We start from the raw sequence: 143,676 nt of genomic DNA, 5'->3' as shown, positions 1-143,676 counted from the left end.
GGAAATCACCTTGATTCGATAGATCCGGATTCGACTGTATGACATTCAGCGCCTTTATATAGTTTCGTCTGTTCACAGATCCGCTCGTTCTTTGCTGTATGCTAATCTATTTAGCTTAGATTACAGAGTGACCACATCGTAAAATCCCCGGTCGCAGGTTTGGCCTTAAAATGGGCATCAAAGAGGCTCATGACAACACAATCATGCCTTCGAATTACTGGCATACCCAACGGAGAGTATGGGGCAGCGGCGTAGCCAGGGGGTGGCATATAGAGCCCGGGTTCTTCCCCGCCCCCTCAAATTTTTTTGTCATGGTATACAGAGCGCAAAATGACCATTTGCTTGCCCTGACCCCACTTCAGATAAAAAATCCCCCCCCTTCATACGACACACACACACACACACACAAAAAAAAAACGTCTGCCTACACATCTGGTTTGGAAATTCAACACCTCTCCGGCCGAAATTTTTGCAATTTGGATACTGAAACCATCAAAACTAAACACTAATGTGAGCAGCGCTGATAACCACCTATGATGTCTCCTGTAATACTTGTATGACACAGAGAAACTAGCATAAATTACCATCTGAAAGCGATGGTCCAGAAGCATCCCCACATATGCTCCAGAAAGTTTCGCATGAATCCTATCACGTGACAGGAGTGGGCCCTAAACAAACATTTGCCTAATTCTAATGATGATAATAGTTATTGAGCCAAGTTTGCCAGTTAAATATTCGTACAAAATAAAAGTATAAAGAAAAACCTGACAGAGTTTGTAGTTTGTGTGTTCACGTGATAGGGAGACAGAGGTATTGATTTGATTGATATGTGGGGTTTAACGTCTCAAAACCAGCTTATGATTATGAGAGACGCCGTAGTGGAGAGCTCCGAAAATTTCGACTTCCTGGGGAACATGCACACTAATCTCAGCACATGGGCCTACAGCATTTGCGCCTCCTTCATAAATGCAGCCGCCGCAGCCGGGATTCGACCCCGCGACCTGCGGGTCTGCAGCAGAGTACCTTAGCCACTAGACCACCGCGGCGGGGCGGGAGAGGGCTATTGAGAGAAGGAAAAAAAATGGGAAAACAAACCTGCTTCTCGACATTCGATTGTGACTGCTAGACTAACATATTTATCAAGAAGTCTTGCATTACTCAAAAGCTAAATGTTGCGTCTTAGTCCTTGGTTAAAAAAAAAGAAACGAAGCCCAGAAAGGCGAACTGCTTTGTTTATCATAACAGTACTGATTGTTGGTCTAGTTGGTACTTCCTTAATGACATGCTTGGAGTGGGAAGAGCCGCTTGTGCTTGTCGTTGAGTGTCCCTTTACTTTGTGTGTGCGTTATTTACGGCCAAATCATGCTTTCTTTATCGTAGGTTTATAAAGCTTACAACATATCATCACTTTTTCGGCTTTCAATAAATTAGATTACATTTCATTGTTTCCCATATACCCTACTTGGGATTCTTATTATTAGGTTGTTGTAACCGAGATATTAATTGTTTTGATCGAAAATCTCTAAATTGGTATATTTAATTTCTGGTAATCATTTTATAGTGCATTATATACAATTATATGCTGCCCCTTTTGATTATTTGTTTCCTGGCCAATCCCCCAGAGTGGGTGTGAGCCATACATATATGCCAACATCATCATCATCGCCAAGTCTTACCAGTACTACTGTTTATCGAAGATTAATTTAATACCGTCAACCATGGCACTTGAAAGACGAACGTTTCACATTCTTTTCCCGCGGTGTCCTGCTGTGCATGAGTGGCAATAACGGCGTCTTGTTCTTGTTCACCTTCTTTCGTGGCTCATACCCACTGTGGAAATTGGCCATGAACTGTGCGGTCTTACAAAATCTCAGAATTTAAGAGTAATGGAGGTTATAGAATAGAAACATTAAAAATTTTAGGACGAAATCTTGACGCTCGTTTTTTTATTATGCTTTTTATATGCTTTTTTAGAAAATATGCTTTTTTATTAGTGAAGGATAACTTAGATCACCGCCGTCTCCCCGCTGGTGGGAATAGTTAGCCTTCCTTTCTCTTCAAAGCACGCGGCAAAATCTGACCTTCGTTTCAGCGCCAGTTCTCATGTGTGTCATCGAGCATCGTCGCTCACTGATATACAAGCGAGTGGAGACAGGCCATTGCGTTAACCGAAACTCGCAATTCAGTGGCACGCGAGTGTTGAAAAAAAAAAAAAAACGCTGGAAATACAGTGAGAATTACGCACTATATTGAATAAGTGGGGCGGTGAATAAGCCGTAAAAAAAGAGATACACAGCCTGCTCCTCCCGTTTTTTTAATCCCCGGCGATCCTTTTGAAAAACAATCCGTGTCCTCGCCTACTCGGATAGGGATAATGTGGGACGCGCGGCGATGGTCATTTTTTTGTGCCTCGGCAGCACTAAATCGCGCTCTCCCTATCACCAGCGCCATCTTCTTTTTTTTCTACACGCGTGGCGCTCCGTAGAATCGGGGGATTGCGCGACGTGGCTGTGACGATTGGCTTTGAATTATTGTGTTGACAGAGGGAACGAAGGTCAGGCCGGTGGCTAATGGCCGCGAAATTGGAAGGGAGCGAGCCACCGGTCTCGACGCTACCCGTACAGAGCGCGCCGAAAGGAATAGGCGACAACCAGTCTGAGCGCTTCGAGCTCCCATTTCCGCCTGTGCGGGTGCGCGCGTGCGGCGAGAGGGGGCGCGCCGGGCGTTTTCCCACGCCGACTCCTACAAGAGAGGCAGCGCCGCCACCATTTCAATGTGTACGCGGCTCCCTTGCGGATTAGTTCAGCTCCTTCGCGCCCGACAGCGAAGCTACCACCTACCGAGCGACCGTCGCCGAATGAATTTGTTTCTTTCTTGTTCTAGGCACGGGCGCTGGTCGTATATTCGCATCAAGGCACTCTCAGGCTCTCTTTTTCCGCTCCGCAGCCCAGATATGCGCACGCACGCGACGGACGCACGCGGCGACGACGGCGTACGCTGATAGGTGACGCGCGCGTCGCTTGCACCTGCGACAGTGGTACGTTAAAAGAAACGAGACGCGCGCAAGCGCGGAGTTCCGATAACGCATAGAGGTTATTTTATGACGCGTGATCGGCGGAGACAAGAAAAAAATTGTCACGACAGATCTGACGCAGCTATGAAGCATCGCAACGCGCGGAGGCGTGCGTAGCCCGTGATTGGATCTCTGGCTTCTATCCCGCGCCGTGAGTATATGCCGCGTAGGATATTCGTTACAACTTCGGGTCCTCGGTTCGGCAACAACTTTCATTGTAGAATGTAAACCATGTGCGTAGTTACATCACACTAGTCCGTGGAGCTATTGAAGACGGCAAACGGTACACCGCCGCTGCAGAGAACGTAAGAGTTCGAATCCATGCTAACGAATGATCAAGGTGCATATCTATATGCGTCCAGATTTATTTGTTTTTCATACTGTGGAACATACGGTGTACCATGTGGTGCCCAGAGGAAGGGACCGCCTATGCATTAACGCTAGCCTACAAACATCAGGTTTCGCTAGCGCGGTAGACATGTACAGAACTCTGTGCCAAGTACAACGGCTAGCTGGCCATGCGGGCAACATCCTATTGGCCATAAGCTGAAGTGACGTAATGCATTAACATGGGGTTAATACAAGCATAGACACTTAAAATATTAAATAATTTTAGCCAAGAAGTGAAGTACAGGTCCCTTCGTTCAAACGAGGGCTCAGATTGTGTGCCAAGACTGGAAAGTCGACTTATATGCGAAAGGTTTCCAAGTTCGGCCCAATTATCGAGTGTAAGACAGCTTAACTACAGCCTGCACTTGTTGAGCAAGTGTGCACAGTACATTTGATGCATACACCGGACACATCGCTGTGATGATCGACACTGATATTCGGAGGCAGCTCAACGCATTCATTACAGGGAACTGTCATACACAAATGTTAATCGTGTACTGCGTAAAGAGCTAAACGTAGGGAGATAGCTAGGCAATTATCGTGTGGTTTTCTGGCTAGGACTAGTGTCACATAACCACCATCTGATTGCGAGTCTATGAATTGCAGACATGAATGGATGGATTAACTTTATTTGTAGTCCTAAGAAACGTGACTAGGGGGCAGTGGGCTCCTACCACGTTGGGACGGGCAGGCTAAACCCGACCACCACATCGTGCATGCTCTCTGGACGGCCCAAAGCTCTGATCTCCCTTGTTGGGGCTTCCGATGGCTGAGCACTACTTGTCCGGGTTGGCTTGATTGCTGCCCAGTAACTAGGGACATCGCCAGGGCATATTCTCCAAGTTAGCTACTTCCCCACAACGGGAGAACGAGCTGGTATAGTGTAAGTATCGGGGTAAGGACGTGACGGTTTCAAATAAGAACATGTCCATTATTGGGGGCTCCTGGAGTACAGTAAAATAAAAGACTGGATCCAAGTTGGTTATGAGTCTATAAACAATTCGCAATTCCACGTACTCCGGGTGAATTCGGGTATTCGCCGGGATGCCACACCGCCGCGAAGGGGCAATGGTTCTCCCCTGTGGCCTCTTATCAGCCGCTGCCAGGCGCGCCGGCGAGTATCGATCGATGCGCGCCGTAACAGCTTAAAAGCGCTATTGGTGAAGGAACGAAAACGGGACGACAGCAAATCAGTGGAGAGAGGCTGTCTTGTCCCCTTCGCAACTTTGAGAGAGAGAGAGAGCTAACAACGAGCTTGTGCCGCATGTTAGGCAGCCTTAGCAAAGAAGTGAACTTTGCTAAGAGCAAATACCGAGCCGCTGTCTTTGTGTGCGATCCACCGACAAGGCGGCCGCCGCATTAGTACGAAGACGCAATGCAAAACCACCCATTCGCTTACATTTAAACGCACATTGAATAACACCATATGGTCGAAGTCTCCGTCACGTCGGTGTGGTTTTAATATCACCGCCATGCCGTATATGTGAAGTATAGTGCACTTTGACGAGGGCAAGAGAGACACGACACTAGAGTGTATACTTACAACATCCGGCTTGAACCCAGCTGCTCCCCTCAGTTATGACGGTGTGCGTTTACAGCACAAGGGTGCCGTCTCAGCATGTAATTTTACAGCGTGTGCTCCAAGTGAATAGGAGGAATAAGTGCCTTTCTTCAACGATCTTCCTGAACTTCACATCATGGTTTCGGCACGTAAGAGCCCATAATTTACTTCGCTAGCTACAGGAGATGATAGCTTTTATAAAGTATATCAGCAAAGGACATCAGCCGTCACGCTACTAATCAAAGGTCCATCATTACTATAGCATACCTGTTCATCAGCTCTCGCGAATTCTATAATTTATAGCAGATTTATGCCGCGGTGTCACACAGGCACATTCGATTGCGGTCAGCGCCGATCCGGATCGAAATTCTCGGTCGTAACAACAAGTTAGTCGCTGCATAACAGATCAAGTTTGGCGAAGACATAAAGCGAATCGTGATCGCGGCACCAAATCTAGATGAGTAGTGCAATCGCCTCGATTCCGATCGGGTCTGAATGCGATTAAATGTGACCGTGTAGCAGCACCCGATTCGGATGAAGCCTGATCCGGTTCAGCCCTGATCGCGATCAAAAAACGCTCGCCTAGCACCGTTATTATATGGTGCTTTACGTGGCAAACCTTAAAGGGGCACTGTAAAGCGAAAAAAAAAGTAATTGGTTTAGATTATTGAAAAATCGTATTCCGATAACTGTAATGGTGTTAATGTTACGATAACATGTCACGTTTACTAATGACAGCTAAAACAAAGGTCAAAGTTCTTGTTAGACCTCGCGATTCTCGATGGCATGACATCCCGGATTTCAAAGCGTTATTTTTCTTATTTTGGCGACCTTGGCGCTGCAATACTTGCAGACTACGAAATTTCCTGAAACTTGGTATGTTAAGTCAGTAGCCCAATCAGAGGGAAATATACTTCGTACTTACCGATCAAGAACTACGCAGGACCTAGCAGATGCCGTTAAAACCCGTGACGTCACGACTTTGGTGCGGGCATTTCAAGGTGGCGTCTCCACCCGAATTTTCTTTTCGTGTGTTTTCACTTACGAAGCGTATCCTCGCGGTAAAAAGTGGCGTTTTTTTTCCCTCGAAATCGTGAAGGAGTAAATTACCGATTCGAAATAAATTCGTTAGTTAAAGCAACACCTTTTTCAATGTTCCTTTCACAGTAGTATAGCTATTTTAGAAGTATGCTTTCAGTGCTTGCTATTCCTGTCACAACTGTTCCATTTATGTTTTCCCTCACGATATCAATGCTAAAATAAGTTCCTTTCTTCAATCGTGTATTTTATTTCTATCACCTTTCGGCATGGTTCCAGCTCTGTATAATGGCTATAGCTGGCTTTGTATCTTGTAATTATTGCATAAATTGTGTATTAATAACATAATTAACGTTTAACTTCTGTACTGCTCAATGATTATATGATCCTCATGTCCTGTTATTATGCTTGCATGTTTTTACGTCTACACCCTTTTTTTGTGTGTGTGTGAAAAATTACTGTATTGCCCAACTGCCACGCTCTCGAAGGAGAGTAGCAGTATTGTAAATAAATAAATAAAAATAAATAAATAAAAATCATTTTTCACTTCAGTTCAATTTAAAACGAAGAACACGCCGTCTCATACGCATTCTGTCGCACGTTTCGAGTGCGACGCGGAGGTAGACGGACCCATCACGACCCAGCTGCGGGCGCCGACGCCGCAGGGTGGCGCTGCTGTCCCGGATGAGACACGACGGCGGCCACCAGGGGCGCGGCGGTTGGTAGTGCGCGTGTGGCCGCCTGTGCCTGAGCAGCCCGCACCGGAGTAGGTACCGCCAGGGCGCCCCCGATCTTTCGCAAGGGTTCGGCGACTGCCACCGGTGCGGCTGCAGAAACCGGTGTCTCGGCTGCTCCGGTACCACCGCCGCCATCGTCCGCGCCTTGCTCGCCGGCCGGAGCCGGAACACTGCCGCTAGTTGAGCTGCTCGATTCCGGCGTTGGGTCGAGAAACCTTCGGAGAGAGGACGTACTGGTGGTGCGACTCGGCGTCATAACTTACCGGCTAAAGTTCATGATTTCTTAGTTCACTTCGTTCTTTTACGAAGTGAACTAACACCGAATAATTCACCGCGATCGTAGATTTTTTTTATCAATTGTATTGATTTTTTTTTCTTGCATTTTTATAGGTTGTTCACTGTGTACTTATCTGTATTCAAATGATTTGTTGCCTATTCTTTTCTCTATTTTTGCTGTCTTTACCAATTACTTGTTATAACATATATCTCAACCTTAGTCTGTATTTAATTTTAATTTTTTTACCTTTTTTTCGTTTTTGACGTTTATTGTTTGCAATTTTGCTCATGCAACCCCCCCTATGTAATACCCTCTCACGAGGGCCTTTATGGTTATTATGAATAAATAAATAAATAAATAAATTACTGGGCACTTGATAATGAAATTGAAAAGTAACGTTTTAGCCGCGTAATAAATGATTGACTACGTGTTCTGGCTAGCGAACCCGAGACTGTATACGCCCATCTCTATACGTCCTGCAAAGGGTGCTTTTCTGTTAGACGCGAATGCTCTTGAAGAAGCCACCTCAACCAACCAGGTGGAACTAATAAACACGTGCCCGACTTCTTTCGCTTTAAGAATTTCCGTAGGCCCCCTTTCGGGCTAATGGCCTTCTACTATTCAGCATTGTTGAGTCTAATAAGACGACGCATTACAGAGGGAGTGTGCCTCGTCCCGCAGATTCACGCCGTTTAACGTGGGGCTCGTATAAATGCAGTCGGGGTCACTTAGAAGTTCGTTTGGACTCGCTCGGGTTAGAAGTTTTTCAAGCAGTCCCAGAAAAGCCCGCAGACGCGCGGAGCCCTATGGGAAAAGTGTGCAAGTCGAGGGATCCGGTTGTTCGGTAGCCCAGTGCTCGTTGACGCAGTGGCAGCGCGAAACGAAACTATAACTCCTAAACACTGCATATGCTAGCCGTAAACTCGTCTTTTTCGTAGGTTTAATAACACCGATTTTCGAATACACAAATGTCATTTGAGAACCGTTCACACGGATTAATGCAGATAAGCTGGAAGAACTTCTAAGAACGGCTGTATGATTTGTCTTTGGTTGTTTCAGTGCCTCATCTATCACTCGGTTACTCAGCCAAGCAGACTTGAAACGTATACAATAGCGAAAAATAAAATCACTCCCCTTGCGTTCATGTTTACTATTTCTGTATTCCGGCTCATACTCCTCACGACTATACATAACCACGGTCACCTGCAAGCCAACACGAGAAAATGCAACAAGCTTTTTGTAAAATGCGACAACTAGCTGTTAGAATCGACGAAGACTGGCAGACGTTCATCACTTGCTACCCATGATGCTAGCGACGCGCGCGCTGTCTAGTGTAGTGGATGCATCTTATTTTAATAAATACCTACTGTAAACTATCACGTAGTTCTTAAACAACCTAGGCCTACCTGGGGCTGCGCTTTGCATACCGTGTTCACTGTGCTCATCACAGTGAACCCACCACGTTGGACCCGTTTCATGCTGTGCTTAGCACACAGTACTCACCCCGACAATGAGATGACTGGCACGGCGAGCACAGCGCAGACGATAAAGGGCAGGCCCAGAAACACGGCCGAGGTGACGTCGAAGGTGAACGACAGCGCCACTCTGCTGAGCACGGTGAAAACTGACTCGCAGGCGGTCACCAGCGCCATGAACTTGCCTGCGGAGAACGCCAGTATACCTCAGGACTAAGAATTAAACCAAGTGACTGATCAACCCGACACGACCTGATCCAACCCGACCCGACCGACCTTCTTAGATCATATCATAATAGTTTAATAGAAAAAAACTATATTTGAGGGGCATTTCCCCAAGCGAGCTATCTTACTGTACCATAGTGTCCAACGCATGCAGCGGAGTTAGGCAAAGGTGTGGAACAAATTACTTAAGGCGAGAAATTTAGATGCCGCATAAAACGCGTGAACACAACAGGTGACATCTTACCACTTTCGTCAGCCGGAACTAGCTTGGAGAAATACGACTTGAGGCCCACCGGTGCTAACCGTTGTGGCACGGCCAATATGTAGCCTGCGACCAAGACAAGCCATTGATAGGTCTTGCAACGACAATAACAGACAAATAGTCTGATAAAAAGCTTACAAATAACCGATAAAATTTCTAAAGGTTGTGTACACCAGATGCTCCACACTTTCCTTCTTCTTCTTCGGCACGATCATGTTATCCGTCAAAACATTGTTTTCTGTGCACTACGCAAACTACAATATACAAAGGTACAACGTATGTGCACTATAAGAACCAATCATTTGTTTTTTTTTTTGTCTCCATGTATTTTAGTTTACGCCAACAAACAATGTTGAACTGCCACAAATACACGTACTGCGCGGATAAAGGCTTCTCGCAGAGATCTCGAAATATACCCGTGCATTGAGTCACCCGACAGCCATTTATACATGAATGCAAATTTGCTTATCTTATCAAGCCACGTAGTCATAGGGTGTCACAGGTTGTTAGTTCTAACAAACCATTCCTTATCTATACCCTACTACACAAGGAGTTGTTTTTCTAATCTGAACTATCAAGAGAATCAGCTACGCACGTTCGTTTTGAAACGTACTACCAATACTATCGTTCTTTTAGCGAGGAAAACCAGACTGCTACCGCTTTAGCAAGACTGAAATAAAAGACGTTCACTGAAGTAAAAAAAAAAACAACAAAAGGGATAGGACCATGATTACACCGTGACCACGATCTAGGCCGTCATCTGGGCAGCGAACTACGAGTTCACCTCATGAGGTGAACTCGTAGTTCCTCCTACGTGTTCACAGTTATAACTGCGAACACGTGGGCGGAACGGTAAAGAGTAACTGTTGCTCTTAGAAGAGCAACTGGTGGGAGTAATGGTTGGTCCGCAGGGAGCAACTGGTGGGAGTAACTGTTGGTCCTGCAGGGAGGAACTGGAGGGAGTAACTGTTCATCCCCCGAAGGAGGAACTGGAAGGAGAGCAACGGTTCATCCCTCTGCAGTTACTCCTTTTAGGGGAGTAATGGGAGTGGCAATGCAATTGCTCCCTGAAAGGAGCGACCCCTATACCCCTGTTGCTCCCTTTTGGCTTAGTGTGCAGAGTTCGACGGCCGCGTGGTCCTGTAGAGGAACGTTATGTGTGTACGCCTGTATCGGTTGTACCACTCCACCTGAAACAGCGAAGCCGTTTCGAGGACCACCCTGTCGTCTTCTCACGTATTGCGCTGGCGTGACGCACGCCTCACCTTTCATACACGCAAGCCGAGCAAATCTGCACGTTTGAAACACCTGCACGCACTCGCCCACGAACGCCAGCGTATAGTGTAAGGGTTAATACCCCTGTCACACGTGGCAACTTAAGTGCACTTCGAGAGAGTACACTTAGTTGCGAGTATCATTTGCGCGCTGTCACCGGAGCAAGTTTAGTGTCACTCGCTGCAAAAGTACACTTGCCGGCAAGTTCATTCCCCAACCTCACTTCGCTGCGACCAAGTGTGCAGCCTCGGTACCAGTGGCTCGCACAGAAATACGCTGTTGCCTAAAGTGGTGCTCATGTTATTTTTAAACTATTGTTTAGTTATAAGGAATTTTGCTTTATACTGAAACAAGCCATAAATCAACAAAAATTCTCGCTACTCTCACTCTCGGGCAGTTCGCGGCCACGTCTGCTACGGGGATGCGGCGCACGTGCTGTGCAATGGCCGCGTCCGTCGCGTTATTTACTTCCAGGCACAATTGCACATGTGTGGGCGAGTTGTCTCTAGTCGTTAACGATGGCGTGTGCCATCGGTGCTACTTCCACGAAGACAACGTGGTCCGGCGATGAGACACGGGCGCAAAAGTAACACATATATATTGCCACCCACACGTAGTGGGTCAACTGCAAGAGCGGCTCTACAATCTGGAGGAAAGAAAGAAGATTTGCGTGTCTCTTCTCGGCTCGAGAGCCAACCACGACTGACGCATCGTCCTAGAGCTTGCTACCCGGTTGTTCAATATATCTCCCAGTACTTGTGACTCATCGTGACAAACTGGTGGAAGGTGCTGGGTAGTCTCACGGATGCTGCAGACCCCCCCCAGGAAGCCGTAATACGAGCCCAGTGCCAGTCAATACTCCCGTGCATCGGACGAGCCGCAGAATCAGGGGATTGCCTCCGGAAGTCAACGATACTGCTACCACCACGTCAACAAACATGACCAGCACTTCGGTACAAACCTTGCCAACCGGCACGGGAAGCATGTCGTCGAACCGATATACGTTGGAAAGCCCACGGGCACCGACGACGTTCCATGGTACGGAGAGCGAAGACGTTGAGGACTGGTTGGCGGACTTCGAGCGCGTAGCCAACTTGAATCAGTGGGACAACGCGGCGAAACTGGGTCGTGTCTACTTCTATCTCGAAGACGGGGCTCGCACGTGGTATCAAAATCGAGAGGAGCAGCTGACGACGTGGCCAGAATTCTCTCGTAGACTTCTGCAGACATATGCCAGCGCTGACCGCCAAGAAAGAGCTGAACGAGCTATTCTTGCCCGCGTCCAGTCGCCAAACGAAACTGTGACCGCGTACGTCGAAGACATGACGCGTCTCTTCCGACGGGCAGATTCAAGAATGACGGAGGACAAGAAGTTGCGTCACTTGATGCGTGGTGTTAAGGACCAGCTTTTCGCCGGCCTCGTGCGAAGCCCTCCGAAGACGGTCGCGGAGTTCTTGTCTGAAGCCGTGACAATGGAAAAAATGCTACAGCAGCGATCAAATCAATACGACAGGCAAGTCAGTGGCATGTCCACTGCTGACATTTTCGCCGCCGCTGGGACCAGCAATGACTCCTTACGTGAACTCATCCGTAATATCGTACGTGAGGAGTTGCAAAAGGCTGGTGTAACACCTCATCCTACGGTTAGCTCTATTGCGACCGTCATCAAAGATGAGCTGCACCAGGCCCTCCGGGACACCTTGCCTCCTGACACAGCTGCGCCAGCTCCTGCTGAATACCACCGTAAGACAACCTACGCGGAAGCCTTGAAACGCCCTGCTGCATCGCCGCCCTTGTTCGTTCATCCTGTCCCTGCAGTTTCACTCGAGTCAGCGCAGCACATGCCATACTACGAAGGCACGTACACGCCACCGCCCCTGCCCTTTGGCCGTGGTGCTTCTGTTGCCCATCGTTCGGTACAACCGGTCCAGTACATCGACGATCGGCACTCGTATCCTCGGAAGTCTGATGTCTGGCGCACACCCGATCACCGGCCTCTATGCTTTCATTGCGGAGAAGCTGATCACTTGTACCGCCAGTGTCCTTATCACCGTCTTGGGCTTCGCGGCTTCTCTGCGTACTCGCCGCCCCCCCCCCCCGTTACGGTCAGAGACCACGCGACATCCAAAACTACCTCTCCCAGCAGCATGAACCACCGTCTGCCGGGCGCCAGTCGCGCTCGCCATCACCGAGGCGATTTTTATCAATGCCCCAGCGGTATTCTACCGCACGATCTCCCAGCCCCCGCCGGGAAAACTAGCCGAAGCGACCTCTGGGGGCGGGGTCGCTGAACGTCGAAGCGCTGAAGACCTCCTATTGACGCATAACCGTACAGAAACTGGTCCTACATCACCTGCTGCTGCAAAGGATAGCCGGCTTTCACTCGACATAGCAGTAACAATTGATGGTTGTGTAGTTAATGCGTTAGTGGACACCGGCGCAGACTATTCCATACTGAGCGGGAAACTGACAACGCAGCTGAAGAAAGTAATCACGCCGTGGCATAACTCGCAGATTCAGACAGCTGGTGGCCATGTCGTAACTCCACTGGGTGCCTGCACAATTAGAGTACAGATTCAAGGGTACACATTCGTAGCAAGCTGCCTTGTTCTACGTGAATGCTCCCGTGACGTCATTCTGGGAGTTGATTTTCTACAGGAAAATGGAGCTATCATTGATCTGCAAGAGCGCCGCGTCACGTTCTCAGCCCAGCGAGCAATCAACGTGCAGGATGACGGAATGCGTGTCGACGTACTCCGTATTTCTGAACAGAGCGTGACGCTTCCTCCCCGAGCCAGTGTTCTAGTCGACGTAACATGCTGTGGTTTGAGCGATGGCGATGTGGTGGCCGAGACAAATTTAGAACACCTCCTGCAGCAAGGCATATGTGTAGCGAGAAGTGTAATTCACGTTCGCGACGGCCGATCTGAATTGCCCGTTACCAACTTTAGCAACGAGCATCGACACCTTTTCCGTGGCACTTCGATAGCGTTTGCCCACGAAGTAGCAAACGTAACCAACTGTCCCACGTCAGAAATAGTGGATAACGCAGACACATCAATGAGCAACATTGACATCAATCCTGATCTGTCCACCGATAACCAGACTGCGCTGCGAGCGCTCTTGTTCGAGTACAGGTCTTGCTTCGCAAGTTGCTCAAAGATCCGCCAGACGTCCATCACTCAGCACAGGATCATCACGTACGAGGACGCACGCCCAATACACCAGCACCCCTAACGCGTGTCGGCTAAAGAACGTGAAGCGATACGTACGCAAGTTCGCGAGATGCTTGACGATGGCGTTATCGAACCATCCAACAGCCCGTGGTCATCTCCAGTCGTGCTTGTTAAAAAGAAGGACGGATCGCTACGCTTCTGCGTCGATTACCGAAAGCTTAACAACGTGACCAAAAAGGATGTGTACCCGCTACCGCGTATCGACGATTCGCTGGATTCGTCGTGCCCATTATTTCACTTCTCTCGACCTCAAAAGCGGGTACTGGCAAATCGAGGTAGATCAGCGAGACCGCGAAAAGACGGCCTTCGTGACTCCAGACGGCCTATACCAATTTCGAGTACTCCCTTTCGGCTTGTGTTCAGCGCCGGCAACTTTCCAGCGAATGATGGACACTGTCCTCACAGGGCTCAAGTGGCAGACTTGTCTTGTCTACCTTGATGATGTGGTGGTCTTCTCTGCCACGTTCGAGCAGCACCTACAGCGCCTGCGCAGCGTGCTGGAGGCTATCCGATCGGCGGACCTCACTCTAAAGCCACAGAAGTGCCACTTCGGCTATGAAGAACTGAAATTTCTTGGACATGTAGTTAGCGCTGAAGGAGTCCGGCCCGATCCAGACAAGCTTGCCGCTGTTGCCGAATTACCAGCTCCTGTTGATAAGAAAGCCGTCCAGCGCTTCCTTGGTTTGTGCGCCTACTATCGCTGGTTCATTCATGGCTTTTCACAGATAGCAGAACCTCTGACTCGTCTCACAAGGGACGACACGCCGTTTGTCTGGGAAAACGAGCAACAAGCAGCTTTTGATGAACTGCGACAGCGCATGCAATCAGCACCCGTTCTCGCTCATTTCGACGATGATGCTGACACGGAGGTCCATACTGGCGCTAGTAACGTTGGGCTTGGTGCAGTGCTCGTTCAGCGTTAAGACGACATCGAAAGGGTGATAGCCTACGCCAGCCGCTCTCTATCCCGTGCCGAGGCGAATTATTCCACTACGGAGAAAGAGTGCCTCGCAGTCGTGTGGGCAATCACCAAGTTTCGCCCGTACCTTTATGGTCGTCCCTTCAAGGTAGTGACGGACCACCATGCCCTCTGCTGGTTGGCAAGCCTGCGCGACCCTTCAGGACGGCTAGCACGGTGGAGCTTGCGGCTGCAGGAATTCGACGTCACCATCGTCCATAAGTCCGGCCGTAAGCATGAAGACGCTGACACACTGTCACGCGCACCCCTTCATGTCGTCAGTCAGGAAGCAGAGGAAGACGAAGGCTTCCTGGGCGCCATTAGCTCATCAGACTTGAGTAAACTGCAGCGGGATGACGCAGAGATTCGTCCGATCATCGATCATTTAGAGGGCCAGGGCACAATAATACCACGTCATTTATCCCGCTCGTTGCCGTCGTTCTGCCTTCGAGAGGGTGTGCTGTACAAGAAGAACGCTCGTTCGAACAACCGTACCTACCTCCTGGTGGTTCCTCGAGACATGCGAGACGACGTCCTTTTCGCTTGCCATGACGAACCCACATCCGGTCATCTGGGCTACTCACGGACACTTGCCAGAGTGAGCGAGAGGTACTATTGGCCAGGACTTTCGGCAAGCGTCAAGAAGTACGTCAAGAGCTGTCGGGAATGTCAGCGTCGAAAGCAACCATCTGTTAAGCCAGCTGGTTTGCTTAAGCCCATTGAAGCACCCTGCACGCCGTTCGACCAAGTCGGCATGGACATTCTCGGGCCATTCCCCCTATCTGCGGACAGCAACAAATGGGTGATCGTCGCGACCGACTATCTGACACGCTACGCTGAGACGCAGGCGATCCCACGAGCCACGGCTTCTGAGGTAGCACAATTTTTCATGCGCCACATCGTGTTACGACACGGTGCTCCTTCCAGTATAATAACGGACAGAGGGACGGCATTCACGGCGCAGCTTATGGACGAGGTTTTGAAACTGAGCAACACCAGACACCGAAAGACAACTGCGTACCACCCGCAAACCAACGGACTTACTGAGCGACTGAATAAGACCATCGAAGACATGATCTCAATGTACATCGACGTACAGCACAAAACATGGGACCGGATCTTACCTTACGTGACCTTCGCGTATAATACCGCCGTGCAAGAGACCACGCTATTCACGCCATTTCGGCTTCTCTACGGCCGCGAAGTGCAGACCATGCTGGACTCTATGCTACCGTGTCAAGACGAAGACGAGTTGACAACTGACGCCGATGAATTCGCAGAGCGTGCTGAGGAAGCCCGGCAGCTCGCGCGACTACACATCGGCCAGCAACAGCAGGCAGACGCACGGCGCTATAACATCCGCCACAGTGAAGTATTTTACAACCCCGGAGACCAAGTTTGGGTGTGGACGCCCGTCCGCCGCCGTGGCCTTAGTGAAAAGTTACTGAGCCGGTACTTTGGCCCTTATAAAGTGTTACGTCGCGTCAGTGACGTGAACTACGAAGTGGTTCCGGACTCAATATCGCAGACATGGAGTAGGACACGACCGAGGTCGGATGTCGTTCATGTGTTGCGCATGAAACCATTTATTGCGCGTTGTTCATAACTTTTTTCTTGCCGTACAGCGTTCTTTGTGTTATTTATTTATTTTTGTGAACTTGCTTCTTCGTTCACTGATTTTTCCTATATTGGCATGCTCGTTCATTTCTATTTTTACTTTTTCTGAATTTCCAATTTCTTTTTTTCCACGTGCCTATGGCGTAACATCGTGGTGGTGCTATGTACTTTTCTTTTCCCCTTTTGGGACTTTTTTTTTCTTTTCGAAAGGGGGGATAATGCCACCCACACGTAGTGGGTCAACTGCAAGAGCGGCTCTACCATCTGGAGGAAAGAAAGAAGATTTGCGTGTCTCTTCTCGGCTCGAGAGCCAGCCACGACTGACGCATCGTCCTAGAGCTAGCTACCTGGTTGTTCAATATATCTCCCAGTACTTGTGACACATCGTGACAATATTGCGCTACAAACTTAACAACTGCCACTGTCATCGCTCCCAAAGTACACTTCGCTTTCTCGTGTAGCAGCGAACCGCCAAAACAATACATTGTGAGCATAAGTACACTCGCTCAACGTGCACTTAAGCTGCCACGTGTGACAGGGGTATAATTCGTCGGTCCGAGCCACGAAGCGACAGCGAAACGCCAGCGTTGGGTGTCAAGGCCTGACCACACATACACGTCTAAGCGCGTCAGCGCGCGGTGTGTAGAAGACTACGGGCCACCCTGTGAGTGGAGAAAGCAAGCGGTTACACGAACCTGCGCACCCTCTCTCTCCACAGGAAATGAGTGCGGGGTTGAGTGGGCAAGTCGCGCGCGTACGCCCAGCAGCGCTCACGTGTTGTCAGGCTTTCAGACACAGATCTACTATATGGAAGCGGAGGCAAAATGCCAGCGCCTGTAGTTAAACGCACCACGTTCGGAGTAGCAAGCAGTGGGGAAAACAATAGAAAAGAGGCCATAGAACCGTAAATAATCACAAGACAAACAAAATGATAACAAAAAATAAAAAGGAACTTTTTAAAAGCACCCTATCACATTGAAACAGCGGAACAGTGCAGAAAAGAGCAGATGAACACAAGATGAACACGAGTGAAACCCATGCTAATCAATGCTGCGCACTTCGTGCAGCTTTCACTTGGGGCGAAACTAGCTTTGATTTTCCTCTCCTCTCACTCTCCACTACCGGTGTAGGGTAGCAAACCAGGTGCAGCCTGGTTAACGTACCTGTCATTTCTTTGTATTTGACTCTCTCACTCTCTGCAATCTCAGCGTTACGAATGAATGAATGAATGAATGAATGAACGAATGAATGAATGAATGAATGAATGAATGAATGAATGAATGAATGAATGAATGAATGAATGAATGGAAAGGCTCACTGAAGTAGAACGCGGTGGACATCTGCGTCAGGCCGATGATCAAGTCGCGGACACCCCCAAAGGTGGCACCGATGTTCATGAAGGTGACGTCATTGACGCCGACGACGCGCATGCAGCCAATGGCGAACACTCCCACCACGCCGACCAGCAGGCCGCCCACAGCCGAGACGATGGCGAAGTACGAATACGTCCATTTGTACGCCAGCCGGGCATAAGGGTACAGGATCTCATCGGGCCCTGCGTCGAACGCAATTGCTTTCGATTGTAGAGAATATTACTAAAAGCAAATGTTCACACTAAGCTGGAGGTTCAAAGTACATTCATGAAATACTGCTGCTCCTGCAACAATAACAACAACAATAACAACAACAACAACTACTACTACTACTACTACTACTACTTCTACTACTACTGCTGCTGCTGCTATTATTATTATTATTATTATTATTATTATTATTATTATTATTATTATTATTATTATTATTATTATTATTATTATTATTATTATTATTATTATTATTATTATTATTATTATTATTATTATTATTACTGTACTACTAATTCTCCTCCTCCTTTTCCTCCCCCTCTTACTACTACTTCTCCTCCTTCTCCTCCTCCTCCTCCTACTACTACACCCTATTTACTACTTCTACGTGTAATTCATTCTGGTGTACGTTTATTCATCGTCTACATTAGCTCACATGTTCTTCACCTCAATTTGATCTACATCTTGCTCTCATTAATTCAACAATATTCAAATTCAATACACTGTTCTATCACGCTTTATTGACATGAACTCACCTTAGTTCACGTCTCGTTTTCGTTAATTCACCTTGATTTCACATCCACGTTTAATTTTAAATAATTCTCACCTTAGGTGCGTGGGTACGCGCCACATGACGTTCGTGCTCACGCTGCAGGACGCCCAATTTTTCGCTCACGAGCCACGCAAGGCTTGACTTCAATAATCGTTAATGCAATACACTATTGACTTATACCACTGACCGTAATTGATGGCCGCAATGAGCGCCTGCAGCGCGAAGAGCAGCCTGAGCGTGCCCTGTATCCTGCGGTGGCCTCCAAGCATCCTGGCCGCCTCTCGGGCGTTCTCCTTGCTCACAAGGAGCCTCAGCTGGTTCGGCTTGCCCGTCGAGCTCGTCGAAGAGTCCCTGCCAAGGAGGCGACCATTATACGTCGGACAGAAGCGCAGCTGCGCTTTTCGTTTATTTATCTTGTTGCAGCGCAACCGGATCCGGCACTGAAATTCACTTTCTGAAGTCACAACGCCACATCGGTCTTACCAGAGCGCACTCGGATACAGCCGGATGACGATGTCAGTTCATGTCGGTGAGTTAGTCAATTGGTTAAATAGATAAAGTTGAATTCGTTCAAAAATAATAGCGATTTCTTGTGCCTCCCTGCTTGCATAAAATCGGTTTTTGGAAGCTGCATATCTTTTTCCGTGCCGAATTTTCATGGGGTTGAACAAAAATTTTTCATGTTCATTTCTAGCTAAGAAGCTTTTGAAAAACACGCAAAATCACAAGAATCTACGCTTGTTGTATCATTTTCCTGGTAGTATGCCTCGAAGTTATGTTGTGCACGTTCAAAGTACAATTACAGACAGTGCTTCGTAATTTGCGCCTGAAAGGGTTAGATGTGTAGGGCATACCTGACGTGTGGGCTCGCCCACAGCGTCGCCAGCAGGAAGCACTGCGCCGCCAGCGCCGACCACAGCGACACGTGGTGATCGAGGACCGAATGCAGGAGCCAGCCCATCAGCCAGCCCACTGCGCGACCCAGGAGCGCCGCCACTTCGAGCAGGTAAAACCTGTGGGACACGGAATGCACCCGCAGTCGACGTATCAGCTTCAGTTTCAATCCACTGACCGTGCTTACATAGACGTGTGCAGAGCTCGCCTTTAAGGGAGAACAAAGACTCACCGCACCTCTCTCCACCTTGCTTATTAGTTGGAGGCGTCCAAAACAAAACAAGAACCGCAATGGCTGCAAATTAGTATATATTTTACAACATCATATCCGTGACGGAAATGCATCAGTGGAGCCGTGCTGGACACGGAATAAAACACTTCCGTGTTAAAATTAGAACGAAGCAATGACGTGCTGCTGCTCACAATGGCCTGCCATTTGTTCAGATGTAAACACTCTACGTACACATTTCCTTGAATACAAGATCAAGTTAAGTTTCCTTGGTTGTCATTGTCGTTAAAAAACTTTCATAGCTATAATCATGTGCGTTAAAAAAACGACGTTATAGTTTCGACTGAGTAAAAGTGTGGCCCAGAATCGACGCCTCCATTTAGATTAATTCGGGGGGGGGGGGAGGTCACACTTTTGCCCTCTCCTCCCGTGCGCTCGCCTTTGCGCACTTATGTGGGGGCACTGGCATATGAGTAAAGTTACGTGTAAAGCGGTCTCTTGGCATGACTGCAATGAGTACTCACGTTATAATACACATAAAAATAAAATAGCAAGAACAAACAGAATTACGAAATACCTGCACACAATGCATACGCAACACCGGAGTGGCAAGATGGGAAATAATTACAGTGAAGCTATATTCGTAAATGAAGCACGCATACAAAATAATTAAGTAAGCAAAGGCTAACGAAGTGTCCATCTTGAATATTTTATTACTTGTAATTAATTTACATGGCATAAAATAACTAAATGAACGCGAATCAGGGATACATTATATGCACTGCGTCGTCGAGCTGGCGGCGATACCATCGCGAGACCACGGATTTCTCGCGATGGCACAGGTGAAATCCGTTGACGTCAGCACATCGATTCTTAGGCTCTGCTTGCCAACGTTTTGATGCGAGAATAACATTAGGATAATGCCGCTTCCCATGGTTTTATTTGACGAGGTCCCCTTCTGTAGTAACCACACAAAAATTGGCTATATTTTAACTCAAAAATAGTGTTCTCTTATTTAGATTTGTATAAGTGTAGGTTGCGCAGGAATTATTTAAGGTACAGCCCACGGACTATCTTCAGAATAGACTATTGCAATCGAAAGAAAAAAAAAGGGGGGGGGGGGTAACTGAACGAGCAGCCTAAGACACGTACTATAGCCTTCGTATAAAAAAAAACAAAAAACTTAGGAGCCTAGATTTACTACGTTTGTTAACAATGCTGATTACGACACGCCTTCTCGGCCTCCTGTTGCGTTTGCACGGCTCGTTTGCTTGAATAGTTACGGAAACAGATCGTGTAACTCGTTTTTTCAAAAGCATTCCTTGATCCACGTGTACCTGTAATGTACAACACGAGGCACATGCTTGACAAGTGCATTGCTCCAAGCACCAGCCGTGACAGTGATTTCCTGTGACGATGCTTGCCTACTTTTATACGCTTTTGTCATGTTCCTCCTCAGCTGACTAAGAGACTGACCTCAGAGAGAGTCATAATAGTGCACTAGAGGGGAATCTGGTGTTGTAGTGTTTACAGGCACTGCAACGCATGTTGCTTCAGTCAGCATGGGATAGATGGGCAGTATACGGATTTGTCAAACCTTCGTTGCGTCGGCTTCATTGGGCTCCGTGTCACCTGAATCCACTTTGTCGCAAGACAAAGTTTAGCAAACGATCAACAGCTCCACTTCACTAACCTGACCTCTTGAGTTTCACTAACGTAAATCGGGTCACGAAGTTCACAATGATGCGTTCTTTCAATTCTAAACAAACGGGAAAAACACAACAATAAACAAAGCCACCAGAGCATTTGAAGTCTCAAACACGAACATTAGGCAAGTCAGTGTACTGCCCATTATTCATTATCTTGGTGGCTAAACGACTGCAGCGTTCTAGCATACTCTATAGCAGCGGCAGAGTTCGCTCTCGTAAATATTGTAGGGAACTCAACGACTGACCTGATGGTTCGAAAGAGCCTAGCTTGCGTGCGTTTCGTCACCACGTAGTAGCAGCAGGCCAGCATGAGCACAGGCCCTCCCGTCAGGCCCTGCGCAGATTGTTAAGACAAGATGGCGCCATGATCTCTGTATGAAACACAAAAAAAAAGAAAATTGTAAAAAATTCAAAAGGTTAGGGGACCCTAAAGCTTCGCCTTTAGGAGTTGAGCGCGACAGCGATATCCTGTTCCTAGTGCGTACTTCAAACACTTAGTGAATGAAACCTTTTCGAACTTGCTATGCACCACTACGTGGCCTTTTAGGTAATAGTTGCAGTAGCGTGTGTGCCTTTGGTAGCGGGTGACCGGCTTTAAACCACGAAGCCCTTATGATAATCGCATGTCCTAACGCCCGCTGACAATTGGCGCTTGTATTACCATTACAACTGCAATACGTCATGTTGCAGTGTGAATCACGTATACAGGACGTGGGTGTTTGTGGAGCACGAAAGCTACTTTCACTGCCTTTCCAAGCAGATGAAGTGCTTTTCGCCGTCTTCACTAGCAGACGCGTGGCCGTGCGGTAAAACATCTACTTCCGCGCAAACGACACGGGTTCGATCGCCATTCAGACCCAAACCACCCGTTTTCGGTCCCCACTCTTACCCACAATCTTTTTATCATTTATTTTATTTGCATCGTTCTCGATTTTTCGGTCACGCATCAGATGATTTTTCGCTCACAACCAACGACGCCCACACCGGAATTTCCGCGAAACAAACTGTTTAACGCTACCGCGTTAACACAATATATCCGGAGTTCTTTGTCTGGGCAGGTTGGTGCGACATTTGCGAAATGAACCAGTACGATAGACGAGATGATAGACACATGCACAAATATATATCTCTGTGCGTTCGTCGATTTGTCTATTCATACGTCCGTGCGTCCGTCCTTTATACTAGTCGGCAACATCAACGTAGACATTATGGACCTCAGGACGCAACTTCACCTAAATTTAATCGCCATCACCCCCTTCGTGAAGATCAATGGGTTGTTTTAAACTCCTATGACTTGTCCATTCACCAAGCCGGACGAATACGACGGAAACCATTTCTTATATTATGCACTCCATCCCACAGCCGCGGGTTCGTATCCCGGCTGCGGCGGCTGAATTTCCGATGGAAGCGGAAATGTTGTAGGCCCGTGTGCTCAGATTTGGTGCACGTTAAAGAACCCCAGGTGGTCTAAATTCCCGGAGCCCTCCACTACGGCGTCTCTCATAATCATATGGTGGTTTTGGGACGTTAAAACTCCACATATCATCATCATCCATCCCACAGTATAACGTGCACTTCATTTCGACAAAACTGGCATATTTGCACTAACCTGAGTACCGACGTCAGGTCGTACCATCAAATACCTACGGGCGTCACGGAAGTCAACGTGACTGCAAGCCCACGATTGATCCCGCAGCCAGGGCGTCAGAGAGGGGAAATTTCCTGTGAGCCTCTTCCACCTCCAAATTGTTGCTTCCTAAAATGCGCGCACTTTTCAAATGCTTAAGGCCTCCAGTGCGTGGTTCCTGTCGGTAAGGCACACGAACACAGGCACGGACACTAGGAGAAGGAAATCACTTAGAAAGTGACCCCTTCCCCCCTCTGCGAAAAAATTCCCCGCTACCAGCCGCTGTACGACATACGCATAACTATACTCAAAATTTATTTATTTATTTATTTATTTGCTCGATGGAGTCGCTCCTACTCGCAGAGCTTGATTCAAAGCAGTAAGAAATATACTATATAGGCCACTACCTAATTACTACTTCGCATGACATCAACCCCCAGAATGAGTGGGATCTACTTAGTAAATAGTGCCCCCCATCTCCCCCCCCCCCTCTTTTCTCCAGGAAGTGTTCTGCCCCCAACGTGGTCAACGTTCAACGTGGTCAACGTTCCACGTGGTTTCCCGCTTCTCCCATGATCGTAGGCATTGGAAGCTTCGTGGAACTCGTGTGGTTTTTCAGTGCCACTGGAATCAGTTCACTTTTGATCAGGCGATGACGTCATGTGATAACGCCATTGTGGGGCATCAAGTTACGCAACGTCACGGTGAAGTCACGGAAATTATGGTAATAGACGTCACGATGACGTCATATGACGATGTCATCACATGTCTCCCTCATGTTGATGACTGATGGTCGATTTCGGTGCTTGATAAGGCTTCTATAGGGCTTTCGCCTTGATAAAGGGTGCTCACCATGGGCAGAACCGAGAACACGTGCGCCAGCATGTGGCCGCCGCCCAGTGCGAGAAACACGCGCACGAGCGAGGTGGTCGCGGCACCCGCGATGGCGAAGCCCACGAGCGTCCGGTGTCCGTACTTGTCGCACACGGGCCCAGCGAGGATGGCGACCACAGCGGAGGTGAGCGTGAGCAGGCCTTCCGACAGGAGTAGGTAGCGGTTTGACAGCACGTACACCTTGTACCTGCGATTACGCCCGTCTGTCTATCTATCTATCTATCTATCTATCTATCTATCTATCTATCTATCTATCTATCTATCTATCTATCTATCTATCTATCTATCTATCTATCTATCTATCTATCTATCTATCTGTCTGTCTGTCTGTCTGTCTGTCTGTCTGTCTGTCTGTCTGTCTGTCTGTCTGTCTGTCTGTCTGTCTGTCTGTCTGTCTGTCTGTCTGTCTGTTCATGTCTTCCTCTCTTAAGTCGAATCCTTGTTGTCAAGTTCCGTCATTGATCAACTCTTCGATCCAGAGGGCAGCTACGGGCTCTCTGATCGGCCGAAAATGCTACCATAACAAAATTTGACAGTTTTCTAACTAGTCGCCCCCCCCCCCTTTTTTCTTCTCGCCACGAGTCAACAAACGTGCGAGCAGTCGCTCACCGCTCGTCTTCGTGCTTGGCGAGGTTGTCGCAGACGTGCCTGGCGTACGACAGGCTTTGGCAAGACTGCTGCTCGAAGATGTCCGCTATGGCCGCGGCCGGTATGGTGGCGGCCGCCGTGTAGACGAAGAGCAGGGCCTCCATCTTGCGGCCCCTGAGCCAGGCGACGAGCAGGGTCCAGAAGGAAGGGTCGTTCGTGGGCTGCTCGTCGTTCTCGGAAGAACCGGCGGCCAGTTGCCGCAGCAGCCAGCGGAGAGGTTGGGAGGCGGTCGCGAGGGCCAGTCGCAGGACGCGCCAGAGATTCGACATGCCACGGGAATGGACGAGGTGAGACCAGATCTCGGCATCCGAACGACGCCTTCTCGATGTCCGTCGATTCAGAGCTTGACTTCCCGATGCTAAGCGAACGTGACCTCGCCTGTGTAAGCGTATCTCCTTCGTGAGCTCGTTCTTGTTGCCCGTCACGTGAGCTTCTCCTCGCGTGCCAGTGCGAGCGCGTGGATGTCAGTGATTGTTTGCCTGCTTGTTTCTTGATTTATGGCTCCTACCTAACACGGGAGATCGGCCATGAAACCGGCGGTTAATATATATATTTTTTAATTTTGGGAAGGAATGAGGAGGAAATTGATTGCCACAGAAATAAACAATATTTTATGAATGACCAAAATATAATAATATGTAGCGCAGGCAAAGGACCTGGACAAGAGAAGGCTCATCCAGGACAATACAGCGCTTCAATGTGCCTTCTCTTGTCCATGTCTCTTGTCAGCGCAACAATATATTATCAGGCTGCCATACCAACAAGCCCAAATCGCCTCCTCATTGACGAGGCTATAGAGGGTAGTACAATTCCATGGGGCTTGCCCACTACGAAGGCCTGCTTGCTTGCTTGCGTGCTTGCTTGCTTGCCTATTTTTTTAAAAGAAGATAGTCTTTCTTGGAGACCTTCGACAAAAAAAATTTGGTCTGTCTGTCTGTACATTTGTCTGTTTGTCTGTCCTAACGATACCTGAAATGGCACCAAACGGCCAACCCCATCCGCAGCGCCCACCAATATTGCTCAAGGTTTAGCGTTCATAGTTGTGCAATTATCAATTAAAAAAAGCAAATATTGCGCATATCTGAAGCGCCATAACAACACGTCTATGTTTTGTATGTCTGTCTTTATACTAAAAGAAGCACACACAAGTAACTTTAAGGACTGAAGTGTTTATCGTGCTGCGCTGGCAGTGCAACGCGATGCTGAAGGAGGTGTTTCCAACGCTTCGCTACGACGACACGGTGGGGGCACCTTCCCATCGCTTTGCATTCTACACCTCATCACCTGCGAGACTGGCGCACATCTTTCTCCACGGTCACGCGCGCCTTCGTTTTCGAAGATAACTACCAGATGGCGCTTGTGTCTAACGTGCCTTAGAGTCACTGGAACTCTAACGTGCCTAGAGGCGCTTGTTCGCCTCCGCTACACGCTCGAGGTACTCTAACGCAGCGCCTTCAGAATACCATTCACCGATTTTTTTGCGCAGAACATCAAATAAACGTATTGTTCACTCTCTCCAAACGCAAGACTATAGTCTTTCGACGACATTTACAGTGTAACATGTAGATTTGGGCCAATTTTTTTGGCACCTACCAACTACGGTTGATTGGCCATGATACCGGCAGTTAATTGAAGGGGAGAGCTTTTTGAATTGAGACGAAGTAGGAGTGAATAAATTAACAAGCAATTATTGTGTTACTGAAAAAGAAATCGCATATGGCTAAGCATATAGACGTTTCTGTTGCTGTCAGACAGAGTAGAAGCCCGAAGTGAAACAACATTTAGAGAATTCAGATAAATGCTTAAGTTTCTGAGTAAAATTTTAAAATGCGTTTTTTATGTATCGTCAGGAGGCGGCAAGTATGTAAAAAAATTATCAGTGTTTTCAGGCTTTTGACAGGAAATGCAGACAAGAGATAGCACCACAGCAGACCTGTGCAAAAATTATAGCTTCATTAGTGTGTTGAACAACGTGGCTTTCATGGCTGAGTCATTTCGCACGGCTCGTTGGGCACGCGAGGGACCGTTGGTTCGATCCCTGGGATGGAACTTTTTCTTCTAGTTTTTTATCTATTAGTCTAAAATTTTTTACAAGTTCATACCCGTGACAAAAATACGTCAGGGAGGTCTTTGTGAACACGGATATCAAACACTTATGCGTTGTGAACACCAGCAGAAAACACTTTCGACTTGTAGGCATTTTGGTGCGTAACAAAATACAATATAAAGCCTCTACTTTCCATCATTCTCATGGTGGTTGAACGATCGTAGTGCCACATTCTTCTCTTGTGTTCTATGGTTGAATACGAACTATACCACCAATGACCCAATTTGATGTTATCCTATCCTTTTACTGTATACTCGCCTGGTTCTTTCGTGTTCTCAAACATGGTGATTCCATTTGCTGACAGAGATTGGAGTGTTATACGCAGGTGGCAATTACAGACCACCGGAAGTCACTATCCACGGCTGAAAAAGTGACAAAAAAAACTGAAATCCTGCTTTATAAACTTCACAATCAGTCAATAAGAATCCGAGTACTTTCAATGCGGAGGGCCCACACTTTTTGGATTCAGACAATTGTCAGTGCATGCTGTGATGGCAAGTGTGTAGACGAAAAATAAGCATGAGCAAGAGGTCACGTTAAATTATATTCAAGTGAAATGTTATAATGTCTGATCTGAATTGGTGAAGTTATCAAAATTCATTATTTAAAAAATCACACCATATTCACGGAATGATGATGAATGGGGCGAAGCTTCGGAGGGTTTTATTGGTAAACCAGGAATGGTCCGTCCGTCCGTCCGTCCGTCCGTCCGTCCATCTGTCTGTCTGTCTGTCGGTCTGTCTGTCTGTCTGTCCGTCTGTCTGTCTGTCTGTCTGTCTGTCTGTCTGTCTGTCTGTCTGTCTGTCTGTCTGTCCGTCCGTCAATCTGTCCATCCGCACCTGCTGAGTGAGTCGTCGAACTAGGCAGTCACGTACCACGAGCTAGGATGGACAGGCAGATGACTTTAGGAGCATCGCCCCCCAAAAATCACAGCGTATCCACGGAGTGAATGATGATGAGTGGGCGAAGCTCCGGTGGTACTTCAGTAAACCGTGAATCGCACCCACAGCCGTTCTAGAGTTTCCAGGATCCTGTTCCAGTGTACTGCCGCGGCAGAAAGCGCGAAGAACGCGTGCGGTTTGCCCAGCTGGCGAATCACGGAAAAGAGTTCCTCGCGGCGTTCTTGCCAGTATTGCACCGTGTTAGGTACGCCCCGCATGAAGGTCAGGTCTCGGTGGAGCACTACGTCCATGAACTCGCGCTTGCGCCGCTTCCGAGTTGCTGCAGCGTGAACGAGCTGGTGATGGGAGCGAGCACCGCAGCATCATCTAGTGAGCACTTCGAGCACTAGAGGTCACTACGACGAACGACGGCAGACAAGTCCGCACCCTAAGGAGCTTCGCCCTTAAAGGTCCAACAAATTCATATAATCAACTCTTGGCCCATCCCCCTAAGTTGACTGATGATCATGATATGCATGATTTAACGTCCCAAAACCACTATATTATTATGACAGACGCCATAGTGGAGGGTTCCGGAAATTTCGACCACGTGGGGCTCCTTAACGTGCACCCAAATCTGAGCAAACAGGTCTACGGCAAATGCAGCCCGGCCGCCGCAGCCGGGATTAAATCCCCTGACGTGTGGGTCGCCAGCCACCAGCCGAGTACCTTAGCCACCAGACCACCACGGCGGGGCGCCCCCTGAGTTGATATGAGCCATGTTAGAGGCATCATAATCATCATTATCACGCATCCGCAGCGGCTCGTGGTGCGACGCAGAAGAGGCAGAAGAAGCGGACGAGTGGGCCTAGCGCGCTCGTTTCCCGGCACGGCTCTAGAGCTCCCGATCCAGGACAGCAATGTGAGTCTCTCGGCACAACCGGAAAGTTTTTTTGAACCTTCTTATATCTTAACCTCCCTCCGCCCGCTACTTAACAAAGGCAACTCCTTTATGCTTAGTATACCAGGCAAAGCACGAAAGGACGCTCTTCCTAATCACCTAAAAGGGGTCGACAAGACTGATGTCTACTCAGTCAGGCCTATATTCTTTCATTGTTCATGTGTAGGGATTGGGTCATGCAGGGTTTTTTGACGATAATGGCGGACAGGACGTTCCATTTTGAATAGCGCTCTGCTTCCTGCATTTAGCCCCGTAAGGGCCGTTCTACGCGCTACCCCCACAGCCGCAACGCACGTGCCGGGACCCCTGCCGCACGCAAACGGAGGGACAAATAAGCCAAATGGCGACGCTCTTCCACCCTCCGAAGCGTCGCAAATAGGCTTATTTGTCCCCCGCTTGCGTGCAGTAGGGGTCCCGGCACGTGCGTTGCGGCTGTGCGGGAAGCGCGTGGAAGTCTACGGCCGTTCTACGCGCTACCCGCACAGCCGCAACGCACGTGCCGGGACCCCTGCCGCACGCAAGCGGAAGACAAATAAGCCGATTGGCGAGGTTCTTTCGCCCTCCGCAGCGTCGCCCATTGGCTGTGCGGGTTGCCGTGGAACGGCCACGCGCTTTCTGCACTGCCGCAACGCACGTGCTGGAACCCCTGCCGCACGCAAGCGCGGGACAAATAAGCCGATTGGCGACGCTCTTTCACTCTTCGCTTGGGTTCGCCAGGTGTGCCGGCACGTGCAATGTGGCTGTGCGGGTAGCGCATGTACAGGCCCTATAACGGACAACCCTGGCGCACGCCTGTGGTGCACGCGTCGCAAATGTTCCAGCAGTCGAGTCGCGATTGGAGGCTGGTGGTTGGTCTTGATCAAGAAGCGACTAAGCCGAAACGGCTTTTAAACCGAAACTGACAAATGCGCGAATATTTGAAATATGTCACGTCCGACATTTGGTGTGCCAGAATGACCACTTTGTTCGCGTTTTTCCTCTTAAAACCTACCAGGCGCATCAGTTTAATGCTGACCTTGATTTATTTCGTCTGCGTGTAGCTCGCGACCGAGTCGCAAATGAAAAAAAAAAACAAAATGAATTCCCGACGTGCTTCTTCTTTAGTGTGTTCTTTTTTTGTGTGCGGTTTAACGTCCCAAAACCACCATATGATTATGAGAGACGCCGTAGTGGAGGGCTCCGGAAATTTTGACCACCTGGGGTTCTTTAACGTGCACCCAAATCTGAGCACACGGGCCTACGACATTTCCGCCTCCATCGGAAATGCAGCCGCCGCAGCGGGGATTTGAACCCGCGACCTGCGGGTCAGCAGCCGAGTACCTTAGCCACTAGACCACCGCGGCGGGGTGTGTTCTTGATTCTCTTCCAAGCATTTCCTGTTTCCAGATTGTTAACTAGAAGCTAAAGTTGGGCTAGCTGGTGGTTCATGCTTGAAATGTAAAAACAGCGCGAAACAAAGACGAGCTGAAGAAGTGACGACAAGACGCTGAACTCGCAACAAAAAAAATGTATCCTGTTTGCTTTGTTGCGCAGACGCCTCGGTGTTCCACGAGACTAGGTCATCTGCTTGAAATATGTGCGTGTTCTTTCCAGTAAATTTATTTGTGAGTTCAGCGCCTCGTCTCTTCTTCAGTTCTTGTCTAGAGTTTTGAGCTGCTGTCACATACCAAACCCGAATATTAAGAAAAAAATTTCAAACAAAAAAAAGCGATCAGTGGTCCTGGTTCAAGTTCAGTTATATTGGATATATATGATGATATCGGAGCCTCCTTTCACTTAAGTGCTAGGCGCATGGCGAGCCCTTTGTGCCTTTGGGCCAGTCACTCTTGTTCAGTCACGGAATGGATCTCGTTTTACCATACTGGGCGAGGCTATTTTGAGCCACGAGTACTGACACGAATTTTTTCAGTTGTCGTTTTGTTTGTTTTTTGCTTTTTTCGCACGTAAATTGAAAAGACAAGCCCTCAAGGATCTAGAAAATGTTCTGCTACCGTGAATGCACGCTTAAACCAAAGTAATCGCAGTATGTTTTTGGAAGGCTGTTTCAGTTCCTACAGTAGCCTGACGTCACAACGCGGTATGAATTTCTCTTCACGCTCTCGGGCAGGATATTGACGTTTCCGCGGCCGCACCCCACCAAGCTGGCGACGCACAATTGGCAATTTTGGAGGTTTTAGTGACGCACAATTGGCCATTTTGGAGGTTTTAGTGACGCACAATTGGCCATTTTGGAAGTTTTAGTGACGCACATTTGGCCATTTTGGAAGTTTTAGTGTCGCACAATTGGCCATTTTAGAAGTTTTAGTGACGCACAATTGGCCATTTTGGAAGTTTTAGTGACGCACAAGTGGCCATTTTGGATGTCTTGGTAACGCACAAGCGGCCATTTTGAATGTTTTGGTGTCTGACGTCATCGCAAGTAGGCAGACGGCTGCCTGAACTCACCAGAATACGTACCGTACACTGACGTAACTGTCCCCGACGTATATGCTGCACGAAAGTGGTCCTGGAGAAATTTCGGGTGCTTTACACACCTTGGTATCTATCGAAAACAAAACAAAACACGACTTTAAGTACGGTGTACTCTACGAGGGAAATAGAAGAGCGTAAAGCTGTCCTTATTAGCGCAAATATCTTAGAAAAATGTATTATATAAAACTCCGAGGAAGCTTGATTTTTACTTCGAGGGTAGAACAAGATAGTGCAATCGGACGCTTTTCGCATCGCCTTATCAATCGCGATCTTTAACTATTGTTCAGTTTTATTTTCGCTGTTGTTTTGTTTTATTATATCGCTTGCCGAGCAACTGATCATTCAGGGGTCCGGGCCCTGGTCCGGCGCATGCTCGCGCCTTTAGCCCTGACTCCGTTGGTTTTTCTGTAAGAACGCTATCAATTGTGTGAATAAAAACACAACTAGGGATTGAGAAGCGATGTGGTTTCCGAGGAAAAGCTATAGGACCTCAACCATGCTATATGGAAAGGGACGCCTGTGCGCCTGGAAATCTCTGCTTTCAAACTATCCTAATCTGCCTTCTAAAAGCACTTTTGCCAAATGCCCACTACGGCATAACTATTCCCTCTGTTAACTAGCAACGTACCAACTACGAGTCCCTATAAGGTAACACGCTTACCTGCAAATCTGCGCACGTTGATGTTAATAATTATAATTAACTAATAATTCTGTCACGCAATATTATATGTTATAATGAAACTCTTCGCACTGCATTAGGTTCGTATAGTGTTTTTAAAAGCAATTTAGAGTACGGGTGTGGCTCTTCAGTAGGACGACAGAATTCCCTGCAGAAGTTCTAGTTCCCATTCACAATAGAAGCGCCGAGGACAAAGTAACATATTTCTGGTAACGGTAGGTAGGTGGCAGTTATCAAATAATCAGTCTCTGTGTTGTGGCAGCGCAATGGCGGATCTAGAGGGAAGGGGGGGGGGGGGTCCCATATTCTAAAGCCTGTGTCAGCACCTCCCGCTCGCTGCTTGTAACAAATCCACGTCATATCACCTATCCACGTATATCAATTAGGACAAATCAGTGAAACCACTGTGAGCCCATATTAACAATATTTATGCTACGAAGGTTTTTTTTTTTTTTTGCAAAAAAAATGGGCAGATCCCACGTACAGTGGGAATCGATCTTATGCGAAGCACGAATGAGAAATGTTGAAATGCCACTTTAAAACCCGCACAACGTTACGAGGTAGAGGTAAATGATGCCGTACATCACTTCCGTGTCATGATTTTTCTGTTTGGGTGTGTCGTTAGCCTTCGCCACCCCTCACGTTACGTGATACCAAATTTAGTATATGTGGAGCTAGCGGAGCGGCTGCGAGACGCTATGAGCGTGGTGTGTTGTCATGTTCTTACATGACACGCGTGTCAGGATTATCATGTTTGCACCAGTCATATACTTCGCCATCCATTGACGTCACGTGACACCAAATCTGGTATATGTGGAGCTAGCAAAACGACCTCGAGTGCATCATGAAGGGCCCAATATACTCCAATGTAGCGTTTACGCGCGCGCACGCTGGGCACAGCGACACTACGTTAGCAAAGCTCGAGCACTCTATATATTCTGACGCCAGGCGCGATCCGACAGCAACCAGCGCGAAATGCTGCATTTCGCGCGAATGCTTTACCCAGAAAACACTGCGTCTACCTCGTTTCGTGACGGAAGGACGCTGGACGCGCTGAAACGCGCATGCATCAAAGCAACGCAGCGTGTCGCGCACCTGCGAGTATATGGCAGGACTGGCGCTGACGAAATGAACGCCGGCGGGCACGTGCACCACGTCACGTCGAAATGTATTGGCGCCTTGACTGTGGCATGTACAGTCATGTTCTCACATGAAACGCATCTGATGATTATCATGTTTGCACCAGTCACATACCTTCGCCATCCGTTGCGTCACGTAATACCAAATTTGGCATATGTGAAGCTAGCGAAACGGCCGCGAGCGCATCATCAGTGTGGCATGTAGTCATGTTGTTACATGACACGCATATCGTGATTATCATGTTTGGATGTCACATTTACCTATATTGTCCGTTCGCGTCACGTAATACTGAGTTTGGTACATGTGAAGGTAGCGAAACGGCCGCGAGCGCATCATGAGCGTAGCATGTAGTCATGTTGTTACATGACACGCATCTCATGTTTATCATGTTTGCACCAGTATCATACCTTAGTCATCCATTCACGTTCCGTAATACCGAGTTTGGTACATGTGAAGCTAGCGAAATGGACGCGAGCGCATCATGAGCGTGGCATGTAGTCATGTTGTTACATGACACGCATCTCATGATTATCATGTTTGCACCAGTCACATACCTTTGTCACCCATTCGCGTTCTGTAATACCAAATTTGGTATAAGTGACGCTAGCGAAACGGCCGCGAGCGCTTCATGAGCGTGGCATGTCGTCATGTTGTTACATGACACGCATGTCATAATTTTCGTGTTAGGGTCTGTCGCTTGTGTTCGCCATGCGACCATGCCATACCATACCAGTTTTGAAACATGCCATGTGAACGAAACCACCTTAAGAGCTGCAGGACCTTGAGATGTAAATCATGACATCCATGATATACATGTCATGATTTTCATGTTGACTAGTCAAATATGTTTTTCATAACATATGCCATATGTTCTTCAATGTTATGCCATACCAAAATTGGTATCGATACCATCATCGAAATGGTCAGGAGGGATAAAAGTCGTAGGTGGCTAGATAGATAGATAGATAGATAGATAGATAGATAGATAGATAGATAGATAGATAGATAGATAGATAGATAGATAGATAGATAGATAGATAGATAGATAGATAGATAGATAGATAGATAGATAGATAGATAGATAGATAGATAGATAGATAGATAGATAGATAGATAGATAGATAGATAGATAGATACGCTCAATGTCACCGAAGTTCGCTAAGAAATGATTCGCATTTAAATTAAAAAGTCATGACCATGCCCATCTCTCCAATGTAACTTTTGGACCCTCACAACCCTTCCTTTCTCTCTCTCATTGCGTATTTGTATATGTAGATATAATAATAATAATAATAATAATAATAATAATAATAATAATAATAATAATAATAATAATAATAATAATAATAATAATAATAATAATAATAATAATAATAATAATAATAATAACTTCAACCAGTGGGGTCGCCGAAAACGCCTCCGATGTCTGTGCACTCGAGTATGCAGGCTTGTGGAAACACGACACGCGGCCGAATCGTCCGTGGACGATGGCCACAGATCTTTCAATCTGTGACTTCACCCTCAGTCGACGATTCACCTCTATCCACCGGACGACGAAAGTGCGAATTTTCACTAAGGCGATAATGTGCACATGTGATTTCTATAGTGGGTCTGATAGTAAGACTTCGGTCGAGATAAAACAAATAATGCGTTCATATTTGTTGATACAGTGCACACGATAAGACGACAACGAATAAGAAACAGAGTACAGGTGCGCTAGAGCAGACAGGCTTCGAAACCAGCATGCTTCATATTCTTAGTCTTCCTGTCGTGTGCACAGCACCAAACAAGATGAACGCATACCAGCTTGTTCAAGTTCCCATTCTTATACAAACAATGCTTCTGAATCAATGGGATACCCTTTTTAAAGCACCCATAAAAAATCACAGCATATCCACGGAGCGAATGGTGATGAGTGGGGCGAAGCGCTGGAGGGTTTCATTGCTAAACTGTGAACCATCCGCAAATATCGCCCACTACATCGTCAAAGACGTCACAAACACTGTATATATTTATACAAGAAATTTTTAATATTGGAAAGTGGTTGCTTCCGCTCGTTTTTCATTATAACGGCATTATGGTCGCTGAAGTGGCGGACCGGTGATGGGGCGTAGCGGGATGTTTGCGAGGACGAAGTAGTGGGCAGTTTGCAAAGGTGGAACTATAGGCGGTCACGTGGAAACGAGGGATGGACATTGTGAGAAAATATATGGTTCTTTAACGCGCACCTGGATACAAGTACACGACCATCTTGCATTTCATATTGGCTACTTGTCAACAGTCTTGACTTTGGTCGCTGAAGCGCTGATGGGGTGTAGTGGGATGTTTGCAAGGTGGCTACATACACCAACGGAGGAAGGACAGACCCAAACCCTAAGGAGCTTCACCCCTAAAAAAATGTCGACTAATCCACATAGCAAGCTCAGCGCTGCGGAGACGACAGCGCTAACAAGAATACAGACAAACACTTACATAAATCTGCACACTCTTCACCTGATACACCCCACGGCGTAGAGAGACATATGCCCGTGGTGTGAACCACCCCGACACTCTTTCACATCACATGGGAGTGTGCAGAGAGAGCACGACGAAGGACACGACACTACAGTGTACAAGAATATTCTAGTACACTCTAATGACAACAATGGCACATAGGAGGCGCTGCTGTCTAGCCCAGCCATGATGACTCAGCTGTGACTGATCCACAGAGCTGAACGAATGGCTCGTGACAGTGGGGCCCTGGAATGGGGGCACCACCCTGCCGGACAGACTACGCTCTTCCCCCTGTATATTCCTCGGTGAACTGGAGTTCTAGCCTGTCTGGTTTATGCATATTATAAAGTTTTGTACTACTATACTACCACTACTATACTACTACTACTATACTACTACTACTACTACAATCGATTAAAACATCACACCGAAGGTGATTAATCAAATAATTGATAAATCGATTAGCGTATAATATATGAAAAACTTTAATTGACCATTCCTAATAGTAAGCTGTGTGCCGGGGAAAGCGGGCCCTTCCTAGTTTCTAGTGTTTTGTAATTCCCTTATAACCAACCATGCGGTCTCTGTCTGTCTCCGGGCTTTGCGCTGCGAAGATTTTTTTTTAACTATTCCTTCATTTGTGTCGATATCTAGTTTTTGCTAGCAACCAACGACACCGACGCCGGAATTACTGCAGCTCGTACGATCTCACGTTTAAACAATTCAGTAGCTGGTACTCGCTCTCTGGGTTTCGTGCCGACCGGTTGTGCCCCCGCGATCTCCGACGACAGCGCAGCTCTGGCCGACTGGTTCACCCAACACCATCTCCTGCCGCCGACAAGAGCTCTCGCTGAGTGGTACTGTTACGTTTGGCCCGGCAATTCGTCTGGGAAGACGCCATTGTGCGTAAGCCGGTCTACTAGGGAGGCTTTCAACCCCATTGGCGCCCAGTCTGCCAGATGCTGACCTGTACATGTTCCAGGAAGCAGTCGGGTCTCAATGAAAGCTTCGCGAGACAAGCCTATTGTTGAACGGGCTCGAACAGCGGGGGGGGGGGGGGGGTACGGTGCCACTGTGGCGGGTCTCATTAAGTCAACCTTTTGACTCGGCTTTTGTCATCTACGCGAGGCCATCTCAACGCACCGATAAACCCGAAAACGTGGGAACACGTCGAAGAAGTCGTTCACCGGGATCAAGCGTTTGAACTGCCGCCTGAAGCTGAAAGCAGCATGGACCGCTGCTGACGTTCGGGTTAGCGGCCATCTCTCCGGAGGAGCTCAACTTTCCCTCTCCGGACTCTACCTCCTCGCCCTGCGGTGCCTTCAAGTGCGTCGTCAAGAGCGTCTTTGTGTGGTGTGTTCGTGTTATCATTGGACCGTTTCCCCCAGCCGAGTGGTGCAATGTCTGCACCCTTTCTGGTGGTTGGACCACATAGACTTCGTCTTTTGCTTTGTGGCAAGAGTGGTGACCGCCTCCTTCGGACCTCCGTGTAAGGAGACGGCGGGCTATAGAAGCCGAAGACATTCTGTAAATAGTGCTGAATCATGCGTGAAATCACGTGCTGAATCATGAACTGAATCTCTGTTGTACATAATACGGGATCTTCTGGATCCCTGTACAGTTCATTTCTTTCATCTATAACGTAAATAAACCTTCGTTACCTCTCTACGAACGCGTCCCCTCACTGGCGAAGATCGGCTATGCGGACGACGGCGGGGAGCCAGCTACCCTAAAGAGAACCCGCCGTACCTGCCATCGAGACCTTCTACCCTTTACAACTGGTGGCAGCGGTGGGATGCCATCACTTACTTCCAACCCAGTGCCCCGTCCTCGGACTCCTGCGACCATGACATCTTTCCTATCTTCGCTTTGCTTCTGGGTTTCGCTGTCCCTGTGCCACACTCTCTCCTTTCCCTACTCTACCTCTATACCTTTAATCCTATCCTTTTAATCCCTCCTTACCCCCATCCCTCGTGAGGTATACTGTTGAGTTCTCGCACTCTGATGCAGACAGTTGCGGGGCTCACTTTTCACTTCTTTTCTCTTTAAGAATCGCATAATAACAATTCAGCATTACGTTTGAGTATTAACCACTTCGTGTGACACAAATGAGACATTGCGAATGCAGCCGGGTCACTCAACGGGATTGAAAGATCGCGAAGCTGTTCCTTTGAGTGCAGATAGCTGTTGAGCAAAAAAAAAAAAAAAAAAACTTCTTACACAATATAAATGTGAAGTGTATTCACAGTACTCCATACTGTACTATGGGAGAGCTATAAGCAGCTCTCCCAGCAATATGAAGATGGCCAAGAAAAGTGAAAACGTATTTAGAAAAATTTTACGATTCAGAGTAGTTTTTACTCTACTATGGATGTGCAAAAAGCCACCCTGTGGGCCTCACATTGCAATACCTAACCTGTGTGTGTGTTTAGAAAGAGTGGTCAACGATTTACCCCCTTATTCAGAAACGCTACTTGACTTGAACTTGACTTGAAACCGCCTTCAACGCAGCGCATTCGCAACGCGTCTGTGCGTTTGTGCTGCCTTGGCACGGCCTAGAAACAGAGCGTTCGAAACGCGTTTGTGATGCATTGAAGTCGGTGGCAAGTCAAGATCAAGTCAAGCAGCGTTTCTGAATACGGGGGTTAGAGTACTTCATACTCAACTATGAGAGAGCATGAAGCCGCCCCGTGGGCCTACTGTTAAATAAAATGTGTTAAGAGAAAGTGGGTAACAAATTAGAGTACTAGGTACTCTACTGTGGGAGGGTTTAAAGCTTCACGCGGGCCTCAGGCCCGGTCGAGGTCTGTGTTTAGAAGAGGTGGTTAACGATTTAGAGTACTCGGTACTCCACTATGGGAGAGCTGAAAGCCGTCCCAGCATAGGGTCCGCATACTGTGTTTAGAGAAAGTATATCGCGCAGCTTCACCGCTAATAAACCTACTCTAACAAGTCACTTCGCACCATTTAGTATCACACTGAAACCACCGCAATGACACTAACCACAACTACAGCTCATTCATTCTAAGCACTCCTCAGACCCCATAGTGCAACAATTTATTGCGTGAAACGGGTAACAGATCACACATAGCCCAAACCTATTAACTAATAGATCAATTGTGAGTTATCGGCAGCAGCCCGATGCGATAATGATGAGTTCACGACTATACAGATGTGTAGACATTGCGAGTGTTTCCGAGGCAACGCCTTGACGCCATACATTGGGAAATGTTTAATATTCAAGGGCCTCTAACTTCTAAAAGCACCTCCAATAATTTTTTTCACAAATCAAGTACAAAAGCGCGCATTTACTTCACAATGTTGTCACGATGAACATTGCCAAACGTGGCAGCGCTGCGATCCACTGGCAATCAACAAATTTTTAAAAAATTACAGCATATCCATGGAGTGAATGATGATGAGTGAGGCGAAGCGTCCGTCCATGCGTCCGTACGTCCGTCCGTCCTTGCATATGTCTGTCTGTCTGTCTGTCTGTCTGTCTGTCTGTCTGTCTGTCTGTCTGTCTGTCCGTCTGTCTGTCCATCCGTCCATCCGCCCCTTCTGGGTGAGTCATCGAACTAGGTGGTCACAAACCATGACGAGCTAGGAGGGACAAACCCACGGCTTAAGGATCTTCGCCCCTAAAAACAATCCATTCATCTCTTCGGCCTTTTCGGCCATCTGCAGCCCCTTAGCGTTCACCGTGTTACACTGGGGCCATGTCAGCATTGTCGTGTGCTCGTCCAAAAACGTCTATTAGAAACCCCAGAACGCGTTGCGGTCATGCTGAGCACGACGGGAAAAGTGTGTACGTCGAACGAGTTGGCTGTTCCATCGGCCAATGCCCGTTTCAGCCGTATATATGAGCACGGAATGAAAAGAAAATGTCTCCGCTTGTTGGCTTTTATGTGATCGTAAATACCACGCACGCACGAGTGCACCTCCACGTATCTCTACGCGTGAAATGTTACAAGGATAACCCAGTCAGTGTACCGAGTGGATGTATATCCAATGTATATATACCTGCTAAACGGCATGCGTGTTATCACGTGCCCATATATGGTGAAAACGTACCATCGTGGACAATATGAGCTGAAACACTATTATCGTTTATTAAGTGATTACAATTGCAATGTACGAGTATGGATATGATGCGCAAAACTTCGAGAGCTCTCCACTCGAGCACTTGGCAGTGGCGCATATCCAGAAAAAATCTCAAGGGGGACAAACATCAGAAGGGTGTCTTTCTAGGCAAGTTGGTAATATTTTATTATTAGTGTTTTTATTCTTCTGTCACGTGCCCATGAGTGATCGTTCTTCAGATAATGGACAAACATCTTGTGATTGCGGCCACTTTTATAAATATGGATTTTCTATTTATTTGCCTTAACATTAAAATCATGTTTCAAAATAAACTTGGGTCTTTCGAAGGCCCTAAGCTTTAAATGTTGTGGTACATAACTGGTGACCTAAAGGGGGTGGGACCTAATCCTGGTCATGACGGCCGTATTCAGTCTGGCTACATGGTCGGATGAGTCAGTTTAGCACGAGATTTCAAGCACAACTGGTGGCACCGCACGCATTCGTCAAATTACGGGAAGCGTATGGCCAGTACCTTACGGTTTTGGGCCGGTCACGTTTGTTCTACCACGAAATGTATCTCGTGTTACTGCACTGAACAAGACTCTTTTGAGCCCCGCAGTGTCGTTATTGTCGCATTATAACCGGGTTTATGCTGACGTCATACTGCTTTGTGCTGCATAGTTGTTAATGTCACACTATCCCCATGTTTGAGCTGGAGTGGCACTTCTTCGTGCCGTATAGAGTGTTGTAAATTCAGCCCTGTCACTGGGGTTGTTTTTAAATATCAGTACTTCCTTAATGCGCGCATTGCAGACATTTCGTGCAGCGGGCCCTCACACACGACAAAAAACAGCGGGCAAAATGTCCAGCAGCCATGGCTTGGAGCGCGGCGACACGCCGGAGCCGATTCCCAAGCAGCAGCTCTTCTCCGAGATCACCTACGAGAACCTGGACACGGCCGCTTCGGAAGCCTCGCTCCGGGGCCGCCACCGGCACAGCCCGGCCTCGTCGTCCACCACCTCGTCGGTGTCGGCGGGCTACGGCGGCTGGTCGCGCTTCTCGGTAGATCACGGCGGCGACGCCGCGATCCGCTCGGCGGCAGGCAACTCCATCTTCACCGGCCGCCTGTCCTTCAAGCGCAGCCTTCAGTGGAACCCGACCGCTTCCGTCGACCGCAAGCTGCGCGAGCGACGTCTGTCCCTCTGGCGCTACGGCTCGCTCGAGGGCGCCAGCTCGTCGCACTTCCGGACGCCGAAGGCACGGCGCGACGGCGGCAAGCTCGTGTGCTACGCGCTCGCCTTTCTCACGGCTGGCATCGCCCTGGTCGTACTCGTCGTGTGCCTCAAACTCACGGCCCGAAGCGGAGACCCGTTGGATGTCGCGCAGCAGATGCCCGCGCTTCCATGCGACCAGTACGAGTACTGCGACCATGAGAGCAAGGCCATCCAGCGCTGGATCAACCACACGGTCAAGCCGTGCGACGACTTCCACGAGTTTGCCTGCGGCGTGTGGACGCGGTCGCACGGCGGCTACAGCGCAAACGACGAAGAGAAGGTGAACTGGGTGCTCAACACACTCCTGACACGTGCTCTGTCCGAGATGGCCGAGAAGCCGGCGGCGGCGAATGGCTCGACGTTCGAGTTTGAGCTGGCCAACGATGTGTTCTTCGAGCAATGCATGAAGACAGACTCACGAGAGCGACGCAGTCTGGGCTTGGCTCGAAAACAGCTCGCCGAGTTTGGCCTGGGCGGATGGCCGTACACGCAACCGCACCACCACGACGTAACATTCACTAGCGTTCTGGTCACGGCTTCTAAGCTGGCGCTCAACCTGGGTCTGACGGCTCTCGTGAGCGTACGAGCCTTCGGCAGCTCCCGAGACAGGACGTTCGAGGTTGACGACCCCATCCTGCTGCTTCGGAAAGACGACCTCTCCGGGCTCGAGATGAAGGCCAGGGCTTTTGTCCTACACAGGCAGCTCATCGCCGAGTCCTTCTTCTACTTCGCACACACGTCTCGGGACGTCTACAAGGTGCAGGAGCAGATCCAACTGGTGTCCCTCGTTCTCGCCCATGCCACCAGAAGGGCTTCGGAGCGTCGCTTCTGCACCTTTTCGCACGTGACATATGCGCTCGGCGAACTGGGCGTTCTAGAACTTTACATCAGAAGGCTGATGCCAGACAGGGCCAACATCTCGGACAACACGACGGTCCTCCTGAGGAACCCGCTCGTTGCCAGGGCACTGGACTTCATGTTCCGCTACCTGGGACCCGAGCATCTGCTTAACTACCTCGGCTTCCGGCTGCTGGTTCACCTGTCTCCGTTCATCTTCGAGATACCCAACAACATTGTCAGGGCCCGCATGAATCAGCTGACCGGCGTCGACAAAATGGTCTGGCTCAAGGCCGAGGTCTGCCTCCGGCTGTCGGAAGAGGCGCTGCCACTCTTCTATTTATACGACTTGTATGCGACCAAGCCAGCCGAGTACTGGCAGAACATCGACAGCTTCGTCAGAATTGTCAAGCGAGCTGTACTCAGCCGAGCAGTTGTTCCCTGGAAGTTTTCCGACGAGGACAAAAAGAAGCTTCTGCGCATACTCATGCTTATGGAGTTCAAGACGTTCCTGCCGCACTGGCTTCTCAACGACACGCTTCTGGAGGCCTACAACCGGCGGCTGCTTCCCAACCGGAACGCCGACATCTTCCAGATGTACTCGCATGTCTGGCGCCGACGCACGCATGCTGCGCTGTCACCGCGGCCTCTGGACAAGTACCTGACAGAGCCGGAGTGGCAGGGTTCGGTGTTCGACACCGTGCCCGTCTACTCGTTCGCCGAAAACACCGTGTACATTCCCATGGCTCTGTTCAACACGACGTTGCCTAGCACCCAAGACGCCTTCTACCTGCACGCCGTGGCGGCCACCTGGAAGCTTGCCTACTCACTGGCACCCATCTTCGAGCTGAGCAACTACTGGGACAACACTACGCTGGCGAGCTACACCAGCTACGAGGCATGCGCTGCGATCCGCTACGGTCCGTACCTTACACCCGGCATACGTGACAGCGCGCTTCACCTCTCCTACGCCGACGAGATCTCGGTCTTCTGGAGCGAGAGACTGCTTCTCGTGCTCCTGTCGACGTCCGGCGTGAACCCTCTGGTCGGCTACGGCCGCGAGCGCTTCTTCTACCTGTACACGGCTATGAGCAAGTGCAGAAGCTACGGCGTCTCGCTGCAGCCCACGTCAACGGTGACCACCAAGCAACGCGTCAACATTCCGTACCAGTACTCGTCCAAGTTCCGGAAGCTGTGGTCCTGCAAGAACCACAACCCCTGCAAGTAGGCCGGTCGGAGCAAGAGCCCACCCGCGCAGAGACTAAAGGGCCGGGGCAGCGTTTCGCTGTGTCACGCCGAGCAGAGAAAAATGCCGCCGCAGTCAAATAAAGTGTGCCACCACAGCCGTCTTCTCGTTATTTGTTCTTTCTTGTAGCTTTATGTGCCTTCGTTTCACAGTCAATAGAAAGGCCAGAAGGCTACACATGCTTAACGCTAGCGCCAACAGCATACATCTTCTTGTCGAAGCCATTCAATGAAGGTGGAGGTCACAGTAGAGCAAGAGGTCGCTTGTCACATAGCCACGGCCAGCTATCACAGCCACTGATCATGTCTCGAATACAGGAGGAGCTTTACGAATAGTATACGAACGAAAGAAGGGTAAGTTTAAGGGCTCGTTTCTCTTGCTAGGACACATTATTCATGAGAAATGAGTTATATGCCAAGGAAAGTATATAGTGGATGTTATTAGAAGTAATTGTAATGTAATTGTGACGAAAGAAAAGTGGACGGAATGATAACTTGCCGTGGGCATGAGCCGAACCTGCGACCTTAGAATAACACGTCCGATGCCCTACCAGCTGAGCTACGACGACGGCTACCCCCCCCCTCCCCACACCTCACGGGGTATGTATACGTGAATGTAAACGGGGGAGTGTCAGTCAGCGCCGTCTGTTGCCATTGCGGCGAGTGTGGGCAGCGCTATAGTTGTCCACCACCGCCACCGTTGTCCATAACCAGTATCGCAAGAAATAAAAAGAACTCGTGAAATTAATCACCAGGGACACATTGAGATTCGAACCCGGGTCGGCTACGTGCCAGCGCAGTATTCTACGAGTCACGCCGGTGCTTGCAAATCAGTTCCAAACTGGCCTTAGGCAGGCTTGATGTCGGGAAAGGAATCGCGTTAATATGAGTAATAAAGTGTTTTTAAAACGCCAAAAGAAACAACCAGGCGTCACACAATGCGAGTTGCGTAGAGAGAGGGTCGTCAAATGATCCGACCTATTCCAAACACTTATTATTGTTGACCTATTAACTGTGGCGCATGCCCACTTCAGGCATAATTATTCATCGTCGGCAGCCACTGCATAATAAAATTGCACAAAAATTCCCATAGCAAGTGTGTAGCGGACACCACGCTTCTTCGAAGAATGATTGATAGCATAGTAAACGGCAGCCTACTAAACCAAAAATTATGATTATTTATGGCGTAGTGGGTACCCAGTATGTGTGCCGGTAGCAGTTACTCAAAGAGCGTTAAGAAAAAGCTCCGAAAGGCCGCTGTTAAATAGATTTCGCTGCGGCGGTGCTGCGCGTTTCGCGCAGGCCTGGCGGTTTTTTTTGTTTTTGTTTTTGTTTTGCCACGTAGCACGTAGTCGTTAGGCTTACCCAATTCCTCTGGCATGCAAACGTTCGCGCGGTTATGCCACCGACGACAACGGCGCCGCGCTTAGCGCAAGAACGGAGTTGCGCTCTAAAATGAATCGGAAGAGGAAAAAAAAAGGGGGGCGGGTGGGGGGGACCCTTAAGCTTCGCCTTTAAGAACCACTACATGGCCTTAACGTGTCTACGTTTTAGTAATAATAATTGTGGGTGTTCAACGTTCCAAAACCGCTTTACGAGAGACGCCATGATAGTGAATTACGGACACCGGAAATTTCGACCACACGAGGTTCTTTAACGTGCACCTAAATTTAAGAACACGAGTCTCCAAGCCTCAAAAATGGGGCCGCCGCAGCCTGCCTTTTGTAGTGGGTGGCCCGCTTTAAACCGTGAAGCCACGATAATCGCATGTTCTAACGCCCAATCGCAACGCACGTTTCTACCACGCACTATTTTTGCGGGATTACATGTTGCATTGTGAAGCATGTTTACAGGATGTGTGCGTTTGCAGAGCGTGCAAGTTGATTGATTTGTGGGGTTTAACGTCCCAAAACCACCATTCGATTATGAGAGACGCCGTAGTGGAGGGCTCCGGAAATTTTGACCACCTGGGGTTCTTTAACGTGCACCCAAATCTGAGTACACGGGCCTACAACATTTCCGCCTCCATCGGAAATGCAGCCGCCGCAGCCGGGAATCGAAGCCGTGACCTGCGGGTCAGCAGCCGAGTACCTTAGCCACTAGACCACCGCGGCGGGGCAGAGCGTGCAAGTTACTTTCGCGGCGTTTCCAAGCAGAGGAAGTCATTTTCACCCTATTTCCAAGCATGACACGTAGCTCTGTAGTATAACACTCGCTTCCCGCGAAAACAGCCCCAGTTCAAACCACACCCAAGTTATTTTTGCACCTTTCTCGATCTTTTTTCAGTCACACACAAGATGATTTTTCGCTTACAACCAACGACGCCGCCGCCACCGATGCCGACAACAGAGTTTCAGTGAAACGAGCTCTAACGCTATCGCGTTGAAAATTCTGAAGCACCCGTCAAGCGATTCGAACTAGTGACCTCTCGTTTCGCAGCGCCATGCTTGAACCGGCGTATAATAACTGTGACCAAGGCGTTCCTGTGACCTATTTATATATGCACTATTTACCACTGATCGGACGCAGATATGGAAGCAGCTTGCGCGTTTTGCACGAGCACGCTGAAGTTGCTGAAGACGCGCTGACAAACATGGGATCATTGTATCGCGAAGGTATAGCGCCACTTTAATGCATACTATTAGCGCAGGCCTACACGTACTTTTTCATCGAGTAATACCTTCTTGTTTACAATTCTTGAATACTAACAAAATATCAAACTAAAATAAAAATTATCGACCGCGTACAGTCACGGCTGCTGGAGTGGTGCAGCAATCAATGGTCGTGTGACCGCGAATACATTGGACTGATCACGTTCTTGCAGCCAGAGGTGCCAAAGGTAATTTTTCGCGACTTTATGAATAAATAAAAATATAAATGCACCTCTCACTAAAAAACAACAAAAAAAAACAACGGTTGTTTCGAGTCGATGCGACGGACAATCTTTCCATCAGTGTACCCACCCCATCTCCTATCCTGGCCGATTGTCCGTCCCTCTATAACAATGTATAACTAGTGGCGCGAAAATTCTTTAAAATGTTTAACGTGTACGATGATCCAGTCTGAGACAATGCTAACAATAACTCGATTTTTTGCGAGTCACAAGGCAGGCAAGAATCGAGACATCGTTCCAGCAAATAATTACAAGTTGCAATAAATCCTCACAAGTCGCACATTTCCCAGCTCGTCTAGCTCATGTCGTGGCTCGCAATGAATAAACGAAACGAATAAACGATTTTCATAGCAAGATTCAATACGGAGTGTGGCAGCTAGGGCTAGCTGGTATGAGATGATAGTTACAGCGCGAGAACAGAACGATGACAAAGAGACAAGAAGGACGTGTCTTTCGTGTCCTTTTTGTTCCTTTGTCATCGTTCTGTTCTCGCGCTATAAACTATTGTCAACGCGGAAGTCTCGCGGCACTGCTGGTGGCGACATCTGGCGACGGTAAGTAAATCCGAAGCGTACAGGATTATAATTGCCGATCGTGCCTCCGGACGCTTATGCGTGATCCAACTTTTGCGAAAAAAAAAAAGACTGGTATTTTTCGCTTTCCATGAAAACTGCTGTACAAACCAAGAACGTGAGCTGAAAATGTGGGGGATATGAGGGGGGGGGGACGCATGACGGAAACTCGAGTTGATGCAACAATGGTCAAACAATAGAATACCGCTTATCGCTTGAGTCAATAACGCTTCGACCAGGAGGTCTCTATAGTTTTGGTCAATTCACTATTGGCGCACGCCCTCTTTATCGGAAGATTGGTCCACGCGATATCCTATTGTTGGACCACTGTTTATCGCTAACAGCCCGCAGTGGTTGTTTATCCCACCGCTACTTTCCCCTCAAGTGCATATCGGCGGATTTCGTCATACGTCTCCCACTGGCTGCTCTTGGCTGCGCTAAAGCTTACTACGCTGCAGCAACCAGGCCGAAGCCCTTAGCAAACATGCCGTATCAACTTGTTCGTGAAGCACCGATAAATGAACAAAACATTGCATTCAACTTACCGAGCTTGTATCACACCACAGATGATTGTGGCCACTGTTCTTTCTTGAATGGTTCTATTGAAATTTAGTAACCGATGAAACGGTGAATCGTACAAAAAATGTCAAGCGCTTTCACTCCCTGAGGAATATGTAGGGGGATACAGCTTGGGGAGAGGTCGTGTACAATTGAAATGTGGGGTTAGACGTCCCAAAACCATCATATGATTACGAGAGACGCCGTAGTGGAGGGGCGCCGGAAATTTCGACCCTCCTGGGGTTTCTTCAACGTGCGCCCAAATCCGAGCCCACGGGGCTACAGCATTTTCTCCTCCATCGAAAATGCAGCCGCCGCAGCCGGGATTCGATCCCGCGACCAGTCGTGCACCTGTCGCGAATGAAGGGCCGCGAACCAGTGGCGTTTCCATGAAGCCATAATTTCTTCCCAGTACGGACGCTTTGATATCTTCATCACTGATATCATGCATCATAACACATACATGAAATCAATGTCAGGTAATGAGCTTGACGTACAACAAAAAAATCGCTTTTAATGCAGCTTTATAGATTCGTATACATGTGATCGGGACCGTAAACGCTGTATATGAAACGTGAGGTACAGTTGTAGTAGCATTGCCGGATAGGCCTTCCTCTTCTCAAACGAGAAGCCCACTCTTGTCTTATCGCGAGTGAGATAATCAAAATCGTGTTTGAACAAGGCGTTTGCGTGCATTATGCAACTCCAAATAAATACGACACTAGCAACTACGAAAAGATTTAAAAGCGCGTTCGTGCTCAAACTATTCTAACCATGGTATTGTGCTTGCTGGTTAAAACCACAATTCTCGCTTCACCAAACAAGAAGCTTCACAGTCCGTGTTAGTATACACTTGTGCTGCGTTCGTTCCATGTTCGTTGGAACTCAACAAAATATTAACAACAAAAACTTACAGCGACATCTCTTGTCGCAGTGCAAAAGGCATTTTCCCGACACAAACGCGAATCAGAAAGGCTTTTGGCCAAGCAAAGCAGAAGACAAAGCCACTGGCAAGGGCTCTTCATTACACACTCTGAGAAGCCTGCCGTGACCATACAACTAAATAGAAGCAACGACTTTGGGAAACCATATTTTACTTTCAAACGGTACCAAAAAGTCTCACTATAGAACTCGCTGTTGGGCTAGTTGGTACATGTCTGAATTAAATAGTCATTCCGAACCGAAATCACGACCGCACACGCGAAGAAAAACTAAGAAAGCGCCCGTCCTGTCTATGCGTTTTTTTTTTTTTGTGTGTGTGTGTGTGTCGTCGTGATTTTAGCGCGAAACCGGCTATTTAATTCAGACAAGTATGAACTAATTATGCATTCAGGTAAGTACGGTAAATCACGTCACAGGTACACATTAAGTACGTTTAAGTATGGTAAAGCAGTCAATTGCGCATGAGCAGACAGTTTTCGTCAAAGATGTTCGGGCTTCTCGTCATGTTTAAACAAGGACCTACGGTGGGGCCGTAACTTCTATAACCACAGCGGGACGCTGGTAAGCTACACAGCTGTAGCCATGGGTCATAAACTGATACCTTTCGGTAAATGTTTACGCGGTTTTAGTGATAAGAGAAGCTTGTGAGTATAGTACCAAAACTGATACTGTCAAAATTCATGTCAATTGACGAGATGCAACTAAAAAAATGTAAAGGGGGCGCTGCCACCACGCGTTCCGGTTTCCTAACATACGCGCAAAGTAGCCTCCGTATTTTTGACGACAACTGTCCGACAGTCACGCATATATATTATATATGTATTCAGGCACCAATCATCATCTATCGAACATTTTTTTTTCGACAGGTTCCAATCCCCATAAACTCGACATGTAAGTACGTTTTCCCGAAATACGGCAGCTGCAAATATGAACACCTTAGGCAGGCAGTGCGTCGCTATTGCAGGGGAACACTTTATCGATCGATCACTATAAGTGCGTGTGCGTAGATTTGCCAAGACGTGGGGAAAGCGGTCGTCACGAAAGAAACGCCTCGCCTTCGAAGGCCGTGGCTCATCACGCCCTCTATAGTGGAGGGAGCGCTCCGAGTAGTTGACGGAAACGTCCGCCATGTTGTTGTACGGTTTGCATCACCCTTCTGCTGAAAATGAATGGATCTACCGAGATAAGGCGCAACATTTTATTGTGCTGGCTGCTAAAAATAGAAAATAAAACATTGTGTAACCGGTGATAACGAGCCCGTAGCCAAGATTTTTTTTTTTTTTCGAGAGGAGCGCACTTGAAAACCTTGACTATTTTAGAAAAAAAAAAAACGCCCATTTTCATTACTACTATTTGGTGAAAACACTACACTGCATGAGGATTTCGGATGGGGGCCCCGGGCCATTAGACCACTACCTCTCCCTCCCCGGCTTCAAGCCTGAATGACGATAGCTCTCCTAAAAGTACCGATATGCGAGGCCCTTCGATTAGTAAAAGGGTGGCAATGGACGTATCGAAGGCAAATACAATTAACCTTGATGGGATCGATGAAAAGTACGGCCCCACATAATCTTGTATATAAATTGGACGGATCTATATTACCTCTCTTGTGCGACACTGAGAAAGGAACGAAAACAAAAATATCAGCACAAGGGCGCTCAAGAGCGCGCAGATGCCAAGACGCCGCTTTTGCTTAGCGCAAGCAGTTCTATACCATCTGCGCACGCGTGGTACAGCGCTGATGTTGCCCACGTGCCAACGTGCGAACTTCGGCATTTTGAGTGCACTGTTGGTGCACCCTTATGCGTTTCCTGAAAAGGTGTACATATATTGCACGTAATATAAGCCGGTAGTTCTGAGCGGAGTTGTAATAAAGTGGCAAGAGGGTAGTGTAAGCAAATGGCAGCAACCCCTATAGTTATCCATGGATCTTTCTTTTTGTTTTTGTTTTCTGTCGCCACGCATTCCATACGAACTTTGTACACACTATAAAGTATTCTACTGCTTAAGGCCAGTCTCTATGAGGGCAAAAATAACCCGCAGCTGCACAACAAAGGAAAACGTGGGACACGATACATATACGACAGCAATACAGCCTTCAGGCTTGTTACAGTTTTACGGCAAGCCCTTGCTTCACTGTCCTGTCGGTGGCGCTTCGTGGTAGGTATACATTAATGATGATGATGATGACCTCGCATGGACGGCGCTCACTCATTCAAGCTGTAGTCTCTTAGGACACGATAGCTAATGTAAATGAGTTGCGAGTTAATTGTAGGAGAAAGTCTACAAGTAGCAAGAAACTATGGCGCGTAATAATGACAGCAAAGAGTTTGACGCTGATGCTGTGGCATAGTCGCGATGTGACAAAATATTCATTGCATTGGATCACGCCAGAGGCATGCGCAAACGCGTCGGGCTCTTAATTTGGCAGAGTGCACGTAGAGGTAATAAGAAAATTGCCGCTCGGTCAAATATTACGAACATGCAAGCGACGTGGACAAAAACATTGCGGATGTCTTCGAAATGGTGCTGGTAGAAACACGGTCAATACACCACGCAAGCTCGCATAGGCAGGAAGCATGGCCACGTACCTCGAATTACCCGTTACGAAACCCCCACTTTGGTACCATGACCATATATAGACTCATCCCCATTTCACAATCAATCTTGCAATGAAACAGTGGAACGTACATAATATGCAACCATTACTATAAGTAGTAATCTGTGCGTCGTGTTCTATACTTGTACGAAGCGGCAGTACAGGTACGTAATATAACGGTGACCACCACTTGCACGAGTCGAAAGCTGAACTTCATCGCTATAGCACGGCAACTAATGCAATAGCTACGGCACATGCATTGACACCTCATAGGTAGCTGCGCACGCGTGCAGTCGGGCACTCAAGCCAGTGACAAGTGCGTTACCACGGATCCGTGTTTACATGACTGACGCATCAGGTCAACGCGTCATGTCTTGCGACGTTCGATGTCGGACCATTTAACCATAACTGCCCTCTACTTCGTCACTGCCACGTCGATGCCATGCGGCGACTGTTCGATGAAACAAATCGCAAATCCGGCAAACGTGGGTGATGCGATACGATATACTTGCGAACACCATTATTGGTTTGTGTCACTGCGCCTTAACGTAGCGTCACCACAAACGTGTCGCATGCGCGGAACAACAGCACACACGCGATTGGCGGCAAGCGGCTCCGTCCACAAGCGGGCTAGAATGATAACGCTACGCTAAAGCATACTCTTAAGGCAAGTTCACACCAAGCGCGGATCCAGAAAGCGGAGAGGCGGATCCGGAAATAGGACGCGGATTATACGCAAAAGCGGAAAATCCGCGGCCGCTTCTCGGAAACGCTCCCGGGCCGATTTTCTCCGGGCGGAAAAGTTGGGCCACTTTGGCCGCAGCCAATCAGCACCCGAGACGCACGAACGCAGTATCGCGTAGTGCCACAAGATGGCGCACGCCCATCGTGGATTGGTGGATTGCCTCGTGCCTGCGGCGGAGCGGGAAGAAGGCAACGCGATTGGTCTGAACAGCCGCGCGCGCTCCCTGCCTCACCGCTTCGAAAATCCGGTTGCCCGCTCCGTTGCGCCGCGCTCGGTGTGAACGCGCCTTTACATTAACAACTCAAAGGGCAGCCACAAGTAGCGCATTTAAATAGACGTGTCATCGGCGTTCGCGCGTTCGATTTATGGTTCCCCACGGCTACGCGGTCATTTCGGCCTAACGCTACACCACTTGGTCACCGGAGATTCCAAGTGCCTTATAGGTGTAGGCATTGAGGCTGGAAGGCCGGCTTTCGTGAATCATTGATAACGAACGCGCGAACGCCTTCTGCTAAGAAACGCCTGTGATATCAAACGAATGCGCTATGTGTGGCCGCCGCTTGACATGCAGCTTTCAGTGCGCGCGGCATACAGGGCACCCAAGCCGCTCCGGCTCAGCACTTCAGTCGTTAATGGGAACCGGGACCTCCTCCTTGGGCATGTCTTCGTACTTCATGCCCTCCTTATGGATCTTAGCCACGTACCTGTAAAGAAATGAACATGTACAAGGGAATGCCTTTCAGCAAGGTTTCTGACTCTCCACAGCAAGACGGCGCCTCGCTGATCAATGTCATTAGAAGCAGCAGTGTGTGTTCTAACTGTCATTAGAAGCAGCAGTGTGTGTTCTAACTCTGGCTAGTGCAGATCCTATATACAAATTTAGAGCACAAAAAACACACATTCACAATAACAAGATGGTGCCAAACAATTTTTAACTATACAGCGTCTCGTCGAATTTCAAGTTTTGCGAATTGGAAGACTAATAAGCTCACTTTCATTGTTAAAATAACTTCAAGTGAAATAGCGAGTAACAATACGGGTGATTTCTAGTTCTAAGAGTGCTGACAAGGCGTTCAGCCGCGAGCAGTACGAGATGGATCTATGAAACGTTTTGAGGGGCATAGATGATAAACGCAGTCGGCAAGTGTTAATAACATCAAAGGCTCAAGGAGAAGGGTGTCTCTTACAATTCAATACGACACAGCCATATCCATGCATTATACAAGCAATCATTGTTTGAACACGACTTCAGTGTTCGATCTCATATTGCTCATGGCTTTACGGATTGCATATCTGCGCCTATTTTGTAAAATTTAGCCGGCACTGAGTAATACGTACCCGATTAGAGCAGCAGAGATGAAGGTGATTCCAGCTGCCACCAGGTAAGGCAGTCCCGGAAAGAAGCCGATGGACCAGTTGAAGAGCGACGTGATGAGAATCTCGCCCAGGACAGGCACCACCGCGTCGAAAGAGGCCAGGAAGGCGAACACCTTACCTGCACGAATATTACGATCCAGCTGGGAATCGGCTGTACACTGGAAGTTGTAGGGACTCGTATGAGGAGCATTTCACCGGAGGAACTTGTGAAATTGGTTCACAATTAATTAGTTAGACGAAATTAGCCATTCATTTTATAAAGCTGCCAGGAGGAGAGATCCACTGTTGCCACAAGCTCTCCCCCTCTGTCTCGGCTATACAGTCTGCAAACGGCATACCTGCTTTAATATGTGGGCGTTTTACAAGCCATAACCATGACACGATTACTAAGCACACCACATTGAAGGCCTCTGGATATTTCGTTTTCCTGCCGTTCTTTAACGTGTGTTAAATAGTGGGCTTCTAGCACTTCACGTTCGTCGAAAGCGTCGCGCCACAGCCGGGTACAAACCTGCGACCTGCGGGGTCAGAGGGGCGCGCGCCGTAACCCGTGGAAGCTGGGCGTACATTTCCTGCGCTCACCAGTAGGCCGGGACCAAGAGAACAAGTCATAGATGGATAGATCGGTGGATTGGTGATTTGATGGACCAACTTTACTAAGGGCCATTAAGACCATCTTTACTAAGGACCAAAACTGAGTTTCGCGTGGTCCCACGCCACGTTTTAATCTACTTTCCTTACGATGCATTTCCTGGGGCACCCCTGCGTGCTCCGCATTGGCTGACAAACCGTGGTCACGTGCCATGATCAGTGATGTTCCAAGCAGTTTTAAGTCTACTGGCCCCCCTCACATGAGAATGTACTTCCGTCTTTACTGATTAGAAACCACGCAAAACCTCCAAAAGGCTGTCAAAATTTATGACGTCATCACATTTGGTGCACGAATCGCAAGGTGGCGTCACCACACTTTTTTTTCACGCACGTTTTCTTGCTTACCAAACATCGTTTTGCGGCTAAGGTGGTGATCTTGAAGTAGTGAAAGAGTACTAATGTGGCGAAAATAGTTTATCTCTAAGAGTGCTTGATGAGGTTCGTACAAGTACACATTCGGACAGGATTACTCCACACAGCACTCACCTACTTCGTCTTGCCCCACCAGCTTGGAAAGGTGGGTACGCACACCAACCTGGCCCAGGAAGGTAGGGATGCCGGCCACACAGTCTGCGCATGCAGAGGCGGTACGAACGTGTTGGGGACAAGACGCAAGACATGGGAAAAGTTCCGATTGGGCTTATAAGTCACACGCAACTCAATGCATTTGCCAAAGACGTCTGAAGGAAAACGTCATATTCTTTTCGCATATGGCTTTTTGGGCGAGTTGGTAAACTAGAGGACAGCGCACACACACGAACGCAAACAAAACACGCCACACGAACACACGTCAGGAAAATGATTGATTGATATGTGGGGTTTAACATAAAAAAAAACCACCATATGATTATGAGAGACGCCGTAGTGGAGGGCTCCGGAAATTTTGACCACCTGGGATTCTTTAACGAGCACCCAAATCTGAGCACAAGGGCCTACAAAATTTCCGCCTCCATCGGAAATGCAGCCGCCGCAGCTGGGATTCGATCCCGCGACCTGCGGGTCAGCAGCCGAGTACCTCAGCCACTAGACCACCGCGGCGGGGCACTCCAGAAAAATAATCTAAGCATTTCACACCAAGAATGTGGGGATGGAGATGCATCGGTCGGGCCTCACTTATTCTCCTAGAAAATGGGATTCGCTTGTTAGACGGCACGTAGGATGCGAAATGCTATGTCTTGCTTAATCATATTTGCAAGATTGTTTCAGCGCGCGAACAAAGGAAAAAGGAAAGGGTAGACAAAAAGAGCGCTGCCTTGCTTAAAAGTGTAGCTTTGATACGCGTATGTTACATCATGTGACACTCCTCTGTGTTTATATATTTGTGTGTATTGAATACAAATTTCATTGGGTAGTCATCGGTTCGTGTCGTCACTTCCTTCTTTATTCTTTTTGTGTTCGTGTGCGTGCGCTGTCCTAAGATGTTCTTCTCCTCTGCCGATTGCGTCGATTGCACGTTTTCAGAGCACGGCGAATCGGCCTATGCGAAGTCCTACACCACGAAAAACCCGTCATCGACACGAAAATAGATTATACTTATCAACAGTGTTGACCCGCTTTGCATCATGGCATCGCCGAAATCTTCTCACTTTTGTAGATAACATCGCTGGCACGCAGCCTTATATACCGTATATAGTTGCGTAATGAACGCACTTTTTTTTCTTTAAATTTGAGAGCAAAGTTGGGGGTGTGATTTATTATGCGGGGTAACTTTTATAAAAGCTTTTTTTTTTTCTGGAGGAGAAAAAAATACGGTAACGCAAAAAAAAAAAAACGTTTGGTCGCTTAGCCTTTCGCAATTGACATACGCGTACACTGTTTTGAAACAGCTTCTTGATTGCACTTCACTCATCTTCGGTGGTTGACGGCGCTATCTTCGGCAAGCTGTCCCAGCGCACGCCATAAAAGCGTTTTGTGGCTACCTTTTCTCGCAATCGTTTAACCGCAACAGTGGTATCTGCTTGCGATCTCAAGGGGCGCCCAGAAGCGTACGCCATGACGCCTTAGCCAAGTTCACGGCAACCTCGCACGACGACGCCGTTGACATTGTAGCAAGTAACCAACATTGCAGCAAGCTACTCCCCCGAAGCATCAAAAGAAACCGTCGATAACAAGATTGCCCACAAAATACGGCCACCGCCTGCCTCGCTTCCACAAGAGTTCCTGTACGTGCGGACAACAAGCGAAGCGAGAATCCACGGTCTTTTCTGGGCGACAAGCGATTTTTTTTTTTCCGGTTTTCCCGATACGACGCGATAGCGACGAGCGACCCTTCGCGACAGCAAATCGTGGCGTCGTCGCTCGAAAATCGCGTGCACGTGGTTGGGCCTTAAAAGTTTCGTATTCGCAGGAAGCGACCATCGCCCCGCCGCGGTGGTCTAGTGGCTAAGGTACTCGGCTGCATTCTCGATGGAGACGAAAATGCTCTAGGCCCGTGTGCTCAGATTTGGGTGCAGGAACGTCAAAGAACATTTCCGGAGCCCCCCCACTACGGCGTCTCTCATAATCGCATGGTGGTCTTGGGACGTTAAACCCCACATATCAATCAATCAATCAAGAAAGCGACCGTCGGTTGGCGCGGGATGTTTCGTGACCTTCGCTCACCGTGTGCTTATCAGCTGCGATGTCTCTACACTCGCACCGTTCGTTAACCCCACTGTGGCGCACCAATAAAAAATAAAAAAACGGGGGATGAGCCGCGCATAGATAAAAAAACGATGCCAGTGCATTGCGATTGCGTTTATTCTGAGAGTACGTTCATTACGCGAGTAAATACGGTATACGCCTCAATGAACTAATCAAGAAGACGAACGCTAGGATGTAAGGCATAGGCAATAAGTGTTGGGGTTTCACGACCCAAAATCGCGATACGATTACGGGGAGACGCCGTAGTACCCCGAAAATTTCGACCACTCGGGGTTCTCAGACCAGCGCTTAAATCTAAGCACACGGGCTTTTAGTATTTAGCCTCCATCAAAATGTTGGCGCGGCTTGCGGCTGGTATTCGAACTCGCGGCCTTCGGGTCAGCTAAGAAGCCGTAGGCATTTTGTAGGGGTAATGTTGAAGTATATTTGCCGCACTGATGCCATTCAAATGGTGCCGTTTACTATGTCATTGCGTAATTCCACAAAGGGAAAAAAGTCAGATATATAAGGTAGCATTCTGATGTGACAACGCGTAAGTGAAATCGGTATGCGAGTGTTGTCTTGAGTTCGAGATCACTTGAGACGAACAGCTGTCCAAGTCTGGGAGGTTGATTTGAGACCAACAGCTGGCAAAGACCGGGAATTCGAGTCTAGAAAGTGCCGCCTTAAGAAGCTCGTCAATTATCTCGGCGGCATGTTCGTTAAGAAGGTGCGGGCGAGTGACGTACGAGCCGATATACAGGAATAGGGAGCTTTAGAATACCATTTGCAAGCGCTGCGGGCGTAGCGGGCGCCATATGTGTTTTAGAATAGCGTTTGCCCTGCTGCGAACCGCAACGCACAATCGCAGCGACACCGTAGCCTCGAAACCAGCGCTTGCGGGCCACATGCGGGCCGCCATCACCACACGCAATTTCGGATTTTTTGCTTGCAGTCCGCGAACGCAAACGCCGACTCGCGTTACGACGCATGCGCAGTGGCAGCGACCGCACCGCAAGGGCTCGCGGTGCGCTATTCTAAAACTCCCCAATATTTCATTACACGTTAAACCTGAAATGTACAGCTTACGCGGGCTTCGGTGGTTTTTGCGTTACGCACCTCACACTCACGTGCTGCTTTAGCAGCGGTGGCCCTGCATCGGGGCACTGCGTAATCTCGTAGGGACAAAAAGACACGCCCACACAGAGCACGCGGCCCTGAGCTCAACGGCCCCTGCCATTGTCCCGGCCATTGTCCCGCGGGAGAACAAACACCGACAGCTGTCGATAAGCGCGACCGCGAAGATACACGACGGATAAGGAACGCAAGCCACATTTTTTAAGCTATACACGACACTTTCACGCTTGACAAACCATGCGGACATAGGTCGAACCACTCCAGATATATAACGTCGCCACCGATGGTGTATATAGGTGGGAAGTGTGACGAGAACTGAAAGATTGGTCCACGTAAACTGATTTCACGCAAGGCCACAAATAATGGGAGGCGAGAATAGCTCGGCAGTTAGCGATACGATTCATTGCTCCCTCGTTGCAGGGAACATTCCGTCGAGATACGCTATACAGGAAATGTGTCATAGCTCCGTGATGGCGCGAGTCAGTAAGGTATCTCTCGTTTCGCCTCAAGTGCGGTGATAATATTCCAGGTAGTAAACCCTGCGACTGCGTCTTTCTTGAGATAGACGTTGCGGTTATTTGTCTATCTATAACGCTGCACCGGTGGCGTTTTGATTGACTATAGTATATAATATAATAATACCTAGAGTTTTACGTCCCAAAACCACGACAGGTGTTCTTTAACGCCTACGGTATATATATATAGTCTCTATGGCATAGTAAAGAGACTACGGTATGAAATACTGGATGCACACTGTCCTGTGCGCCGACGTGCACTGCACCATCCTCCCCTTTCTCTCCCTTTTACGTTCACCCGAGGCAGGACAAGACTTTTTTTTGGGGGGGGGGGGGGGGGAGGTTCAACTGTAGTTTATTCCATGTTCGCTCGTGCGTTTGTATGTGTGCGTGCGTATATGCACAAGGGGAGAAGTTCGGAGGAGAGAAGTTGAACCCCCCCTCCCCCCACTCCCATCCCTTGTCTACCCCACTGCCTCGCGAGGCTGAGAAAGCTTTGAAGCATCCATGATTTTCTCTCGTCATTCCCGGCATTCAATATTTTTCTTCTTGATTGAGGGTACCGAATAGAAAAAGCATCGACAAGTAACTGCCGTAAGATTCTCTTTACCTGCACATCTAAGAACCCAGCATGTACCGAGCCATATCGTCAACCAAAGAAGTGAAACGCCTATTCTGCCCCACCCCCTCGTTTTTTTTTTTTCGGCTATGTAGATTGCGTCCTCAATATTTATTCAGTGTGAAGCAACTAGCCGAACAACAAGTTCTAGCAAGTGACACGTCACGTGCATACATACGCAGGTAGTAGAGCCACTCCTTGAAGGCGAGACCCAGAATAGTCATCTGCACGATGGCGAAGCAGACACCAACGAGCGCCATGGCAGGGTCGCTGATCTTGAGGACCTTGACGAAGAGGAAGATGATGGGCATGCTCAGCACCACGTTGCACACCGAAGAGATGGAGGAGACCGTGGCGTAGTGCGCCACCGTCCAGGAGTACATCTTGCGCACGTAGTAGTACATAGTGCCCATGGCTGCGAAGACGCAATGTGTAAAACGCAACTTAGTCGTCGACAATAATGGGCCAAAAGAGTAGTTGCGAGTTTCTCGGTCTATAAAATATAATATACGGGGTGTTACGTGCAGAAACCACGAGATGACTAGAAATTTAGACCAACCAGCATTGTTGTTTAACATGCACCTAAATGTAAATCTAGCATTTCCCTTCCATGGAAATGCGACCACAGCAGCCGGGATAGAACCGGCGACTTTCGGGTGAGCATCAAGGACCCGATCTATAAAAAGAAAACGCGGGCACTCTGGCCCCATGTTAGACAAACGCGCGATGCGCATACTTCTTGAACGTTTTTAGCAGGTTGATAAATACCAGTGCGCCACCCAATGACTATATTCAGGGCACGTAGGGGTAATCACAGTATGCCTAGGTACTCTTCTTAACAGGAGTCAGAAACATTGCTTAGCAGCAGTTGTGTACAAACCTAAGAAAATAAACAAATCTGTTGCAGATATGCGAACCAGAGACAGTGCTCATTTAATTTGTCAGACCTCCCAATTGGGTTAATTATATTGATACACGAAACACGAAGACTGGCGTGCAGCCGTAATACCAGCACGAACGGCTAGTTCACTCACCCGCTAAGTCGAACACGACGCAGCAGATGGCGCCAAACAGGCACCACAGTTGAGTCTTTCCCTTGTTAGGTCGGGACTTCATCGAGGTCCTGAATCCATCGGCCAGGTTGGACACATCGAACAGGTTGCGAATCTTGACCCTGACCGAGTCCTGGGCATGCTCGGGCTTAACCAGGTCCTTGATGGCCACCAGAACCCACACGATGGACAAGCACGCTATGACAAAGGCCACGTACAGCACCATCTTCCAGCCGAAGTGGCCGTACAGCTGACCACCGGTGAAACCGGCCAGCGGGGAGCACAGCGACATGGTGAAGTTCAGAGCGAAGAACCGCGCCCTCCTGCTCTTTGAATCGGTGGTTAGGGTGGCCTCACTGTAGATGGCCGTGAAGACTGCGATGAAGCCGCCGCTCAAGCCGTCGGGTATGGTCGACAGGATGTTGACGTAGAGCGGCATCCACATGTGGTACACGGTCATCATGGTGAGCGCCGTGCTGATGAGGAATCCCGTCATGGCGCTGAGGAGCGGCGTCCGGTAGCCGTACTTGTCGCACCAGGGCCCGACGAAGATGGCAATGACGGCGCCCGGTGCCAGCGAGATGACGGTGCGGATCATGCTAGTCATGCTCGCTGCTTTCTCGGCCCTGTCCTTGATGTCCTCGTAGTCGTCCAGGTGCGAGCAGATGCTCTCGTTGTAGTGCATCCGGTTGAGGCAGGCCTTCTGGAGAAGCAGGTCCTGGAAGGCGCATGCCTCGATCGTAAGCAGGCCTAAGATCAGTCAAAGCATTGCTCGAAATGAAGATGCGCGTGGAGAGAGCGAAGGTGGACCTAATTCCCAACAACATGGCGGCCGGCAGGTCGCACTAAACCACTTGGTTCAAAGTCACAGTCACATTACTCTGACGATCACAGGTGTGAATGACGGCTTACAGAGATAAAGCGAAAACTTGGACCACCTTCCGGAAGTGAACCTTGATAGGATGCGAAGCAGCAGCTTTGCGCACGGGTGGCGTCACGGGTTTAACGGCGTTTATGCGGGTGCTGCATTGAGCGCTGGAATATTCGTTAGAAGCGATGGCTGGCGTAGGTTTTGTAGGTTACACATACAGACATGTTTCAAAGCGTAAGTTGGGCGCGCCTCAGGTTTATTGCGCGTGAACCGACGAGTCCGCGGTGTAGCGAGCGGCGGTCGCGGCCGGTGTTGCAGGCGAATGGACGAGGCGGCAGCTGCGAGCGCGCGGCAGGCGGCAGGCGAGGGAGATAGTGAAGTCAACGCGCACTGCGAGGGGAGAGTGCCGTCAACGCGCAGCAGCAGCGTGACTTACTTGGCACCGCGCCAACACCTCCGACGCGCGGCACGTTTATACGGAGGGACAGCGTTACACAGACTAGTCAAAGAGCTGCTTCGCATCTAATAGCAGAACCTCGATCAAGAGACGCTACTGCCGAAAACATCATCCACTCAGTTTTTTTACTCTACTTAAGCATATGACCGGGGCGCAGAGAGTAAAAAAAAGGGTTAACAACACAAGAATGCACATAAGTCAACAGATCTAGAAGGTGGGAGCGTTTCTACTGTCTGGCACTAGAGCATGTTGTGTACAGTACTTTAGACGATTTCACGTAAGGCACATTGATCACGTTGGGCTTACTAACGTCTTTTTTTTACCTCGCGACGTGAATAAAGAAGCTGAGGAACCATCGCACGCACTTACCTAGTCGTTTTTATTGTTTGTTCGTCCACAACGTGCTAAAGATACTAAGCAGCATGGTTAATAGTTACATGCGGCGGCACCGAAACCCATCCATAAAGGAGTCTATAAAAAGGTCGTGTGGCCGTCCGAAGTGACTAAATCTCAGGCCACAATACCGGATTCTTTGCATGAGCAAATGAATCGATCAATCTATCGCATTGTTCTCCCAAGTAGAGGTAGTGCAGGAATCTCTCCACTTTCGATGACATCGAACCACACCGATAGCATAAACGTGTGACGGGATGCAGTCACCACGTGCCCATAATGTTCTTACCGTTGCTATACTTATCTAGAATGTACTCTAGTGTATTCTAGTTTAAAATATCACTGCACATCCACAGAGTGAGTGATGATTAATGGGGCGAAGCGTCCGTTAGTTCGTCCGCACGACCGTCCGTACATCCGTGCGTCCGTCCATCTATTGAACACCCAAGTACCACTATCTCGCATTTTTTCGTCATATATTAATCATATACAAGTACCACCATCTAGCGGACATTCAAAGGACTTAACTAAAGGTGGCTACCTACTACTACTACTACAGACATCGGGGACAGACGACCTTTGGGTTAAAGAGCTTCGCCCCTATAATATACCCTTAGCCGGACACCCTCAACGCCAGCAGCCCCAAGTATTGCGTTTCAGCGCCGAGCCCCGCACACGACAGTCAGCACTCACCACCACCACCACCACTGCATGAACGTTATGCACGTTTAGTCTAACTACACACCTGAATGGGTGTCATGGTCATAAACCTCGAGACGATGAACAAAGCGAGGAAGATCTCCAGCCTGATCAGCAGCACGGCGTCCACCACTCGGCGCCACAGGGTTGGCGGGCCGCCGCCGATGTCTTCGACTCGCGTGGTGTCCAGGATGCCGGAGTCCGCGCTGGGCTCCATGAGGGACGACCCCAACTGGCGACTGTCGCCTCCTGCGGAGTCGCCTGATGCCTGACTCTGCAAGGACGAGGGCTCGGCTCCAACTGCTTTGCTCCCCTGCTGGCTCATTTCGAGTGTTGGGATGAAGACGACCCTCTCACGACCTTCGATCTGTAAAAAAAAACAACGAATGAATGAACGAACGAACGGACTGAATGAACAATTTATTTGAACGAACTAATGAAACGATGAAATTTATTCACTCACAATCGTTTACGTTGCGCAAGTGAGTGTAAGTCAGTATATTGTATCGAAAGCCCAGAGTTAATTTGTCTGTGCATGTGGGACGTGGTGGATAACGTTACTAGCACACGCATTCTCAGGGTTTCCCTTCTGGAGGAAGGGCAAAGTTTGTCGTAGCGCCCACCCCCCCTCCCTATCATGTCAATGTATGGGCCTGACAGCAAGCTGAGCCAGTTGGTTGGGATTCATTGTAAACTTGGTCTAAAACGCAACGCTAAAAACACGGACACAAGAAAAAAGCAACAGAAAAGGAAAAGACGGCGCTGTAAACCAAGTTGACAATGAATCTCAACCAACTGGGCTTGACATTGCGCCCCCTCTCGCCCCCTCCCTATAATGTCGAAGTATGGGGCTTGCTTTGCACGCCCCTCTCGCCCCTCTCTGCCTCCCCTCCTATGTTCACACGCCAATAGATTAACATATCTAGTAACGCTAGTAGCGGCCAACTACTACACCAAGGTATAGTAAATCCTTGTCTGGCGAGGGAGTGCCTTACCGGCTGCAGTCGCCAGTATGAAAACGCAGCACCCCAGGCCTCTCTCTGCAATTCAATGAATAAGTGGATATTTTTTTTTAATCCTGTAGGAAATAGTGCGGCATCGGTGTTCAAGCGACTGACCTGTCATACGATGCTGATTGTCTATATACCTTAACGCCATCGCTGCGTCGCTGGCCATAAATAGTGACAGACTGGATTCCAAAAGTAGGCAAGTGCCTGAGGGAGACACAGAAAGTTAGGTGGATAGATGAGATATAAGAAGATTGCGGGGCTTACGGGGCCGCAGTATGCGAGGGAAACCGGGTCGATCTACGAAACACGGGAAACGTCTTTGCCCCCACAGTGGACGCTGTCGGGTTTTTACCTCGTATTCATTATGCTGCGTTAGTTAGTTTTAGTTAAGTGCCAGAACATATTGCCTGGTTTGTGGTCCATTTCATCTTTCATTCATGGGTCCCACTATATATAGCGCTCACCTACGACGTCTCACTTTTGTTGCGTGTCGCAACGCGCCAATTAGCGAAGTCTCTAAACAGTGAATTCATTCGTACGATATGCGAGGCTATCGTTCAAAGTACCGTCCACTTTGCAATTGTTGCGTACACAAAACGGCAACGTTAACAGTCCAAGATAATAATAATAATATATTTCAGGGTTTTTACGCGTTATAACCACGATACGATAGCGACGCACACGGTAGTGAATGGCTCCGGGATTTCGATCTTCTGGTGTTCCTTAACGCGCATTGACAATGCAAAGTACACAGGCTTCCAGCATTACGCTTCCATCAAAATGGGACAGCCACGGCCGGGGTCGAACCTGAGACGTTCGGGTGGGCAGCCGACACGACCTCCTCTACAACCACTGCGACGCCTACGACAGCGGCACCTCACTGCAACTTTTACAACTGTCTTCAAGAGACCAAATGCATAAAATTTTCTTTACAAAAGTACCAAATGTACTTTTTTTTTCTTTAGGCCGCGTTGTACGCGTATATACATCACCTGTTGGCAAACACCCGAGGACGTGGATTCAGCTCAAGCCCGCAGTCGTCTATAGGAACGAAAACTGTGACCGCTCGACCAGCATCCAGGCGTGGGGACAAATTCCACACAACCGTCTTCGCTGAACGTAAGTTCGACCTATACACTTCGCAGGACGAACCAAGAGCGTGGAAAGCGCCAGAAGCCGTTAGCTAACGGCGCGCCCGGGCCACTAATCCGCGAGTCAACAGACAGCTGTCGCCGCTTCTTATCGCCACCGATGCCCACGGCGCAAAAAAGCGAGTTCATCAAGCGAAATCACGAAGAGAACACAAACAACAAAAAAGAATGACCTCTGTATCTACGACCCTCGTTTTGTGCAGGTCGGATGGACGCACGCACGATTATCAAAGAGTTTGTTGTAAACGCGCGGCAACTTTCGCCTAATACCGCGGGTGTCATGCCATTACGATTGCTTTTGCAGGCGGCACGGCGAAGGCGACGTCATCGGCTCGTCTTAGACGAGGCATGCATAGCCGAACTGCAACGCAAATCAAGCGAACAGATATTAAAATAATTACCGGGGCTTTACATCCCAAAACCACGATGTGGTTCTGAGAGACGCCGCCGAAGTGTAGAGTGCTCTAAAAATTTAGATAACCTGGGGTTCCTCAACGTGCGTCGAAATCTAAGCACGAGGTATGACGGCTCCCATCGAAATACGGCCGCCACGGCCGTGATTCGGTGACGCCACCTTTGGTTCAGCGGTCGACAACCATAGCCACTAGAAAATTAGGGCACTATAAACGTGGGGAACAGAACATTGCCTTGTTCCCTTCGTATTGCAGTGATTAAATCTAACACAGTACCTAACCATTTCCAACATTTGAAAGAGTTCTGCTGAAGCTATTCTGCTGAACCTACTGAAATGTTTGTCACATCCACTACAATACAGGTGAACACCTCTACAATAAAAATACCTATATACAGCGAAGGATGTTACTGCGAACGTTACAACGCGCAGCCTTTGAAACGCTGTAACATGCATAACAATATACTGACGGACTGAAGCGGGTCGATATATAGGACTAAGTGACGTACATACTTTAGTTTCCATTGTCTTTCGCTCGAGTCATGTAGACACAATTTAAAACTGCATTTAAAACTGCAAGATTTCGAAGAGAGTTGAATTCACTACCATCCCCCCCCCCCCTGGCTACGTCAGTGTCGATCGTATTGCGGCTTTTAACGTAAAAACTCGACATTTATCACACACGCCTTACAAAGCGGTCAAGCAAGAATACGCAGGCTTCTGCCAATGAGTGCAGGGAGTCTTGTGAACACACGTATAATTAATTTTACGACCTCTCCGGCGCGCAGATCTCTAGGAGCGACAAAAGGTACAGGAGCTTAAACCGCCACCAGATAGCTCCGCTGCTCCCCATCCGAAGCCTCGGGCGTAGATATAGACTTGAGCAACGTCGTACGCCCGTTTTCGCAGACGTCGACATCCCTTTTAGACGCAGAGCGGCGTTGACTCGACGCACGAAAGAAGTGATTCCACACAACACTTTAGACCAAGGGCCAGCAGCCAGATGTCCGTATCCCGCCCGCGATGTATTATATATATATAGCCCCGGCATGACGACGAACTCCACTCACCCCTCTCTCTTCCCTTATCACTTCCTATCTGAAGTGATAACGATAAGGGGGCGCCAGTTTTGGTCAAAAATGGAATAATCGTTTGTAGGCCGTGTTTGATTGCAACATCGTGACACGCGTGCTAAAAATAAACTTCAATTATAATCTAATTTTGTTGTCGATTCGTCGAATTTTTTTTCTTCGTCTGCGAAATCCCTCACTCCCTCCAATATGCCGTGCCAACCCCCCCCCCCCCCCCCCACTATTGTGATTCATGCAACTTGGCCTAGCTTTACATTTACACGCTAACTCAAAGCTACGATGATCGTCGTCTTCAAAAACAAAAAAAAAAAGCAGAACGAATTTTCTTAAAGCAAGTGACCCCAACTCTCCGAACGGAAGTGTCCTAATTATTGAACTACGCGATGCTCTTTAAGCCGGCTGTAAAAAACGTGAGCGTGCGAAAATGTGGACAAAAATGTATCATTATGAACGGGCATGTGCTAAAGAAATTGGACAAATCACTCAACTAACCGCTGGTCCTCTAAATATAAGAAGGCGACCGACGGGCAGCAAACACCAATTAACATTCCTAGATAAATGTAACCAGTGATTGACAAAAGCTTTAACACAAACACCATGCATGGCCGCACGCTTTGGCTTTACTGAAGCATCTGTAGAGAGGATGTACAGCATATAGCAGCTAACACTGTAGGCATTGCACGGAGTCGATAAGCTGTCTTTTTGGCCACATTAACTGCTTCTCATCGTTGTCCAAGTTCCCTGCAGTGTCTGCACTGTCGAGCTCACAATCATCTGCGCTGTGTCGGGGCGTGATCTGCGCGGAGCTAAGCGTAAGCAACGCTCAGTTAAACGTGCCTAATGAAGCACGGGAAACCGTAGGGGACGTTAAATGTGCCGTTTTTAAGCGTAAGCAACGCTCAGTTAAAAGTGTCTTAATGAAGCATCGGAAAGCGTGTGGGAGACGATAAATGTACTGTTTTGAAGGGTATTGTAATACCCTTTAAAACGGTACATTTAACGTCCCCTGCACTTTCCTATGCTTTATTAGACACTTTTAACTGAGCGTTCCTTATGCGCTCAGCTCCGCACAAACCACGTTCCGACACAGTGCAAAAAGTGTATAGGCATCGCTTCAAAGACGACAGTCTTTCTTGGGACGCGTGAACGCAGAAATTTCGCTCTGTCTTCATGCGTCTGTCACACGATTCAGGTACCCGGCCAATGTTTAAGCACTTGCTGAACGCCCGGTCATCTTGAACTGGTGGCATGCGTTCGTACTTGTGAACATTGTCGATCAAAAAGAAAATGTTACGCACATCCGAGGCCCAATATCAACACGTAAGTAGAGGCTGGTGTGTGTGTCCCTTTACTAGGAATTACATAGATACGTAAAGCTAAATAAATTACGCTGCACTGAAAATGCGACGCTGTGCACGAAAGAAAACCGGCAGAAAGAAGACTATCGCTTTTCGAGGACACTTGCAGCGAAAAAGCACGCGAATACGCCTCCCCCCCCCCCCCCTCTTTTTTTTTTTTTTTTTTTTTTTTTGTTGCCGAGACGCGGCCGGCTTGGCTGAACAACGATGGCGAAGCCAGTGGGAAGTACCTACACGCTCCGGAAAATGGACTTCAAAAGCGCAGTCGAGAGATATCTGCGCTCGAAAGATTCCTCTGCTCGCACGATTGCTCTGCGCATGCGCCCTACAGTTCCTCCTACACGCGCATTCGTGTAAATCGCTAGCACACGCACGTCTGACCAAAGAATATCGTAAACGCTCTCCTAAAAATCTGTATTTAAAGTTTGCATTACCATTCAGTCAAACAAGAAAAGGAGCTCTGAAAACTATCTTCATTTATGCATCAATTAGACAACTCCCAAACGAGGTTCTTCTAGTTTTTTTTTCTTCTTTTCTTTTTATATACGGAGCACATGAGAGGGGGGGGGGGGGGGCTGCCTGTCGTATTTTGTCGACGTCACCTTGGCATAACGCAAGCAAAACCACATTTAACATAGCTGCACCATAATGAGAGAGAGAGAGAGATAGGTTGAGGAAAGCAAAAGACGCAACCTCTGCAGCCCCAGTTGGGAGCACGGCTCAGCGCCTGTAGGGGTGGGATGAGGGTATTTGAGATGTGAAGAGAGAAAACTACTCAAAAGACATTGCTTGTGAGTATTCCCACTATGAGCGCATGCTCGCGCCAGGGAGAACAACTTTTCCCCTTGAGCGCATGCTTGCGCCAGCGAGAACAATTTTTCCCCTTGTTCCTCGGTCGTTTTGATGAAGATATTAAAGGGACACTAAAGAAAACAAATTTTCTAACTTCTTTCATAACTCCAAAATCACTGCGCTCGCCACGAGAAGGCGCAATGTAAGCGAGAAAACGCGCAAAAAAAAAAAGGAAAACAAATTCGGATGGCGACGCCACCTTGAAGTTCCTGCAACAAACGCTGCGACGTCATAAATTTTGACGGCGTTTACTAAGGCGTAAGTAGCTCTTCGTAGGTAAAACGAAGCACAGCGTCCGACGATGCGGCCAGAGACTTGACATGGCCAAGTTTCAAAACATTTCGTCGAGCCCCCGTCGGCGAAAGTACGACAAGTACGCTTCAAAAATTCGTGACGTCACGCGAGCACATTTCGGCGCAAAACTTGAAAATGGTACGGCGACCTCGATTTTTCTCCACGAACAAACGAACTTGCGATGGTAAGGTTTAACGACTTCAGAGTTCTCAGGGAACAATCTATCAATCCAAATCGATTGATTGCTATTACTTTAGTCTGCTTTTTAAGTGCGGACATTATTGTTACGGTTATAGAAACACGACACAAACCACGTGTAAAAATTGAAAGAGGGAGCAAGTGAGAAATAGAAAGATAGACAAAGAAAGAAAAAAAGCTGGAAGAAAATATAAATAAAAAAGAAAGAATTAAAGACAAGAATAAATTAAAGGGGGAAAGAAAAAGTCAACCGAAGAGAAACAAAGAAGGTTGCCCAGCTCCAGACAGTCTTCAGGATTGGCGCCCATAGTGCAAAGCTGACTTTTTCTTAAATCCTCCTTGTGCGGAGGCAATAGCGTTAATCATCATCATCATCATCATCACCCCGACTGCACCCACTGCAGGGCAAAGGCCATTCTCATGACCCGCCAATCAACCCGGTCTCGTGCTTTCTGTTGCCAACTGCGAACTTCTTAATCTCATCGGCCCTCTTAACCTTCTCTCTCCTCTTCGTGCGTTTACCTTCTCTGGGAATCCAGCCAGTTACCCTAAATGGCCAGCGGTTATCCTTCCTACGTGCAACGTGCCCGGCCCATGTTCATTTCTTCTTCTTAATTTCAACTATATGATATCATTAACCACGATTTGTTCACTGATCCACTCTACTCTCTTCTTGTAAGGTTACACCTATCATTTTCCTTTCCATCGCTCGCTGTGTCGTCCTCGAGTCAAGCTGAACCCTCATTGTAAGCCTCCATGTTTCTGCTCCGTAGGTAAGTACGGGCAATATGCAGCTGTTATATTCCTTCCTCTTGAGGGATGGTGGCAACCTACCAGTCATGATTTGAGAATGCTTGCTGAATGTGCTACACCCCATTCTTATTATTCTAGTTACTTCAATCTCGCGGTTCGGCTTCACTGTTACTACCTGCCCTAAGTAGACACATTTCTTTACAACTTCCACCGTCTCTACACCTATCGCTGATTTGTGCCAAAAGTTTTGCACATTAGTTTTGTGCACATTAATTTTCAGACCTACTCTTCTGCTTCCAGTGTCCAGTTCAGTAATGATGAGCTGAAATTCGTCCCCTGGGTTACTCATCAAGACAATTTCATCAGCGAATCGCAGGATACTAAGCTACTCTCCATTAACTCTCATTCTTAACTCTTTCCAATCCAGGGTCCTGAATATTTCCTGTAAACACGCACTGAATAGCATTGGAGAGATCGTATACCTCCCGGCCTTACACCCTTCTTTATTGGGATTTTGTCGCTTTCTTTATGGAAAACTTTAGTGGCTGTGGATCCACTGTAGATTTCTTCCAGTATGTTTGTGTAGGGTTCTTCGATGCCCTGATTTCGTAGTGGCTGCATTACTGCTGATGTATCGACTGAGTCAAACGCCTTCTCGCAATCTATGAAGGCTATGTATAGGCATTTCTCAATTACCTGATTGATAGCATGAATATGGTCTATGGTGGAGTAGCCTGTACGAAATCCTCCTTTTGTATTAGCTATTATTTTTGTAAACAGCTTGTAGAAAACGAACAGTAAGCTGATCGGCCAATAATTTTTCCGAAGTCATTGACGTCTCCTTTCTTATGAATTAAGATGATGTTGGCGTTCTTCCAAGATTCTGGTACCTTTTCCATCAAGAGACACTTCGTATATAAGATGGATAATTTTTTTAACACAATTTCTCCGCCATCTTTCAGGAGGTCCATTGTTACCTCATCCTCACCAGCGGTTTCGGCTCTTTGCATTCGTTTTAGGGTTTTCCTTATTTGTCCTGTCGTTACTGGTAGGATGTCGAATCCTTCTGGACTATTATTGTTCCTCCCGATATCATCCTGGTTGTTTTGGCTTCTGTACAGCTCTCTGTAGAACTCCTCCACCACCTCGACCATCCTATACGTATTGGTCATGACATTGCCTTCCTTGTTTCAATGCATACATCCGATTTCCATCCGATTTCAATGCATACATCCATACAAGTCTGCCTTCGCAGCTTTTAAGCGTCTGCCTCTTTTTACAGGCTGCTCAATTATTTCCATGTTATACCTCCCGATATCGGCTACTTTACGCCTATTGATTAATTTCGAAAGCTCCACTAGCTCTATTTGGTCGCTTTCATTTGAGGCTGTCATCGTTTGTCGTCTCTTGAGAAGATTTTTCGTCTCCTGGGATAATTTGCCAGTGTCCTTTCTATGTCTGTACCACCGACTTACATTGCACACTCCTTGATGATACTAGTAAGCTTATCGTTCACTATATCAGCGCAAACATCGGTTACCACGTTGGGTTCATTGCATTAATGCCGAAAATAAAACGTGGTGTACGGCACTATAAACTGTGAGCGCATTACAGCTCTATACGCACTATGGTATAGGAGGGCCATGAGCTGTCCCGGTTTAGCATTTCAGGCCAACAGTAGTCCTAATGGGAAAAGTACGCAGCGGTTATGTGTTTAAAAGAAATGCTCGACAATTACGAGTACGATGTACTCATTTACGGGAAGGCTTATATATAGGCTGTTCCCAGCCGGTGTACAGTGTGTTCAGAAAAATCGGTTCGGGTTGAAGCGGTACAATTTTTTGTCAACGGTCACAACTCATGAGGCGAGACGAGACGCCTTTCTGATTTTCTCTAACGTGCTATGATGTATCGGTTAAAGAGTACGCGTGATTAAATTTATTCCGCTTGTTTAGGCTAAAACTTGAGCGAGGAATCTGCCGGGGGATTTATATACCCACGCTGCATTTAGCCTTTATGTGAGCACGCTCATCTTGTGCTTAGTGAACACAGTGACATTTATCTTTTTTAAAATTTATTCAATAAAAAGTTTCAAACGCGTGAATGTTCGTTTCAAAAGCGGCGTTGATATGTCAACGAAATTACGCTGTACAACGACCGTCACTGAAGGAATGAGAGTTTTCACGCCACTGGTACTCGAAGTTGCAAGCATAGAATAAGTGCACTTGCAGCAATCACTAAATGAAGTTGTGCATTTTGACTGCTGCAGCTCCTACCCGATCACTGCGAGGGCTCACCGCATTTCAAAAGCTACTCGGCGACTGGGCATAAAAGTTTCCTAATACAAACTATTCAACAAGTTGCCTGACCCACACGGCGACGTTCAAAACTAATTTTAAACAATGTATACGCTCAGGTAGTGAACGTACAAGTCTTCTTACGGAGGCCAGACTGTCAGACTTCGACAACAACGCTGTCAGAAAGAAGACCGCGAAGTTATTCTTCTTTGAAGACACTGATGGTTAAAACACTACAAACGCACGGACAGGAAGGCACGACAACACACGAGCATGTGTTGTCTAATTGTGTTGGTATGTTTTTTCGCGCCTTATAGCATGCTATCAAGAGGCCTATGGAACCAAACAGACCAAACACCATGTTTATTAGAGCACGAAGCGGCGAAGAAGAAGTTTATAGAATGAGTATAAATTTAGTAAATTTTATATTCATGATATGTTCTACATAGGCTGCCCCATTAGCCGTTGAGTGTATGCACGAGTCACAAACTAAACGCATTCCCATCTCATGTTATCAAGAACACGATCACTTAGAAGGGGAAGACGAGGGGTTCGGAGGGGGTTTTTAACCCGGATTTTCAAATACAGAACCACTTTTCAAGATTTCCTACGCGGTAGCGAAATAAAATGAACGAAACGGCGGGCGCTGTTGCAGCACACGAACTAAAGAACGATTCGCATGCGTTCGTCTGAACACTTCTGCTGCGCATACGAACTCAAAACAGTAAATTATTTTCCGTGAACATAGTCGGTCCTGTACATTTTCGAATTATTATCGAACAGCCGCTAAATTGCTTCCAATTGCTTCTACATTTCAGCCAGTCGGAACAGCGGTCGTTCTGAAAATCCTTCACGTATGTACGTACTTGCTAGACCGATTCTCGAATTACCATTCGGTATACATCGACGGCTGACTGACCCTACGGCGAACAACGAGCACAGAAAAGAAAGGAGGTGACAGCGACGAGCAGGACTGCAACAACGACGACTGTGAAGACAACAACGTCCGACCACGACGGACGTCGAATGCGTCGAAGAGCTGCGCGGCCCGGTTCCACGTGTTGGGAACACATGCAACACGTGAACACATGCAAGCCTTTGTTAGATGCTTCTATCTTTTATGACCCGGCGATGGGTTCTAAAAAAAGCTAGTCACGAGGCCCGCTACAAAGACTACAAAATGGGTTTATCGGTGGATAATTAAAGCATGCGTTTCTATTATAGGCAGCTAGCATAACGCCCGGCAGAAGAATGGAAGCGAAGAACTCACCGCGTGCTGGTTCAATGCTGGCGCGTTCCACTCTGGCTGATCACCCCTCCGCATGCCCGGTCGGCGGCTATATTTCGGAAGGTTCAAAAGCCGCTTCCGGTGACGCCGCGGAAATTGGCAGTCTTAGATAGGAGATCGCACACCCCCTCCACTGCGTTTTCTTTTCTTTTTTTTTTTTTACAACCGCGCGAAAGACACACTTTGACGCGCTGCGAGCGTCAATTCTCCCCAACTCGTCTCGCCGGCCGTCGAAGCGCAATAAAAACCGCGGACGAGGCCAACAACGTGTGCCGGGGAAACTAATCGGTACACACGCGCGGCTAAAAGCGGTGGATAGCGGCGGCGAGATGGAGCCGATAACGGCGGCGAAGATAATCGACAGCAGGCCAAGTGTTGATTGCAGCCCCCGTCGACCTGCGTGGAACAACAGGAGCGACGATATGTTGGTGGGCAGGGCAGCACGTGGTGTACAAGTTATCGGCAACACGGTTCCGCGAGACTGCTGCTGGAGCCTTCGGATCTTTTTTTTTTTTTTTTTAAGACGGAATAGTGTTTGTAGCGTACGCTGTTTAGGCACGGGCGCAATTTTAATAATACTATCATCAGTTTTTTTTTTTTTGTTCCGATACCGCGATATGCTCATGAGAGATGCCGTAATGGATTGATTGATAGATTTATATGTGGCGTTTAACGTCCCAAAACCACCATATGATTATGAGAGACGCCGTAGTGGAGGGCTCCGGAAATTTCAACCACCTGGGGTTCTTTAACGTGCACCCAAATCTGAGCACACGGGCCTACAACATTTCTGCCTCCATCGGAAATGCCGCAGCCGGGATTCGATCCCGCGACCTGCGGGTCGGCAGCCGAGTACCTTAGCCACTAGAGCACCGCGGCGGGGCAACGCCGTTATGGAGGGCTCCGGAAAATTTTGACCCTCTGGTGTTCTTTAACGCACGTGCACTGACATCACACAGTACTCGGGCCTCTCTACCATTTCGCCTCCATCAAAAAATTTGCTCGGCTGCTGAACCGCAGGTCGCGGGATCGAATCCCGGCTGCGGCGGCTGCATTTGCGGTGGAGGCGGAAATGTTGTAGGACCGTGTGCTCAGACTCGGGTGCACGTTAAACAACCCCAGGTGGTCGAAATTTCCGGAGCCAAATAAAAAGAAAAGGGGGGGGGGGGTCCTGCCCCTATCATGAAATTTGGATGAAAGGGAGTGTTTAACCTAGAACAAATATTACAAATAGGTGTTTTTCAAGGATTTCAACAAGTCGAAAAACCTACAAATCCAAAAACACTACACCAAAAAAATTTTGGCTACACTCTAACATATAATGGAGTATTCGGGGAGTGGTTCTGCTACAAAACAATAATCCTCATCAGGCCGCCCCGCAGCGGTGGTCTAGTGGCTAAGGTACTCGGCTGCTGACCCGCAGGTCACGCGATCAAATCCCGGCTGCGGCATTTCCGATGGAGGCGGAAATGCTGTAGGCCCGCGTGCTCAGATTTGGGCACGCGTTAAAGAACCCCAGGTGGTGAGAATTTACGGAGCCCTCCACTACGGCGTCTCTCATAATCGCATGGTAGTTTTGGGACATTAAACCCCACATATTATTCAATCGTGATCAGGCCGATCTCACTTGCTCGCATTTCCTTTCTTGGAAACCCGGCGCTCGCCACTTAGCCGTCAATAGTTCGTGGCCGCGAACTACCCGAACCGTGCACGATAACGCGAGATAAGTACTCGTAGATGACGATTATTGTCGTGTGGCAAGAACACTCCCAAAAACACTCGACTTTGTTTTTGTTTTCTTTTTAGAGTGTACGGGTCGGCGACACGACACGGGCAAAATTACCGACACTGGCTGTCAAGCGATGCTTATGCAACGCCAATCAGAACAGGCCTTTCGCGTTCGTTCAAGTTTTGGCGGCGCTATGACGTCACACCTGACGTTTCTTCTCGCGTAACGTGACTCCCCCGCGTGTGACAGCGACCGGAAGCCCTTCGCGACGCTTCAGGGTGTGGAAGCATGACGCACTCACACATACGGTCCGCTGAATCACAGTCGCGCTATCGCGACACAATACCCCTTCCTTTATAATGAACAAAGGAAACGCTGATACCATAAAAGTGTGGCAGCTTAGGCTAGTCGGTACGACATGACGATAGTTATAGCGCGAGAACAGAACGACGACACAGAGACGGAGTATAATTATTCTAAAAAAAAAAACTGTGAAAGACCTCGCTTCCGTTTTTGCTCGGCAGAGAGCGAAAGAGAGTGTCAAAAGCGTTATATTTGCAAAAAAAGTCACTGGAGTGCGCGAAATTCCCCTTCAGGGGGTGGGGGGTGGCGAAGGTTCGTCGTAGCGCCCCTTTCCCTATTATGTCAATGTGTGAGGCTAACTTTGCCCCCCCCCCCCTCCCGTTAAAGAGCTCGTTTCGCGGAAATCCCAGCATCGGCCTCGTTGGTTATGCGCGAAAAAATCACGTTGTGCGTAACCAAGAAATAGAGAAAATGCAAATAAAATAAATGATAAAAAATTCCGGTTTCGAGTGAGGATCGAGCCCGAGTCGTTTGCGTGGCAGGCAGGTATTCTACTACACAGTCCTGCACCTACTCGGAAATTCGGCGAAGACATCTTCCTCTGCTTTGACATAGAGTGAAAATAACTGGTGCATAACACACACACGTCTTGTATGCATGCTTCACAATAGAGTATGTAATATCGCAGTAGCAATGCGTGGTACAAGCGTACAATGCCATCAGAAGTCGGAACATGTGTTTATCATAGCGAATTCACGGTTTCAAGACGGCCAGCCACTACAAAAGGCACACACATTGAGAAACATACCATATAAAGAGTGGCCCCTCGAGCCTTTTCGCGGCCCAGCATGATAGGCTCTGACCAACCACTAGATGGCGCGCCCATGCTCGCTTCTACTCTTCTTTCACAGCATAAAATAGCCGCCTCAGCAGGTCAACGAAAACATACGTTTGGCATCAAATTTTTGCAAATAAGAAACTTTATTGATTTGTGCAATTTTCCACATCCGCTTTACAACGTGTCCTATCGGGGACGTTTAATGCTTTACCACAAAAAATCAGTAAAGTTTGACTAGAAAGTGTCGTTTTTCTGCATTTATTTTGCACAAAGGGTACAAATGTATGTGGTTTAGCTGTGCTGTAGATGTATTCCTTTCGTGCACGAATGGGTGTGTAACCTAGTGGTAAAGACACTCGTTCTCGGAGCATGATGGTACGGGTTCAAATTGCAGCATCGGAAAGAAAAAGTTTTGTTATTTTATTTATAAAAAAAGACATTTTCGCGTCTGACCAGCCACTCGTGGCGCTGAAAGCAGCGCAGTAGCTGGGCCGCAGGGCCCTACTGGAGTGTCCACTCTTTATGTAAGTATGTTTCTCTATGGCACACACGTTACGGCGCCTATTCCCATAAAGCCACGTAGTGGGTGCATAGCAAGTTCAAAACGGTTTAAAGCACGCTATACATTACACAGAATGCAGTCATATGAGAAAGCTTCACTGACACAAGCCACTTTAAACTTTATGGATTGCACTGTTGTAGTACACAATTTAAATTTCTCGGGTAACATCATACAATAAAAAGAACGCACTATGTGGTTTAAGCACGCAATACCGACATAATGTCGCTATCGCGGTTTAACTCCTAAAGGGTGAGATTAAGGATCCCCCAATTTTTATTTCAACATAATGGGCTGACATTGCGTTCCCTCTTAGGTGATTAGGTCATTGAAAACTTATCGGTCATTGTCTCTAATCACGTGATGACAACGTGGAAAAGGCAGCGAAACATTTCTAATCATTTTTTTATATCACCGGCGAGTCAACGAAGTAAGTGGTTCTTGAAGGAAAGAAAAAAAAAGAGCTAATTTCTGTCTGCCTTGCAGGCGACAGGGCTAAGCTCCTTGTAATGGACGGGAATAAAGAAACAAAATAATCGTAGAAAAATATAGAGGGCGAAGCACTTGCCACACACGTGTGAAAAAAAAAAAGAAGAGAGAAGAGACAGGAAAGATGGCGTACACTTGGTAGTATTATTTTTAAACTACTTTTTCAGATTGGCTTCATTTTCATTTTAGTTTCATTTAAGTATCCTGCCGCCCGGTTCTTGGCCCATCCCACTCTGTGGGTGAGCGCCATCCATCAGAGGTCATCAGCATCAGGAGTCCGAGAACGGGGCACCGATCGGCGAGAGCTACACGGCGTCCAAGAGATCGCGGACGGTGCGCCGATCGGCGGGAGGTATACGCTGCTATCGGAGATAGCGGACGACACAACCGTTCAGCACGGAATGCAACGAGTCGAGTCGGCGGCGAAGAAGTCGTATACACGTATTAAGGAACTCCTCTCTAAGCGGAGCCAGTACGTGACAGCTAATCATTTTTGTTCGCCTAATTCCGCAGTAACATCATGGTGTAGCGCAAGGGTCCGTCTTAGCCCCACTGCTTTTCTTGATTCGCATTAATGATCTTCCTTCTTGTGTTTCTTCTTCTACTATACGACTGCGTCCTTTACCAGAAAATAACCAGTCATGTGGATCACCTTAACCATCAACGCGACCTAGATAGCATATACGCGTGGCGTAACACATGGTTCATGACACTCACTACACCTAAATGCAAGAGCATGCAAGCTTCACGTCACACTACCATCCGCTGTCTGCGTACTTATTCCTTCAGTAACATTGTATTACCAGCTGTTGACAATTATACATGCCTTGGTGTTCACGTCTCTTCTAAGCTTTCCTGGAGTAAACACACAAAATATGTGATTAACAACGCTAACCGCATGCTTGGTTACCCGCGCCGTAACTTTTCCTCTGCTCCATCGTCACTCACATTGACACTCTATAAAGCATCGGTCATATCAATATTAGAGTACGCATGCGCCATATGCATGGGACCCAACTCACGCCATCATCATTAAATATCTCGAAGCCATTCAGAATCGCGCAGCGCGTTTCATCTTATCGAATTATTCACGCCATTCCAGCGTCACATCCACGAGGAGCGCCCTACGCTTGCCTGATCTTTCATTGCGCCGCAAATTGTCTCGCCTCAAACTTTTTCACGGAATCTATGATTATAACAGCCATTTGAAGGACGCCATCTTTCATCAACCTCGCTTCATTTCGTCGCCTTAAGGTGGGCCTATACCATCTTGTCGCACCAGAGTGTACAACGATTCATTTGTGCCAAGGACAAGCGCCGCCTGGAACCATCTTCCCGCCTCCATCACCTGTATAACACACCGAAAATACTTAAGCTCGTCGTACATGATGCCCTGTATAGTTTGTTCCTGTTTCTTTTTTTTTTTTCTTTTAATTTAAACAGCACTTACGATTGTTCACTACTTTCTGTAGTGCCTTCGGGCGTTTAGAGGACCTTTAATAAATAAATAAATAAATAAATAAATAAATAAATAAATAAATAAATACACATCCTGATGCAGTGGCGGGGTGGTGGGGGGGGAGGGCGTGAGTGCGAGAGCGGTTCATGTTTGTGCTCGGCGATTTGCTGTGCATGCATGCAAATCCGCGCAAACGTGCCGCGCCTCGATATGACCATGAGCGACGGCAGCGTCGCTTCGGCCGCGTTCACACTGAGCATTCCGGCCGCCGAAAGTGCTCCGAATCCGGTTCGGCGGCGGCGAGATTCGCGAAAGAGCCCTCTCCGCGCCGATCGCTCTCGGACCGATTTTTGCGGCGTCTGCCGCCGAATCGGTCACCGCGGACCAATGGGAGCGCTAGTCAAGGAATTTCGAAAAATGGCGGCCAAGCCCTGCTCACTTGTTATGCCGCAGTGCACGTAACTGAATGTTGAAACCAACGGGAGTTTAACCTACTCTGTGCCTACTTCGCGTCCGTATTTCGTGGAAGAGGTGACCGAGCTTGCTGTTGGCGTGACCGAGCTTGTTGCGGTCTTGCAGAGCAAAACGAGTCCACCAACGCAGCTGGCGTCGGTGGTTTTTTTCTGCTCTTCGTGCATTACGAGACAGCCACTTGCCAGCAACTTAAGCAGTACTGTCTTTTCTTGCTTCCTGCGTACGAGAATCATCGAAGTATACACCACCGGATATCGTAGTGACGTTTGCGAGCCGCGACCACAACTGGGTGACAGCGCATCCACCCCGCGTTCGCCCGGTGGTAGATGGCATATTCGGCGGCTCGGGGCGCGTCCAGTGCGAACAACGCTGCGTTTCGGCGGCAGGGGAATTTCGGTCGCTGTAGAAAGCGGATGTTTCAGTGTGAACTAGGCCTTCTAAGCGTGCAACTTTTTTTTTAATGCGAAACATTTCTTAGCGAACTTCGGCGACTTAAACCGTATCTATCTATCTATCTATCTATCTATCTATCTATCTATCTATCTATCTATCTATCTATCTGTCTGTCTGTCTGTCTGTCTGTCTGTCTGTCTGTCTGTCTGTCTGTCTGTCTGTCTATCTATCTATCTATCTATCTATCTATCTATCTATCTATCTATCTATCTATCTGTCTGTCTGTCTGTCTGTCTATCTATCTATCTATCTATCTATTTATCATCTACGTGAATAATGACGAAGGTAAGCGACACATCTAAACATGATAATCATGACACGTAAGGCATTTACGGCATCATTTACCTCCACCTCGTAACATTGTGGTGGTTTTAGAGTGACGTATCAACCTTCCTTATTAGTGATTCGCATATCATCGATTCCCACTGTACGTGGGATCTGCCAATTTATTTATTTATTTATTTATAAATGCGAAGCATTTCTTAGCGAACTTCGGCGACTTTGAGCGTGTATATATATATATATATATATATATATATATATATATATATATATATATATATATCCGCTTACGTTTGGGTGCTCTCGTGATTGATTGATTGATTGATTGGATTGGATTGGATAAACTTTTATTTGGTCCTCCAAAACACAGATCACTGTGTTGCGGGCAGCTCCCACGTGGGGACTGAGATGCCAAGCTCCTCAGCCGCCTCGCGGGCTTGGTGGACAGCCCAGAGCTGATCTGCCAAGGATGAGCTGCGGATTGCCGCCTCCCATCTGGCAGAGGTGATGTGCGATAAATGAGCGAATTTGGTGCACTGCCAGAGCATGTGTTCTAATGAAGCTATTTCCCCACAATGTGGACAAAGATTACTTGGATATAGGTCAGGGTACATGATGTGTAACATTTTCAAAGTAGGGTACATCCGCGTTTGCAAAAGCCTTAATGTAAGTGCTTGGGGCCGGGTTAGATTTTTGTGAGGTGGAGGAAAAATCCTTCTAGACAAGTAGAAATGTTTAGTGAGCTCGTTATATGTTGTAAGAATTTCCCGGTTATCCCCTTCACCGCTAGAACGCATCCCCGGGGAGGCGCGGTTGGAGAGTTCTCGCGCCGCCTCGTGTGCTGCTTCGTTGAGATTGGGAGGGGAATCGTTGATTTGTCCAAGGTGAGCTGGGAACCAACTCAGAAGATGATGTGTTATGTTCTTGCCTTGCAGTATTTTTAGCGTTTGTTCACAGACCGTCCCCTTGGCGAACGCCCGTAGTGCTGCCATGGAATCACTGTAGACCACTTCAATGTTATCCATCTTGAGTGCTAAGGCGATGGCCACTTGTTCCGCAATGATTGGGTCTTTCGTCCTGACCGTCGCTGAGTTGACGACATGGCCAGCCCCATCGACTACCACTGCCACAAACGCTTTCCCATTGGCGTAGGAAGCCGCGTCAACAAATACGACCCCTCGTTCCTCGTTTGAGACTTGACGAAGTATAGTCCTGGCCCTCGCTACTCTTCTTCCGACGTTGTGTTCTGGATGCATGTTTCTCGGTATAGGAGATACCGTGATAGTCTCCCTGATGTTGTCAGGGATATCATTGTAATTGCGTCTGATTGCTATTGGATTTTGGCCCAGCTCCTGCAGGATCATTCTCCCCGACCTTGTAGTAGATAACCTTGCAAACTGTGCTCTCTCTTGGGCTTCTGCTATTTCTTCGAGCGTGTTGTGTATGCCAAGCTCAAGCAGACGCTCGGTGCTGGTATGTATGGGTAGGCCCAGGACCTTCTTGATAACTTTCCTGAGGAGCACATTCAGTGTCTCGGACTCTGCTCTTGACCAGTTGTGCATTGCTGCCTCGTATGTGAAGTGACTTAGAACAAACGCATGCATCAACCTGATGAGGTTGTCTTCCTTGATCCCATTTCTTTTGTTGGCCACTCTGCGTATGAGGTGCACCGCACTGTCTGTTTTCCGAGTTAACTTGGCTATAGATTTGCTGTTGGCGCCGGTAGACTCTATCAGCATTCCCAGGACTTTGATGGAGTCGACCCTCTGGATGGCATACCCTTGATTTGTACGGAGATGGATGTCTATCTGGTTTAACGGCTTCCATCCCCTGGGCTTTGGTCCCCGGCGTGCAGTCCGATAAAGCAAAAGTTCTGACTTACTCGAGGAGCACTTGAGCCCGGAAGGGCGAAGGTAGTCTTCTACGGTGCATCGCCTCTTGCAGAGCGCTCTCAATCTGCCCCTCGCTTCCACCTGTGCACCAGATGGTATTCCACCTGTGCACCAGATGGTAAGGTCATCTGCGTAGATGCTGTGCTTCAATCCTTCAATGCTCGATAATTTCTTTGACAGTCCAATCATGGCAATGTTAAACAGCATCGGTGAAATCACTGCCCCTTGTGGCGTGCCCCTTGCTTCTAGTTCGATTTCTGCAGTCTCGATATCTGCAATCTTCATCACGGCTTTCCGATCTGTAAGAAAGGACCATACGTAGTCATAGAAGGCTTTCCCTAGACCAAGCTTGGAAATTGCTTCGAGTATGAATGAATGGTGGATGTTGTCAAACGCTTTTTCTAGATCTAGGCACAGAATGGCTCTCACGTCTCTGGTTTCATTGTCAATGACCTGGTGTTTGATAAGCTTCAATGCATCTTGTGTGGATAGCCCTGCCCTGAATCCAACCATATTGTGTGCATATATGTTGTTATCTTCCAAGTACTTGTTTATCCTGTGCAGTATGGCATGTTCTGCGACCTTGCCGATACATGATGTCAAGGATATTGGCCTCATGTTGTCCAAGTTAGGGGGCTTTCCTGGCTTAGGAATAAGGATCGTGCTGGCCAGCTTCCACTGCTCTGGCACCCTGCCTTCTTTCCATGCTGAATTGATCATATCCCTCAGGGTTTCAATTGAATCGTCATCAAGGTTACGCAGGGCCTTGTTTGATATACCGTCCGGACCAGGGGCCGACCTGCCGTTGAGATCATGCAAGGCTCTTCTGATCTCCTCGATGTTAAAGTCGCCCTCAAGACCTGGATTTGGCGTGCCCTGGTACTGTCTACTTGGTGGTGCCAATCCTCTTTTGATTGGGAGGTACTTATGCACGAGCTGCTGGACAACTTGCTGTTCTGTAGTGCGCCCTATCTCTTTATGCAAAATTCGAGCGATGACATGCTTTTGATTTGTTTTGGTGGTGTTTTCGTTGAGGAGATGCTTTAACATATTCCATGTCTTGCCATTGCGCATCTGTCCATCGACGGAGTTGCAGATTTCGTCCCATTGCTGCCTCGATAGTGCGCGACAATGTTCCTCGACTGATCTGTTTACCTCAGCTATCTTCTTCCTCAGTCTTCGGTTCAGGCGCTGACCCTTCCAACGGTTCAGTAGTGCTTGCTTTGCCCCAAGAAGATGAGCAAGCCGGCTATCCATTCTTTCAACCGGAAGATCTGTGGTAATGGTGGAGGAGACGGATTTGATGTCATCTTTAATCTGTTTGACCCACTGCTCCAAGCCTTGTCTGTGGCCATCTTGTTCTCTTTCCATCCTTATCTTCCTGAACTTATCCCAGTCTGTGAAGTGGAATTCTCTCTGCTTTTTACGCTCCACGGAGAAGGTAGTGGCAAGAATGCAGTGGTCACTCCCTAGGTCTACAGCAAGGTTCATCCACTGGGCCTTCTTGATGTTCCTTACAAATGTAAGGTCCGGGGTGGAATCCCTGCAGCAAGATGTACCAAGCCTTGTTGGTAGGCTGGGGTCTGTGATTAGGGTGAGATCAAGTTCACTGGCACTTTGCCAAAGTCGATTTCCTTTCCCAGTGTTGTACTTGTAACCCCATGTATGATGAGGGGCGTTGAAATCACCTGCTATGACGAGTGGACATTCCCCGGCGATATTAACAGCTTTCTTTAGAACCGTCTTGAACCCTTGCTTTTGTTCCTTTGGACTGCTGTATATATTAAGAATGAAAATGCTCTGACGGTTGCTGGTACCCGGCACGATCTTTACCAAGACGTGTTCCAATCGGCCTGCTTCTATCTTGATGTCATGGGTTACGTGCGTTAGTTTGTTGCATACGAAGGTGCAGACTCCCCTCCCTTCAGTATCCCCTATTACAGGCCGGAATCCAGGCAACGTTGCTTGCGGTGAAAGGGTCTCTTGTAATAATATAATATGAGGCTTTTCTTGGCTGCTCCTGATATACTGCTGCAGGGTTGCCTTCTTTTTAAGGTAACCTCTACAGTTCCATTGCCAGATACGAAATGCTTCACGTAGCGCTGCCATCATGGTTATTACATGGGTGGCCAGAGCCTGATGCTGCACCTGTCGACAGGTTTGGTACCACTAGTATTGGTGGCCGAAGGGGTGAGCTTGGTGCATGAGGAGGCCTTGCTGTGTTGTGCAGATATGATTCGACCTTTGTAATGCGCAAAGTCATATGCTCTTCCAGTGCCGCCACGCTTGATTGTAGCCTACCCATCTGCTCGCTAAGATTGGCTACTACTTTGCTGAGCGTGTCAAACACCTCTTTCATATCTGACATGGTCGTTTGGTTGGCTTCCACGTGTTCTGCCATGACTGCCCTCTTTTTCGCGGTTCTCGAGTCCCCCACGTTTTCAGCCACAGGGACATCAACTGGCTGAGGCATTGGCTGTGAAGATTGCGCGCTGGTTAGCTTAGTGAGAAGAATTTTTATTTCCTTTAACTCAGCTGATAGCCTCTCATTTGATTTTGTAAGTCTCGCGTTTTCTTGCTCTAGCTGTGCAATTCTATCATGCTCTGGCAGCTTACCTGTCATCACCTCTGCCCCGCCGTTGCGCACTCGCTCAGCCCAGCTGCCTTTCGAAGTAACTGCAGGCGTCCTCCCCGGATGTGAAGCCGTGATCTCGAACTGAACGCCAGGTAGCTGGCCGTTCGGGTGCCGCCCAGGCTGATCCCGACCCTGATGGTGACCTTGAGAACACGAGCGCCCCCGTGATTGGGAGCGGGCCTTGGGTCTAGAACCTCTTCTGGAACGCGACCTCCCCCTGGAGTGGGGCCGCCTTTCCTGTTCTTGTGTAGTCTGGATGCTCTGGGTCCCGTAGGCTGGAATAAGCTGCTTGTCATTGATGTCTGGACTCGATGTGATTGATGCGTCCCGGGCTTCTGCGGCTGCTCGCGATCTTTCCCAACGTCTGCGTCTGACGACGTATGGCACTAAGAACCTGTTCTTGCACTCCTTGTCTGCCGTGGGATGGTGACCGTCGCACAGCCTGCATCTTGGATTGCACTGGTGCAGGCTATCTGGGTTCTTGATTTCGCAGCCTCTGCAGATTGTTTCAGCTGGGTTCGGACAGACGTCAGCCCGATGTCCCAGCTTTCCGCAGACGTAACAAATATCGATGTTCTTGCGGTAAAGGGAGCACTGCAAAAGTGAAGGTCCATATCTCACGAATCTGGGCACCTTGTGTCCTTCGAACGCTATGATGATTGTCCCGGTGTCCTTGATTCTCTTCGCCTGCAGCGCGAGCGGGTTGTTCGCGTTCACAATCTTTCGGGTCAAAATGTCCTGAGTATCGCTTACGGGGATCCCGCGAATCACTCCTTTACAAGTGTCGTGGGGTGCCGCGGCGTACGCGCTAACCTCGAAAACTTTGCCTCCAATGTCAATTTGCTTGACCTTGAGGTATCTTGAAGCTCTGTCTTGGTCCGGAGTGCTTGCCACCATAATGTTCTGCTGCAAGTTGGAACAGATGATGTCCTGCATGGCCTCTTCCTCTTTGACGCCGGCCGCCAGTACTATCGCGTCTGCCACGGCTCCAGTGCCAATTCTCGAGATATTTAATCCTCCACGTGGTCGTAGCACAATTTTGCTGAAGTCCTTAGGTAGTGGCGGCATGCCTCCAGCTCGCACGATTGTATGCTTGGTGTCATACCTACTACGACTGGCTCGAGCGTCTCCCGCAACGCCGGCCTCGGTCGAACCCTTGGCAGCAGGAACGCTAACCGCGGCTTGCTTATTCCTTGAGCGTCTCGTTTCGGCTTCCTTCCAACCCATTTCTTCCGTGCAATCCTCTGGAGAGATGTCCTCTCCATCTACTTGGTATTCCATTCTCAGTTGCAGATACTGGAACGCGCAGAGCGTTGAGTCGCGTTGGCGCCGGGCCGGCGCATCGGCGACAATCGCCTCCTTGGTTAGGCCTAAATCCCCCGGTGGCGTTGCCGTGTAAAAATGTCCCAAAAAACGGTTTAAAAGTCCACTCACCGGCACAAAGGTGGTATCTGCTGATTTCTTAAGAACTTAGGCACACGATGAGAGTAAAAACTCGGCGACAAATTCGTGAATACCACAGGAAAGCATTCTTGAAAGCAGGAGCCGATCTTCGCGCGTCCGCACTGGTCGGCACCTCTTGATTGATTGATTTGTGGGGTTTAACGTCCCAAAACCACTATATGATTATGAGAGACGCCGTAGTGGAGGGCTCCGGAAATTTCGACCACCTGGGGTTCTTTAACGTGCACCCAAATCTGAGTACACGGGTCTACAACATTTCCGCCTCCATCGGAAATGCAGCCACCACAGCCGGGATTTGATCCCGCGACCTGCGGGTCAGCAGCCGAGTACCTTAGCCACTAGACCACCGTGGCGGGGCGGGTGCTCTCGTGGTCACAACCTTAACTTGGCGGGAACCAAAATTAGCATGGGAGGGTAAGATGGTTTGACGAATATGACGCGCTGGTCAAGACATGAATGTTGTCACAATCCTGTCGCGTACGTCGTCAAACACTTCCCACCAGACAGTGGCACATACCCACGGGCGGGTATATGCCGCTGGTATGCGGGTATGCGCCACAGGTGATTGACACTTAGTATCTATCTACACAGGAACTACGAGAACACACATGGGCAATTTTAACGCGCGAGTGTTACGAAATACCCGACATCGGTAGCGTGGACCCGACGTATGCAAAGACTATAAATGTCAGGGTGCCAGCTGGAATCGAACCCAAGGATCCTGCGCCGCAATCCAGCGTTTTAACACAGAGCTACGCCAGGTCTCGGAACTACTTTTCAAATAGACGCTATAATCTTCGTGAAATGTCAATAGTGGTTGCAGTGCTGCCTATCCAATTTTATAAGCATTACATATGTACTCCTTTTATACAACTGTCACGTCGGGTTAACGTAAATTGTGATTACTTGCCATGCGCTGAAGTTGATTTATGTAGCAGTGCTCAGGGCCAGCATCTTCGCGAGCATCAGCGCTTCATATCAGCTTCTGGTGTTGCTAATACGAATGTTCCAGTTGGCATCGTTGCGCAAGTGCAAACAACTGGTTATGTAACCATGTGCAACTCTTCAACATATATCTGCTCGTGCAACATTTGTACATATATTTACCGTCATTTCATGACGTGTCGCTCAATAAAAAAAATTGCAACACGGTCACCTTCCCTCCGCATGCTTCGCATAACGTCGATTCCCAGGTACGTGGGATCTGCCGAATTTTTGCCTTTTAAGCAACACACAATAATGGGGCGATGATGAACAATATTACACGTGCTCTAGTACTTAACCCTAACGGTGCGTATTAAGTCGTTAGACGACATACAGCAATATCAGCTAAGCAAGCGACTCCATAATCCAGCAGCATCAAGGCTCAGGCCGTTTCTACTACATTTACGTGTAATTTAAATGTATAAATCCTTCTTAGATCGCAAAAAGGATCATTTGATCTGTCACGACTCGTTATAAACGTCAGGTCATTTCGTTTCCACCAGGTTCTAATGACAAGTTCTGGCCAAGTGTCGATCCCTTTTATCAACGGGAAATAACATTCGAGATACAGGTTTATCTTCGGACGAGACAGGACTCCCAGGAAGTGTCACTAATGCAGAGAAAACATAAAGATAAGGCCACCACTCCGTACCTGGCATCACGTTGCCTTTATCTTTCGTTTATTCTTTTTTTTATCTTCTGTACAACAGCCAGCACCCACAGGACATCCTTCGGTACAGTCGGGTCCGGCAATTCTATGTATCGAAATTTCGACGCATTGTGTGTTTTTCTGCGTAATGTCAAATTTTAAATTATTTTCCTAAACTTTCTGAAAGCATTCTGTATCATCTTTTAAACCATCATCATTGTGAACATTAAAGACTATAATGGTCCATCCAAATTGCGTGACATACATTTTACAAATAGCCGTGGTCTTCGTTATAATCAGCCGGGTGTCACTGTATCCGTTTCACTCCATAATATCCTCGCTATACTTTATTTATTTTTCCTTCGTCCACAAGCCCACAAATTCATAAATTATTGTAATGTACGCCTGTAACGACGAGCTCGGTTTCACCAATCACTTTCACGTTCTTTAAGGCGAAAACTGATGCGGCATCGTCATTCCCAACTGTTTCGATAGCAATGACGTCATCGCGAGGCACAGGTCACCATAATTTGTGCTTTCATCATGGGGTCCTCAACGACGCAGTGAATGACGTCACCCCATTATATCATCGCTTCGTCAAAAGAGCGCTTGGACCGATCCCGGAGATGGAGCAAAAAACCACGCAAGCTAATTAAGTATAGTGTCTATGTGGGTGGGTGGGGGACAGTGTTGGAGGAACAGTGAAGCCAATTAAGAACGTCACAGCAATTTTTTAATCAGCATTACGTGGAATGCTTTCACCTGCGCTCTCAGCGTTGGCTAAACGGGCTGTGACCAGTACGTAGTGCGACTGACCGCAGTGTTTAAGGAAACGGGTCAACGTCAGGTGTAGTCAAAAAACAGCAATCTAAAAGTGATAAGGAGGGTGATACGGAAGCACCTCTGTTTTGTACGCCCATCATGGCACGAGGACTAGGGAGATATAGCAAAAGCCTTTTTTTTTTATGAATGTGAACACCGATATTTGCGGCTGTTCACCCTCGTTATCACTTTTAAATAGCGAGATTGCGTTTCTTGACTACACGTGATGTATACATCTGATCTTGATCCTTCCCCTTGTAACCCTCTTTTCCCCGCGTCTTTTCTTGCACGTATTTCTGCTACGAATAAACCAAAGGTTCAATCGTCGCTTGCTTGTGTATCTTCTATGTTCCGTTTGTTTGCGCTGCCAAGTCGTCATAATGAATGTATACCAACTAGCCCGCCTATCAACTGTTCTGCATTTGCCTTGTCTGTATGGTCATTCTCTCGCTTTCTATCTCTTCTCTTGGTGCGAATTTCTCGCTTTCTGTATATTTCTCTCTCTCTCTCTCTCTCTCGCACTGCACTCGTTATTCCTTCCTAACTCTAGCAAAGTGAGGTGTTGGGCTAGTTGACTTTCTACGATTAAAAAAAAAAACTGCTCTAGTTACTGCAGAATACGGAGCTATAGGGAGGAGACACTAAACACAGTGGACACTACAACCACCTACTATCAGCTGAATTTATTGGGTAAAAAAACTTGAAGGAAAGAAGACTTCCAGGAAAGGGAAAGATCGGTTTACGATGAGGGCGGGGGCTCTAACCTAAACTTCATTTTCTCACCCCCCTTGCCGTTGTATGTTATACAAGCTTGTGCTACGCTCGGCTAGCGTACTTGAATAGCCGAATGGTTAAGACGCTCGCTTTCGAGTAATGAGCACGTGGGTTCGAATCACGTCTCGCGAAGGAATTCTTTTTTCCATAATAATGTGTTTCTCTTTCTGTAGTCTTTCTCTGGCACGTCAGACTTATTGCATTCGACGTCGAACAAGAGTCGGCGCAACTTTTCTGAGAGCGAATGAGAACAAAAAAAAAAAAAAACGAAGAGCGCGCGTGCCGGATGATGATTGTTATTTATCTGATTGATTAATACGTGGGGTTTAGCGTCCCAAAACCACCATATGATTATGAGATACGCCGTAGTGGAGGGCTCCGGAAATTTCGACCACCTGGGGTTCTTTAACGTGCACCGAAATCTGAGCACACGGGCCTACAGCATTTCCGCCTCCATCGGAAATGCAGCCGCCGCAGCCGGGATTCGATCCCGCGACCTGCGGGTCAGCAGGCGGTTACCTTAGCCACTAGACCACCGTGGCGGGACATTGTTCTTCATTTAGGCCACACGGAAAACCTCGGACATAATAGCTCTGCTAATAAAATGTCGTCGCTGTTCCTAACGACAATATTTTATCCTGGTAACGTGATCTCGAATAAAATTTCTTACCAAGACTTTCAGGTTTCTTAAGGGAACCATAGAAAGACACATGTCGAGCAGTATCTGTCAAAAAGAGGTATATAACCTCTTGTTGGCCGTAGGCTAATGTTTTATCGTGCCTACGGTAAGATGGCGGTGGTCTGGCTTCGCTTTGTGGATGAAATTTCCACTCCAGATGTTTCTTTTTATAAAATCTCGCTTTAAACCTCGTTGGTCGAATCTTCGAGGCCACGCGAGGTCCCCGTGGTGTGTGCTGGTGGACTTTGTTGGCGTCACAACCACTGTACTTGGGAACACCTCAAATAATCCAGGATTCCGCATAATCGATCAACAACGTGCTTAAAAATAAGCTGTGCCTTCTTGAATGCAATTTGCTGAGCAGTGGCACATTGCAAATTGAATTCGCTGCTACAGCAAACGCACATGACAGATAACCTGAAAATGCTTATTGGATGTAGTCGCCCGCAGCCACCAAACTGATAAGTCGAGCCATAAGCCCGCAAAATATGAGCAGCTCATGCAGACTCAACAAAGATAAACACTTTGCACTTAGGGCCCACTCAGTCATCAAAGTTTGCAATGCCACTCGCACCCCAACTCTGGGATATACATTTTTCTCAGCCCCACTCGCCCAGTCTCTAACTCATCAAACATTATTTCTCAGGCGGACTCACATGCAGACTCACGGCTAGGTCTGAGTCCGAGTGATATGAGCGAGCTTGCCAACCTATCTCTGCTCACAACTGCGTCAGGCTGACGCGTTTCTATTATTTCTCTACAGCCGTCCACTTCCCCAATCCTTAGTCCCTCTTGATTCGTTTTCGGTAGAGACATTACGCGTAGAAGCAAGCACAAAGGAAATATGCATTCAGTAGCGGGCTGATGATTATGTGGAAACGTGAAAGTTGGCAAAGAGCCTGAGCGCAGCAACACGGATCAAAAGCGACTGCAATGTTGTAATCGCACGTGTGACCTGCCGGCGGTGACCACACCGCTACCTTCATTACGTCGCACTGAGTCGACGCAACCTTGCTCACTGGGTTATCGCGAAAACAACGTGGGTTAGACACAGCGACGTCAATTAGACGCTTCGAAAACACAGCAAGCAAAAGAGAGAGAGAGAGAAAGAGAAAGAAAAAAGTGAGAATAAAAACGTGTGTTACTTTTATTTTTGCACGTTCGCATGCTCTCGAATGTGTGGTACTGTCTTCCTTTTTTATAGAGTGTGCTGCTGCATCGCATATACGAGAAAGGTTGATTGATTGATTTGTGAGGTTTAACGTCCCAAAACCACCATTTGATTATGAGAGACGCCGTAGTGGAGGGCTCCGGAAATTTTGACCACCTGGGGTTCTTTAACGTGCACCCAAATCTGAGTACACGGGCCTACAACATTTCCGCCTCCATCGGAAATGCAGCCGCCGCAGCCGGGAATCGAACCCGCGACATGCGGGTCAGCAGCCGAGTACCTTAGCCACTAGACCACCGCGGCGGGGCTACGAGAAAGGTTAACGTTTTCCAAACTTGTACAACAGAAACATTTGATTTCTGACAACCACAATGGGTCTGGCAATACCACAGAAAATTCTCCACTTGTTCTTTAAACAGAGGCGCGTAGTGGAGAACGTATTCTACAAGTTTTGGCAAATGTATACACATGCGCAAGAGGCTCAAATAAACGAAGCTTCGCTTCGAGTTTTTTTTTTTTTTTTTTTAAGGGGAGCATCGACAAGCTCGTACTTCTTGATGTTCTTTAGTTTGTTTATCTATCTGCCCGTTCCATGCAGAATGGAGAAGGCGTATCACTTTGAAAGATGGTTGCAACAACACCCGCACTAAGCTCTGCCTCAGGCGCAGTTTGTGTTCATACTGGCAATCGTGGAAAGTTTCTCGCTCGGCTTGGAGCAAGCATGTGCAAGTAACACACGGAAAGAAAGGAACTAAGAAGAGCTTGGAATACCTGCCTTGAAACTTTCGCTTGAGCGCCGCGCCGACAGTCCAGACAGCCGCTAAGTGGAGAATCAGCTGATCACAGCATCTGACATAACGCTATCTTAGGCAACGCCCCGACCTGTCACCTGGTCACAAAGATGCAGATACCGACCGCGCTGTTTTCGCGATATGCTCAGTTTGTAAACAATGAAGCTGCGACCGATGGGTGGCCATTACGTGGGATATCCTTGAAACTTAATTATGACGAGGCGGAGAGGAAAGCAATCCGGCTCTAGACGACGGGACTCGGAACCAGAATGACACATAGCTAGCATCTCATGCAGAACAGCTGCTTCGCCTCAACATCCCATATTTTTCTTCGAGGACACTGACGCCCACTGCGACCGACTGTGGGTTTTAAATGAACTCGGACTTCGTGCGGAGACAGCGTGTACGGTTCGCCTTGAATATATTGAAAGTACGCACTGGAGGCGGCCATGTTTTTTAACAATGTTGCCCATTTATGATTTGTACACAATTGTTCTACGCCAAAATGCGCGTCTAAACCTTAATAATCATATTTGCTTGAATATACTAAAAGTATTCGCTATAAGTAGATTATTTTACGGTGTATTCGAATAATAACGCTGTGTTTGTAGCAAATTAAAGACCATAATTATGACAACTACGTCAAGTTTTTTTTTTGCTTGAGCAAAAATGCATAGCCTTTGAGATTTTAATTTTTTTAAAAGTAAGAAAATGAACACTTTATTTTAAAGCATATATTGCAATAAATTCTGTACATCATTTTATTTTAGTATTGTTTTCACAAATAAATGGTTGTAAATAATTCAAACAAGAAAAATGCGACGAAGTGGACTACGAGTTATCGGCTAATGTCCGCAAACGTTTGTCTGCAAGTTCTCAGTTTACAAACAAAGCGCGCGCTAGTGTTTACGTGGTTTACGTAAAAAAAAACTCTGCGTTTATGTTTCCGTGGCAAGTTCAGGTACGTATATGACACTCTCGGGACTATAAATTTCTTTCCTTCTCAGTGGCTGTACAGGGATTGCCACTTGGTGCTCGTTTCTTCCACATAAATGTGATTAAAGACAGCGCTAGAAGTGTCATCGCTGGCACGTAAAAGAAGTTTAGTTTTTCTACTGCTGGCAAAATTAACGACGGTGACGAGAACATCGCATCAGACGAAGCGACACGGATCCACTTGCGCTACTTGCGGAATCAAAGAAAACTTACGATTCGTCGAAATCTACGCATGCTGTTTGAAGGCATGTCGGCTGGAGTAGCTTTAGCAGTGTGTAGTAGGAGAATCGGGCAAGTCACCGGCGCTCTTCAAGCAGGCGGTTCTTTCTCGGCGTTCGGGCGCTCAGTGTACTGCGCGTACGCCCCCACGCAGTTTGTAGTCACCCCGTGAATGCTCATGGAGCGGCCGGCTTTCCTTGTTGTGTGTCGATGTGCAAGGTCTGCTTACTCGCCTCCATATCGAGCCTCTACGTACGGCTTGGTTCTCCCGTGGAGTGTAAATTGTGACTTAAAGTGAATGATTTAAATATCTCCAATTTAACCAAAGACTTGCCCAGCTCGCCTTGGTGTTCGCTCTATCGTAGCGCAATGCTGAGCTCCGTCTCAGATCGCATACAACTATTTATATACTACCCGTCTAAAAATAATAATTTCGTCTTATTGTTGTCCAAGTACTGCCTTCTGTTCGTCAATGCTTGAGCCTGCTCAGGAGTAACTTGCGCGCATCTATATTTTAACGATGGGACGAATTTAATTATAAAAAAAGTTACGAAGCGCAAGGACAAGCGCAACACACAAGGAAAATAAACAGGAGGTGCGTTATCGAATCGTTTGTCACTCTGTACTCGAATGAAATTTGCATAACTCGACGCATATATCAGTTAGTTAAATCTGCTAGTTTGTTCATTGAAAGCATCTACGCCTCTGCCAAGGCTGTAGAGATTTCACGAGAAAAAAAAAAGAACATCGTTTATGTCTATTTTCGTCGTGGCTTGCGTCTTGCGCTCGGTAACTTTTTAATGCACCAACTATAGTTCCTCGAAAAGTCCTTCTAAGAACGAACTTACCCTGCACTTGTACTCGTGAAAGGCGCTGAGGAGGAGAAAATGCCGTGGTGCTTGGTCGAAAAGAGTAGATGTGTCTGCATGCCATTCGAAGACATCGCGAGTGTTTGCGACTGGCACCGCCTCGCTGTTTTGGTTAAAGTCCGCTGGCGCCAAACTCGCGTGACGCGCGAAGTCCGCGCACATGTGGCAGCCCAAACTTTGTATCGGGTAACGCGCTTTCGGCAGTCTTGCCCGACTGGCGCGAACTCCTCGTGACCGGGAGCGCGAAACGGGCGTACGTGGGATTTTCGAGGAGCAAGACGAATAACATGTGTGTGTGTGTGTGGTAGCAGAAAAGGCAATCTTTGCACATTCTCGCTCCAAAAATTTTTTAGCGAAACTATTACGTCTTTGCGATTGTTTGGCACTTCAAACGAATTACAATATAATGGAATTTAACATTAGCAAAATGGTTTACTTTAGTGTGGATTTAAACGAATAGGAGCCGACCAATGTTCAGTGCACCGTGTCGTACGAAAGTGCGCTCGTCTGAATTAATTTATTGTTGACACTTCATCATGTCTTGCACCACCAAAGAGGAGATGTGCAGACCCTCACTGCAAAATTCATCCCAGCTGAACTTTCACTAACGAATGTCACGTGTTGTCAGTGTCAAGAGCTGTGTATTCAGCACAACAACAAACTTTATCAGTTGTAACTGGTCATAGTCGGAAAAATATGTAGAGCCGATATCAAGTAACTTTCGTAATGAACTTTCGTTCGACAAACGCTCTATGGCTGACCATTGCGCTTTTTTGTTCCAACTCCTGTGGCGAATGCAAACATATTTGGAACAAAAGGTTTCCATGCAAGTATTCGGTGAATATTAAGGCGAAGGAAATTGAATTAATGATCACTGGTGTTCACTCATCCAAATCACGGCTTGGAATGTCTTTTATACCAGTTTCACGCAGACACTTTTGATTGCGATCAGGGCCTATCCTGATTAGGCTCACCCCAGATCTGGTGCTGCTACACAGCTACATTTAATAATGATCAGGCCATATCAGGAGTAAGAGATGAAGGGATTTACTATAACACCGAACGATCCCCTGTATTTCAACCACTCGTAATAATTCACTTCGTGGAGATACACGACTTTCTTGGTGTCCACGGCGTGACTCTGCGTTAACGATGAGCTGCTTCACCAATACCATCTCGCTGAAGTTCCAGTCGAACACGATCCTCACCTGCTTCCCCCCAAAAAAGATTGTGTGTTCAAATTCGAATGCCGCAGCAACCACACCGGAATACCCGATTACGACCATAGAAGAACGAGTGACTGAGCAGATGTTATCATCAGATGCGTCCACTAACCACTAACTCATTACTATGCATGGTTCAGTCACCGAATCTATATATGCCCAGATGACTTGGGTCGTCTAATGCAAAAGTGTGAACAATTGAAGAAAGACAAAACTACAATGTCAAGTTTGAACTGAGAACTTTTATTCTTAGCGGTAAAGCAGAGAAACAACACAAAACATCTCAGCGTTAGGCCACACGAAGACACGCAGTCCATCTCCTTCTGTCGACGTAACCGCACACTACTCGCACAACACACCGGGTGACACACTGCACTTTTTTCGTCAACATGATGGTCAAAGGTTGACCCGCCAATACAATATCAGCGACGATTGGGTGCGGTTTCTCAGTTTTAGACCATCAATGCCGGCAGATGAGCAGTTGTGGTGCTTTCTCAAAAAAAACTTCTGGACTGGGCACGTGATGCAGAGCAAGTACCAATAGAAACAAAAATATAAATACAACAACATTCAGCAGACCAAATCATCTTACGCAGGCCCATAGAGCACCATGTGGGTTTTCAAAAAAGGTGTCATAATCCTGGTACCTTAAAAGGCTGATGGTATGTATGACACCGGATGCTCATTCTCCTAATCAGTACTGTGATCTACTGCTTGCAGTCTGAGTTCTGTAGTGGTAGGCGTTTAGAGCTCTGTACCATTGCTGGTAGGCATTTGTGACCCAAGTTGGGTTCCACTTAGTGCGGTACACTGACCAACGAGGGTCTGCGTTTCATTTTGAGACAAACACGGCAACACAAGAGCACCATGAAACAGTGGCGCTGACCCCTGACGGTCCAGTTTGTTATCTCTAACGAATCTGCTACCTCTACAACACTGTTGATCGTAACGTAGTGGTACTGCATGAACAGCAAACGTGTATGTCCAACCGGATAATTCTGCCCTGTTGGATAATGTCTGGGCAGCGTTATAACCACATACCAGTGTTTGGGCCTTCCCACAACGCGTGTTAATTTCAGTGGAGCATGCTTTTTGACTCTGCGCTTGCCATGAATTCACTAAGAACTGTTTGTATATATGTTGGACAGCAGTTGTATATATGTTGGACGGAAACTGCGGATCTGACGGAGCTCTGGGAGCACGTCGCTACTGTTGATGCAGATAGCGGGTGTGTCGCGTCGGTAGAGGACTTCCTGACGGCAGACAGTGCTGCTTCGTTCTGCGATGAACTCACCGACGAGGCAATCGTCGCGGATGTGTTGTCGCGACAGGCGGCAGCGTTGTGCGACGGCAGCGACAGTAGTGATGAGGAGGTTGACAGCGCCTCTACGACCCCGTCGATGACGACGCAAGGTGCACTGATGTCTATCGACAAACACGGCAACACAAGAGCACCATGAAACAGTGGCGCTGACCCCTGACGGTCCGTTATCTCTAACGAATCTGCTACCTCTACAACACTGTTGCTCGTAACGTAGTGGTACTGCATGAACAGCAAACGTGTATGTCCAACCGGATAATTCTGCCCTGTTGGATAATGTCTGGGCAGCGTTATAACCACATACCAGTGTTTGGGCCTTCCCACAACGCGTGCTAATTTCAGTGGAGCATGCTTTTTGACTCTGCGCTTGCCATGAATTCACTAAGAACTGTTTGTATATATGTTGGACAGCAAGCCTGCTGCACCTTCTTTGGCATCACTGAACACAGCACCCACCATTGTCGCCGATGTGTAGGGTAATCGCATAGATTTTACGCCCCTAAGCAATGACACGACTTTGGAAACGCCGCAGTGGGCGGCTCCAGAAATTTGGGTAGCCTGGTGTTTTAATGTACACACAGACCCTTACAATTTTCTTTTCATCGAAATATGGCTGTGTCGGCAGGAATTTGATCCCACGACATTTATTTATTTATTTTATTTATTTGCGTCAATATTCGACATGCGCATATCTTTCGTGTGCATGTGTCATCGGCAATGTGTAGGAGTACCTAGCAAATTTGCGTAAATATTCGACATACGTATATCTTTCACGTGCATGTGTCATCGGCAATGTGTAGGAGTACCTAGCAAGTCACCGTCCTCTTCAGGCAGGCAGTTCTTTCTCAGTGTTTGGGCGCTCAGTGTACAACATGTACGCCTCTACGCAGTTTTATGTCACTGTATTATTTCGTCACTTCATGAATGCTGATGAAGTGGCCGGCATCCATACGTGCCTCCACATCATGTCACCATGGCTTGGCTATGCCACATAGTGGCAAATGTGGCTTACAGTAAACTGTTTAATTATCCTTATCCTAAATGATGTCCATTGAACCCCATTGGTTCTGCTTAATATCGAATCAAATCCTTTGAATTTTTTCTCCTCGTCTGCCAACCCAAGAGATTATTTCAGACGTGAATATCTGTGATCGTGCAACCATAAAATATGTGAGAGATTACCAATAGACTTGCACAGCTCGCATAAGTGTTCACTCAACTGTAGTGCAACGCTGTGCTCCATCTAATTTTGTCTTACTATAGTCTAAGTACGACCTTTCATTCCTGAATGTTCTGAACCTGCTCAAAAGTAACACGCTTCGATACTTCTACGAAAAAACGAGCTTTATGATCAAAAGTTACTGAGCGCAACAAAGCACTCAACGCAAAAGCAAGGTACACAAGTAGTGCGTTGACAAACCATCTGTCACTCTATACTCATATGATTTTGGTTACCTCAACATGTATATCAGTTAGTGAATCTGCTATCATATAAATTTTGTGTATTTTTCTTTTATTGATCACATCCGCTCATGTGCTATTGCTATATCTGCATATTTCATGAAAAACGAGAAGGTCGTTCTTTGTGTATCTTTCTTAATTGTGTGTTGCATCCTTTCTCATGCTCAGTAACTTTTTTATCATTAGTTCATTATGTATCGACGGGGCCCCCAAAATTGTCCTTTTAGAAACAAACTTACTGCCCCGCCGCGGTGGTCTAGTGGCTAAGGTACTCGGCTGCTGACCCGCAGGGCGCGGGTTGGAATCCCGGCTGCGGCGGCTGCGTTTCCGATGGAGGCGGAAATGTTGTAGGCCCGTGTGCTCAGATTTGGGTGCACATTAAAGAACCCCAGGTGGTCTAAATTTCCGCAGCCCTCCACTACGGCATCTCTCATAATCATATAGTGGTTTTGGGACGTTAAACCCCACATATCAATCAATCAAAGAAACAAACTTACCCTGCGCTTGTGCTCGTGAAAGGCGCTGTGATAAAAATGTTGTGGTGCGTGGTCGAGAACTTTGGGTGTGTCTGCGTTCAGTTAGGCAGCATTCAAGTGTTTGCGGCTGGTAACACCCTGATGGGGCCTTGGTGTTTTGGCTAAAGTCCGTGGCCGCCAGCTCATGGGCGTGCTAAGTGCTCGCATGTAGCAGCTTAAGCTTCGTATCGGGTAACACACTCTGCAGTCTCGCCTGGCTAGCGTGGAAGGCCGCTTGACTGGGAGCCTGAAGTGGGCGTACATGGCATTCTCGAGGAGCTAGACGAATAACAGGTATGTCTGGGAGGACAAACGAAAATCTTCGGTGCACGCTCACTTCTAAATTTTCTAGGAAAATTTTTACTCAAGTGATTCCATTGCATTAATTATAAATTATAATATTATGGAATTTACCATTGGCAAAATGGTTGACTTTAGTCTGGATTTAAATAAATAGAAGCCAACAAATGATCAGTGGGCTGTAGCATATGAAAGTATATATGACTCAATTAAGAAAATCATTAAAATGTTGGCGTTATGTGTCATCTAGAAATATCAAAAAAGAGATAGACCGACCCCAACTCCAAAAGTGATTTGAGCTGAACATTCAGTAACAAATGTCACTTGTCTTCAATGCGAAGAGCGTACTTTAGCAAAACAACAGACTTTATCTAGCTGTAAATATTCAGTACCAGATAATTATGTAGAGCCAATATCAAGTAATTTTCATAATCAACTTTGTCCCAGCAAATGCTTCAAAGCTGCTACTTGTGATTCCTTGTTTAGACTCCTGTGGTGAATGCAAACACATTCAGAAGAACAGGTTTTAAAAACACATTTAGAATATAGGAATAAATATTAAGATAATAAAAATAATATAATGAATGACCACTGGTCTTCTTTCATACAAATCAAGGCTTGGGATGTATTTTATACCGATGTTACACGAACACTTTTGATTGTTATCAGATTCAATCCTGACAAGGCTCAATCATGTAGCAGCAACCATTGTTGATCATGAACAAGAAATCTGATCTGGTTTGGCCTGGATTGTGAGCAAAAGTGCCTGTATGACACTGGTATTAGTTACTGCTCTCAGCACAGTTGTGGCAGTATTGACAAAAAGCAGCTGTGACTCGGCAGCTTGATTCTAGAAATTTGCAGAAAACGATGTACTGGTAACTTTGTACTCACTCTTGTGAGGGTATTTACTTTGAAAGAACTTGCAACAAAATACAAAATAACATTAAAGATTAAGGTGCAGAAAATAACATGCGCAATATAGCACTAACCGAAGAGCTGTGGGAGGCCCAGTTATCAGACCCAGGCCTGAAGAATCAGCGCAGCTTGGTTCGACGGGCGCGGGAGATGGCGAAGGCCCGCGGCTACCTGGAATAAGGAGGCCACCCACCTTGGGCGCACAATTCGTTTGCTCAAATAAAAGTTTATTCTCTCTCTCTCTCCATGAGGCAAATCACATCATAGAGTCTTGCAGCTGCTTTTCTTAGGTGCTTTGCAGACACTCTCACTTTCTCTGCTATGTAAAGCGAAGATGCACCAATTGTCATGCATTTATCAAATTATGTGAGGATACGCTCGCTTACACTTGGCACACGTATGCATTCTACCCCACCTCTGTCACTCAATAGCTCTCACTAACACTCAAGAAACTAGAATGTGTGCTATTGCATTATTAATAGATCCAGAAGTATGGTGGAGTGAAGGAAGCTCCAGCCTGAAACATTTCAAGTGCAAATACATCCGACTTTTTTCTTGCTGAGCAGGTAAGAGAAGAAATATACATTCGGTTCTATGGCAAAAGGATGGTAATTTATTGTCAAAGATCGAGGAGCACTTTTACAAAACATTTGCACTCTTGCAGGAGCTGGTGAAACATACGCTGAATGGAGGACATGAGACTGTGACTAAGGAGCCAAAGGTATAAATTTTCAGACCAAGGTGCTATTACTAGCAAGCTTATCTTGATGACTGAAGCTTTGTATTTAAAAGTTGCTCTTCCTTAAGTGTGCAACACTTCATTAAATTATTACGTTGTATTTCAAAGAAGTTGCAGTATTATAAAATTTGCTATTGTAAAAATGGTTAACATTACTGTGGATTCAACATAATTAGAAGCTGGCTGATGTTCAGTGCACATCATCGCTGAAAGCTGGTTCCGCTGAAATCAGAAAATAATTGATGAGGGCACACCTGGAAAACATTCGTGACGAGAAAAGTGTATGTAATTGTTCTTAAATGGGGGAGCGGCTGTATTTCTTGAATCAAGAAAAGTACCGAATGTGCTGTTTCTGTGGCAAATCTTGTTCATTCTTCATTCTTGATTATTATTGTTTGAGCTGTGAGACCCAGCTTATTGTTTGAAGCCCACTCGGGAAGGTAGAATGAAGTACACGTGACGAAAGCGGAAATGACAAACTTACCTACTAGACTCTGAGTATCACTTCGACCAAACTCTGTTTTCATGTTTGCTGTTGCTCTTTAAAAACAGGGCTATTCTCAGTCTCTTGGCTACGTAGTTACTTAAACTGTTCCTCAAAAAAAAAAAAAAAATGCTAAGAGTGCATGTCCAATGAAAGTACTACACTATAAGCAAAAGTAGAGACCATGCTTGCAGCATGAAATACAGAAACTTCTTGTGTGACTTCGCTGCAGTTGAATTTCTCTGTAATGTTGTGCTCAGGAACACCACTGTGCCAGAACTGTCCTAGGTATTCACCAGCACTAACCAAGTTCTCAGTCTTTCAAACCCGTCTGTCCTTCTCGTAATCAGCATCTCCTCTTACTTGTTCTTGCGAGGATTACGAAAATGACGCTGACTATTCGGAGGGCTTCACACCCCCTGACGCTCATAGAGCAGCCTAAAACAGCGATTTATCCCAGTTTCATCCATCTCGGACCTATTCACCTTTATTAACATGTACATTTTTGTTACATTGTTACCCAGCACCCATCTCTGAGAAGTGGTTTAAAGGGGGAAAAATGTAGATGACACATTGTACACACATTGCATGAATGAAAACAAACTTTGCAGACCTGTTACAGAGAGCGAATGTACGAAACCGCACGGCAATTGTGCCATAGGTGATTGTGATGAGTATGAAAGACTGATGGAGCATTAAAATTAAATACAGAAAATATTCATGAAGACTGTGTTCACTTTGTTAATTAATCAAAAGAGTGAAATTAAATAAATATTAAGTACATTGAGGGTATAAAATAACCCTTCCTTTTGTTTTTTGCACTTACGATAATATTTGTGTCTGAATACCAAGCAGCGAAATATACCGTGACTAGGAGGATAAAAAAATAAAACATGGGGTATATAAGTAAATTGGTTAAAATAAATGTGCTGTTTGATCAAAGCTTGTTTCTACAAGCATTTTTGCAATTATGCAACCTCACAGTTCCTTGCAATCGAAGGAACTTGAAGGACTTTTCATCATCGCATTGCTGATTTTAATCATTGTGCATTGGTTGCAATGATGAAATAAAATTTGTTTTCCTGCTGAAAACATGGCAACTTCCACATTTCCAATCAATATCAAACACAATAGATTCCTTGTTCATTAATAAATTCACAAATTTCAAATATCTACTGGATATTCCTTGAAAAGTATGAGAGAGTACTAATGGCCAGGTGCTTTTACTCGCATAAATATTGCACAGTATGAACAGTTGGTGCCTGTCAATATCTATTCATGTGTCTAGTAGACAGTATATACTATACAATATATTCATAAACAGCATATTGACAAGTGAGTTATAACTTTTTGTGCGTGCATTGAAAGGCAACAGAAGGTGAGGCTACAGAAAACAACATGGGCCAGGTAAAGTGCTGGCTTCCAGCTGTGTGTAGAAAAATTTTTTGACTAGGTTTTTATGCGTAACTTCCAAATCAAACGGAAATACGTCACTTTGTACTCAGTAAAACAGGTTGTTGTCCATATTCAGACCTCTTTCTATGTCCTGCTAGTGATCAGTGACAAAAGTATTCACCATGTGCACCTGTTGTTAATTCCTCAGTTTGTGTAAAAGCTCCACAGGACAGCATTGTCCAAAACTCACTGTGAGAGGAATGTTAGAGAATTAAGTTCCAACTGAGTAAAAGGCCATGTCTGTGCTTCTTAAGAAAGCATAGGCCTCAAGGCCTTTTCCATTCTTTGGTGCCCAGGTGATAAAATGAATATTCATACTACTTTGATCACACGTATGTACAGTAATGTGCCCGTTAGACTTAAGTACTCTGTACAAATAGTTGTTTTGCTAGTTTTGATCCCGTTTGATCACTAGGTTTGTCTACACAGTACCTACTGACAAGATCGCTGTAATGTCACATTAAAACAAAATTATGGAAATAACAAATTTCACAGCTGTACACAGTCTATAGGTGCTATAATTACAATGGTTTTGAAGATTCTATGAATACAGTGTGTTGTAGCACTAATGTATACATATTAATGGAAAAACGTGGAGGTAAGTGCACTTCACGAGCTCAAGTAATGTTTGAAGCCATGGCTAGGAAACATAAATGCCGTTGTAAAGAAATTGGATAACCGTCTTCACGAGGCAGCAACGTCTACATGCCGAATGAGTCAATGGCAGTGATGTATATGCTAACACCTCAATTCATGGGGAAGCCGTCACTGATGCATATGCCAAAAAAAAGGTGACAAACTCTGTTACAGCGTGTACAATAAATACACGTTATGCACGTCTGCCAAGCACTTTGGCGTGTCTCGCTAAAGCTGTTCATCAGCATGCAGGCCTGCCGTCCCCTCAGTCGTTAATGGGCCCCGTGGATATCTCCGACTTCGACATCTCCTCATACCTAATGCTGTGCCGATGCACTCTGGTGACGTACCTGGGAGTAAGAGAAGTGCGCATATTTCGGGAGCATATCCAATAGTTTAATGACATTTGTTTACTCATAAAATTTCAGACTCTGCAAGGGTGAATATGTCTGCGAATATTGGAACTTCTTTTTACTTTAACAAGTTTATAGCTGCATAACTTCACCATAAAACAGATATATCACAATGTTATCTGCTGTTCTACTGATAGTGCAATCAGTGGGCAAATTTATGCGTTATGCATTTTTCCGGGAGTTACTCAAGATTGTTATTAGGGAAGAACGTGCTAAATTCGCGTAAACAAAAGCACCTGTGCTCTAGTGGCTACGACAGGAGCGGTAGTTTTCTGGCTTGACATGAAAGCTGTCAACACAAATTCTCAACTTGTTTAGTGTACTGATTTGACAATGTTATCCGAAATGTTTTAGGATCCCATTGGGAAATCATTTACTGCTACAAACAATTTCGCTTAGTCAATTCACAAGCTACTTGCTTCCAAAAGGACTTTTTTTAGGGGGGTGGGTTGGTGCTTATATTGCTTAGGTATACTTGACAGTTGTGCAGAATATGTTTCATGCAAAGTGCAGGGAAAGGAAGTAATGTCAAATGTCCAAAGTTTGCACATCATTTCTCACTCCTTTAACCTTTATCACGAAATGTATTTTGCGCCACAGTCAAGCTCGTTGCTTATTTCTTCAAGCAGGCCTTGAGCCATAATTGAACATATCACGCCTTTATCTCTGAAAATTGTTGCAGTTGAAAAGTTCTCATAAGTTATCACAACCCGCGCATTTAGTGGCTTGGTTAGTGTGTTTTTAAGGTGTCCACTAATTTCACGAGGCGGAGCTGCCTCAACTGTTCTGTTTGGATTGAGCTACTGACAAGAACTTACTGCTATTTTGGCATTGTAATTGTTGCTCTGTTTTAAAGCAAGCTTAACCATTTTAGCTGTGTGGTTGGGAAAAATGTGCCCGACCCTACAACACATAGCATAATAAATGTTGGGAGGGAGTGGCTTCTACTTACGAAGTGAGGCCGACGGCTATGCAGGTTACTGCAGCAGCCACCAGGTAAGGCATTCCAGGCAGGAACCCAATAGACTGGTTGAATATAGTGGTGAGTAGCACTTCCCCAATTATAGGCACCACTGATTCGAATGAGGCAAGTAGTGAGAACACCTTGCCTGTGAAGAAACAGTGTAGCGTATGTCCAAGAGACTTGTTCAAAATTTTTAAATAATGCACACAATGGTAGTTTACACTTCTGAAACATGTAAAATTCAATGCAACACAGCCAGAGTTGTCTTGCATTACATCTTGAAGCCATGCTAAAGATTGACAAAATTAATTAATATCAGTCGTTTACATTTGCTGAATGCTGAAAATGAAAAATTTTCTTACCAGCAGCACTGGTCTGGAAATTAAAAATGAAATGCAAAGTAAAAATGTAGCTCGCAGTTCCCACACCAGCTCCACACGACGTCACAGACTTCTGACATTGTCTTCATCAGACTACCCGAACCTTTTCTTTATACTGCGCATTTTATAAAAGTACCAAGGACAGCCTAGCAGGTTCTCAATTTTTATTGTCTTTAAAAACAACACAAGCGGGCTGTGAGATTATTTGTAATCATTGAGCCGATGTTGACATATTGGATTTCCTGTTGCTCTACAAAGAGAAAAGCAATTTTAACTTTTTTAGTTTGCTACTAAGTGACCTCCTAATTGCAATAAAGTGATATTTAAAAATCAGTCTTTAATTTTAATAAATTATTATGAATGCAGGGATCAGGACACATTGCGGGGTTTCATTGATAAATGTAAGAACAAAGGCCTTGCAATTTTGCTACTACGATCTGATCTAACAGCTTCTGTGTTGTTTAAAAAAATCCCACGAATTGGTGCATCTACCATGCCCTGAAAGCAGGCCAGTGTTTGATTGAAGGCGTACGGCTGCTGCAACATGCTATTCAGAGCTGCGGTATAACTAGCGCTTATGGGTGAATGCCTTGTATACGAACCACCTTAGTAAGCACAGCGACACAACACAGAAACAAGCTTGAACCTCCAGTGGAATTCACAGTATGCCTCGGGTAACAGCACTCACCGACTTCGTCAGGTGCCACAAGCTTGGACAGATGGGTCCTCATGCCTACCTGGCCAAGGAAAGTGGGAAGTCCAACAAGACATTCTGCGCAAGGGAGCATATAGCATTGTGTATTGGTTTGTTGACTTGACTAAATTAGTGGCAGGCTTTAGATGCATGCAAATGACCGCCTACTTATAAAGCACAGACAAATATAGTGAAAGGTTAATGTGTGCTTAGTACAAAAATTAGGGAATCATGCCAGAAATGGGCACTCACAAACAGTATTGACAGAAACCATCTTGAGATGAGTTTAAATTGTGTGATTAGCACTGCAACAGGGTAGACTTCCTGTTGGAGGGGTGCGCTGTGGTGGTATAGTGGTTCTTGAAGAAAGGAAGAAAGCTCTGTTTACCACATGATAGATGGCTCGAAATTAGTTCTTACGACGTCCTCTTGTCCAGCACGACAACACTCATCGTGGAAAAGGACATGCTGGAATCAGCCCCTGAATGAGCCATTGTGCACCACTGTTGGAATGCCTGCCAGTTATCTCTACCCGCAGCTGGGGCGAGGGAGGAGGAAAGCATTTAGGTGCCTTAGTTGCTCACTGTAGCGCCCGTTGATGCGTGACATGCCCGCGCACAAGAGGTGCTCCGCGCCTAAAATGTTGCAACCAAGTCGCCTTCTATCCGCGTGCTTCGCATAACATTGGTTCCCAAAATACGTGACTTTTTTGCCATTTTTTTTGTAGCACAGTGCTCTAATGTCTCATGTTTATTTGAAGGCACAGTCTTCGTTGACACAGTCGTCATCCTATTAGTTTCATCGCATATATATAACTCTGATTTTTTGGGGTGCAGCGGCTTAGCCTGAAACTCTTTCACATCCTCCAGTGCTGGTTGAGACCATCCCTGATGGATTGCGTATATTATCGAGGGGGACTGTGCTTGATATTTGTGCACCCCCTCTCACTGCTTCCTGTTCACCATGTTCAAACGAGTTCCGGAATCGACGTTGTCTTTGCATAAGAGGTGGTTTAAGGTCGAATTCTGCGTGTTCTTCTTTGTATGTGCACATGTGTCTTTGCACTTTCGAGAGCTTTCAGTAAAAAGATGGAGAAATAATCATCCGCCTAGACATTATTATTTTGCATTCCATTTGCTGCTGTTGGATTCATGCGGCTGAGGCAAAGAACTGTCATATTACACTCCAGGTGTCTGAATACCTTCCGTCCCCCGCGATCTCATGATCGTGTCGTAACGGTCCATTGTTGAAATGCCAGGGCGGAATCCCTGGATCGGCGCGTTCTCCCAATGGCTTCAATGCCTTGTAGGTACGTGTGTTTGCAGTACTGAACATTTCGACAGGACGAATGGCACGCACTTGAACTATCCCCGCGGGTAGTGGCCTTTCGCGCCCATGCACGCAAGGACCGCTATAAAACTCGCAAGCTTCTCAGGGAGCAACCGAGTACACATGAGCCAATCTTCGTCGATCTTCGGTGGCCTTGGTTTTCGCGCGCTTTCCTCTCGGCCCGCCTTTGTCTCTGCATGGTCACAGAAATGGTTTTCAGCGTAGCGTCGGCACAATGTCCAGTTCGCAAGAGCGTTGAGAAAGTATAGTGTACGATAGACCCTTTCATAGTATAAGTATAGTGTTTTAAGGACAGTGTATCTATAGACCCTGTGTTTACAAACACAGGCACTTATGACATCCGGTTTCGTCCACTGATGTGTCCTAATAGCATCGGCTTCAGCAGCTCCGCAGAGCAGCTCCGACTTCCAGGCTACGTCGGCTACAGCAGCCGGACCAGCTGCACCCTGACCGACTGCAGTGCTGCCCCTTGCCTGGACGACAACCACCCACAAGGACTTTCCCGCTGTGCCATCTACAAGAAGCGGGACCTGCTGCAGGCAAAGGTATTCGTGGCCGACCTGCTCGGAGGGCCCTTCGAGTGCTGCGCCGTCCGGGTCCGCCTCGACGGTGTTGACACCGCGGTGGCCAGCGTCTACATCAGACCCAAGGAACCATGGGACCCCGAGTGTCTTCGGCAGCTTGCGCACCAACTGGGGAAAGACTTCCTGCTGTGTGGAGACATCAACGCCCATCATCCAGCTTGGGGCGGCCGCAGGACCGACGTACGAGGGCGAGAGGTGCAAGACGTCGTGCTGCAGCTGGGCCTGGTGATCCTGAACACAGGGGCCGTCACCTACCTGTGTCGCGGAGCCAACAGCACCATCACAGCCGTAGACCTCAGCGTGGCTACGGAGGGTTGCCGGTACGCCTGGACACCGTTCCCGGACACCTCGGGTTCGGACCACCTGCCCATCCTACTGACCCTTTTCCGAGGCAAGGCCCCCAGGGATCGAGAGTACCGTGTGGTAGACTGGCGGGTATACCGGCAGCTGCTCAGGCAGGACACCGGTGACAAGGACCTCATGCAGCTGGTGGCTGACAGTGCCCGGGCTGCAACCGTCGCTGTTAAGGCACAGCAAGGGCAGCCTGTTCCAGACATCCGGCACCTAGCCTTGAGAGCAGCACAGAGGCGGGCAGAACGCCAGGCTCTGAAGAAGGGACAACCAGAGCTCTGGACAGTGTTCCGGAAGGTCAACGCCGCCTGCAGACGCCACGCCCGAGCGCGCAGGACGCAGGGCTGGGTGGGCGTCTGCGCCTCCATCGACCGATCACGGGATGGCACCAAGGCCTGGCACCTGCTGAAGTGCCTGCTGATGGTGCCACGGCCGTTCAACCAAGTGATGTCCCTGGCAGTCCACCTTTCCATCCAGGCAGCGGACCTGGCAGAACAGCTGGCCGACCAGTTTTCTGCGAGGGACATTGCCCAGCTGCCTGCTGCACCTCCCCTTGCTGCGCTGCAGTATCCTGCCACTTGCCACCATCCTGGGTGGACAGCCGCACAAGTACAAGAGCTGTGCTGGGAACCCATCTGGAAACACGAGTTGGAGGCTGCCCTTGCAGGATCGAAAAGACGAAGTGCCCCGGGAGCTGATGGTGTCACCTTCCAGATGCTCCGTAACCTGGACGGAGCTGGCTGCCAGCACCTGCTGCCAGTACTACAACGACGTCTGGAGCAGTGGGGTCCTACCGGAGTTATGGCACACTGCGGTCGTCACCCCGATCCTGAAGCCCTGGAAGAAAGTCATGGCCCTCTCCTCGTACAGGCCAGTCTCTCTCACCTCAGCACCCTGCAAGGTGCTGGAGAAGGTGGCCTTGGAGCGACTCGAGTGGATTGTTGGCCAACTCGAGTTCTTCCCGGAACAACTGACTGGCTTCAGGGCCCACCGGTGTACAGCCGACTCCATTTCCGACGTCGTCGCCACCCTTGAGGATGCCAAGAGCTGTGGTGACGTGGCCATGCTGCTCCTGCTGGACGTGGAGAGTGCCTTTGACAGTCTCCTACACGAGGTCGTCGAGACGTCTCTGGACCGACTTGGCGTTCACGGGTGCCTCCGCAGCTTCGTGACTGCCTTCCTGACCGGCAGGACCTTCCGGGTTCGAGTCGGAAAGGAGACCAGTACACCCAGGGATGGCAAGGCTCCCCGCTTCTCTTCTGACAGGCACCAGGTTCCCGGCCCGCTGCTCTGTCTTCGCCGACGACGTGGCACTCTGGGCCCGGGGACCGAGGCGGTCCATTCCAGCCATCAGGACGTCACTGCAGGCGGCCCTGGATGCGGTGTCTGCCTACCTGAGTGGCATCAGACTCAAGGTCTCCGCAACCAAGACCGAGGCCCTGCTGATTCACCCGCTGGCCGCAGCACGACGCTACGTGAAGCAGCTGAGGGTCGGCAACCGCAACCTGCCTTGGAAGCTGACGGTGAAGTACCTGGGCCTCACCATCGACCACCGTCTCACCTGGGTCCCAGCTGCCAAGGTTGCCTGCACACAGGTACGGCGTGTCCAGGGAGCCATCAGCAAGCTGCAGCAGCGTGGATGCGGCTACTCAACCAAGCTGGCACTTCGACTCAACCAGGCTTCAGCGTCCTCAGTCCTGCTGTACGCCTTTCCACTGGTGGCCCTGCCAGGAGACTGGACCTGGAGGGACATCACAGGAGAGCAGCGAGGGCCATCCTGGGGCTCCCCAGGAACTCCCCCGTGGCAGCGACCCTGGCCGAGGCTGGAGAGTGGCCCCTGTCCCTGCACATGCTCCAGCGTGCTCTGGGGCACGTAGACCGCCTACACCGTGCTGCCGACGGCAGAACCCTCCTGGAGCGACTTCGCAGCCAGCCGAGGTCACGGATGGGTAGTCTCTGTGCACTCTACCACCAGATGGTCCCGGACCCGCCAGTCCCGGTGCCCCTCCACCACCCCACCACCAGCCGTCTGAGGTCCACCTGTACCTGGATGGGGTAACCAAGCGCCGAACACCTGCTGCAGCACTGCAACAGGCCGCCGTCTCCAAGCTCCAGCAGCAACTGGCAGGGCGGCTCCAGGTCTTCACTGACGGATCCGTCATGCCAGACGGTTCAGCGGCGGCCGCCTGCGTCATCCCATCCCGGGCCATCAGCAGGCAGTGCCGACTACCCTTCCCGGCGAGCTCGACGGCTGCGTAGCTGGCAGGGCTACACCTGGTCGCAGTCCTGTGTGACAGCAAGGCAGCCCTGCAGACGCTGGCCAATCATCACCGTGCCGGGCTCACGGGGAGTCTCCTGGCAACCAAGTACCGGGCCCTAGCAGCAGCCGGGACGTCCGCCTCCTTCCACTGGCTGCCCCCTCACGTGGGCATAGCTGGCAACGAGGAGGCGGACACACTGGCCAAGGCAGCAGACCAGCTGGGAACCCCCATCACTCAAGCCGTGGCGGTGAGAGACTACTCGCAGGCCCCTATCAAGAAGCTCCTCGCCTCGGTCTACCCGGACAAGAGGGTGGCCAATGGGCGGGGACCCAGGCGTCTTCCTGAGGCAGGCCTCACCAGGAGAGAACGAGCCAACCTGCTGCGGCTGCGGACCGGATGCGTGTGGACCGCGGCCCGCCGCTACCTCAAGGGATGCTGCGCCTCCCCAGCCTGCAGCCGCTGCGGCGACCCCGAGACCCTCGAGCACCTCCTCTGTGCCTGCCCTGCCTTGGCCCAGGAACGCTCGAGGGTCACCGCAGCCTACCAGAGACATGGCCTTCCTGCCACCACCCTAGAGCACCTACTGTTCCCATCTCGTCCCCATCTACGACCGCTCCGAAGCCTGGTGGAGTTCCTGGACGAGACGGGAATCGTGGCCTACCGCTGAGGACGGGCCCCTTGCCACCCCTACCCTTGCTTCTGAACTGCTGCTCGTGTTGATGACGATCGTGCCACTGCTCACTTAATCTTTACTCTTCTTTCCACTTTTCTCCCTTTTCCCTTCCCCGCAGGCACTGCGCCGTGCTCCCGACCGGGTTGCAGAAATTAGGTGCCTTTTCTTATCTTCTAACCAGTACCACCACCAACAGAAAATGAGCTCAGCTATGGATGCAGAAGTGAAAATGAACGGGTGACGTGCTTTTCCCAAAGGCCTGCCACTGCTTATGTTATGTGATTATTAAAGGGAAAAGAAGAGGAAAATGAGCCCCGTAACTGTCTGCACCAGAGTGCGACACATCAACAGTAGCTCACAAGGGATGGGGGGTGAGGAGGGATTAAAAAGATAGGATTAAAAGGTATATATAGAGAGAAGAAGGAGAGAGCGAGGTGCAGCGACAGCGAGCGACGGAAGTAAAGAAGAGATAGGAAAGATGGACCTGGTCGCAGGAGTCCGGGGACGGGGCACCACTCAGCGAGAGCTCGGCGGCAGGAGATGGCGTAGGGGGAGCCCCAGTCGGCCAGAGCTGCGCTGCTAGGGTGGCTAGCGCTGCCGTCGGAGATTGGGGGGCGGCACGAAATCCAGAGAGCAAGACCGCCGCCACTGCTTCCCGGCTTTCCGAGTGAATAAAGGTACGCAGTTCTTTCAATGCGACACCAGCGGTCCTTGGTCGCAATTATTGTCACCTGTTTTGTAGCCGTAGGCGTAACTTCGCGCATTGAAAAATGGCGTGAAAGGTCCCGATGGAATAAATGTATATGGCCCAGAATAAAACGGCGCCTTGTTGGTAAAATGTTAGGCAATATTTAGCGCTGTGACACTCAAGTATGATACGGGAGCGCTCGTTTTGTGTCCTCCCTTCTGATTCTTGTGTCACTTTTCGCTAAATATTGCCTAATGCCATCAGGCCAGTCACTGTGTCATCTGCCGCGACAATGCATTGGACGCGGAATCTAGCCTCGTATACCAAGGCTAAGTTTTCATCAACTAAAAAAAAAGAAAAGCTTCTTCATTCCGAAACATGCGTGCGGATTCCTTGTATTTTGATGCTGCAAAAGTGATGGCAATTTTCCGTTTTACGACCTTTTCTCCACTTTGCGGTGTTCCGCTGAACTGACCAAGTTGCCAGGTCGGCTTTTAAACTATACCGAACGATAAATATCTGTCACTGCGCTTTATCTCACACGAGGTCAAAGCCCCAGTATGAATCATGTTGGCCGGCCCCGCTGTTATATGGAGACCGGAAAACAGCACAGCTTGCTTTGTGCGACAGCCCCGTCTCTTTTTTTTTCTTTTTTCTTTCCCCTGTAATCGAAAAAAAACAGAGCAATAAAGAACTCTAGCATCACACCTTGCTCTGCGAATGTCGGGGCATACAGCTGGCTGTGCTGTGTCCCGGAAGACTTTTTTTTTTTCTCGCATATTATGAAGGTGAGTCACCAATGGAGCCGACTAACCGCGCTGCTGTATAGTTATGTGCACTAACCATTTTTAACGCTTAAGAAGTGTATGAAGAAGGGTGTTTTCCTGTCTTCTACTGGCTAACACTGGTGTACGAAAAAAAAAATGGTTTGCTGGCAATGGTCAAATAATATTTTGTTTGCTGATCAGATTTTAATTTGCGGTAATTTATTATGACCGTGACGACTGCTGCAGGAGACAAGTAACTTCTCGGTGCTATTATTGCTAAATTCTCAGGTCAGGTACTCCTTAAAATGACCAGATAAAATTCTCACAACGCTCAAATGTATACTCCTTTTACCACAGTATGTTTGCACAGTCGTCGGCAGGATTTTCTCTTCAGGGGTGCAAACAGGTGTTGCTTCGCGGTTGGGGGAGGGGGAGAGCACTGGTGTAGCTTGGGTGAAGGCAAGTGCTGCTGAGCCTTAAAGGGGCAGGTGCCCCTTTTAAGCGCCCCTTGCCGACGGCCGTGTACACATATTTAAGGTTCGCCGATGTGCGGAAGAATAGTTATTACGACCGTATAGACCTATTTCATGCTTGTAAACTGCAGGGGCAGGCGTCTGATATTTGAAAGAGGTGATGTTTAAAAGATAAATCACGAAAGGGTGACACTTGCAAGGTTAAAAGGCTAATGCCCCCCCCCAGCTAGCCCCAGCCCCAGTCAAGCGATCAGAAGTGATCGCTTGACCCCCCCACCCCGCATCATTTACGACAATGGTAAAGGGTGTGGTTTTCTCTTGGTCGCCGACAGACCTTTCCTTCATTATTGTAGTACAGCGTACAGAACGGATTGGCGCTACTTACGCAAGTAGTACAGCCATTCTTCGAAGGCGAGCCCCAGTATGAGCATCTGCGCAGCCGCGAAGCACGAGCCGACGACCGCCATGGCGGGGTCGCTGATCTTGAGGACCTTCACGAAGAGGAAGACGATGGGCACGTTCAGGGCCACGCCAACTACGGTCGACACGTACTGCACCGTTGAGTAGTAGGCCACCGTCCAGGAGTACATCTTGCGCACATAGTAGTAAGCGATTCCCGAGGCTGCAAAAAAGAGCACGCGTACGTGGACCACCGGCACTGCGACGTACACGGTTTCAAATTGCGCTAAAACTCAATTTGCGTCGTTTTACAGCTAGAAAACTCAGTTTTGTTCGTAAAAGAAGAGTTCAAATCTTCGGTTGCTGTAGCTGCAGATGAAAGCCGTTTGACGATAAATTATGGGCAGTCTCCTCGAAGGGGACCCTTATGGGATGCGAAGCAGCAGCAATGCGCATTGCGTTGACACGGTTGAGACGGGCGTCGACGTGGTTGCTGGGAGAATTGTTTGAAGTGAAACTTGGTGTAGCGTTTACTCGAGTAAACGTTTGTTTGAAACGCAAAGACATGCGAGGCGGGTTTGATTTCGTGTGTCAGCGCAGATAAACGAGCCTTAAGAGTAGCCAGGTTTAGTTGCGCGTCCGCAGCAGCTGTACGAACGCAGCTTGCTAGCCGTTTTCAATGACAGGCCGCGTCCCCACGGCTGCTGTGGACGCGCAACTAAATCTGTGTAGTGTTTCTTATCGATGTGCCGTCGATCGTTGCGGGATGTGGAGAGGGTGAAGCAAGAAAGAAATGTGTTGCGAGCGGGCGGAGGGGCTGGCAGCTGCTGCAGGTAAGGGAGAGAGTAACATCAACGCACAGCAGCGACTTGACCTACTTGGCACCGCTCCAACACTTGCGGTGAGGAGGTTTGAGCGGACGTACGGGACAGCGTTACACAGGCTAGTCAAAGAGCTGCTTCGCATCTAAAAAGATACAAGCGGGCCACTTACTTGCAATAAGTCTGCAACAGAAGTTTAAGAAGGTGAAATCGAGAACAAAACAGCCGATAATGGCACTGTTACCTAAAAACGATGTGTCGCTTGTAAGTATTCGCCGATCCAAGCTTGCTTTCGTTGCAAGCGAATTTAAACTGTGTACACCTGCCTATTCAGTGAAAGAACACGTCCGATCGCCTTCCCTGATTCGTCAGAAGGATTTAACTAAAACGTGGTATGCCTAAGAAACAACCTCTCGGAGGCCATATTTTTGTAATCGAGAGAATTGTGACAATGCGGGTGCTCTTTTTCGGACGAAACGTATGTGTTATGTTTTTCAAATTCTGCAGCACGAACTAGATTTCATCAAAACTAATGGACAGGTACCTCATTAGCATGGAAAAGAACATTGGGCTTGAATTATACTCTGTATTTTTTCGAATACAGGGAGTCATGTCTAGGCGCCTAATTGACAGCAGGGTTGTACGTAGAAATTTTTCAAGGCACCTCCCTGATATAAGTTGAGGCAGGGTAGATAAATAGTCATTTTGCACTATGTATGCATGGCGGGAGGGTGCGGGCACGGGGAGGGCCACCCCCTCGCCTGACACACTATATTGGAAAGTGTGCTAGCTGATAGTAAGTATCAAATATTGGTATAAACGACGTCTGTAGGATAGAGGTCGTTGTACCCTGCAATAAGAGTCCACGAATTGAATTTTCCCCTTTTAGGTTCACACAGCTTTCACCGATCGATCGGAGGTTTTTACATGTATACTCACCCGACAGGTCAAATATGACGCAGCAGGTGGCCCCGAGAAGACACCAGAGCTGCAGCCTTCCCTTATTGGGCCGGACCTTCATCGCGTTCTTGAAGCTCTCAATCAGGTTCTTCAGCTGGACGAAGTTCTTCAACCTGAGCGACAGCCCGTCCTTCGCGTGTTCGGGCTTGGCGAGGCTCTTGATGGCCGCGAAGGTCCAGACGAGCGCTAACAACTCTAGCGTCAAGGACGCGAAGAGCACGGGCGTCCAGCCGTAGCGGCCGTACACCTGGCCACCCACGTAACTGCCCAAAGGACCGGCCAGCGACATGGCTATGCTGATGGCGAAGAACTTGATGCGCCTGCGGTCCTCCCTAGTGGACAGAGTCGCCGTACTGCAGATGGCCGTGAATATGCTGATGGGTCCTCCGCACAGGCCGTCCGGAACCATGGACAGTATGTTCACGTAGAGCGGCGTCGCCATGTGGTACACAGTGAAAATGTCGATTAGTGTGCTGGTCATGAATCCCAGCATGGCGCTCACCAGCGGCGTTCGGTAGCCGTACTTGTCGCACCAGGGCCCGACGAAGATGGCCATGACCGCCGAAGGCGCCAGGAGGACGACGGCGCGCATCATGCTCGTCGTGCTCGCGTACTGCTCAGCCTCGTCCTTGACGTCCACGAAGTCGTCCAGGTGCGAGCAGACGCTGGCGTTCTGGGCGAGCTTGTAGAGGCACGACTTCTGGAGTAGTAAGTCCTGGATGACGGTGGCGCTCATCCTTCGCGCCACCAGGTAGAGTGCCAAGTATATCTCGAGCCTGGCAACCAGTAAGGCGTCGAGGGCGCGACGCCAACATGATGCGCTCTTGATGTCGACGTCGCCGACGAACTTGTTACTCTCCGGTCCGGTGGTGTCCCCGGTGGTGCAGTCCATGGGAGACGACGGCTTGTGGGGGTCGAGCGAATTGGAACGTGAGTCGTCGGGCGCTTCGGCCTGAGATTCTGCATCGAGTTGGGCGCTCATCTCGAGAATAGGTGGTCCAAGTGTTCTGATTGGTTTCTCCTTCTGTTAAAGCAGAAGAAAATGGAAAATTAATTCACTTTTGTGCAAAAAGTTTCTTGAGACAACTGATAAGTCAGGTTTGACGGGTAGCTTGGGTCCCGCCGATTCCGAGCCTGTCGGTCGCAAGTGCTCGCACATGATTTATAAGATTTGTGTGCGCTCCACATCAATACTCGTCGAGAGTGATTTCGCACTAAATAAAACATCTCTAAACGCGGTGAGGACGGTGTCTGCGCGTTGTACGTATGCAATCACTTGAAGAGACACGTGAAAAGGCTAAATGAATTTATACTGATAAATTATTCCTTGAAAATCTGTATTGTTAAATTCGCATGCATATTAGGTTTGTTATTTAAAAAACAAGTCTAAATTGCATTTTTTCTAATCAGGCGCCGAATTTCCTGTCAAATCTATGCCTCTCTGGAAAAACAGTATTTCATCATTACCCATCAGAACCTAACGTCGCTGTTAGCAACGTGAACCGGCGTCGCCACGTCAATTTTCGAAGGCCCATAGTCACGCGACAAGAGCGGTGCGTTTCGTATCATGAAAGGGTATAACTTACCATCACGTGACTCTGTCGCACCACTGGTTCTGGCTCAATATATTGCCACACGAATGTCGCGAATGTGACGTCACATGTCTACAAAGACGCAACCGCGCATTGTGTGCATCTGTTTATAAAGGAGGTGTTCGCAGGGAATAATTCGACGTGCTTCCGCATGAGACTCCGACTGGTGCGGCTGCCATTGGACGATTCAGTATATTGCTTTCTTGTGGTCATCGAAGCGCAGGCCTTTTCAGGAATCTCACGCATTCACAAAACGCTTTTTCAAGCGGAACCGCTTGTATAGAATTGATTCTTCCTTCGAAGCTTCCTGATGCTCATATAATTCCGTTGTCTATAGTTCGAAAAAAAAAGCAAGAAACGAGCATGCACGAATGTACTCACTTTCGTTTCGTTCTATCCTCGAGGGGTTCTTATTGTTACATTCTTTCCAGGTGGTATAGCCTAATGCAAAGGCCAGTAGGCTGTTGCGGGTGACTCGCAGCTGTGCTTTACTTGTTAGTTTTGCTGTAAGAGTCGGGTACGCATCTCATTACGACTGGCTTCGTTCTGGTTACGTTCTGATCTCAATTTGACTAGTTACGCTACTGCAGTTGTGACACGGCAAAAGTTTTTCGCTCACGTGACCAGGCTGTCCCGTTACAGCTCAGTAATCGCCCTTGGCGCGAGCGCTGCTGCGGTACTTGCCTTGCAAAGCCGGTTGCAGTCACTCACTCACTCACTCACTCACTCCGTGCGACGAGATACGGACCGCTTGCGCGTTTGCTCGCTGTATACATTGTAAGCGAGCAAAAAGAAGGCCAAAAAAATCAAACAACGAATGTGGGTCTGACGCACGTTGCAGCTGCGCGTGCATTGTGTCTCCGCTGCGTGGTCGCACGAGTGAAAGTATAACGATAACGCGAAGAATGAAAGCCGTTATCGCTGCTCACTTCACCCTGTTGAACGACCGCCCTTACTGGACGGCAGGTCGCACTGATCAGCAATCAGTGTAGAACAGCTATGTGTACTTACGATATAGCGCTTGCGAAAAATATCCGTTATCCTATACGTAAACAGCAATGCTGGATGATTCTGGATCAATTTGACCACTGGTGCATGGTTCTTAAAGGTGTGCTCGGTGCACACGAGCTTCCCCTGTCGCAATGCTTGCTGACAATTGAAGTTGATTGATTGATTGATGTGTGGGGTTTAACGTCCCAAAACCACCATATGATTATTACAGACGCCGTAGTGGAGGGCTCTAGAAATTTCGACCATCTGGGGTTTCTTCAACGTGCACCCAAATCTGAGCACACGGGCCTACAGCATTTCCGCCGCCATCGGAAATGCAGCCGCCACAGCCGGGATTCGATCCCGACCTGCGGGTCAGCAGTCGATTACCTTAGCCACTAGACCGCCGCGGCGGGGCGACAATCGAAGTTGTCGAACCTGCGAAATGGTGTTTGGCCGTATAAGTTACAAACGCTGCAAGAGGCTGCAGTTGCTAAACAGTTCTTTTTTCTCTTATGGTTCCATTCGCACTTGCTTAATCGGCTCATTGACTTCACGACTGTCGCATATAATGTTTTAGAGCGTCATCTATACACGGTGTTCCCAGAATTCTACACTAACTCCATAATGTGTAAATCGTGTAAAATTGAAGAACGAGGCTTCACTCGTTCTTCCAAGTCACACACTGTGGGGGTGCCCCAATCAGCAAACAGACTCGATTCTCAGAACCTCTCCGGGACCGATGGCAGAAAACGCTTCTCTGCTCCGATGTACAGGAACCAACTTGGCATCCGCCCGTGTGTGTGTGTGTCTGCACGCACATACGCGCGTCTATGTGCGTGCACACAAACGCGCGCATGCGGTTAATGCGCAGAAAGAGTTGTGCGTACCGTTCAGTGTCATGTATTGTCACAATTCAAGCCGAGTTATCTTGAGGCGTCATTTGGTGATTAAGATTGCGGGATATACATTCGTCGGCACGTAGAAACCTCGTGCTTTCGCAGACCTTGACTAGCCTGCATGCAGATTCAGAGCGCGCACGCGTTTTTCGCGCGTCTTGCTGGTGCACACATTTGTGTTGAAAGCAAGGACGTCATCACGCGAAGGCTTTTTCTTTTCAATTCGTCAGTCGAACGTCGTATACTGGTGGATCAGTTTAGTTTGCCCGCGTATTATCTACGCCCTCTCAGACTCATCTCGCGCTCGGAAACGTTTTTCAGCTATCTTCTTTTTAGTTGCGATATATGACATCTGATAGGGCGACAAGAAGATTTGATTGCGCTGGCGCCAGCTAAGTGTTTTTAAATTAAAAAGTACACGACGCGAAAGTCAACGCGAAACTTCAAGGCCTACGCGTTGCAGCGCGTAAGCTTTTGACGCGGCGCCGCGCCCTCTTCCTGTGGAGAGAAAGGGCACGCAGCTTTGTACAGGCGCGCGCCCTCAATCTCTACAAGTAGATTAGGAGAGGGCGTCGCGTCATGAAACCACGCGCTGCAACGGTTAAGTGTGGTCAGGCCTTTACGGCCGGTGCACTGGCACACGAGTGATAAAAAAAATAATTACCTGATGACGTCACCAGATGACGCTATCATGGCGTCGCTTAGTACTTAAGATAGTGACGTCAATATGAGGTCATCACATGACACCATAACTTGGTCAAAGCATAGAGTTTCTCTATGGGTCAAGGTGGACCGATCACTGAGGTGAGGCAAAACAAAATGAAGTGCAGAAAGCTTGCAATGCCACCGATCCTGGGGGCAGTGCAAAACCACGTTAGGTGTACAAAGCCTTCGGAGGGCAGCGGGGTAGAATGAATTACATTAGAGGTACTGCACATGCTTGGTAGTATATATAGGGACTAAGTCTTAGGCGAATGAAAAAAAAAAAAACGTGAGTATCAGCATTGCAACGGAGTCAGCTTATCTTGAGTTACAGAGCTTTCGAGAGGGGGGGGGGGGGGGGGTTAGAGTTATATGTCGGAAGAACTGTGACGTTTACAAAATCTGAGCTGCGGGGGGGGGGGGGGGGGATTAGCGTTTATTGATGAGTATGAAAGTTGACAGCGCGTTTAACTGCGAACCTTCCCTTCGCTTGCTTTCTTTCTCTTTCTATGTTCATCCCTCCACCGTGATAACAACTGTAAAGTGTAACGCTGCCCCACGCACCAACAACCACGGCTTCCTATAGGTGCGGCGGCAAACCATGTACTCGGAGTAACAAATGCCAATCTCAAATGTCATGTTTTCGTGCACCGAGAGACAATTACCCAATTAAAATTCAAATACAGCTGATATCTTACGAGACTTCAAAGAATGTGCGATTGTGCAGCTGCAAGCAGCAAAAAGCAATCGTTCACGTCGGTTACGCACAAAGCTTCTGGACTGGCTGTCCAGCATACCCGCCCATGTATCGAAGTGAAGCCGCGGCGGCCATATTGCTCAGGGTAGAAGGCGGAGGCGCCTGCTTTGAAGCGCCATAACGTTGTGTGTATTATTCTTAGGCGGCGAGGGAACGAGGGCTTTAGTTATTATGCTTTAATTTTTCTTTGACACTTAGCATTCTAAGCGTGTTAAAAGAAAGCCAGGTCTGCACGGAACGCACAGTACAGTCGCAGCGAACGCTAGAAGAGCGGTCTTTCAGAGCCTTTTCTAAACACTCTTTGGGATGCTACAAGGAGTCTGCTGTGTACCCACAGCGCCATAAATAATAATGAATTTTGTGTAGTAGGCCAGCATTCATTATGTCATCCTTCGTCATTCTTTGGAGAAGCGTGTCCGCTACGCACTTGTTGGAAAGTTTTTGCAGTTTTTTTTTTTTAATGCAGTGGCTGACCACGATGAATAAATATGCGAGAAGTGGTTATGTGGCACAGTTAAGCCGTGATTAAGAACCCCACGTATCAATAGGTTGGAGCGTTGGACGACCAAGTCGTTGAGCAATTCGCATTGTGTGACACTTGGCTGTTCCTTTGATGTTCTAAAACGCTTTCTTATTCCTTTCCCGACATCAAGCGTGCCAAAGGTCAGTTTAGAAACGAGTTACAAGCACAGGCGTGGCTCAGTGTTAGAATACTGGACAGGTACGCAGCGGACTCGGATTGGAATGCCATTGTGTTATTGGTGCTTTTATTTACCGAGTTTTTTTTTTTTTTCGTTCTATACTGGTTACGGGCGGCGGCGGACAACTACGGCGACACGCGTGACCCGTGTTCTGATCTCATGACAGCTTGCGCTGTAAAAAAAAAAAAAAAAGCCTGAATCTACATGTTACACTGTAAATGTCGTCGAAAGACGATAGTCTTGCGTCTGGAGAGAGTGAACAAAACGTTTATTTGATGTTTTGCGCAAGAAAATCGGTGATTGGTATTCTGCAGGCGCTGCGTTAGAGTGCCTCGAGCGTGTGGCGGAGGCGAACGAACGCATCTATAGGCACGTTGGACACAAGTGCCATCTGGCAGTTATCTTCGAAAACGAAGGCGTGCAGCCCGCGGAGAAAGATGCGCGCCAGTCTCGGAGGTGATTAGGTGTAGAACGCAAAGCTTTGGAAAGTCCTTTACGAGCATCGCGTTGCACCGTCAGCGCAGCGCGATTAAACGCTACATTCCTTAGAGTTACTTGTGTGTGCCTCTTCTAGTATAAAGGCAGACATACAAATCATTGAAGCGTTGTTTTGGCGCCTCAGATATGCGCAATAATTGCTTTTTAATTGACAATCGCACAACCATGAACGCTAAACCTTGAGCAATATTGGTGGGCGCTGCGGATGGGGTTGACCGTTTGGTGCCGTTTGAGGTATCGTTAGGGCGTACAAACATACAAATGTACAGGCAGACAAACAGAGCAAATTTTTTACGTCGAATGCCCCAAGAAAAACTATCGTTTTAAAAAAATAAATACTAGGGGATATCAATTCGCATTATATGTTTACACAGTTGCGTCACAGCAGAAGTAACCAGTGAGGACATGCAGCGAAAATAAATTAACTCGCACGCAACCCCAAGCCTTTGGCGAATAACAGTGCAGCGTGTGTGCAAACTTTTTTTTTTTATTGGGGGGGGGGGGGTATATTGCCTTCTCACGTACTCGTTTGAGAAGCTCCTGGATATCCTGAGAAAACCATGCTTGGAAAACTTCCAATCTTTTGTCTGATAATATGTTCTGCTCAATCATCTGGTCAATGAAATTTCGAGAAGCCTCGATATATTTTAAAAGGCCGGTTGCTACTGCTACGTACGATGTCTTACTCTTGTTTTTCAGCTGTTCATTGTACCTCGTTTGCGATTAATTAAGTTTTTTTTTTGCCTGTACCACTCCTTTGTGGGTGAAGTTCGGGGGTGGCGGGATTTGGCAGCTCCATTGATTAGATGCGCTTTAGGAGAAAGTGTACTTCCCTGATTTTTCAGAGGAGCTCGTTTCCTTTTTCTCCTACATAAAGCGAGGCATAACGCAACAAATCAGAAATTTTGACGTTGGGAGCGTAGTGCTTTTGCAAATTTAAGAAACTCAAAATCCCAGAAATGCAGAGTCGGTGCTACATTAACTATCTTAAGCGCTCACTTAGGCACACTCACGTACAGGCTTTTGTAAGTGCGCATGGAAACGATGCAAACACGGTAGTAATGTTATAAGCCCGCCGTATCGTTATTTACCTTGTCTCATCGAAGCAGCCTGCTTCAACATGTGTACTGAACATAAGTCGTCATTATTTTTTGACGCTTAACCTTCTCGCCTCATAGCGCACTCTCATGTGCGGCGCAATACGTCTTTGGAACCCTTAAACGTACAAAAAATAATTGAAAGTATCTGTGTGCACCCGGACGCAAAAAGAAATCTATCTGGTCGCGAACGCAGTCGTAGTCGCGAAAATATGTGAGTAATTCAAAGCGTGCGGGCGAAGTGTGCAGCCTACTTGCACATCGAAAGTTGTGCCCAGCAACCGCTTCACACGATTCGCGCAGCCAAATTCTACCCAAGAGCCCACCATCGTCGTCTTTAAAAGTCATCACAGACGTGTTCAAAGCCATCTTGTTCATTTAGAGGCACCACACGCAACATTATTGCCACAAAAACAACGCGAAAGACACGTACGCTACAATGCGCCCATTCGGTTTCTGCCCTGAGAAATATGGCGGCGGTCGGCTTCAGCCACGAAGCCCCTCCGCTACTCCAGAAGAATGTCCGTTTACTTTGGGGAAGCCACATCGAGCCAAGACTCGGCTTCGAGTGTTGATTCCCATAGAGCTCATGCGTTCATATGGCGAACGAAGCGGTTATGCCGTTGTTATGTCATCTGTCTTTTTTTCCTGCCTTTCCAGTGCAGTCAGCTGGCCTGGAGCTGGCTTCAAATGCGTTCCTTCGCATTCTTGCGCGAGTGGTTGTTCGCTTGTGCTTGCGTAATGCCAGACCGCTGCGCGTAAGTGCTGATAACGCGGGAAAATGCAACCCAGCGCTGTGAATTACCTGAGCGGGGCACTTCTGAAGTTATGATCGTCTAGTGCCCGTGCTCACAGCTGTAAACTCGCCCCGTCGGCGAAAGCAGCGAAATGCCTACGAACCGGCCGTCTTCCGAAACTGAGTGTGGAGATGAAGTTCCGCCCTCGCCAAGAGGTTCAACAGCATTTCTTTTTCTTCTAATTTTGCTAATTTACTTCGCTGTTTTGGTGCTGAACTCCACAGTCGACTATCGTGTGACGATCGTGCTTTTTTGGAGTTGTTTACGGTGCTTTGTGCTGTGCATGAGTCAGAAGAGCAGGAGCGGTTGTTGTCGATCGCGCTTTTGTAATGTTGTTTACTTTGCTCTGTGCCGTACATGAGTCAAAAGAGCAGAAGTAGTTGTTGCGCCCTGTTGTCATGCGAAACCGAGTCCTTTTACTCCGTTGATCGAGTGGGCGAGGCGAGAGGCGTCACGGGAACAGACGGAAGTCATAAAAGTTACGATTATTACGACACAGAGTGCAACCGGGATCGCGATCTAGATCATTGATCGTGGTTGGCTTATTTTCGCGAGACGTCCCGATCGGGGCTCGATCGCGATCGAAAGTGCGCGTGCGACACCTGTGTTGAAGAAAGATCGCACAACTTTGCGGGACAGTAGTAAATATGTGCGTACTCACAAGGCGCTGAAAACTCGGCTCGCTGCGGCCGGGCATACCGCAGTCGTCTTCGGCGAAACAACGAAGGCCGTGTTTCTACGCGTGATTGTTTCCGGCCGACGCTTCTTCGGCGCGCGTCAGCGAGTGCGTCGCGATCTTTGCCGCTTTCGCTGTGTGCGTTTGTTTTCCTACGCGCCAGGATGCGACGGCACATGTGGCACCGCGTCCTCTGCTACGTGAAGCGGAAACGGGATTGAATCACGCGGATGTACCAGCATTCACGGCCCTGCATTGTGCGCTTTTTGTGTGCTTCCCTCATTTGTAACATGTTCGGCGCGTGCAAATGGCTGTCTCCGTGGTGAGGTAATTCGCAATCGTTTAACGGGCACGTGTACGGGCGCGCGGAACCTGGGCAGCTAGACGACACGTGAGACTGCTTGTGCTGTTTTGTAACAGCTACGCGGAGAACGGTTTGTGTGGTCATATGGAAAGAGGAGTTGCCTTCTCTTGATAGATTAGTAGTACAGTGTAACGAAGGTGGAGAAAAAAAAAGACTAATTGCGGCAGTGAACAAGTATGAACCATTTTAGCAGGAGCGTAGCCAGAAATCCTTTTTCGAGATGTTGGGAGGTGGGGGGGTGGGGGGGGGGGGATCAACTACTCTTTATGTGTGTATGTTCGTGTTAGTTTAATGTATCTACACGTCAAAATAGAAAAAAAAAATTTAAGGGCCGGGGAGGGGGATGCTTCAGCCTGCAACCCCGTGAATATATGCCAGTGTATTGTAGTGTAATGAAGTGTTTTGGCAAGGTGAACTTGTGTCTGAAACCAGCTACAAAAAAATTCTTGTGTCTGAAACCAGCAACAACAAAAAAAAAGAGAAACCTGCAATGGAAAACGGATGTTACCGTTCTTAAAAGGGGCCAACTATCAATGATACAACCAAAGTTAAACTTGACTGTTCAGTCAAGTTTAAACAACTCTCTGATATCGTATACATCAGGGAGCTGATAATAATACAAGTGCTTGGTATAGTGCCAACCCTCTCACTTTTTTCATGCTGCCTTCATCTTCTTGCATTAGCTTGTTGACCAATTCTTTGTGTATCATTAGCAGTGAAAGTGATTCATTTAATTAAAAACAGACTGTTGAAACTTCAATGCTCTTGTTGTCTTGGAGAATTTTGAAGTGAAAGCTATCAAATTTAATAACTACAGATGAGGTCCTCTATACATGCTTCACAATACAACATGAAATATTGCAGTAATAATGCATGGACAAGCATACATTGCCACTAGGTGTCAGAACATGTGATTACCATAATGACTTCATGGTTTAAAGCCAATCACTCACTACAAAAAAGCGCACACATTACTGCACCCATTCCCTTAAGGCCGTGTAGGGGGTTCATAGCAAGTTCAAAAAGATTTCATGCACTAAGTGTTTGAAGCACGTGCTAGGGACAGAATGTCGCTATCACATTCAACTTCTGTCGCTATCACATTCAACTTCTGAATGTCGCTATCACATTCAAAGGCAATGCCAAAGGGTGCCCCCAATTTTTTCATCTCTACAAGCTTCCATCTTCCCCTCAAATTCTGCATTTTTTCATAATACTGTCTTACTTTTGAGACGTTAAACCCAGTAATTACCATATTTTTTTGTGGTTAACCTTCACCAAGAATTGGGAAAATGTGTTTTGAAAATTTAACAAAGCTTGCGTAAGGCTTGAAACAGGGAAACTGGAAGATTATGAATACTAGTCTGGTTGCTTCTAGATTGTTTATAGGTAATAGCTTTTACATTAGTACTTGAAAAAAAAATGTACTCACTGGGCCATTAAACATCATAGATGGATTTAGATTCCAACGCAAACTTCTTTAAACAAGCAACAGTCATTGAAAGCACCTACGGAGTATCGATTAAATTTCAAATTATTAAGAAAAAAAGTACCGACTTTGTTTTGTTGACAAGGCTTTCGTTCTTTTCATTTAAAAGTGATCTTTTAATCATTTCCAGCTTAAATGTAGAGCTTTGAAGTTATCAGGAAATTGACTGAATGACCTTTAAATAAACCGGTGGAGCTATAAACTGGTTCGCATTAAAGATTCAAAATTCAACTATAGCTACAGAAAACTTTATTGTAAATGATGCCTGTTGATAGAGTTCCACCCAGTGAACACATTTTCTCAAAGAAAAGAATGATGACCAGTATGTCTGCAGTGGTTGGAGCTGAAGACAATGCCTAGATTTAAGCAGTTGGGCCTATTTTGTGCAATGAGTGAGATGTTCCTTCAATAAATTTCTGGAAAAACTGGCTGTGACAACCTCAACTTATTGGCAACACTTTTTTATACAGTTTCGGTATTCATTTTTCCGCAAGGTGTGGAATTCCATGCCCACTTATTTTCTTGTACAGTAGCAGTAATGGTGGCTTTGGCAATTAGTGGATTCAATAAATGTATAAAGTATTATTTGAATTCTTGTTCATTATAAATTCTGGAGTAAGCAATTACGTTGTTTTTAGTCATGTCACAGAACAATTGTGAATGGAAAGGGTTGATATAGCATTGTCAATGTCCACGAAACAAGATTAAGTGGTCTAGAGCTAGAGGGTTGAAAACCAACAAAGAACACACTTTTTTCTCATCTTCCATGTAAAATTCATCCGCAATATAGGCGATGTTTTTAGCAGCGACTGCTGTTGCACTGCTCGAGTTTTGTGTCACGCTGTGTAAAAATACCGCACTGAAAGAAGTCCAGTGAGTGTATATTCCAACAACAGCAAAAGGAAGTTATTGCTGCTTGCATTTGCTTTGCAGCCTTGTAAGTCAATTTTTATTGTATATACGCTGACCCTTTCCCTTTGGCGGCTTTCATAATCATACATGATTTTGGGACGTTAAACCCCAACAATTATTACTGATCCTTTCTCTTCATACCACAGATCTTGGAAATAAACTGAGGCGCACACGCAATCTTGCTGGCTTTTGGTAATGTCTTTTTTTCTCTCCATAATAAGCTAAAGGGAAGTCATTGTGTTGGTGGTGGTGGGATTGCATATATAATTGCACAGTAGTTTTAGGCCTGCTTGTCTAGTGGTGTTGCTTACAGATGCCTGCTCTTTCATCGATAGTTGCTTGTGAAGTGTCACAATGTTGATAGCGCCCGTCGCGTTTTGCCCGAGTCAGCAGTGTAGACACAAGCAGGATTTGTGTTAAAATGAATGCTCTAGTGTACTGCATGTCCCGTGCAGTTGTTGAGAGTGCAATTAGGCCTTTTCATATTGAATTACGTAGACCGAGACATTGCCCAGTTTCTTTTTAAAACTGAATCTGCCACGCGTTAAAACTTCAAAACAACATTTTGTTCAGTTAGCCTTACGGTATTGCATGGTTTGCGGGATAAGTTTTGCTGCTCCAAAAACCAAATCCGGCGGACTCATTTTTCATCGCTAGTGAAGCGTACGCATTGTGTGCCTACTGGTGGGTCTGTCCCACAAGTAAACCGAGAACGTAATTGCGCATGAAGATTTTGTGAATTCCTGTTCCTAGCAGCCAGCCCATCCACAATTTAAATTTGTCGACAGCTGAAAGTTCTTGCAACAAAATGACATACAAGCAAAAGCATACTGGTCGAAAAACTCCTTCATGAGTCAATTTACTCAGACTCAGATTGAGCTGTGAGTCTGTGTCTGTGACAGTCCATCGAGACAAATTTTGGTGAGTTCGACTAGGAGTAAGCCCTAAACAAAAATATATTAACGCAACAGCATTAAAGAGCTCGTTTTGCAGGAATTCTGGTGTCGGCGTCAGTGTCGTTGGTTGAGAGCAAAAAATCGTCTTATGCGGGACCCAAAAATCGACAGCAATGCAAATAAGATTAATAAATGATAAAAAAAATCCTGGAGCAGAGTGGAGACTGAACCAGGGTTGTTTGGGTCTGAGTGCGAATGATCGAACCTGGGCCGTTTGCGTGGCAAGCGGATGTTCTACCACACTACTACACCCCGGCTTGTAAAAACAGTGAAAAGAACTTTCTCTGCATGTAAATGCAGTGAAAGTAGCTTTCGTGCTTCACCAAAACACGCGTCCAGTATACATGCTTCACAAGGCAACATGAAATATTGCAGTAATAATATGTGGTGCAAGCGTCCATTGCCAGTGGGCGTCAGAATATGTGATTATCAAATGGCTCCGTGGTTGAAAGTTGGTACCCTACTACAAAAGGCACATACGCTACTGTACCTATTTCCTTTTAAGGCAACGTATAGCGGGTGCATAGCAAGTCAAACAGTTTTCATGCACATAGTGTTTAAAATATGCACTACAAACAGGATGTCACTATTGCGTTCAAGTCCTAATTAGTGTCTCCTAATTTGTTTGTAAATGAATCTCAATAAGCACTACTTTTTTTTTTTCGACCTATCAGCAAAAGTCAAGGAAGACTTCTTAACTGATTGTAATGCACGCTTGGTCCTGAGGTGTAAACATTGCTTGCATAGTGAGTAACTTAGGGCACAAACTGAAATGTCTGACTTTGAACACATCACTTATGAGTGTCGTGACACATTCATTCCAGGTTGTTGGGACTGTGTAACAACTATGCATATGTCGTCATGCTCAGTGCTGCATTTGACATCCTCAACAAGGAGGTCAGCCCACACAATGTAAGAGATCTGTGGCCGCATTGTGAGCACCGTTCACCGATCCTTTGCTGTTCCCATGCAGGTCACGGTAGATCCGCATCCACCCAACAATACAAGATGCAATCCGACATCTACTGGAGTACGTTTGCTTCATTTTAACCACTGTGTGACCGCATGAGACACATAGTGTTTAGATTGCCTGCAGTTTCGTAGATCTTTGGCTATGCCATTACTGGAGAAAAACCTAGTGCTAGTGTCTGCATGCGCTCCAATACTGCTGTTCATCCGATAGCACATTTGCTTGAACTTTTTACTTTTAACATCCAACAATGTTGGCATTCTTAGAATAACATCTTTTTGGTTTTTTCTATATTTGTTTCATTTGCCATCAAATCACAATTAAAGGTTAGTAGAACGTTGCGAACAAAAGTCAAGTATTTATAACTTAAGAATCAATTACACATGCTTATTTCAAAAAGACAAGAGTACACGAAAAGATTGTGATTTCAAGTAATTGACAGTTAGGCAACGAATGTCATCTGAGCCACAATTTCAATAAGTGGACTGGTCGAAACAACCCACTTGTTGAAACATCCACTAATGATTGTTACGTTTTGTGCCTATATATAGAATTATATTTAGAAGACTTCATCTACAATTAACTGCATGCATGTTCAAATGTGTCAAGTTCAATTAGTTGTATTTATAGATTGGTAAATGCAGAACACACTGAATTGCAAATTTAGAAAATGTATTATCTATTCGCTATGTTGTTGAACAGATTTCGTACACACTAAATGTTAACAGCAAAATTGTATGCTTTTTTTCCTTTGTCTGCCTTATGTCCGAACGCTAAAATAATACGGAGTGAAGTGCGCAATATTTGTTTACGTAGTTAATAGACAAACTGATTCATGCTACCTTTTACTTTTCAAGGCTATCCTTCTTGCAGATATCTTGCCAGCACTTTTTATCAAGCTCACTGCCCCTTTCTTCAACATAAATACAAGGTATGATGAAGCGAGTACGATTCTGAGGTGCTATTCTTTGCAACTTTTTTATTGAAATTTTGCGTGCGTAAATTATACAGATGTGTTTTCTGTCGCGTTATATTTGTCCTGCAAAAAAAAAAAAAGACAATGATATGTTCCGTTTGTACAGCATTAGCAAGTAGCCTTACGTGTGTATAATAAATAATCTGCACCGGACATCACTAAAGAGACGTGTGACTTGAAGGATTGCAGTCATAAACGCGCAAGCAAACATTTGCATCATGCCGTGTAGTGCGTCGCCAAAAGGAGTGGAATTCTAACCACTCTATAAAAATTTTTTTTTTCAAAAGTATGAAATAGGGTGTGCTACTTAGATTTAGTTGATATGTCCGGGACAAAAATTGCAGGTAGACATTAGTCTTGTACAGTAGACCCTCAGTAAACGGAAATTTGTTAAATGGAACTACAGCATAAACGCAACTATTATCTCTGCAATGCTTGATTTTGGGCTTGTATTCTGCACCCATGTTCACCTCTCAGTAAATGGAACTCCTGTTAAACGGAACGTATTTTCCCAGTCCCTTCAGGTTCCGTTTATTGAGAGCCTTCTGTGTATTATATTCTGTGACAACATTTTTCTATAACAATAATTTTATGAGCTGGCACAATTTTTGTGAGCTTTGCTGTGTATCAAACATGACTCATGTTCTAGGTAAAGCCGGAGTATTCACATCAACCAATGAAGCTGAACTAATCATCAAGTCTGGACTTAATTCAGGTTGAGCTAATTATTCAGAGTGCCTGGACGTAATTGCTTGGGTGTCTGCTATTTCATACAGCCAGATTTCAGTGAGTGCCCCAAACCATCATTGAAAATTCCTGGCATTTGAGCAGCCACTGCTGGCGTATAAACGTGGCCTCCAATATTATGGCACGTTGCAAAAAACCCGGGCAACAATGCAGATATAAATACAAATGACAGGTAGAGGGCTTGCTCAAGACATGGTACAATTCCTCATGTTTAGTTGCGCTCATCGTGTCATGTCCTGCGTGTTTAAAATTCATGGCAGCCGTGTGTCTATCATAATGTGAACTGAAAAAAGCCGGAAGTTATATCAAAGTTTGAAGAGATAAGAAATTTGTGAACGTGGGATGCCATTGCAGCTGATGTTTCGGGAGTACTTGCCGTCTTCAAGCTGTAACTGCATCTGCAAAAGCTTGCATCCTTGAAAGAGAGAAGTCGGCTTGCTGAAACATCAACTGCAGTGGCACCCCACGTTCAGTATTTTTTTTTTAATCTCTGCAATGAGAATTGGGACCCTACATAGATACCAGTAACAGGATCAGCTTTTGATCAAATCTTGATCGCGCTTATATTTGTATTGATGGCTGCCATAAATAGACTGAAACGTTTCCGAATCTGAGCTGTGCTGCTCTTGATCTTTTCTTCTGACAGCGTTCAAGTTGCGACGGTTGTCCTGCTTTCCTGCTCAAGTTTTTTAATGACCTCTTTTACTATAGCCAAGTGGATGTCCTTTCTCGGTAAGTTCATCTAGAATAAACAGCATAGAGTAGCTGCGCATATTTCTTTTGCATGTGAGTACTGTTTCTATTGCCATCTGTGTGTGTCATCACTCATGTTAGTGTGTTGCTCTTTTTTTTGCATGCGCTCTTTAGCTCTTATTTGGCTTGTTAGTGTATGCTGTCATGATAACTCACTGCTGTAGCTTAGCAGGTGTGGCACTGTTATGTTGAGCACGAGGTTGCAGGTTCAGCTTCAGGCTACAGCAATTTGATTTTAATTAGAGCAAACTATTAAAGGTGTACATTTAATATTAAAGGAACACTAAAGGCAGCTATAAAGTCGACGTTGATTGTTAAAATATCGGTCCAGAAACCTGGTAATGTTACTTTTGTGCCAAGGAAGGGCTTATTTTGAAATAAAATCATGTTTTATTGGCCCGCACCGGGTTAGCGTACTTCAAATTACCCGCCTCAAGAAGCGGTCCGACTCACCTCACTGTTGCCGTGCACAATGTTGCCCGGCTTCACTGCGTGGTCGCCGACACTAGTAGACAGAACGAAAGCAGCAGGAGCCACAGCAGCAACAAAGGCCATTGATCGATTTCTTGCCATAGGCTCCGAGATGGCAGACGTGTTTTTGGTTCAACTGCGCCCTGCTAGGTGGCACGACCTGTCCAGCGTGACCACGGGAAAATTGAATTTTTGAACCACTGCGCCATTCTCCATAGTAACGTTCGGCGGTTCTTTTTTTCATGAATCAAACAGAAACGAACAGGCAGCATTTTATTTCGTCTTTTGATTCGTGGGAGGTTCTTTATTTAGTGCTGCTAGATCCATTACTAGTGATTAATTGTACAGGGTTCGTCTGATGTGATCGATATCATTTTGCGAATGTCTTACTGCGGTGCATGTATTCCTGTGCATTTATCTTAATTTCTCGGTAAATAGGGCACTGCTGTTGATATAATATTATCGTTTAAGATGTTGTCATGCTTTGAGCTTTCACTTTGACGTAAATTGTTATTTGACTTTAATGTCCCTTTAAAGGTGTACATTTAATGTTAAAGGTGTACTACAAAGGGTACAGGAGGCACTCACTACAGCACATCTCAGTCATGGCATGGTTTTGATGTGTTGGACAGCTGAACTTAGAGTAACTAAACTTTTAAAAAATCATGACCAATGATAACAGAAAGATATGTGGTTGTCATTGCTAGTGGCACTTCTGTTTGAGGGTACAGTTTTCTTCTGAGCCAGCTGTTGCAGGTATGTGTAGCAAACTGTGAATGTACATCTCATGTAACTTTTTCATTAATGTTTCCGTCCTTACTTTTTAAACATTATTTCTTTATTTGTTTGCTTAATCTTTCTTGATGGTGTGTAAGATTGCTGTGAACTTTTCATTGCTGTGGGACACATACGCAAGTTATCTGATGACTATGATGCATGAATTTTAATCTGTTATGTATTTTTTCTGCATGGTCATTCGATCGTTTTCACTTGTAAATAGATTTGATGCTTATGCATCGGGCCTTTTAAATTCCTTTTGTCTCTGTACCAGATCTTTTATCTTGTTTTTTAAAACATTAGGAAAGCACTGAAACTTGTACACGTACTGCAGCTGTTGCCATACACTTACTGCAGGTGTTGTCTGTGCCGCTCTTGGGAGTGGTCTGGGCGAGATAACATTTCTTGCCTACTCTTCTCACTTTGATACGTAAGTTTATTTTTTCATCTGTAGTTCTAGTGGGATGATCCGTTGTTGTCATTCATCAGCACTGCTATAATTATGAAGTGCACTACAGGACATAGCTAACTCCCACTGATCTCGTTATAGTTTCATCAGCTGACTCCATGGTATAGTACTTGCAAATTTTCTAACTTGGCCTCTCAGCTGTGTGCTTTTTCATCCTCAGCAGCACTTCTCATGTCATAGAACTTGCACTGTTACTCTCTCGCACTGTAAAACAGGACAGAAGTTCAGGGGAAACGTGGAGGCTTGAAGTTATGAAATATCGTTGAGCAGCAAATGGTGGTGAAACCTTTGAGAAATTGTTGAATAGGGGATGTTACCAGAGTCTTTTGAACCGATGTTGAACAGGGAATGTCACTGACGTTCCCAGTTCACTGACTGTTCAACAATTTTTCACCTTCTGAGCAATTAAGACACTTCCATACCACTGATTGCATTAGCTGTGCCACTGCACTTCATCTTCAATCAGTGTTTGATTGTGTGTTTGCTTATTAACGTACAAAAAGAATGTAGTCTCCTCGCTTACCTGTCCCCGAGTTTAAAAGTTGGACGTGAGAAAGTGAGGTGCCGGGATATGAGCAGATCGGGCCACAGCCTGTGAACATTTACTAACGCACGTTGATTTCCACCTATGCTGTTCCTTCACAAAGATGGACGGCACACGTTTACTGATTCGTAATTTCACGTTTGCTAGACTGTAGAGTCACGAAAAAGACGGGTAGACCTTCATAACCAACATCATTATCACAGGATCGCAGCGAAATATTGTATGGGGCATGAGCATTAAACAAGTCATCAAAACAGCACAAATAGGATGACCTCTAAACATGTAATGTATGCTAGAGTAACTACACATACAGACAAGTGCCCTTCAATGAACAGGTCTGTTTAACGTAGGCTTTTGTATATATTAGCAACATTACACGTGTTACAATGCTCAACCACTACAGCAAAGTGAAATGTGTGTACTTTTGCTGCTGTAGTCGTGTTTGACTGTGTAACAACCTACATCCTCATCTATCGTGCTATTCATGCATCTCAACATCATGAAACAAGTTTCAGTTTTTATTCAAATTTTTTTTCTTTTGTACCATCCTGCTGGAATCGAAACACAACAGTTTGTTTGCATGTACTTTTTTCTATTACAGGGATGTCATATCGACATGGTCATCAGGCACAGGTACGCTGATTCTCTTGATATTATAGAAAGCCACGTTAAGTACTTTTGTTTATTCTTAATCATCCATATAAATTACTATTGTAGACTTCATGTTTCTGCAGCCTACCAAGCAAATAAGGTCAAGTATACAGTTTTATTTTGTCTTAACACATATATTTTAGCACTCGGGTAACATTCTTAGCTTTGGCGATTGAACATAAAGCCAAACACTCATTTTTTTTATTCGTAGTAGCTCTGGATGAAGTTGTACTTTGGGTGGGTACTTAGCGTAAGAGCACCTTTTCCTAGGTGTGTTATTGCTTAGTTGTGTGGCAGTTGTCCAAACTTTCTAAAGCACTCTCCAAAGCTGAGGTATCGTAGCTGATAAGTAACTCTTGTCCTAAGAATGCATTAGCAGCATTAGCACTAGTACTCATTAACTGCATCATTATTTGCAAATATGTAAACATTGCATCAACACAATCTATTTAACATCTTGAACATGTTAGCTTAAGAGATGCGCTTCTTTCATTTTTCATTACTGCTTTTACCACTCAACCTGATGTCACGATTCCTTTAACTCTTATGCATAGTTCAAGGCCTACCCTCTCTGCATACTTGATGCTTAAAGACAGTGTGTCTGTGTAACAAGGACTACAACAAACAAACAAGACGTCATATTCATTTCATGCTTTTGCACTCATGTTTCAATTGAGCACAGTAGTGTCCTTCTCAGATATGTATTATGCTTGTGGCCGCTTAACACTGTTTGTCATATCGCAGTTGCTGTGATATATTTGACAGCCCTGCGTAAAAGCTTACTTCTCTGCCAACTAGCCGTGGGACGTAGGCATGTAGTTTGAATGAGGAGACGGAGACAGTCCATTTTTCTGTGTTCATTAGCAATGTTCTGAAATAATTTATGAAGAGAGTGTCATTCCTTTGCTTACTGAGCTATGACTCTTGTGCATTAGAGATATCTGCGTTCCAACATGTTGCTTTCGTGTACAAAAGGTGGTGCGGGCGTACTTGGTGCCTTTTCTTACGCGGCCATGGCATCAGTCCTGACGCCAGAGACAACTCTACTCGTTATGCTTTGTGTGCCAGTACTGCTTGCAATCAGGCAAGTGGAACAAACCTTACATGGTGTACGTACTGCACATAACAACGACCTAAGGAATTGTCAATGCACCGGCGTGATAGAGTCTGTTCAATGCGCACGAAATTTCTTATGTTTATTTATGCAATGCGCCTAACTTTCATTGCATTTGGTGCGTAATCATACCAGTCATTTTCACAGCCGTAAATATATAATTGGTCCATCTTATCACCGGTATTTTGTAAGAGCAAATTTATTCTAGATGTTGTGCATCACTTGTTAAAATATGCTAACCTTACTCTTGTTTGCAGTTTTATAGATGAATGTTTAGATTGAAATAGTAACTCGGTGATAAAAACAAACATCTTCCCTTGTTTTACTGCTGTTACTGTTGTGTCACTTCAACACTAAAATATTGGCGTGGTAGAATCTCTTGGTGCTGCCGATAAGCCGATATGTGAAAACATGAAAGACATTGCAGTTTAGCCAGCATGTTTTGGAACAGTTGTTGGTTCAAATTAAACTTGCTCTTTATGTGATATTTTCAGTGTGGAAAAAAAAAAGGAAGATAAAAGGGGAGGGGGCTGTGTGCTTTTTATAACTTATTATATTCCATGTCACCAATGTCTGCATTATCCTAACGCATCAAACAGCAGATCAATCGCAAATTATTTGCAAACAAGGTACTCGAGTCTATTAAGTTTGATGGATTGGATTGATTGGTGCTCGTCATCAAATGTACGCTGATTCCCAAAGGTTCCTTTCTTAGGTGCTGTGAAAAGTGTAGTGAAATGTATAGTATACAGATTCTATGAGTCCTGGTATCAGACACATTAAATTTTAAGATGCCAAGAACAAACGTGTTGCACACAATTTTTCTTTCTCACTGTGTATTAGTTATAACCCATGAGGTTTTTTTGGAAAAGTGAGTGAGGTAGTGGCTCCCTATTACTGGGTGTAACCAAGAGTCATCACTGTCTGGATGCGACACTCAACAACAACAGTAGTAGGAAAATCGATTATTGGAATGTTCTCTATAAACACCGTGCTGGCCAGCAATGCACACAGAACCAATTCCGTGCCCATGGCCATTTTCATTGCAAAACAGTACATTTTAATCCCTTTATAAGAGACGCTGATGTAAGAGGCACTTTCGGTATAACGCACACCAGTGTGCTGAATAAAATCAGAGGTTGATAAGAAAACACATACATGGTACCCTGTTTATAAGATAAGAGACACCTCATATAAAAAACAATAGCACCCCCGCGCATGTCTCTTATAAGAGGTTTAACCGTATTTGAATTTAGCGTACAACAACGTTAACTACGAGATGGCCGGTCAGTGATGTGGATTTCTGTTGCTCAGCTTTTGGGGAATCCTGGTGCACCCCAAGAAGGATTCGCGGCAGCCCGTCGCCGTGCCCGACGAAGAGCCTCTCCTTCTGAGTTGTAGTGGCTGCTCTGAAGAAGAGGAGGGCACACTCACTTTTGTGCAAAAACTCAAGCTCATGAAGGTCAGTCAGAGATTCAGTTGGGACATACAGCGGTGACAGATTTCTCGTGACGTCTGCATTTGATTGCTCAACTTTTTTTTTTCTGTGTGTGTTCAGCTTTGTTCAGATAGTGTCGCCGACAATAATGCCTTGCTTAGAACGAACCCTTACTTCGGTTATCACTTTTTTACTTGCCCCGAAGCTATAAAACAATGCAATCTTGAAACAAGGTTGAGATATACCGTATGTGGTAAATTATACCACTTATAGCTGTCCTTATGAGCTGTCTGAAAAAATTGCCAGTCACTTCTTTCAGTCAAGCAATGGACTCTCAAATTACAATGGACTCTCATTAAGCAGAACCTGAAGGGACTAGAAAAATATGTTTCATTTACCAGGAGTTCCGCTTACTAAGAACTGAACAAGGCCGCAGAATACAACTACGAAACAAATCTTGTCAGGAGCATTTGTTCCATTTAAGCAGCAGTTCCGTTTATTAAGAGATGTTTATTTACTGATAGTCTACTGTACTTTACTTGACTGTTATCAGTGAGGCTTTCAAGGATGCTGATCCATGACAGCCCAAGTTGTACAGGTTGAGGCATACATTGACAATGCTTTCATGCGCGAGCACCTCTCTGTCTTCACGGGCACATTGGTAAAGACATATGAAACAGTGTAGCGGCGTGGAACCTTGATAGAGATCTCTTTGAAATAGTTATAGTTGGTAGCTGATAATTGTAATTTAAAGTTACTCTTCTAAATCGATATTGCAATACTCTGTTCAGGCGATTTATGCATAAAACTGGTAATTTTGCTGTACACAGCATGAAGTAGTAGTGACAGTAAATGATTTGTTAACCTGTACGAATACCTATGTGTACACATATAAACTACATTGCCTTAGTGTCTCATTCTGCCGTATCCAAAACACACTAAAGGTAACCAGTTGGGCCAGGAGTCAGAACGTTCAATTCTCATAATGTGAGTGACCATGCGACGTGCATCGCACGATGGTGTCGATGATGGTTACAGTGATAAATATTCGTAGTAAACCCATAAGATACAATGTTATATACTTGTAACGTTGCACTTCTCTCATTCCAGCCACTGCTGAAATTCATGATTCCTCTTGGGTTTGTCTACTTTGCTGAATACTTCATAAACCAGGGGCTGGTACGTGCACACATATCTTTCTTTGAGCATTTTAGATGTCGTAGGTGCAAGTGCAATGGACCGACGTTGCCGTTTTGCTATTGCAGCTCGAGCTAATCGTGTTTAGAAACATAACGCTTACTCACAAGGAGCAATACAGATGGTGAGCACCCAACTGCACATCTATGCATCACACAAATCAGCCAGTCTATCATCATGCGTTTGACGTTGTTTCGACGTGGTGTTCGTTTCAGGCTCCAAGTTATGTACCAAGTCGGTGTGCTCATTTCTCGGTCTTCCGTGAATATTGTGCAAATACGAAAGCTGTGGCTGCTCCCAATATTGCAGGTGAGTAAATAGCATTTCACTAGTTCAAGTAACAAGCATCGATGATTGCCTACACATGTGTAATTGAATAATATGTAGGGTTTAACGTCCCAAAACCACCATATGATTATGAGAGACGCCGTAGTGGAGGGCTCCGGAAATTTCGATCACCTGGGGGTTCTCTAACGTGCGCCCGAATCTGAGCACACGGGCCTACATTTCCGCCTCCATCGGAAATGCAGCCACCGCAGCCGGGATTCGATCCCACGACCTGCGGGTCAGTAGCCAAGTACCTTCGCCACTACACCACCGCTGCTGGGCACCTACACATGTGTATCAAATTTCGTTGTGCACATTATACAAGGTGGTTCTTTTAGAACTGATATATTTAATTAGATTGTAGTTTTGTTACAAATTGACCTATTTTGGCGTGATTTCCAGCAAAACATTCATAAAGGACAAAAACTTGATGGCCCGTCTCATTTTGTAATCTGCAATGCCAAAAATGTATAAATAATATAAAAATGTATATATACATAAGAAATAATGCAACCGATGCATGTATCGCCAGAGGGCAGAAACTGCATGTGAGGGAGTACAAAGTTCTTAGTTTTCGCATGTAATGTGATGGACTTGCCATCGCCAACTTCCACTGCCGTACAAACGGGAGAAGCCGTTCAATTTTCACCCTTCCTAAATTTTCGCTGCAAACCACATTAAAATTGAGAACTTTGCAACACTACAGCCCAATGAAGTGGGCCAATCTCAAAAATAGAATCTGAACTAAGCATGACGTCCAGCTGTCAACTGGGTGTGTTTTGCTAGAGAGCATGTATTTTCATCCATTTTTGCCTTAACAGAAACGAGTTGATGATATTGTTGCCAGTTTTCTCACAAGTGACCATTTAGTGTCATACGACAGTTTGAAAGTGTTAGGCTGCAACTTTAATCACCAATTTTAGTTGTGCATCCTTGCATAAGAAAAACCTAAATTTCAAAATTTACGTATATTTCAGTTACACTCGAATTCAGAGGTGTAGGTTTCGCATTTTCCCAGGCGAAGTGATCCAGCTGGCTTCTAGAGCGGCGGGGTTGGTGAGGCACTCAAGCTAAATCTGGTGGTTGGCTCTTAGAGAGGGACAGCCACTGCGAAAAGTCACTAGCTTCGCAGCTGGCCGAACAGTCATCCCCTAAACAAGAGAAACAGTCAGCCGCTAAAGAAGAGACTGAACGGTGCTTGAAACGTAGGGCCAGTTTTTAATTTTAATATTAAAAACTACTGACTGAACATGGCTGGAGAGTTTGTTTTGTACATATAACTTTTTACCCAGCCAGACAGATCTCTGTCAAGTACTATTTTTACTATGTGTATAATGCCTGTTTATCTTTTGTCATGACCACATGTTGAAAGCAAGTGAAGCCCTTTGCCATGCTAAGGTTTATTTATTTTTTTAGCCTCCCCCTTCCTGATTGTTATCTAAGTAGTCTGTGAAAACAAACCTTCTTGCAGTAGTCGTCAGTTTACGATAAGCCTTGTATATTTTGATTTGCCGTGCCTATTCAGGATACACGTGCTAATGAGAATTAACATTGCAGTGCTTATGGTCTCACATTACTTGTGCAGTTTGCCAATGTGGCCTTCATCTTTTCGGAGGCCTACTCCCTCTACCTGCCGAGCTTCTGGATCGTAGTTGTGGTCGTCCTGTACGAAGGTCTTCTCGGTGGCGCTGCCTACGTTAACACGTTCTACCGCATTTCGAAAGACGTGAGTTCGTTCGCCTTTTCTTGGCAAAGGCTCGCCACTCTTTTTACAGCGTAGCTTCCCGAGCGTCTGCATGCCACAGAAAAGTGTCTCAATACGTACTGGTTGTTGCTGTACAAATTGTGTACACCGTTGCCCTACGCATATTATTCAAAGAATGTGTGCAAGACTTTTATACTGGAGGATGCCTGTATGGACTATGGAATGGAGAATGGTAGGCCTTAATCCAAGATCATAACATTCCATCAAATGATGAAAGATGCAAGAAATTGATTTATTGTAATGCAAAAGCCAGAATCCCATAGCAAGTGCTTTAATTGGGATTAAGGAGTAGGAGTGGGACTTGGAAGTTGTGTAAATCAGATAGTACTAACCAGTGGTTTGTTAATTCATTGGGTGTCAATGAAGTGAGAAGGAAGCTGATAGAATAAAAAAAGTTTGCTGGAGTAAGCAGGATGTTAGCGATACTGAACAGGAATTAACGAGAAGGGTGAGCTTCTTTGTACTGTACGGTTCTTTATATAGCTTCATAGCCCGCATGAGAGCAAGTTTCAGCTCTGGGAACTCAGATTCACATTTATGGTATGTAATGAGTAGGGTAATTCATTAATGGCTGCCATACTGACGTCCATGAAATTGTTTTGTGTCTACACTGACAAAATAGCTACCTTGATTGTTGAAAGGATAATTTTATCTCAGGTTTTCAGATGCTTATGAAAAAAATCCATAAATGTGGCTTTCTTGAAATAGTTAATGCAGTGTGCTTACTACTTCGTTACTTTAAACAAGAAACAGCTAATCAGTCTTGTTAGCTTTGCCTAAAGCCTTATGAACTATAACTATATTATTATGTTCAAAGAAAGCAAGCACTAGTTTACAGCTGAAGGGAAACCAGTATACTGTTGAGTTGAATTTTCCAGTCGCCTTACTACTAATGTATCAGCGTATTTCATCATGCTGTGCTATGGCATATCACTTAATTGCATCATAAATTCTAACTCTTCTTATTTAGAGATTTTATCTTGTTCCTTTATTTTTAAACAGTTTCAGTGATTATTGTGAAAATGTTCATGGTATTTACATTACCCTATTATTTACAAATGAATCGGAACAAATTGTTAACTGTCTTTTTAAATGCAGTCAATCTTTTTAACTTCAATTTATTGAACACTAGGCAAAGCAGTTTATTTTCAAGTACTATATATAGATGTCTACCTTCAAAATTAATGCTCAAATAAAAATGCCAGATCACCAATCTTCCAGCAAAAAAATAAGTTGGGCATTTTTTTATAAAGCTTGTTATTAGTGTGCTTTATGGAATTGGCACTTTTTAAAAACTCACAGAATGCATGTAAGACTTGCATTGAGTATGTACTTTTCTGTTGAAGGACATGGAAAAAAAAAAAACAATCACATAACCATAGAATGAAGTTGGCTACCCTGCATAGCTTGCAGTCAGGTTTTCTTGCGGTTTTGTAGCGGAAAACGACAATATGGTTCTGTAATGTCATGTGTCCATGAAACAGTACTAATGCATAGGCTTGTTCAGAGAAGTACTTGGTAAAAAAATTGAAATGTTTTGCAATGGTTGACCTTACTTAGCTTGTCCTTAGTGGTCGACATGTGAAATACTACCTGCCAAGCATACCCATGGCAGGTGCAGAGTTAGTTATCCTCGCTGTTCTCGGTTACCATCTACTATCATTCGTTGAATATAGTCTAATTGCCCAGCATCCATTTCTCCCATTCTCAGGTGGCACCTCAGCACCGTGAATTTTCTCTGCGCATTGCGTCACTGGCGGACAGCACGGGCATCGCCCTGGCAGGAGCAGTCGCGCTGCCAGTTCACGACGCAATGTGCCTCTTGAAATACTGACTCAAGGATTACCGGCAACACTGCTGCCTTTGTCGTGTTAATAAGTGCACAGCAAACATGAAGGGCATGCTAACAGCCATAAGGTGAACAGTAATAATCCTGATAGAAGGGCAACTTTAAGCTAATGTGACCGTTATAATTGCTACACGGAGTTGACGCAGTTACACATAAGGCTAGATGGCAAATCTAACACTAACCATAGTACCTCTGACCGATCTTAGCTACATATATTGACATGGGTTTTGCAAGCGATCAAAATCACATACACTGCATCACCAAAATGCAGCTTGGGCTCTTCATCATAACTATGTGATTTAATTACTCTAAAATGCCATTTTCTATAATGTAACTGTGAAATTATTTGTGAAAATGATTTGAAATAAGCAGTGCAGCTTACGAATACAGTAGCTTTTTTAAAGCCATTTTTGGAGCACTACAGCAAAGTTGTAATTATACCGCATGCATTGTTTGTTTTCATTGTACATGAGATTACATGAAACACAATTGCATTAATAACCTTGAACAGCATAGATTGCCACTCTAGTGGATTACGATTGCCATTAATCACCGTTGTGCTCGCCGTTTAATTAGAGTACACTTAAGTTGTAGAAGCACGAATGACACAAACAATATTAATAGGTATTGTTTGTGTAATTGTCTTCAAATTTTCATGCTCATCATTTTGACTGTAAGCATGTCCTTCAACGTATGGAAGTTAGGAGAGAACATAAGTTTCTTCTGGTACCGGCATTGAAGCTTCAGCATTAGCAGAGTTGTAGAAGTTGACAGTGTATATTGTGTTTTTATCTTTGTTGTGCCACGTGGTTACACGCGCAGAAAACATAACCCAACAGGAGATCATGCACAACTGACGGCAGTTATGGGGTTCCACTGTACTGCATAGAGGGTGTTCGACCATGCTGTGTCGTGCTTCTACATTGAGCATAGAAACAAAATACTCTGCAGACGGCTCTCGAGCAGGAATGCTGTAACGAGGTCGCCCTTGGTAGAGTACAGCCGAAGTGAGATTGATTGGGAAACTGTTCGACTTGGCTGACACACCGTTTTTCGCAGGTTAACGAAAATGTGTGCGAATGGTCGTTTAAAACAGCCAATGCTCTTCACGAATGCACTGTACTAGCTGCAGTTAAAATGTGATGGGTGTCAGCAAAGTACGTACAGTTGCTTTAGCCCGAGTGATCACAGCTTATTGCATTGGTGGAATATATTTAATACTTTATGCAGAGATTTTATTTTATTTAGGTTCTTTGCATACTCAGAGGCTCAATAATGTGTTAAAATGTGATGTGTGTTAGCAAAGTATGCACAGTCTTTTATCCGAAGTGGTCATGGCTTATTGCATCGATTGAATATAAAATTTTATGCAGAGATTTTATTTTATTTAGCTTTTTTCATACTCGCAGGCCTAACAATGTGAGTGCTCTTCAGGCGGCACTTATTTTCCAGATACTATTTTAATATACCTTTCGAGTTTTCACAGCTGTGTCCTATTTATACACAGTCTATTTTATTTTTCTGTTATTGTTTTATATTACATTGCCAATGAACTTTCAAGACTATTTTCAATTCCTCGCACTGTGAAAAAGAGCAGTGACAACGCGTTACTGCACCTTTCAAAGCACTGGTGTCGGCTCCTTTTTTTTTTCCCTCAGTGTACAGGCCAGGTAAAATGTGTGCCCAGTAACAAAGGAGCCAGTCTTGTGTGGTACACCAAGTACAGTTTGTGCTAATGTCAAAGCTTGGTAAACCCTGTGAACGCCTTTTTTGTGTGTGGCTTGCCAGGAAAAGAAAGACTGGATTACACCACAGCTTTGGCTTGCTGTTACTCAAATAGTACAATGCTGTGTAGTTTGTGTATACATTATAAAAGTTAGCAAGTCTTAATTTTTAGTTATGTGCCCAGGCCCATAAAATGTAACTTTTTTTTGTTTTAAGTTTGTACTTTCTAGACTTTTCATACCAACTGCACATTTTCCCAAAAATGCTATGCTGTACTTATTTGTTGCACCAGGTGTAAGTTATCTTGGTTCACTTTTTACGGTCGCCGTTGTTTGTATTTTCATCATCTCCATTGCATGGCTATGGTGATGTAAGACAATAGCCACATTTTGACATGCCATTTTAGTGGTGGCCATTGCTCAATGTCGCGTATTGTACTTCAGCAATAATTTTTTACCAGTACATTTATATAAGTCTTAATGGGCCACATCAAGCACCTTTTTTTTTTTTTTCGGTAACGTTGATGATGCATCGGAGGTAATTCCAGCTCAGAAATACCAATCGCACATTTTCTTTAAGAGTGTACATTGCTGTATGTGTGTTTGTTTTGTGTTTTATGTGCTTCTGAATATCGGGTTACACGTGGGCTTCTTTTAGTCCTCGAGTATTAATGTAGCAAGCTTGTATGTGATGGCGGTAACATCTATTCACACCACTTGATCAGGCCATAAGAAGTTAATGAGGCCATCGTGTGGATACATTGTCCCGAGTTATTTTTAATTGTAATTTTTCATTGGTCTAGTAGTGCCTTGTTGAAACACTATCGCTGCAACATGTGCTAACATGTGTTATTATAGCCCAGCGTGTGCATCTTTTAATAATATTGTTAGTATATGTGACCTGAAAGGTATTGGTGCATTATACTAACTGCACATTTTAACCAGGAGCTCAATCAAGCCATGGTTTGCCTTTATGCCTTACACTTTTTGATAGTGTTTAGTGTGGCAATGGCTTCCAGCATCAGTGCGAGTGATATTTAATTGTCAGAGATTATGGCCGTGTTGTATAGTCGAATCGTGCCAATAGAGATGTGTTTCTTTCTTGTTCATTAATTTCACTCTGTTGCTCTTGGAGAACTACTAGATTTACAAAAAATAACCAGGGTTTTTTTTTTTATGCTATATAATATAGCAAATCATGAAATAGAGCTCCCATTCTAGTATCTTTGCAGTTAAAACACAGCCATGAATGGCCGAAAGTTAGGTTTGGCGGCGACCTTGGGAAATTCGAATGTTGAAAAAGGCATTGGCTTGCACGAAAAATATTTAGTTCAGAGGCTAGGTATTAGGAGAGGCCTCCAGTCCTGCTGTGGCCTTAGAATAGGCCGACGGTCTTAAATAGCCGCTACACAAATTTTTATACTGCTGTGTCTTATAAATAATCTCCGACTATTTTTGGGTCCATTACCTTGCCCAGTCCATATTGTGTGGGTGGCTTTTTGAATTGTTATGTCTTCTCCTACTTTAATATGAGAAGCTACGAAGTTCTGATTGTTGACACCGTTTAGTGCCTTCCAGGTGCTTCAAGAATGACTCTGATTGACAATTGCGTTTAGGATGAACTCGAATGATTACTTTTAATTATTGCTTATCTCTTGTCACTTGCTATCTGAAGCAAGTTTTGACGTTTCTACTGCGTCAAAATGTGTGTTAGCCCAGAACTCCAAACAGTTTGCATGGGAAGAAAACGTCGTAGGAAATCCAAGATGTTTGAGCCTGTTTATTTTATTATTTATATAGCAGGCATTTGCCCTATTGTGCTTGTGATTAAATTAATAATACACCATCCAATTGTGGAAAATTTTCTTCGACATCTCAGCTTGTTGCCACCAGTGTTCTCCAATGTGTCATACACGAAAGTGTGACATTAACCAAACCAAAAAGAATGCAGTAGACTTTCAGTTAACGGAAATCTGTTAAACCAAACTACTGCTTAAACGGAACTATTTCCTTAGCCATGCTTGGTTTCGGGCTTGTAATATTCTGCACCCGTTAAATGAAACATATTTTCCCGGTCCCTTCAGGTTCAGTTTACTGAGAGTTTACAGCAGTCTTTCCTGCAGCTAAAAAAATTACACGTGCTTGTTTTATTCCTTCTGAAAGACATTTTTCGTGACATGTACAGTCAGACTTGTTCAACAATGTTGAACTCTCTATGGTCCGCTGTCGGCTCCTGCCCGACGACGAAATACTGCCGCAATGGTCTGCAATCAG

At 46.7% G+C, this 143,676-nt stretch overlaps 6 protein-coding genes and 1 long non-coding RNA gene across 18 annotated transcripts; 3 read left to right on the top strand and 4 right to left on the bottom strand.

Moving 5' to 3' along the window:
- Positions 1 to 6,592: 6,592 nt before the first annotated feature.
- Positions 6,593 to 21,413, bottom strand: LOC142761747 (uncharacterized). Its single transcript, XM_075875426.1, has 7 exons — positions 21,338 to 21,413; positions 19,115 to 19,273; positions 18,448 to 18,611; positions 17,443 to 17,679; positions 9,021 to 9,104; positions 8,580 to 8,736; positions 6,593 to 7,014 (listed from the first exon to the last, which is right to left on the bottom strand). The coding sequence occupies exons 1-7, from the start codon at positions 21,400 to 21,402 to the stop codon at positions 6,696 to 6,698; spliced, it is 1,185 nt and encodes a 394-aa protein (XP_075731541.1). The 5' UTR covers positions 21,403 to 21,413; the 3' UTR covers positions 6,593 to 6,695.
- On the bottom strand, positions 19,233 to 28,481 carry LOC119181783 (uncharacterized). Its single transcript, XM_075875431.1, has 2 exons — positions 24,223 to 28,481; positions 19,233 to 23,800 (listed from the first exon to the last, which is right to left on the bottom strand). The coding sequence occupies exons 1-2, from the start codon at positions 24,528 to 24,530 to the stop codon at positions 23,494 to 23,496; spliced, it is 615 nt and encodes a 204-aa protein (XP_075731546.1). The 5' UTR covers positions 24,531 to 28,481; the 3' UTR covers positions 19,233 to 23,493.
- An 11,457-nt stretch (positions 28,482 to 39,938) lies between these two features.
- Positions 39,939 to 42,416, top strand: LOC119181782 (neprilysin-1). The gene has a single exon (XM_037433024.2). It carries the CDS (start codon positions 39,939 to 39,941, stop codon positions 42,414 to 42,416), a length of 2,478 nt encoding a protein of 825 aa, XP_037288921.2.
- Positions 42,417 to 46,950: 4,534 nt separating this feature from the next.
- On the bottom strand, positions 46,951 to 92,547 carry LOC119180932 (lysosomal proton-coupled steroid conjugate and bile acid symporter SLC46A3). 5 transcript variants are annotated; one of them, XM_075875406.1, is made up of 7 exons: positions 92,350 to 92,547; positions 61,182 to 61,502; positions 58,698 to 59,433; positions 57,842 to 58,078; positions 53,257 to 53,340; positions 52,081 to 52,237; positions 46,951 to 51,446 (listed from the first exon to the last, which is right to left on the bottom strand). In XM_075875406.1, exons 1-7 carry the CDS (start codon positions 92,530 to 92,532, stop codon positions 51,365 to 51,367), a joined length of 1,800 nt encoding a protein of 599 aa, XP_075731521.1. In that variant the 5' UTR covers positions 92,533 to 92,547; the 3' UTR covers positions 46,951 to 51,364. The 5 variants fall into 5 exon arrangements, with proteins under 5 accessions (XP_075731521.1, XP_075731522.1, XP_075731523.1 ...); XM_075875407.1 differs by lacking the exon at positions 92,350 to 92,547 and adding an exon at positions 91,496 to 91,617; XM_075875408.1 differs by lacking the exon at positions 92,350 to 92,547 and adding an exon at positions 90,271 to 90,714.
- Positions 91,153 to 98,833, top strand: LOC142774684 (uncharacterized). The gene is made up of 3 exons (XR_012886494.1): positions 91,153 to 91,247; positions 97,099 to 97,184; positions 98,773 to 98,833. It is a non-coding gene; the product is annotated as an uncharacterized LOC142774684 (long non-coding RNA).
- Positions 98,699 to 122,034, bottom strand: LOC119180621 (putative peptidoglycan muropeptide transporter SLC46). Of its 3 annotated transcripts, none has more exons than XM_037431732.2 (6): positions 121,895 to 122,034; positions 113,180 to 114,224; positions 111,406 to 111,642; positions 103,868 to 103,951; positions 102,788 to 102,944; positions 98,699 to 101,772 (listed from the first exon to the last, which is right to left on the bottom strand). In XM_037431732.2, the coding sequence occupies exons 1-6, from the start codon at positions 121,928 to 121,930 to the stop codon at positions 101,688 to 101,690; spliced, it is 1,644 nt and encodes a 547-aa protein (XP_037287629.2). In that variant the 5' UTR covers positions 121,931 to 122,034; the 3' UTR covers positions 98,699 to 101,687. The 3 variants fall into 3 exon arrangements, with proteins under 3 accessions (XP_037287629.2, XP_075731524.1, XP_037287630.2); XM_075875409.1 differs by having other exon boundaries at positions 121,891 to 122,029; XM_037431733.2 differs by lacking the exon at positions 121,895 to 122,034 and adding an exon at positions 115,174 to 115,443.
- On the top strand, positions 120,220 to 143,253 carry Cln3 (CLN3 lysosomal/endosomal transmembrane protein, battenin). Of its 6 annotated transcripts, none has more exons than XM_037431734.2 (15): positions 120,220 to 121,388; positions 124,821 to 124,866; positions 126,455 to 126,542; positions 126,604 to 126,660; positions 127,458 to 127,531; positions 128,970 to 129,055; positions 130,682 to 130,754; positions 131,939 to 131,970; positions 132,964 to 133,072; positions 134,417 to 134,564; positions 135,651 to 135,719; positions 135,806 to 135,861; positions 135,953 to 136,046; positions 137,650 to 137,790; positions 139,541 to 143,253. In XM_037431734.2, exons 1-15 carry the CDS (start codon positions 121,325 to 121,327, stop codon positions 139,661 to 139,663), a joined length of 1,260 nt encoding a protein of 419 aa, XP_037287631.2. In that variant the 5' UTR covers positions 120,220 to 121,324; the 3' UTR covers positions 139,664 to 143,253. The 6 variants fall into 6 exon arrangements, with proteins under 6 accessions (XP_037287631.2, XP_075731528.1, XP_075731529.1 ...); XM_075875414.1 differs by lacking the exon at positions 120,220 to 121,388 and adding an exon at positions 122,101 to 122,236 and having other exon boundaries at positions 127,474 to 127,531; XM_075875411.1 differs by lacking the exon at positions 120,220 to 121,388 and adding an exon at positions 122,101 to 122,236.
- The last annotated feature ends 423 nt before the right edge of the window (positions 143,254 to 143,676 follow it).

This window comes from Rhipicephalus microplus, chromosome 10, assembly GCF_043290135.1.
Source record: "Rhipicephalus microplus isolate Deutch F79 chromosome 10, USDA_Rmic, whole genome shotgun sequence".
NCBI lineage: Eukaryota > Metazoa > Arthropoda > Arachnida > Ixodida > Ixodidae > Rhipicephalus > Rhipicephalus microplus.
Note: the sequence above shows the minus strand (reverse complement) of the source record. Positions and strands in the feature narration are given on the sequence as shown.

Excerpts from the sequence above, each read along its gene's own strand:
- LOC119180932 (XM_075875406.1), bottom strand. The coding sequence starts at position 92,532 with ATGTGCGCGGACTTCGCGCGTCACGCGAGTTTGGCGCCAGCGGACTTT. Across the intron at positions 58,079-58,697 it reads CGTCGTGTTCGACTTAGCGG|CCATGGGCACTATGTACTAC; the intron begins GTGAGTGAACTA and ends GCGTCTTCGCAG. Across the intron at positions 51,447-52,080 it reads ATCTCTGCTGCTCTAATCGG|GTACGTGGCTAAGATCCATA; the intron begins GTACGTATTACT and ends ATTTCTTTACAG.
- LOC119180621 (XM_037431732.2), bottom strand. The coding sequence starts at position 121,930 with ATGCCCGGCCGCAGCGAGCCGAGTTTTCAGCGCCTT. Across the intron at positions 103,952-111,405 it reads AGAATGGCTGTACTACTTGC|AATGTCTTGTTGGACTTCCC; the intron begins GTAAGTAGCGCC and ends TCCCTTGCGCAG. Across the intron at positions 101,773-102,787 it reads ATAGCCGTCGGCCTCACTTC|GTACGTCACCAGAGTGCATC; the intron begins GTAAGTAGAAGC and ends TCTTACTCCCAG.
- Cln3 (XM_037431734.2), top strand. The coding sequence starts at position 121,325 with ATGCCTACGAACCGGCCGTCTTCCGAAACTGAGTGTGGAGATGAAGTT. Across the intron at positions 133,073-134,416 it reads CCAGTACTGCTTGCAATCAG|CTTTTGGGGAATCCTGGTGC; the intron begins GCAAGTGGAACA and ends TCTGTTGCTCAG. Across the intron at positions 135,720-135,805 it reads ACTTCATAAACCAGGGGCTG|CTCGAGCTAATCGTGTTTAG; the intron begins GTACGTGCACAC and ends TTGCTATTGCAG.
- LOC119181782 (XM_037433024.2), top strand. The coding sequence starts at position 39,939 with ATGTCCAGCAGCCATGGCTTGGAGCGCGGCGACACGCCGGAGCCGATT.
- LOC119181783 (XM_075875431.1), bottom strand. The coding sequence starts at position 24,530 with ATGTCGAATCTCTGGCGCGTCCTGCGACTGGCCCTCGCGACCGCCTCC. Across the intron at positions 23,801-24,222 it reads GCCAAGCACGAAGACGAGCG|GTACAAGGTGTACGTGCTGT; the intron begins GTGAGCGACTGC and ends GCGTAATCGCAG.
- LOC142761747 (XM_075875426.1), bottom strand. The coding sequence starts at position 21,402 with ATGCTGGCCTGCTGCTACTACGTGGTGACGAAACGCACGCAAGCTAGG. Across the intron at positions 19,274-21,337 it reads AGGCTCTTTCGAACCATCAG|GTTTTACCTGCTCGAAGTGG; the intron begins GTCAGTCGTTGA and ends CGTGTCCCACAG. Across the intron at positions 8,737-9,020 it reads AGTTCCGGCTGACGAAAGTG|GCAAGTTCATGGCGCTGGTG; the intron begins GTAAGATGTCAC and ends CGTTCTCCGCAG.